Source organism: Lepus europaeus, chromosome 15 (genome assembly GCF_033115175.1).
Source record: "Lepus europaeus isolate LE1 chromosome 15, mLepTim1.pri, whole genome shotgun sequence".
NCBI classification, from domain to species: Eukaryota; Metazoa; Chordata; class Mammalia; order Lagomorpha; family Leporidae; genus Lepus; species Lepus europaeus.
This window is the reverse complement of record NC_084841.1, coordinates 39,405,959-39,550,137: the sequence shown is the minus strand read 5'-3', so window position 1 is coordinate 39,550,137 and position 144,179 is coordinate 39,405,959. Positions and strand designations below refer to the sequence as shown.

Sequence of the window (144,179 nt, the reverse complement as noted above, 5' to 3'; positions counted from 1 at the left end):
TACTATTGGGACACTCAGATCCCATATTAGAGTGTTTGGGTTTCAGGCAAAGCTCAACACCCTATTCCCGTTTCCTGCTAACGAACATTCTAGGGGGCAGCAGGTGATGGCACAAGTACTTAAGTCCCTCCCACCTACATGAGAGACCTGGAATGAGTTCCTGGGTCTTGGATTTTCCTGAAGGTTAATATCATTAAACATTTTTTTCATTTACCTGTTTGTCAACCATATGTCTTCTTTTATGTTATGTCTACTCAGGTCTTTTGCCCATTTTTAATCAGGTTAAGTCAATGATAAATGTCTCTCCATAGGAAGACGTAAGTATTTGCTAACAGAAAGCTCAGAAACTGATTTAGAATGAAAATGAAATATTTATTTAATGACTTGACAGCTTTTTATCTATTAGGGGAAAAGCTAGATGCTTATCTCATGTCCCAGAAAAATAAATTAATTCCAAATGTATTATGACTTAAATCTAGAAAACAAAAAGCAGAAAAACAAAATTATCAGAAATTTGGAAAAATATTTTAAAGATTCTCAAGAAAAATAAAAATAAATGACAAGTTTCGTCATATAGAAATAATACATTTTATTTACCTTAAAACATCAAAGGTATTTTAACAAACTATGCATAAGAATCCTCTCCATTCCCTATCTACTTTCCTTGCTTCATGGTTTTTCAAAACAATGATCACTTTCTGATTATTATATAATCCATGCATTTATGTGTATTATCTATATTCTTCCATTGATACTTGAATCTACAAAGGAATATCTTTGTTTAATTTTGTTTCAGATTACATTCTAGTAACCAGAAGCGTGTCTGGCAAGTAGTACACAATCAATAAACATTTGTTGAGTGCTTGCATTAATGAATCAGTCCAACTAAAAAAAAACTAATGTCTCAATAGAAATAGGAACAAAATAAGTGAAAAGTATTTTATAGAAATGAAAGGTCTGTGACATATCAATAAACATATTGAAAGGTGCTTAGCCATATTAATAATCAGAAATATGAATTAGGATAACACTTTACATTGTATTATATTTAATTTATTATAAATTGTTGGTGAGTAAATACATCAATGGGGATCCAGTAAGTTGCTCACTGCACTACAAATAAAAGCAAGCCTTTGGAAAATAATTAGGGACATTTCTGGAAAGGTGAACAGCCATATAGTTTACAAATGAACAGTTCCAGTTACCAGGCATATATCATAGATAATTTCTTTCAAAAATACAATACAACAAAGTATTAACATAGCATTGTTCACCATAGTAAAGCAATAGGAGGGAAAAATACAAATGTCTACTGATAAAAGAATAGGTAAATTAATTTTGTTTTATTAACAGAATAAAATACTAGGAAACTTGCAGTTATTGATTTGCAGCCATACACAACAATAATAATATAAACAAAGTACTGAGAGAGAAAACAAATTAAACAGACCTGTCAAAATAGTAAAAATAATGTTTAAAAATACAAATTAGAAAACAAAAAGTATACAAAATTCCAGCACTGCTTATAAATCTAGTCAGTATTTTTCCATATAGCATCCAAATTTTTGTATATAATACAATAAATTTGCATTAATTTATAACTTAAAATTAGGATTATAATATCCACAGAATATGTTACATATTTTGCTCAGTAAATGTTTTCCATTATATCAAATCCGGACCCATGTAATTCTTTAAATATTGTGAAATATTTTATTGCATAAACATACTGCAGTATTTTCTAAGCTATATTGTCTGACATTAGCTTAGTTCTTATTTTATTATTATAAACGATGTTTTTATACTGCCCCAATTGACTAACTTCTCAAATGGTCAGTGACATCTAATGCCATACATTGCTTCTATAAATTTTTCCTGGCTGAGTATGTTTCATAACTCCATTTTTAGTCTTATTTGCTGTAGTTATTTTCACATCCTTGTGATATATAAATTGATGAAATCAACCTGTATAAGGAAAACATTCTATGTATTCATGCTGAACCCTAAAGAGCATGCTAGCAGGTATTAGAGGGGTCACTATAGTAAATTAGATGTTTTTCACATCTGCATGGAAAGATAGTTAATTAATGTAGTATGTTTAAGAATAAGTCACTGTCAGTAGAAGCTGCATTCCTTCTTGTTAAACATGGTGCATTCATTTGCATTGCTCCAACGTTCCTTACCCAAACCGCTGCCATTATGAACAGAAAGATACTACGTTTTTAATGATATAAAGCCTTAGAAAATTAGATCCAGGGCAAGTGTCACCCCTGGATAATAGCATTTATGACCACTCTTCATGAAGATTTTTATTATTCATTTTTTGTTAATGGTTAATATCATAAATATCCAATAATATAGTACACAGTACCCAAATGCCCCAAATCAGTACCTCCTGTACTTTTGCCATATTAGTGATTGAAAACCACTGTCAGCACAAAGGATCCTGTCTGAAATCCAGAAGTCCTGGTCGACCCTCTCCTCTTTGTCTCAAGTCACACATCCCAAATTTTCCTCACTGTTAAAATATCTCAGTGTTATTCCAAGTTACTATCACCCCTTCCCATGACACCTGCAATGGGGCTTGTAATAGATGTTCTCACATCCACTCTGAATCTCTCTACCCCAAATCTTCTCAAAGCAGAGGGACACACTGAGAACACAATTCGGGCGTGTAACTTCGAGCTCTCACTACCAGTTTTTCAAAAGCTGCAAGTGCACTAGGATAAAATACAAATGTCAAACACATGTGCAAAAATTCATGGAAGCCTTCAACTGAATCTTCTCTGATCTTTTCCAAGTCTTCCTTATGTCACAGGTAAACAGACTTTCTTACAAAAACTCAGCTCCTGCAAAGTTCCTGTTGGGGCCTAACCTTTAAAACATCTTTTCATGGAATTTTCCATTTCTGTAGCATAGATAACTCCCTCCTTCTGTGAGTAATTTCATATTTTCTCCTTTATTTTTATTACTAAAACTCATCACACCTTATGGTATATTAGGGTATATTAGTTGGAAGAATGTTTGCTGTTTATAGTTGAGTATCGCGTAAAAGTGAACTCAAACATAACACTTAGACTTTCCTTAACAGTCTGAAAGGGATTGGTCCTATGTGTGATTTGATAACTCAGTGACACTGAGGCTCTGAATCCACATTTCTGCCATTCCCTGGAATATTCCAAGCAACTCAAAAATAACACCAAAATGACCACACATCAGCTAACTGTATGATAAAAAAGAAAGAAATACAATTCTGACTAAACTCCCCTTCCCAGAGGATGAAATAACTCCATGTGCTTCCCCTCTATGTCTTATTGGTAGATACTTGTCATTTAATAATCCTAATCAGTGGCAAAGAGGAATGCATATATAATGATAGGCCTAGTAATCATCATGATAATAGCACCATATTGAGAGTTCTCAGAATGCCCTGCTCAAAAACACACATGATCAACTGGCTTTGGAAACTCTTGTCAGTCTACAGCCTAAATGCTATGTGAAACAATACATAGGCGAAGAAAGATATGTTACAGGATGCAATGGTGTGAGCTAATTGCTTGACATATTAAATATGAGAAAGTGGCCTAGAATTAAACAGTTGAAAATCAAAAACATAAGGTCACTTGATATGATGTAATTCAACATTGGGTTGGGTAACTATTTCTAAAGCATTCCTAACTGGTAGTTACTTATTCTCTGTTTAAGACTCTGAGAGATAGGAATCTTATTGTTTTTCTGTACCACTTATTTGATTTGGAGACTGATTTACTAGTTTTAAAGCCACTCCTTATTATTGTACTTATTTTTCCATAAGAGTTAATAAAATGTCAACACAGATCTCTTAGATCAATCACATCTCCTGTAATTCACTTTCTAGAAATCTTCTCTTCTTGGTCTTTATTTTTTCATTTACTTTTTGAACTAAGAGAGTATCCTCTAGAAAAATGCCCATGTTAAAATGCTATTCCTGTAACACACAACCAAAAAAGGATTACTTATTTTATATTGAACTTTTGTATCATGGAGCCACAGTCCCAAGGGCACATTAATCCCACCCTTTTTTTTTTTTTTTTTTTTTTGACAGATAGAAAGTGAGAGAGACAAAGAGAAAGGTCTTCCTTCCGTTGGTTCAACCTCCAAATGGCCACCACGGCTGGAGCTATGCCGACCCGAAGCCAAGAGCCAGGTGCTTCCTCCTGGTCTCCCATGTGGGTGCAGGGGCCCAAGCACCTGGGCCATCCTCCATTGCCCTCCCGGGCCACAGCAGAGAGCTGGACTGGAAGAGGAGCATCCAGGACTAGAACCCGGTGCCCATATGGGATGCCGACGCCACAGGCGGAGGATTAACCAAGTGAGCCCAATCCCACCCTTCTGATTTGAGTAGATGTTTTACGTTATTAGCTTGTGTTAAACTTCTATCCAAATAAACACCATGCCATATTTAGTATAAACTATCTATAAGTTTAAACACAATGTTTGTTGTTCATTTTATTTTAGCGGATATCTACACAGTTCATATGTGTTGAATTTATACTGAACAGTTAGCTCTTTTACAATTCTCACCCATGGCATTTACTCATTACTAGCATTTTGCTAATTTTTAAAAAAGTTATTTATTTATTTGAAGGTTAGAATTACACAGAGAGAGGGAGACAGAGACAGAGACAGAGACAGAGGGAAGCAGGGAGAGGGAGTGCACGCAAGAGAATCTTTCATGTGCTGGTTCAGCCTCCAGATGGCCTTAACAGCCAGACCTGAGCCAAGCCAAAGCCAGGAGCTTCTTCCAGGTCTCCCACATGGGCCAAAGGGACTCAAGCACATGGGCCATCCTCTACTACTTTTCCCATGCCATTAGCAGGGAGTTGGATTGAAAGTGGAGCAGCTGGAATTAGAACTGGCATCCATATAGGATGCCTGCATTGCTTTACCTGCTACACCACAATGCCAGCCCCACATTTGGCTATTTCTTACACTTTCAAAAATCTTAAGGCACCTTTAAATAGAAATTCTATCATCCAGGGACTCTGTAATCCAGTTAAAAAAATAGCCAGCACCTTGATAAATGCTTTAGAAATCAATGATTAGCTTCTTGACAAGGAAGGGTCAGTGTCTTATGGTGAATCACTTGAGCCCACCTTCTCATGCTACGGTCATGAATTAATTTTGGATAAAAAAATAAGGGAATCTGAGTGTGGTTCTTTAATTGTGACAAAGATACTAATATGATATGTTAATAGGAGAAAAGAGGTGAGGGGTATTTGGAAACTATTTTATTACCTCACAATTTTTGTTTTGCAAATTTAAAAGTATTCTGAAATAAAATGTTTAAAAAGCTTAGAAATGTGCCAGGGGATTCCAATACAATCCCATCAAGGTGGCATGTACCAATGCCATCTCACTAGTCCAAGTGATCAATTTCAGCTCACAATTGATCACATTGATCACACTGATAGATCTAAGAGTCAAAGGGATCACACAAACAAGACTAGTGTCTGCGAATACCGACTGATAGAATCAAAAAGGGAGAGAACAATCCAACATGGGAAGTGGGATACACAGCAGACTCATAGAATGGCAGATGTCCCAAACAGCACTCTGGCCTCAGAATCAGCCCTTAAGGCATTCAGATCTGGCTGAAGAGCCCATGAGAGTATTTTAGGCATGGAAAGCCAAGACACTCTGGAAAAAAAAAATCTAAATGAAAGATCTGTGTGAGTGAGATCCCAGTAGAAAGAACTGGGCCATCAAAGAAGGAGGTATCTTTCTCTGAAGGGAGGAGAGAACTTCCACTTTAACTATGACCTTGTCTAAATAAGATCGAAGTCAGCGAACTCAAGAGGCTTCCATACCCTTGGAAACTCATGACTAGAGCCTAGGGAGATTTCTGGCACCATAAACAAGAGTGTCAAATTGTTAAGTCAACAACAGGAGTCACTGTGTACTTACTCCTCATGTGGAATCTCTGTCCTTAATGTGTTGTCCAATGTGAATTAATGCTATAACTAGTACTCAAACAGTATTTTATACCTTATGTTCTGTGTGGGTGCAAACTGATGAAATCTTTACTTAGTATATACTGAATCGATCTTCTGTATATAAAGATAATTGAAAATGAATCTTGATGTGAATGGAATGGGAGACAGAGCAGGAGATGGGAGGGGTGCAGATGGGAGGGAAGTTATGGGGGGAAAAAGCCATTGTAATCCATAAACTGTGCTTTGGGAAATTATATTTACTAAATAAAAGTTTAAAAAAAAAGACATAAATCTAAAGTAGAAACACAATGATGTATCTTAAAAAAAAGATGATAAAATATAATTTACCTATAGTTTTGCCTTACTGTGACCTAATCCGATCACTGGTAAAACATAATGGATTTATGAGACATAGTATGCTGTGGATTAGACTACTAGCCTTTCTAGCACACCAGTAATATATAGACATGAACTGCATTGAATGAATTGGAAAAGATGTGAAAGTGCATCAAAATTTGTTGCTCTGTCGGTAACTAGCAATGATGGAGTTCTGGGTGATAATTAAGCTCCAAAGAGACAGAAAAAAGAAAATATACTAGAAGTGTGCTCCTAACTCTGAATTAAAGCCAAATATATCACTCCATGACCTGAGTCACTTTGTCTTCAAAATGAGGTCTAAAACAAAAATTCTCAGGTTTACTCCACTTCCAAATTTTGATCACTTGAGATTTTCATTTCTCTTCACATTTAGGTTTCTGATTTGCTTGCTGAGATTTGTCTCCTCTCAATTAAAAAAAAAAAAAACACTAGTCAAATATCATCTATAAAACAGTGACACATCCTGTTCCTGACGTTGTTTTTCCGTATTTGACCACTGCATATCTGAACTGATGAACTGAATATAATCTATGGTACCTAATACATTCTTACAATGGCTAATCTTTATCAACAACCAGCGTTTGCTGTGCTAACTTTGAAATAGCTATTGATAGTGTAGTTATTTCATCCAATTGTAACAAAAAGAATTTAATGAGTGTTTGAAGTGTGTGTGATTATATTATTTGAAAATTATCATTTTCCAAGATAAGGATTAAACACATATCAAAAGAAGTCAACATTTCATTCTGAATGAAAGTGATTATATATAATCGGCAAACTTTGAAGCTTTCTGCACTGGCATATTGAATAATCAGCTCTGTTGTTTTGTCATTATCAGTAGGGTTGCACTTTTGTAGCTGTTGAAATTCCTGCTGTTTGCATAGTTGAAGATAGAGAGGAAAGTTTGTTTTCCCACTAACATTTCATTGATTGTTTGCTCTTCACTGATAGTTTGTGACACTTTATCTCCCTGGCAGCTGGACTTTTTACCTGGCCTACATGGAGTGGTTTCATTAGAATCTAATTGATTTTGCTATTGAAGAACTCAATGTCAGTATAAGTGGCTTATAAACTATTTTCTTCATGTTCCCTTTTTCTCTTGGTAGTATCAGAATGGGTTCAGTATTTAAATGATAGTATGTTGACATAGTAAAAAGTTATTTTCAACCACTTATAAGGTAATATTTATTCCTTATCTGAAGTAAAAATATTCCTTCCATCACTCCTTGCTAAGGCTTACCTCACAAAGTTTATTATTAAAAAATGATGAAAGTTTATGTGATTAATTTCATAAATTGAACAATGGCTTTGCAAAATGGAGGCAATCTTTCAACATGCAATTTAAATATAGTCAGTTGATGAGTTTTAATTTAATTGTTGTTTCTTCATAGGTAAACCATAAAGTTTATTCCAATAGATTTAACTCTTACTTCCAAAAATTCTTTTCTACGTGTGTGCATATGTGTATTTTTTTTATCCCTGGACTTTTCAATGGTGCTTTCTCAGCACTTAGGCAATATTTTTGGCTCTTTCTTTATAAAAAATGTTTTTAAGCCAAAATTACAATTTGATATATATGTGGTCGTTCTTTTATCAAACTCAGTATACCTACTGCCCTATTGTAAGAAAAATACAGCATGTTTGACTTTCCATAGGAAAACCCCAAGACTTAATGAGCTAAAGAAAGTCCTAAGTGAAATCCACTGGCCTATTATTTTGTTGTCCATGGGATTTAATAACCATGTGGAAAGCATTGTTCAGTGTACTAGAGGTGGCCCCTTCAGGTGAAATCTTAAATGTACCAGCAAAGCAGGATGGGAACCTCCTCTCTCTATTCAGTTCTTAATCTCTTTCTTTCTGGGGCACCAAATTCATAGCTTCAAGTTGATTAAATTAGAAATCCAATTAAAGTGCGTGTTTTTGAGTGGACACACTTTCTTTGAATGGAACAGCATCTTTTGAATTACAATCAGTTTTCAGAAGTAATATTCATCAGATGCAGCCTGTCATTTTCTGTAAGAAGTTATTTAACATGTTTTAAATTAGAAAATTTAATATGTACTCTGAAGATCAAAGGACAAATAGTTGAAAGTTGAATATAAATATCTTCAAGTAATTTTCTATTATTCTGTTATATTGAGGATAAAAGACTTCCCAGGATGCTCTGTTCAAAGAAATATCCTTTTATCATTTTTATATTTTAAAGTTCCTCCTGCACTAATAATTCTGTAATGCTTTATTCATATTGTTTATTTCAAAGTGTATAATAAATAATTCTTTCACATGTTTCCCTATAGGAAAACACCTTATACTTCTAACATTAATATTGTGTCACACTAGTTGAGTATTACTTTGATAGATTTATGAATTTGTATTTTTATAAATATAAAAGGAAAAAATTCTTATAAAAAGTTCAAAAATTTCCAGTCTATCTTTCAGCAAAATAGAGATGAGGCATTTTTTTGAAAAATAAAATATTATATTATATTTGAAGCTTTATTATTCAAAGATGTAAATTAAGTGTACTATTTCAATCGTTTAATGTAAAGCAAACTAATAAATATAAAGTTATTAAATTAAACTTCTTTAAGAGGTGCGTTCTCAGCATAACATAAATGCAACCAAGATTTTCAGCTACATGGATGAACAAACATAATTCTGAAATACATCCTCAGTCAGCCATTTCCCCTAAGGAGATGAAGAATCCCAGGTTTCATTTTCCGTGTCAAATAGCTTGACATTCTAAAATAGGACTGCTACAAATGCTATTCACTGAAAGACATACAATTTTGCCTCTGAAATTATACAAAATTACAATTATATTGAACATTTTAAGGACAACACTTTCTCCTTTATTTGAATTCTTAGAACTTAATGTATCACATAAGAGTCATTATGTGATTAGTGGTCAGTAAATACTTACTATGTTTGTTGGGTTTTATTGAATTAATAGCTGATCCTCATAAAGTAGTATTAAAGCAGACTAAAAGGAAGAAGTTCCTTGCATTGAATTGCTTTGAGCTTGTAGTTGTTTTTATTAGGTACAGCACGGATTTTGCTGCATGACCAATGCATATTTATTGTACTCGCTCTACTTACTGAGAGTCACAAATATTTATCACATTTCTCAATAGTATTGAGGGAATACTCTGCTAAATTTTTAGTTACAACGAGATCTATACATCAAGTGTATTAGTTTTTAGTGGCTTTAAATTCAGGCATAGGGTCAGCCTATAAAAAAGGGTTGAAAGAGAATGTGAGCTCCATCTACAGATTAACTTTTTGGCTACTGAGTATTTGAAAAACCAATAAATAATAATAATAACAACTTTTAAACATTTTCTTGTGTCTTGCTAAGAAGAAAGGAGAACTACAAAGATTTCTCATTTCTCATATCTAAAAGATTGAAGCATAGAATTTTATAATTAATATTTATAAGGTAATTCTTTCTCAAATATAAAGATACAATTTTAAGAAAATAACCATACTTCACTTCTCCCTCAATGTCCCGTTTTCTTTCTTCCCCTTCTTTTTTGCAGTACCATACTTTCATTTTTTAAAGATTTATTTATTTATTTGAAATTATGAGTTGAGAGAGAGAGAGAGAGAGAGAGAGAAAGAGAAAGGTCTTCCATTAATGGCCTAAATGTCCTCAACACCCAGGGTTGGGCCAGGCTGAAACCAAGAGCCAGGCACTTCTTCTGGGCCTTCCCATTTGGATGCAGGGCCCAAGCACTTGAGCCATTTTCTGCTGTTTTCCCAAGCTCTTAGCAGGGAGCTGGATCAGAAATGCAGCAGCTGGGAATGGAACGGTGCCCTTTTGGGATATTGGCACCGCAGGTGGCAATTTTACCTGCTATGCCACAATGCCAGTATAGCAGTAACCTACTTTCAAATTATTTTATAATCACAGGCCTAATACTTCACTAATCATCATGTTCAATAAGTAAAAACTAGTAAGACCACTGTTCCACAGGAATATAGATAGGGCTATAAACAATAATCAAATCATGCAATGACAGTTTCATTCTTCTACATTTTCATATTAACTACCACATTTCAGAGATAACATATGATATTTGAAAAGGGCTTAGTTCACTAAGGGTATCCTGTTGCATCCATTTTGTTGCATGACAGGATTTGATTCTTTTTTTACGTCTGAGTAGTATTCTGGAGTGAAACTATCCCATATTTTCCTTATGCAGTCATCCATTGATGTATATCTGGATTGATTACATAAGCTATTGTGAATTGAGATGCTATAAACATAGGGGTATAAAAACTGCTTCAAATGATGAGTTCATTTTCTTTGGGTGAATTCCCAGGAGTGGAATGGCTGGGTCATATGGTAGATGTATTTTCAGATTTCTAAGGAAAATCCATACTGTCTTCCATAATGGTTGGTCTAATTTACGTTTCCACCAACAGTGGGTTAAGTACATTTTCCTCCACATCCTCACCTGCATTTATTATTTCTTGATTTTTTGATGGTAGCCATTATAGCTGGGATGAAATGAAACCTCGTGGTGGTTTTTATTTGCATTTCTCTGATGACTAGTGATCCTGAGCATTTTTTTCATGTGTCTCTTGGCCGTTTGTATTTTCTTTTCTTTTTTTTTTATATAAGATACAAGTATATTTGAGACTTTTATTTTTTATTGGCATACATTTCATAAATACAACTTTAGGAATATAGTAATTATTACCACTGCACCTGCCCTCCCACCCACATTCCCATCCCTCTTCTTCTCTCTCCTGTTTCCAGTCTTGTTTTTTACTAAGATCTATTTTCATTTAGCTTTATACACAGAAGATTAACTCTATTCTAGGTAGAGTTCAGCACTTTGTATGCCGGAGAAAAAGAAAAAGAAAGAGAGAAAGAAAAAAATCAAAACAAACAAACAAACAAACAAAAAAACAAACAACAACAAAAAACCCGCGAAAACAAAAAGTCTTAAAAGAAAACAAGAACAAAAGCTGTTCTTCAGCATTCCAGTCAAAGTCTTTGCATCTCGATGATAATTTTGCTTTTTTTTAGAAGCTTAATTATATTTAAAGAGGTACCCAGTATTGTACATCTTTTGTGAGCACTTAGACATAACTATAATTTGTGTGACATAAAAATATCCTCCATTTAATACACTAAAATGAAGTAATTCTTTGAGAACAAATTTTACTATTGTCTCATAATACAGCTGTCTGACAGAGGTCCTGCATGGGAAGTTAGTGCACAGTGACTCTTGTTGTTTATTTAACAATTAGCACTCTAATGTATGACGTCTTGATTACCCATGGCTCTTGACAAGAGCTGCCTAGGCTGTGCAATCCTTTTGGATCCAAAAATTCCATTAGTATTTAGATAAGGCCATAAGCAAAGTAGAAGCTCTCTCCTGCCTTCAGAGGAAAATACATCCTTTGGTGGCCGCTTCTTTCCACTGGGGTTTTGCCCACAGAAGTCCTTCATGTAAAACATTTTTTTAGCCGAGTCTTGGCCTTCCATGCCTGAAATGCTCCCCTGAACTTTTCAGCCAAACCAGATTCTCAGGTCAGAGTGCTATTTAAGGCGATTGTCATTCTGTGAGTCTTCTGTATGGACTGCTTCCCATGTTGACACATTCCCTCTTTTTGAATTATCTCTATTATAGTTACTAAACACTTATTCTATTTATATGATCACTTTAACACTTAATCCTTTCCATATGATCTCTATAATACTTAGAATGCTATTTTTAACACCTACCTTAAGGCGATTTCAGGTCTTGGGCCATTTGTATTTTAATTCTTATGATGATTTAGATAGAATACAGGATTGTTTCAACAACTGCCTCACTGAAAAATCATGAAAAATGCTATTTTCTTAAGTAATTTTGAACACTTTCTTTTAACAATATTTCTACATAGAAAATTATCCTGATGCTACAAATACAACATGAAATTTATTTCCCATTCTCCTGTTATTTTCAGTCAAATTCTTAGAGAAGAAAATATTTAAATTATTTCTAAAGTATTGTTTAACCAAGATTTGTTCTATCTTAATTCTTAAAGAATTTTTACATAAATTATTGATTACCTAATAGAGAAAATTATATCTTATTTATAGTTTTTAAAAATACTGTTGGCATTTAAGAATTCAATGTTATTAACTCATAGAGACCCAAACCTAATTTAAACAATAGTCAAGCTTTATTTCTAAGTAACCATGCATTATAGTTTGTCAAACAAAATGAATATTTGCTTCATGAATGTATAAAAGGCAATTTTAAAACAAACATTTATGCATACATTAATGCAAAGAATACTTCTATCTCCTCTCTGCTTCTCCTTCTCTCTTCCTCCTCTCCTTTTCTTTCTATCTCTCTTTCCAGAATCTGATGGAGTTCCTGGCTCCTGGCTCCTGGTTCCTGGCTCCTGGCTTTGGTCTGGTTCAGCTCTGGCCTCTGTAGTCATCTGAGGAGTCAACCAGCAGTTGGAAGATCAATCTCTCTATCTCTCTCTCTCACTTTCTCTCTCTCTCTCTCTCTCTCTCTCTCTCTCTCTCTCTAATGCTTTGAAATAAATTAATAAATTTTTAAAAAGTTAAAATAAGTCTTAAGACAATGCATTCCAGATCCGCTGAAGTCAGGTACAATTGCAGACTGGGAACAGGAGCTATGGAGGAGCATTGCCCGTGGCCAATGGTGGCTGATGGAGGTGGAGCCTTCTCTGTGATTGTCTTGGAAAGTGGTGTCTTCATAAGGTTTTCTGCAATGTTCCTGTTAGAATTACACACCAGCTGAGAGGCACTGTCAATGCTGTGAGGATCTGAGACCTGGACTGGAGGTGGTGTTATGGTGTGTGTGGGGTGGGGAGATGGGGTGGGTGGGGGGTTGGCAATCTGTTCTGCACCTTCTTCTGGGATGTGGTGTGGCTGGGCAAGGAGGGTCCTAGAACTCCATCACTGTAGATCATTCACTGGAGCTGTGCTGGCTGCCTGCAGTGGCCCATTGGCTGTGTGGGCTTGAGGGTGATTCGGGGTGTCCTGTAGTTCTCTTTGAGACGGTTGGCATCCTCCTCACTAGCTACACTGCTTTGCACTTCCACAATGTGCCCATTTTTGTGGAGGACTCCAGCCAGCTCCCCCACTAAAAGGGTAGCCCCAGCCCAAGCTATCGCATCTATCAACAATACCACTAAGGAAGTGATTGACACCATCACCATGGGAGCTGCTCCTCAGTTCCCTCCTAGATGGTACATATCCAAGGGAGAACTGCTTTCCACCTAGTCCTGGGACCTTTCAATGAGGGCCTTTACTTGATTCCTCTGTCCCAGAGTTGGGGTAGGACACCCAAGCTGCCCCTGACACTTGGGTCTCCCTTTTATCTTCCAGGGCACCCAGCCCCACAGCACATGCAACAAGCTCTCAATCCAGCTCTCCAGTGTGGCAGCCTGATAAGTAATGAAAACCAGATTTGAAATGCACTTTTTGAGCCACCATGGGCTCCCTTCCTCAGGACAAGGGCTGGAGCCCCCTCCAGAGACTCAGAAACCTGTGAAAATGGAGTTTCCCAATGAGTGTTCTCCAGTAAATATTTGTGGAGTGAATGGGTGGGAAGGAGTAATGAATGAGGGTGCAAATCAGGTACATGAATCAAGGATGTGGGTGCCCCCAAAATGCAGTAGGATCAAAATGTCATCTTTGACCTCCATATTTATAATTATTGAGAGATACTTAGAAAATGAAAAGAAATAATATTTTAGGGGGAAATTTTCTGTAGGAAACCTACCTCCAAGACACTGCTAAAGTATGTCTGCTTGCACAGGGATAGCGAATGCATTTCAAACAATGTGTACACTACTATTGCTTAGTCAGGAAGACCTCATAACAGAGTGAAACCTTGGAGAAACACACATATTTGGCCTTATGTTGGCTGATTTGTCAGAGTTTGACATGGAGGCTGGTTGCTTTAGCACTGCGCTTCAGAACTTGGAGGATTATTGTAGAAGGTGAATCAATATCATGCTCTTGTAATTTCAACTTCTGTCTTTAAAAAGATAACATTTTCTCTTAAACATTCACTTTGGAGAGATGAAGTTTTCCCCTAAAATGATACAACACTCTCAGGATTGTGAGAAATTTTGTTTACATGTTGAACAGCTGCTTCAGATAAAGAAGGAAAACTAATTTGGAAAAGTTAGTGAAGGATTATGCCATCTTGCAGTAAAATACCGTGAAATGCAGCAACAGTTCCCAGGTTTCAGTTCATCCTCACCACTACCACAAGGCTGAGTTTATACCCTACACTTTTTTTTTCATTTATTAAACTTTTATTTAATGAATATAAATTTCCAAAGTACTGCTTATGGGTTACAATGGCTTCCCCCCTCCCATAACTTCCCTCCCACTCGCAACCTCCCCTTTCCCGCTCCCTCTCCCCTTCCATTCACTTCAAGATTCATTTTCAATTCTCTTTATATACAGAAGATCAGTTTAGTATATATTAGGTAAAAATTTCAACAGTTTGCCCGCATATAGCAACACAAAGTGAAAAAAATACTGTTGGAGTACTAGTTATAGCATTAAATAACAGTGTACAGCACATTAAAGACAGAGATCCTACATAATATTTTTTTTAAAATTAATTAATTTTCTATGCCATTTCCAATTTAACACCAGTTTTTTTTTTCATTTCCAATTATCTTTATATACAGAAGATCGATTCAGTATATAATTAGTAAAGATCTCATCAGTTTGTACCCACACAGAAACACAAAGTGTAAAAATACTGTTTGAGTACTAATTATAGCATCACTGCACATTAGACAACACATTAAGGACAGATCCCACATGGGATGTAAGTACACAGTGACTCCTGTTGCTGACTTAACAATTTGACACTCCTGTTCATGGCGTCAGTAATCTCCCTAGGCTCTAGTCATGAGTTGCCAGGGCTATGGAAGCCTTTAGAGTTTGCTGACTTTGATCTTATTCTGATAGGGTCATAGTCAAAGTGGAAGTTCTCTCCTCCCTTCAGAGAAAGGTACCTCCTTCTTTGATGGCCCCATTCTTTCCACTGGGATTTCATGAGAGTATTGTAGGCATGGAAAGCCAAGATATACCCTACACTTTCATAAGCACTGAAGACACTGTTGTATAAAGGCTAACATAATATTTTGTTTGACCTAATAATCCCCACCTGTCTTACATACCCAAGTTGGACAACAGAGACATCACTGTTGAGCTCTCCTCCCCCAAACAGGATAATTTGATGTCAGAATTTCTATTAACTCTCACTGGATATTTTCTACATATAATTCTCTTATGAAGCATTTAAAAGAGATCTTTAAATGCCAATTTTTTTAAAATTGATATAACAGTAGGATTGGGCAATTTTCAAAATTAATGGACTTAATTTCATTGAGCAGTTTTAAGTATACAGAAAACTGAAGAGGAAGTTCAGACACTATTTTAACTCCCCACTCCACTTTTCCCTGTACCGTTCCCCTTTATTGCACCTTGTGTTCCTGTGGACCACTAATTATAATTGATGAACCAATACTGATACATTATTATTAATAAAGTCTATTGTTTGTAGTCTCTGTGGTACAGTTTATGGATTTCTCTAAATAGATAACTTTATGTATCCACCATTATAGTATCATGCAAAATGGTTTAATTTTCCTAAAATTCCCTGTAATCTTAATCTCCAATCCCTGGCAATCACTGATCATAATATTCCTATGGATCTGCTTTTTGCAGAATTTCATGCAATTGCAAACAAATAGTCTGTATTCTTTTCAGATTGGCTTCTTTCAATGAACAACGCTCATTCAAAATTCCTCTATACATTTTGTATATTAATAGAATATTTACTTTTCTTGGTGGTTAATTTTCCACTTGATGGACAAATAATAGTTTATTCACTTGTTCACCCATTCATTCCTTAAAGAACCTCCTGGTAATTTCCAATTTTGACATGGGGAAGCGTGGTGAGCAAATAAATAAATTTTAAACTCCTTTGAGTGAATAAATTGTAATGTCGTTACCAGAGAATGGTAAGAACATGTTTTGTTCTGAGCGGTTTAGTCTTTCAAAATTCTTATCCTCACACCATTCACTATTTTTAAATTGATATTCTCAATATTAATGGCAAGAGCTCAAAATTTCAATTGATTCCAATACATAATATTAATTCACAGTTCAATGTACTATTAATAGTTCTATTTGCTATGTTCTTAAACAAGTTCAAAATGTCAAATGGAGCCCACTAAGCAACATGACTTGGCTCACCTCAATGTTTGAGTAGCTCTACAACAATGTCTGTATCTGTCACTACCTTGAGTAGTAGCCACAGCAGGATTTGAGTAGGAATTGTTGCTTTACGTTCGGAACATATCTTAAATGATTTATAAGAATTTCCCAAACATTTTGTTTAAAGTTGAAAGTATGTTTTGAAAACAAAAAGGGATATTTTTAGCTTTGTTAAGGACTTGACGCATTGCTTTTCAAAGTAGGCATTCCATTTTGCATTTCACCAACAGGGAGTGAGGATTTCTGTTGTTCCACATCCTCACTACTATTTGGTGTTGTTAGTGTTTTGGGATTTTAGTACTTATAAAAGGTATGTAACGGCCGGCGCCGCGGCTCAATAGGCTAATCCTCCACCTGCGGCGCCAGCACACCTGGTTCTAGTCCTGGTCGGGGCGCCAGATTCTGTCCTGGTTGCCCCTCTTCCAGGCCAGCTCTCTGCTGTGGCCTGGGAGTGCAGTGGAGGTGGCCCAAGTGCTTGGGCCCTGCACCCCATGGGAGACCAGGAGAAGCACCTGGCTCCTGCCATCGGATCAGCGCAGTGCGCCGGCCTCAGCGCGCCGGCCGCGGCAGCCATTGGAGGGTGAACCAATGGCAAAGGAAGACCTATCTCTCTCTCTCACTGTCCACTCTGCCTTTCCAAAAAAAAAAAAAAAAAAAAAAGCTATGTAATGGTAAGATTCATTTTATATTTCAGTTCCCTTATAACTTACAACCTTAAGCATCTTGACTTGTTTATTTTGTATCTGTATATTTTTTGTTGTCCAGGTATCTCTCTGGAACCTCACAGAAAACATGCTCCATGAAAGAAAAATTTTGATAACTGGGCTTCATGAAAATTAAAACCTTCTGGTCTCTGAAAGTCACTATTAAGTTAAAGACAAGCACCAGTTGGGATAAAGAAATTGCAAACATTTCTCCAATAAAGACTCGTATTCAAAATATACAAAGACTCTTAAAACTCAAAATAAAGAAAAAAACAAAATACAATAAATTGTGGAAAAAATATTGGAGCAATTTTTAAACAGTTATAAACATACTATACTTGTAAAATTAATTATAGAACTCTGTACAATCTGAAGAGCTACTTAGTTTCTTATAATTTTTATGTTTATCACTCTTTAATTTAAAAAATACTTATAGAAAGGAAACAAATATCATGTTTTTCATACAGTCTTAAGAGCATAATATTTCCTGTCCTACCCTTTCTCCCTGCTCAGCTACTATCTTCTCTCCTCCATCCCTTGTTTTCAAACATATAGAAAATGAAGTGCAGCACTCAACAATCCATTAGCTGAGAAAAGCAACTAAACATAGTGTTAATAAAAATGAAAATATATTATTATTTATATAGATAACTAGAATAAAACCCAAAAAGAATGCTGTTCATTTATTAGTTTAAATAAAGGATTTATTGGCCGGCACCGAGTCTCACTTGGCTAATCCTCCTCCTGGGGCACTGGCACCCCGGGTTCTAGTCCCAGTTGAAGCACTGGATTCTGTCCCGGTTGCTCCTGTTCCAGTCCAGCTTTCTGCTGTGGCCCAGGAAAGCAGTGGAGGATGGCCCAAGTGCTTGGACCCTGCACCCACATGGGAGACCATGAGAAGCACCTGGCTCCTGGCTTTGTATCTGCACAGCGCGCCATCCGTAGCAGCCATTTGGGGGGTCAACCAACGGAAGGAAGACCTTTCTCTCTGCCTCTCTCTCTCTCACTGTCTAAATCTGCCTGTCAAAAAAAAAAAAATAACAGATTTATTGAGACATTATTTGCATGTCATAAAATTCATACCCTTAACAGGTATAATTGCTTTTAGAATACTCCAAGAATTGTGTTAACTATCACAACCTAATATTAAAACATTTTCATCACCCCAAAAAGAAGTCCGTACTGATTGAAGTAGTTCCTCATCCATCTCAAAAATTAAGTAAAAGTATTACATTGTAAAAAATAAAAGAAAAATAAGAAAGGAAGGAGGAGGGAGGGTGAAAGTGAGGGAGGTAGACAGAGTAGGGTGGGAAGTATCATTATACTTTTAGAACTGTGCATATGAAATATATGAAAATTTGTATTTCCCTGTATATAAATAAAATATTAAAAAGAAAAAATGGCTCAGTAAATACTCCCAGGCAACATATTACAAAACAAACATCTGAAAAATATATTGAGGGGCCGGCGCTGTGGCATAGCAGGTAAAGTTGCTGTCTGCAATGCTGGCATCCCATATGGGCTCAGGTTCGAACCCCTGCTGCTCCACTTCTGAACCAGCTCTCTGTTATAGAAAGCAGTAGAAGATGGCCCAAGTTCTTGAGCCTCTGCACCCTTGTGGGAGACCAGGAAGAAGTTCCTGTCTCTTGGCTTCGGATAGGCACAGCTCTGGCTGTTGTGGCCAATTGGGGAGTGAACCAGCAGAGGGAAGACCTCTCTCTCTCTTCCTCTCCTTCTCTCTCTGAGTAAATCTGACTTTCAAATAAATAAATAAACCTAATAAAATATATTTAAAGTCAAAAGTCTGGAATAGATTCTTAATTTTATGTCTGAACAGTCTTTGTATTTCTGCATAGATTTTTAAAATTGTGGCCTGCTTTTGTGTCACAGAAGGTTTACCTGCCTCCTGATAATACTGCCATCCGATATCAGAGTGATGGTCTTAAGCCTGGCTACTCCACTTCTCATCCAGCTTTTTAGTAATGTACATGGAAAAGCAGCAGAATATGGCTGGAATGCTTGCACGGACCCCTGTAGCTCATGTGGATGAAGTTCCTGGCACCCAGTTTCTGTCTTGCCCAGCTGTGGCCGTTGTGGCCATTTGAGGAATGAACCAGAAGATGGAAGTTCTCTCTCTCTCTCTCTTTCTCTCTTTCCTTCTTTATCACTCTGCCCTTCAAATAAACAAATAAAACATGTTTTCAAAATTAAAACTTGCATTATTATTTTGTAGCATGAGATGTTTACTTGCAATCATTTTGTAAAACATAATTTATACTATTATATCAATGATATTTGTTTCAATTTATGTGCATGCCCAGATAGTCAAATTAATGGTAGTAATGACTGCCTTCCAGAAAGGAAGTTTTCTTGTGATATATTGCAAAACAAGTATCTATCTATGTGTCTGATATTTCGCAGGATGAGTCTTCCAAAGCAAAATTCTGGTATTTGGATAAATGCTGCATTTTGTTCTCTAGATTATTTGACTACCCATAGAACAACTTGATAAATTGACTACATCACTTTGGAGTTTAACTGGTTTAATGTTCTTCTAGGCATAAGCCAAAATAGTCATTATTTTTTTCATTTTCCTATTCAGCTGTTTCTGCAAGTGCTTTTATACATTTATCGGTAAAGGTAACCCATTTGCCAAATTTCAAACTGGATACCGAAAACAGAGATGCCATTTTAATAACCTTGACTGTCTGAGACTTTTCAGTATTTCAGTCTCAGCTAAATTGTTATCAGATCATTAATTCCCCATTCTAGATTAACGCTTTCAAATAGTCACTCTCTATCACATCACATTGTTTGTTATTCATTCATGGTTTTCATATCTTTCTGTTATTTATTTAATTCTTTCCATAAGCATAGTCTGTTTCCTTCAATATAGTCACTTGCCAAAGACCAGACATTTTTCTGGTATGCATGGACATATAAGATGTGACAGACTCTTCCAATGGTCATGTTATCTAAGCTTCTAGACGGGGTTAAGGGCAGAAACTGGGTCCTAGACTTTACTAAGTAAATTAATCGATCACACCAAGTGAATATAATAACTCAGGGAGATGTTGGAAACAGCTTCAGCAGATAAAATGTTGGTGGAAACGGAAAATTTATGAATAGACTGTGAACATGATTTAGGGATGGTTTACATATGGGAGTAGCCATTCCATTGGTTCGCCCCTCAAACACTGTTACCAGGTAGGATTGATCAGCACCAAAGCTAGGAGCTGGGAATTCAGTTCAGGTCTCCTACCCAATTGTTTGAATCACCACTTGCTGCTTTGCATTTGCTGGAAGCTAGAATCTGGAATGGAGCTTAGAATAGAACCCAGGCAATTGCATGAGTTATGGCTCCTTAACCACTAAGCCAGATGCCCACCTTTCCTACTCCTTTTTCAAAGCAGAAGTTCCAAGTTCCAAGTCTTACACTGCTGAAATATTTTAATCTGAGTCATCTGATTAAAACCACCTTGTGGGGCCGGGACAGTGGCATACTGGGTTAATCCTCTGCCTGCGGCGCTGGCATCCAATGTGGGCGCTGATTCTAATCCCGGTTGCTCCTCTTCCAGTCCAGCTCTCTGCTGTGGCCTGGGAGGGCAGTGGAGGATGACCAAGTGCTTGGGCCCCTGCACCCACGTGGGAGACCAGGAAGGGTCACCTGGCTCCTGGCTTCGGATTGGCATAGCTCTGGCCATGGCGGCCATTTGGGGGGTGAACCAATGGAAGGAAGACCTTTCTCTGTCTCTCTCTCACTCACTGTCTAACACTATCTGTCAAATCAAAAAAAAAAAAAAAAAAGATAAGGGAAGTAAAAACAACAGAAGACATAGCGACTTGTTTCATGAGGTGATGTGGCAAAGTATGGTAATTGTCTCTTATTTAAAAAAAAACATTTAATTCAACAATAATATTTAAATAAAACAAAAATATTAGTTATTAATATTCTTATTCCAATAGGAGTAAGAAAATAGTCTATATTTTCAAATGTAAGTACTACATTTCTTTAATTTTTTATTTATTTAAATAGAACAAACTTCATGTATTACATACATATACTTTTAAGAATATGAGATACTTCCTACATTCCCTCCTCCTTCTTTTCTTATTTTTCTTTTAATTTCTGCAATGTATGATAAATTACAGAAATTAGGATTTTTGGAACACAATTTACAAAATTCAGATTATGCTTATAATATCAGTAATTTATTACTTAGCATTTATTTGCATAAATCATATTTGCTTTGTGCTACATTCAATATCTGTACATAATACACTGGTATACATTGCTTATTTTATTTACAGATGTTTACAAATTATAATATTATTACAATGAACTCAGTTCTAACATACACACAGTTGTGCTTTTGGACTATAAAAAATAAAATAAATTATGTATAGGTCAGAATCAAATAGCACCCCTCCTACTCAAACACGTGTTTTAATTTTCAAACTTGGAGATAAACCAGTAAAAATTCATCAATATTTTCTTATTTAAATTTTAAATTAAGAACTCATAACTTTCTGAATCTAAAAGAATATTGTCCTTTTTTGAGTTTGCCCTTTCGTGAAGAATCAGTAATTTTTTTTTTTGATTTAACATTAACACGGAAATGGAGTTAAAAGAAATAACTTAAGACAACAATTATGTAACTAGAAAGATAAATAGCTTTTCTTTTCCACAACTAAAAAGAGATAAAAATGACCTAGAAAACATTTTTTGTGACTAAATTTATCATTTTAGTTCATTGAAATTTAGGGAAATCAGTTATAACCATTTTAACAGCTGCTTTCAATTTCATTTTTTATAATTCAAATATTCTATAAAATTTATTCAATAAACAAACATGAGTGTAATTAATTAAGTAAAGCTCTTTGAAAGCAGTTTTTTAGCAAGTACTTCAATTTGAAAAACACACTTGAACAATAATTATAAATAATGGTTTATATCCCACGGGGTCTTGTCAGTGCAGTCATTTATCTGTATATAAGTCTGTCTTAAATTCTGAATGAAAACTAAGGTACTAAATGTCTGTATTAACGGCTGACTTCTCTGAATCTCAACACGCACATCTACTGATTTTAGCTGCTTTTCTTTTATTTGACATTCATTCACCACGTACCTTAATGCGGCAGTCTGAAGCACACAAAGGCAAATAGTCCATACACTTTCAGGAGACCCAAGTGACAGACATTAGGGCCTCTTGACTGCCTGTCTTGCAGCCTGGGGACATCCAGAGTGGTGCAGGTGGGGATTACATAAGGACAGGGAACATCTGCTTTGCCATGTAGAGAGTCAATGATACTGCTGCTTAATCCTGGAATAAACCTAAAGGTATAGGCATATACTTTTAAAGTGGAAATTTCTATCAAACACAGTTAGTGCCAGCAGGTGACAATGAAATCCTGTGTGCATGGGGAGCTACTCTAATAAATAAGATCATATTTTATTTGTAATACACAAAGATGAAGGATGAAAAGGACCATCTTGAGTAAGAGTACAACAAAAGGAGAGAAACAAAGCAAATCTGATGTGTTCTATCGCTTCTCAGAATATGTATTGAATACCTCAAGTCAGCTGGGCCTGACTGCCCTGTCACTGAAGAGCTACTGGGAATTGATTTGTTGTAAATGTTAAGCACAATAAATTGATTGACGCTAGAGATTTTGCTAAGAAATGTGAATGAAGATGCTGTTTTTCACATTTTGTCACTTCTTAGCTTATTATTCTCACATGGTTCTTGAATTCATTTGCTGTGGATGCTTTTTCCAGATTGGCAATGGGCACTTTTGAAGATAGAAGGAATTTTTTTAAGTTTTCTAGTCAATTATGCCTATTAACAGGCATATTAAATTAGGTCAGTTATGCCTATTAATAAACACTTGTAAAATAAATCTAATAATTTTATTAGATGTCTATGATATTCTTGATACATTTAAATTTGGTTTCTGTGAAGAGTCAAGGAGAATGATATTCCAAGATAGAATGAGGCAATCAGCTATTGCAGCTTCCAATAAATAAGAAATGATCTCAAAACGGACCTCCTAAGGGTGAATTGCAGGAGTTTTTAAGGGACATATGGAACTCCAGTGAGCATTAGAAATTTCATTTCAATTGTCTTGCTTACGAAAACAGATAGAACCTAAATTGAAGACTAAATTGCTTTGTCTAGATTACTGAAAACCTGTACATCATCATTGTATACTTCAAACAATATAATATGGTCTGAATGTGTGCACATTCCCTTCAAATTAACATGCAGACACCTACTCCCAGGTGATGGAAACGGGAGGTAGGGCCTTTCTGGAGTTCATTCGATCGTAACAGCAGAGTCCACATGAACGAACTTAGAGCCCTTATGAAAGAGTTCCCCGAAAGCTGTTTTGCCCATTCTGCCATGTTGGGTGGTTTGAAGAAGCCTTCTATGAAGCAGGAAGTGGGTCCTCATCAGACTTAATCTGCCAGCAAGTTGATCTTGGACATTTCAGCTTCTGGAATTTTGTGAAAAAACTTCCATCACTTATAAGTGGGCCATTTAATGATGTTTTGTTATAGAAGCCTGAATGGGCCAAGATCATATTTTAATCTTCAAAATATGACTGTAAGTATGTCAAATTGGAGTAGTGTCATCTGAATTTCTATACTAAGGCATTTTTTTTTTCATTTTAAGGCTTTGTAAAGAGGTTGTACTATACCTCTATTCTTCCAACCTATATTAAGAATGCTTACGCTGGCGCTGGGGCTCAATAGGCTAATCCTCCGCCTGCGGCACCGGCACACCTGGTTCTAGTCCTGGTCGGGGCACTGGATTTTGTCCCGTTTGCCCCTCTTCCAGGACAGCTCTCTGCTGTGTCCCGGGAGTGCAGTGGAGGATGGCCCAAGTGCTTGAGCCCTGCACCCCATGGGAGACCAGGAGAAGCACCTGGCTCCTGCCTTCGGATCAGCACGGTGCGCCAGCCGCAGCGACCATTGGAGGGTGAACCAATGGCAAAGGAAGACCTTTCTCTCTGTCTCTCTCTCACTGTCCACTCTGCCTGTCCAAAAAAAAAAAAAAAAGAATGCTTACACTATAAGGAAAAGTTAAATACTTGAAACAATAAATACATGTACCCTGATTGAACATTACACAACATATACATGCAATGATACATCATATAGTACTCCATAAATATGTACAGTCAATTTATATATGTATGTAAATTTTACATGCCTATGAAATTTTTTAAATAAAAAAAGTTTCTAAAGAAACTTAGTCCACCCCCATCAGACACCAGGGAGCTGAAGAAAAGTATTATTGAATATTTTAAAAAATCTTGTGGTATACTAATATGCAAAAACCAATTACACAAAAACAGAAAACCACAAATCATACTCATGATAAACTGGAAGTTACATTTTTTCCAAATAGAAGATTTGAGGAAAAAATTTAAAATTAATTAAATAGTTGCATATAATATGTTAAGTGAGTTATAAGGAACTGTATTTATTCAACTAATATTTTATATCTATAGATTTTAAAAGATCATTTTAAAAAGACTTTGTTGTTATTTGTACTCAATTTAATAATTTAAATCAAAGATCAAAAAATATCTTGTTGTTGTTATTGTTGGAGGGACAGATTCTGAAGATTTCTATAAGGTTTTTACATATTACAAGCTACAACCAGACAGAAATGTGCTCTTGGAGATTTGTAAGCCAATTATGAATCAAGGAAGTACAGCTCTGCTTCCTGACCAAGAGGAAGCTACCCAAGAGCGACATTCTAACTCCTCAGAGAATAATTTTTCCTTAATGGGTTTTACTTGAGTGACTCATTCTGATTATATAGGATGCAACACAATTAGACATGCTTCGATGTGGCTTTGCACACATGTACACGTGTATTGGAAACAATGCAATGACATTTGCAGTTGCTTCCTCAAATGGCTTTAAAAAAGGAACAAGCAACAGCATACAGATTACCAATAGCCACTTCAGTGAAGAAGAGCCGGAGAGGCTAGATAGGACACGAACTTCAGGCAGAGGGAAACAGCAAGGCTCATGGAAAAGAGGTTGATTGTTTCTTTAAGGTTAGGAGTCATAAGGCTGATGGGAGAGATGGGGGCTAGAGATGTGATTTGAAAAGAATCAATTAAGTCCAGAGAGGCAGGGAAGTGGTTCCAGATGGCAGGTAAAACATAGGAGAAAGAGAAAGTGGCGGCGTGCATAGAGGTGAAGAGGGTGCAGGGATGCCCAGAGAAAGAGACGAGGGATGCTTTTAAATCTGAATTTAATGGTAGAATAAAATAGTACAAAACACACACACATACACACACAAATGCTCTGAGACAATTTTCAAAAACAATCTAATGTAATTCAAGATTAGAGTTTTTTATTTTTTTTATTTAGTAAATATAAATTTCCAAAATACAGTTTATGGATTACAATGGCTTTCCCCAAGATAATTTCCCTCCCACTCGCACCCCTCCCATTTCCCACTCCCTCTCCCCTTCCATTCACATCAAGATTCATTTTCAATTCTCTTTATATACAGAAGATCAGTTTAGTATATATTAAGTAAAGATTTCATCAGTTTGCACCCACACAGAAACACAAAGTGTAAAAATACTGTTTGAGTACTAGTTATAGCATTTAAGTATATTTGCAGTTACTAAGGTGTACAATATCAAAATCTTTCACAAGAACCTCCTCTTTTTTGCCCTAGCTTCACGCCATCACCACCACAACCCATGACTTACATGCACAGAAACACATGGCTTATTGCCTATATTTTTAAAAAGCCTCATATACTTTCAAAGTTCTTTACCTCTGTAATTATTAGATTTACATGCATTATCAGGAAAATAGAACTAACCTATAAAACTATGTTTTCCCGAGTTGAGCTGGATTTCCTATGCTGATCTACCAATTTCCCTTATGGGGTTTAAAACACAAAGGATGCAGAACATCACATAAGCATGTCCTTGATCTCAACCTGCTGTTCAGATAATAGGGATGGCACCTCTTAGAATGGCAGTGATTTCCCCAGTATAGCATTCAATCTGTTATTCCCAGTGACAGCCCCTTAAGTAGAAGCTACCAGCAGTGGGGAACAAGTATCTCTTTGTTTGTGTTCTTATGCTGGGAATCTTTCTTTGCACCTGTAGTCAAAGGCACAGAGTAAATTTGATTGTTATTTGAGAACATATGTATTTATTAAATATTTATGTTTTAATTTTTAAAAGATTTATTATTTTATTAGGGAGAAGGGGGGAGAGAAAATCAATCTTCCGTTTGCTGGTTCACTCCCCAGATGGCCACAACAGCCAGGGTTGGACCGTGCCAAAGCCAGGAGCTTCATCCAGGTCTCCCACATGTGTGCAGGGGAAATCTTTACTTAGTATATACTAAGTTGATCTTCTGTATACAAAGATAATTGAAAATGAATCTTGATGTGAATGGGATGGGAGAAGGAGTGGGAGATGGGATGGTTACAGGTGGGAGGGAGGTTATGGGGGGAAAAGCTGCTATAATCTAAAATTGTACTTTAGAAATTTATATTTATTAAATAAAAGTTGAAAAAAAATACACCTCAAACAAATTTCATATATGATAATCCGACAACTAATACACTCAGTGGCTGACAAATTAAAAATTTTTTTCTTTAAAAAAAGACATAAAGAAAGGGTGCCCACTTTCATATATTTACATACTAACATAATGGTGAAAGTCCTAGTGAAAGCCATTAAGCAAGAAAACAATGCATTCAATTGACAAGGAATATGTAAAATTATCCTTGTTTGCAGATGGCATGATCTTATATGTGGAAAACACTAAAGACTACAGAAAAAAAACTGTTAGAGCTAATAAGCAAATTCTATAAAAATGCAGGATGTAACATACAAAAATTAATGGTGTTTCTATACAACAAAAACATGCTACTCGAAAGAAATTAAGAAAGCAATATAATTTACAATGGAATAAAATATAATAATATACTTACAAATAAGCTAAATTAAGGTGGAAAAACATACATAGACAATTATGAAATGTTGAGCAAAGAAATTGAAGAAGACAAAAACCAATGAGTAAACATCCTTAGATCATAGATTAGAAGAATTACATTGATAAAATCTCTGTACTGGGGCCAGCACTGTGGCATAGCTGATAAGGTTGCTGCCTGCAGTGCTGGCATCTCATATGGGCGCCAGTTCGATTCTCGGCTGCTCCACTTCTGATCCAGCTCTCTGCTATGGCCTAGGAAGGCAGTGAAAGATGGCTCAAGTCCTTAGGCCCCTGCACCTGCGTGGGAAACCTGGAAGAAACTCCAGGCTCCTGGCTTCGGACAGGTGCAGCTCCAGCCGTTGTGGCCAACTGGGGAGTGAACCAGTTGATGGAAGACCTCACTCTCTTTGCCTCTCCTTCTCTCTCTTGTAACTCTGACTTCCAAATAAATAAATAAATCTTTTTAAAAAAGAATGTAAGAAAATCTTAAAAGAAAAAATACATAAAGATAAATGTCCTATGTGTCTACAGATTCGATGCAACCCCTGTCATCATCTTGAGAGCTTGTTTGGAGGTTCTAGCAGGTGAGCACAGCTACTCATATACCCTTGACTGAAAACTGGACCTCCTGTAGTGGGTGGGGAAGGTTGTCCTCTTCCATTGAGCGCACAGTTTCAGGAGGGAAACACGTGGAACAGTGAGGGAGGATGTGGACACCTGCCTAGCCAGCCAGATCAGAATTAACCCTGGCAATGAATGGGGTGACAGATGTCATAGCCAGATTGCTCCACATCTCCTGTCATCATTTTCATGGTGTTTTTTGTTTGCTTGTTTAAAAAGAAAAAGATTTAATTGTTTATTTACCTAAAAGGCAGAGTAACAGAGAAAGGAAAATTCAGAGAAAGTGAGAAATCTTCCATTCACTGGTTCACTCCTCAAATGGATGCAACAGCAGGGGCTTGGCCAGAAGAAAGCCAGTAGCCAGAACTCTATCCAGTCTCCCATGTGGGTGGCAGGAACCCAAGCACTTGGCCATATTCTGCTGCCTTCCCAAGTGTATTAGCAGGGAGATGGATCAGAAGTGGAACAGTCAGGACTTGAACTGATGCTCATATGGGATGCCAGCATCACAGGCAGCAGTTTTACCCACTGTGCCACAACACTGACCCCCACCAATAGCAATTATTTACATAAATTTACAAAATTCTAAATTTCATTTTGTCATACAGACCTTGAATAGCAAAAGTACTTCTTGTGGCTGGCGCCGTGGCTCAACAGGCTAATCCTCAGCCTTGCGGCGCCGGCACACCGGGTTCTAGTCCCGGTCGGGGCACCGATCCTGTCCCGGGTGCCCCTCTTCCAGGCCAGCTCTCTGCTGTGGCCAGGGAGTGCAGTGGAGGATGGCCCAAGTGTTTGGGCTCTGCACCCCATGGGAGACCAGGAGAAGCACCTGGCTCCTGCCATCAGATCAGCGCAGTGCGCCGGCCGCAGCGCGCTACCGCGGCGGCCATTGGAGGGTGAACCAACGGCAAAGGAAGACCTTTCTCTCTGTCTCTCTGTCTCTCTCTCACTGTCCACTCTGCCTGTCAAAAAAAAAAAAAAAGTACTTCTTGTAAGAAAGAACAATATTGGATGCATTACATTTTCTAGTTACAAAATACATTACAAAGTAATAGTAACTAAAATATTATGGCAATGACATAAAATAGATTTTAGACTAATGAATTGTACCCTAGAAATAAATTTATCTATATTATATCACTTGATCATCAACAAGGTTGCCAAGAATACACAATGGAGAAAAAAAAATGGTGTCTTCAACAAATAGTGGTGTGAATACTGGATATCCACATATAAATACAGTGAATTTGCACATGTCTTACATTCTACATGAAAACTGACTCTTTAAACCAGCAGAATTTGAAACTCAAACATAAGCCCTGAAACTAAAATTCATTGTAAAAAGCAAAGGAAAATTTCCTTGACATTGTTCTTAGCATTGATTTATTGGATATGGCACAAAAAAGAAAAGAAACAAAAGCAAAAAGAGATTAATCAAACTACATCAAACTAAAAATCCTTGCACGGCAATCAACACAATGAAAAGTTCTCCCATGGAAGGAAAGAAAAACATTTGCAAACCACTTATCTAATAAAGAATATCTTAGTCAATTCTGTCTGCTATGACAAAATACCTCTTGGTATCTAGCAAGAGCCTGAAGTAGGCAGGTGTATTCCAGTAGGCCAGACCTAGGAGATGAGCCTCTGGAAAATCCAGATGCTGAATGGTTTACTGATGGCAGCAGCTATTGAAGGAAGGAGTTAGAAAGGCAGACAATAGAAGCCCAAGCACTACCACACAATACTTTAGCCCAAAAGGCGGAGCTTATTGCATTGACTAGGGCTTTACAGCTGGGAAAAGCTCATCGAGTTAAGATAGATAGATAGATAGATTGATAGATCGATCGATAGATAGATAGATAGATGGATTCCAGATATGCTTTCCTTGTGTTACATGCACACGCAGCAATCTGGAAAGAGAGGGGCTTACTGACCCCTGTTAAATATGGAAAAGAGATACTGGCTGTACTTCAGGCAGTACTGGAGCCTTTAGAGGTGGCTGTCATCCACTGCAAGGGACATCAGAAGGGAGATAATTATGTTAACCAGAGAAATGCATTAGCAGATAGAGCAGCTACACAGGAAAGTTTAGAAAGGGCCCTTATACCTCAATCTGTGGAAGTGGTTAAGGAACCTCACTATACGGAGCCTGAGATGAATGGGCCCAACAGCAAGGCTATACTAAAAACGTAAATGGATGGTGGATGCTAAATCATAATTATGCTACCAATGGCCACTCAATGGAAAATTATAAAAAAAAATACACAACTCTACCCACTTGGGAAGAGATACCTTAGTACAACTGGTCTCCCGAGCTTTTGGAGGAAAGGGACTAAATACGGTCATAAAGGAAATGACTCGCTCTTGGCCATTGTGTTTACAGAATAACCCTCCCCATGTAAGGCCACCTCCCCTGTTGACTCCTGTGCAGAGGAGGGGAACAAACAGGTGTAGATTGGCAGGTTGATTTTACCAATATGCTCCCATTAGTAATTATAGGTACCTCCTAGTCTTTATTGTTAATTTTATAGGGTGGATAGAGGCCTTTTCAACCCGAACGGAGAAAGCACACGAGGTGCTTAAAGCCTTGTTGAAAGACATCGTGCCACGATTTGGACTCCCACGGTCACTCCAGAGTGACAATGGACCGTCATTTATATCTAAAATAACCCAGCAGAACCCAGCAGCTTCTGAGAATAATGATGACCATGCAGGAGACACTGAGGATGGCAGTGACTGAAAGAGATCCAGCTCATGAAGTGAACTCATTAGATGCAATAGGCAGAGACTTCCAGACCGAAAACAGACAGGGTCTGTGCCCCTAATCAGCAGGAAGTAGCTACAGAAGATGGAGACTCGGCGCCCATCAACATCCCCTTAAGATTAAGGTCTGGAGTCTCTGAGGGGGGAATGAAGTAGGCAGGCAAACAGGTTAAAATTGATCAGATTTGTGAACTGGAAGACCATGCCTTCACAACACCTGTGTGGCCTCATGCCCCTACCTGATGCCTTTGCCACGCCCCTGAGTGGCCTCATTCCCCTACCTGGCCACACTGGGGTGCCTACCAGCCAATCAGGTTAATTAACCACTCCCCTTTGGAGTGGGTTAAAAGCCTGGGACACAGTGTGCCCAGCCTGCTCTTTTTTTCCCTGGTGTCTTGCTAGGAAGGGGCTTGCTGTAGACCCGTGCCTCCAGGGTACATGGCCTTTGGGCCATGTGCTCTAGGCTTCCTGGCCTAGATGCTCATCCATGTGTCTGGTTCCTGGTGCTCGGTATGAACCCTCATTCACCTCTCTCCCCTAAATAAAGCTCTCACTCTCCTATGCATCTTTCTCACTAAATAAAAGCTTAAAATGTACCATGCTGCCTCGTTTATCTGTGCCAGTATTTAGAATTCTTCTCTAAATATTAGGCAAGAACCCTCTCAGGCTTATCAATATCAGGGATTTAGTAATAAGCCCATGTTGAAATTGTAAGGCGCCCCAAATTCCGGTAGTACATGTGGTACCCCGGATAGCATTTCTAGGGAACTTTAAGAGGCCACATTTCAGTGTGAATTTTAGGGGATCTTTTCTGATTTCAAGCCTACTGGCTGGTCACGGTTGGGTCTTTTCGTTATAGTCTCACATGGTGGCAGGAGTAAGAGGTCTCTTGGACCTCATTTAGAAATTCTCATGACATTCATGAGGACTCTGCCCTCAGAACCTAAACCCAAAATCTCCATTGCATAATACCATACCTTAGATATAAGGACCTCAATGCATGGGTTCTGTCAGGACATAAGTGTTCAGACTCTAGTGAAGGTTGAATATCAAAAGTAGATAAGAAATACCTACAATTCAGAAGCAAATAAGTAGACATACAAAAATCTAATTGACAAGTGGACCAAGTACTTGAGAAAATGTGGAGTTCTTGAAACCTTTGTACAATGTTGGTGGGAGTACAAGATAATGTAACCACTATGAGAAGAAAATGTGGAGTTTCCTCAAACATGTAAAAATGGGGCCAGTGTTGTGGGGCATTTGGTTAAACTGCAATTGTGATGCCAGGTTCCCATATTAGAGTGCTATCAATTTTCTTTTCAATCTAAATGAATTCTCTTTTTTAATCACAAGTCTGTTTATTTGCAACATCTTCCTTCCCCTATAATAATTTCTGCACTTTCATTTTCTGTCCCTGAAGTTAATAGTTCCCACTCTGTGTTGTCTTCTTTTCTGAGGTTTTAGTGCAATATCATATGATATTCCAGTCATAAGCTTATCAGAACTTTGAGAATAAGATGTGCTGAAGGCTATTTATCAATCACTTGTTGCATATGATCAATTATTTTAATTGGGAGTAAAATGTTATTTCTTCATGATAAACATCTAACCATGAATTCAGAAATAAGAAATATTCCAATTATTGGCTATCAAATAAACACGAAAGAAGGTTATGTCTGAATAATGGGCTCTACAGTTTTCCTCATCTGTCACTACCGTTTTCCATATCATTCATCTGCAACCCTAGCCAATAGTGATTGAACCAGGAATTAACAGCAGTAAGTAGCCATCACTGGGCTGAATATGTACGGGACCAACTGTGTATAAACAGTCTGATCTGAAAATTGTTACAACTAGGAATTCTCTCTTTAAGTTTGTAAATATTAACCAATGGTCACAAAATCTTGTCCTTGGGGAGTTTACACTTTATCTTAGCCAAAAGGCTGAGAAGCACTGAGGAGTCTAATATGAATCACACACAGATGTAGTAATGTAGAACTAATACAGGGAGTCTATATTAAAGAAAAACAAATCATACGATACAAAGTTCCACAAGTAAATCCTCAGGAAGAAGTATTAGTAGAAATGATAGCAGAAAGTTGAAGACAAAGAAAAGTTAGTCCTCAAGAAAGATGGCCACCTTAAGTTATCGAGTAGGACACTGCTACGGCTGAGGTATCTGCGTTCCTTAGGTTTCATCCCACAGGAAGTTGAACATCCATCTTTTCCTTGAAATAGTGATTATTCTAAATACTGGACATCCAAAGCTACTTTACTCTGAAATCTACAATATTTTGAGTTGTTGAAGTAGTTAAGGAAGGGAAATCCATAACTGCCTCTGTCCATCAGCTAAGCTTTTTAAAGCTCTTTGTTTATCCTTAAAATACTTGGAAAATATTTTTATTTTCCTTGTTAATGGCCTTATGAATGACCAAGCTCAATTTTAGTATATTTTAAATTAGCATTGAAAGAGGCATTGCACTTTCCAAATAAGGATGTTTCTAATGGACCTGATTAACTACATTTCATTGATCCCTTTAGATGTTGATGAAGGCGCAGCAGGATACTTGCTACTGCTATAATAAATGGTGTGTTTTTATTATGCTCCTTCTTGGGAATCATAGTGTCAAATGTAATCTTATAATAACAATTATAATGCTATTAGGAGTAGAGAAAGACTCCTGAAAGAATTAGGCTGCTACTAAATTGGTTAGATTCTAGTGTATAGTAATTTGTTGCTCTTAGCTTAGAATTTCTTTGTTACCATATTTGTGACTTGACCCTAAGGACATAGATTTGCACCGAATCCCAGATGATGTAAAAAGATGTTAAAAGATTTTACTCTTAACATGGTAAAGTGGCACCGTATTTTTGGAATTAATTTTCAATCCCAGGAGATTTTCTTTGTAAAATGTGTACGAAAAGTAAAAAATGTTAATTGAATCTTCTCATTTACACCTTCCATCTGTTTTCATTTCAGCTGTGTCTCATTCAACACTTGAGAAACCAATCAGGTTTGCAATTGCACTTAAGGATTTTAACTGATTGCAGTTGTAATTTAATAAATCTATTACAAATAAAAAGAAAATCTGAGGAAATATTTTATATATTATATGGTTTATAGCAAATGTACAAAATAATGATTCTTGGACTAATTCTATATGAAAAATTCAATCTAGCTGATCAACTTTTCCATTAGGTCATTTGATTATATGTTGCATGCAGACCATACAGCATTCATATTTAGTTTAAGTAACTCAGAGTTTTTCAATCTTGGTGCTATTGGTATATGGATTCTGTTTGTGTACATTATAAGATATATAGCAGTATCCCTTGTTTCTATTTATTTAAAATCAGTAACAAACCATCTTCCACTCATGACAATAAAAAATGTCTTTAGACTTAGTCAACTATCCTCTGGTAGGCAAAGGCTCAAGTTTAGGAGTAGTTAATGTAAGCGAATAATGTAAAATATTATGCAGAAGGATTTTGTAGATGCCCTAATCATTGAAAATATATTTATCTATTTGGTGAAACCAGAATCTAGAGATTCATCACTTTTTTTCCTGGAGTTCCTTATGTACTAAAAGTGAGTAACTCTATTTCTGGTCTTTTTATTGCCTTAATTTCAGCAAGGAGTAAATATGTCAATAACTTCATCAATATACGCAGATTCATCTACTTGACTATATAAAATAGGAAATAAAAATGTTTTATTAAGAAAGAATGAATTATTGCTTGGACCAATACTTTCCATATAATGGAAATTTCATAAATATGAGGGTACTTCAAAATGTTAATAGAAAAATGTCATTAAAAGACATGTCTAGAGGTGGGTATTGTGGGGCAGTGGATTGAGTCACTGCTTTGAATGGCTACATCCCATATCAGTAATGGTTTGAGTCCAGCTACTTCAGTTCTGATTCAGCTTGATGCTAATGATCCTGAGTGGCAGCAGATAATGGTCCAAGTAATTAGGTTTCTGCTGCCCTTGAGGGAGATCCAGATAGAGTTGTGTTGGCCTGGTTTTGGCCTAGCCAAATCCTGGCTGTTGTGGGCATTTGGGGAGAGTGACCCAGCAGATGGAAAATCTCTCTCTCTTCTCTGTCTGTCCTTGTCTCTTTCTGTGTCACTCTGCCTTTCAAATAAATGAGTAAATCATTTTTTTAAAAAAAAAAAGATGTTTATTGTGGTGCAAAACTTTGTTGAAATCCATGTGTATAGGGAGAGTTGCCAAAATGTTTAAGGAAAATTTGTATTATGAAAAACAAGGCATTGTATGCAAAATTTTCTGCATCAAAGTAAAGTTATATTTTAATTTACTATTTGGATGAACTTTTTGAAGTATCCTCATATTTGTTGAGTATAAATAAATGACATTAGTTATTGCTAGACATTATAGTAATGAAATTCATTTTAACATGATGGCAAAAAAATCAGAGAGAGCAGCTTATCTATTTTTTGAAATTTCTATTTCTTTCTTTCTATGAAAGGCAGAGTAGCAGAGAGGGAGAAACAAAGAGACATAGAAAAAGAGAAAGATATCTTCCATCTGCTGTCTCACCCCTAAAATGACCATAATAGCAAGGATACAGCCAGGCTGAAAAAGGAGCCAGAAACTTCATCCAGGTCTCCCATGAGGGCAGCAGGAGCCTAATTACCAGAGCCATCATCCACTACATTTTCAGGAGCATTAGCAGGATGTTTAATTGGAAGCAGAGCAACCGGCACTCAAAATGACACTCTGATATGGGATGTCAGTGTTGCAAGTGGCAGTTTTAAATGCTGAACCACAATGATAGCCTCAGAGATAATTGCTTATTCTTAAAAATATGGAGAAAATTGACAACTCAAAAGGCTAATGAAATCATGATTTACCTCCAGAGAAGCTCCATAGACAGACAATTGCAATTGTTTTGCCTTCTAACAAAATAGAAGACTCAGATTGAGATTCTCAAATGTTCAGATGATATTAAGTTGTTACAGGTAGAATGAAAGATTTATACACCCCTTACACTATCAACCAAAGAGAAAATGTGCTGCATAAACACTTGTGTTGTAGAATAATACAGAACCCACAGCAAGAATGTTATTAGATTATAATGATTTCCTTTCATGAATAGAAATATAAAATAGTAGTGGTAAAATTTTATTAATCTTCCAAATTACTTCTTTTGTGGAATTGAGGAGGAAAATGGAGGGAGACACTGTAGCCAAATTTTTTATTAAAACTCTGATAACTATTATTTGTTTAAGCTCTGTGTAACAAATTAAGAAAATAACTTAAATCATTCAACTAAGCAATCTTAAATAATTATTTCATGCTGCAAACATTTATTATATTCTTAAACATTAAAAAAATGTGGTGACATGCTTTAGAGATCTGCTACAAATTCTTTAGTTGCTTTTGTAAGTAGTTACTCTATGGCAAGCAAGTTTAAGTAAAGTGATTCCAGAGTATCGGAAAGTATGTTACAAGATCATTATCAGAAAATCTAATTTTGAATTAATAGACTATTCTTTATTTAAAATATTTATAGTGTTGGATATTGGGCTTTGGGATTCTTCCAAAAATTGCTTGCTTCATTTTGCTCTTCTTTTTACATATATATCAGACCATATTAAACGCAACTACACTAGTGTAAACACGAGGTTCATGGTAGGTTTAATTATTGATGAAATGCAATGTTTCTATTTTTTCCCTTTAAATGTGAGGATTATAGAATAGACTAAATTTTATGAAAGTTACACTAGTGGATAAACTCAATGGAACAGATGTAACTCCATGGCATTTGGCAAATAATAGGCATTAGGACAAGAAAATAAGAAAATTGCTGAGGTCAAGATTTTATCTTTCTATCTTAAAGAATTTTTCAGGACTCTCAATAAATGTTAAACTTGAGCTGAAAGTCATCCTTTTCAAAATACATACTAGTCCCTGAAAATTTCACTACTTTTATCCAATATAACAATGACTTCTGTGAGCAATGAGTAGGCGTGAATGGTTTACTTCTGGCTTGGGATGACTCTCTGTTGATATACTTGGCAGAATAACGACTCTAAAGCATACACACATTCTGCTCTCAAAATCTGTGAATGTGTCTACTATAATAGGGATTAAGTACAATATCTTTTCCATCTTTAGGTTCTTGGCTGAGACACCAATAATAAAATGGAGATTAACAAGTAAGAATCATTAAAAATTTATATATAAATTTCAGATGACATCAGAGTCTTCAGAAATGAAGGTTCAAAGAAACCACGGTGTGATATTTGTATGCATAGGTTTGGTGAAGAGTGGACAGTTCCACAGAAGCAGGAATGTACAAAGATGGCAATAAAGTGGTGGGAACTCAGCCAGGTCTGTTCATTCAGATTCTTGTCTGATTCCCTGTGTCTTCAGAGATAAAGGCATGGCTTTCCTCTGGGTATGGAGTGAGCATCCTGAAATGGAAGCTTTATGATTTGATTTAGGAGAGAAAGGCAAGGGAAAGGTGAGAGTGATGATTCTACTACTGCTTTGTTAAATGGCATAGTTTGTAACAGCATGTGCTAAGCCCCATCACTATCTTACATAACAAGGGAGAATCAATGTCTTAGGTGGAATCAGGGTTGCTAAGAGGCTGATCTTAAAAAGGGAGATTGCCTTGATTATCCAGGTGTCACTAACACAGCCACAGGATCCTTTAAAGGGGAAGTGGGAGGCAGAAGTGTAGATCAGAGTGGTATGCTAACAGGAGGAGTGGACTAGCTGTTGCTGGCTTTGAAGATGGTGGCAGGAGGACACATATTAAGGAATGCTAGAATTATCTAAAAGCTAAAAAATGTTAGAAAACATTTTCTCTCAGTGTTTATAGGAATACAGCCCCAGGAATACCTTGATCTTAGCCCAATGATAATAATGTTGGAGTACTCACTTATAGATTTGTAAGTTTAAAAGCTTGTAATTTTTTTGTCCATTAGGTTTCTGATAATTTCCCATAGTAGATATAGAAAATGAACACAGTTGTATGACAGTGCTTTTATTTCCAGTAAGTACATCATCATCTGCTTTTAATTAAGTTGTATAAATTTAAAGCTTATTTGTACACTAAAAGTACATTTCCAGGTCAATTTCTTCCCTATGTCACCCAGGAATGTCTGTTTAGTTAATTGTAAATAAGCTTAAAGAGAATGTAAACAAAAATTTATTGCGGGATGAGATCTCTGTATGCATATCCCAAATCAAAGATCAAGAAAAATGGACCTTTTTATCAGTAAGATTTATTTGCGAATTCCTTACTTCAGTGTGATGTAAACTATTGTGAGAAGTACTAGAATAATTTAAATGTTGGGATTTTCTACTGATATAAAATAGTACACATAAATTAATGTGGGAAATCTGGAACATCCATATATAAATACAGGCAAACGTAGATATACACAAGTAAGTAGATGGGCCTGAGCTTCCAAATTCAATGAACAAAAATACATTTTTACTCTTGTCTTCTATATTTTCTGCCTAGGCTTATGTGCAATTTTGATTATTCTGAAATTCAATTATTATTGTATTCTGGACTTCTTGTCTAATATACTTTAAACTACTTTACATTTTACATTTAACCATTACTTGATTGGTTCAAATTTCCTTTTTGTAATTACTTGTTATTACAGAATGCACTTCAGTGAATATTCTATAACATAAATTTAGTTTATTGTAAGGTAAATGTTTAGAGTTGTAAAAAGCTAGTTAAAGGTATGTATGATTCCTATGTTGATATTCCGCAGTTGCCAGCTCCTAAAAAACATGCAGAGAAGGGTCTGCTTTTCCAAGTAGTCACAACACTGTGTCCCTGCATCAGTTTCTTGAATCTGTTAGAAACAAAGGGCAGTTAATTCCACACACTCCACCTTTCCACACACATCATGAAGTCTCACTAGAGGTGTAATTGCAAGACAAAACACATAAATTCCTCCCCACATGGAATCTGTAGAGTTCTTTGAAAGTTTTTCTTCTTAAATAATTTTTTTTCTGTTGTCATTCTGGTGAATTTCCTGTGAATTTCATTATCAAATTATTTGCCAAATTTACTGTGAAATGTTTGGCTATTAATGATTTTAGAAGATGTGTATAGGGGTCTGTGTTGTGTCATAGCAGGTAAAGCCATTGCCTGACATGCCAGCATCCCTTATGGGCAGTGGTTCGAGTCCAGGCTGTTCCACTTCCAATCCAGCTCCCTGCTAATAGCCTAGGAAAACAGTGAAGATGGCCCAGGTGTTTGGCCCCCTTCCACCTATGTGGGAGAGCAGGATGAAGCTCCTGGCTCCTGGCATTGGCCTGGCCTATCCCTGGCCATTGCAGTCATCTGGGGAGTAAACCAGCAGATAGAAGGTCTCTGTCTTTCCTTCTCTCTCTGTAACTCAGATTTTTAAATAAATAAATAAATCTTAAAAAAAGTATGGGTATTAACTCTTTGCAACACACACATATACGCATACATCTTCATACATGTTCATACACATAATATATTCACACAATTGTATATATACATAATTTATGATGATGTATACACATAATTCTACATGTATAAATATATACATATATTTATACTTTTTTCTTTAATAAGAAAACCACATCTGTCTATTGTCCGCCCTGGGCCTTTCACACTCCGCTTATGTGCTTGTCCCTTCATGCATGTAACTTCCACAGCTGAGTAATTGAAGAAGGTTCTTGGGGAGGGCTTATCTTTGACGAGGTGAAGTTAGTTCTGGCAATGGAAGGATAACAAATGTGCTGTAGGGTGAGCTGAGGGAAAGGCCATTGCTGCAGAAGAAAAAACAGCACAAGAGACACCTGTCTTTCTATTCCTCACATTTGAAGAAAGGAGACAGGCAGTAAACAGAGGAGTACAGGAGATGCATAGATTGTATTAGGGGAAAAAAAAAAAAAAAAAAAGGAAGGGCTGAATAATTGCAGGTCCTGAAAAAACACTGAATTCAGGAGTATGTTCTTAGGAAAGATAGCTTTTAAAATTTGGCCTGAGGGACTGAAAGGAGCAGACATAGTAATTAAAAAATAAATAAATAACTGGTTTGAGTCCCCATGGTGACAAAGTACTTGGCATGCTCAAAGAGCTGTGACTGGCAGGACAGTGTGTTGCTGCCTGGGGCCTGCAGCAAACGCAGTGAGCCTGGACTGGTTCCCTGAACAAAATCTGGAAGAACCTACCAGATAGTGTACAGAACATATGTGTATGTGATTCTGGACAAAATGAAAAAAAAAAAAAAAGGAAAGTTTTTGAATTTATTTAACATGGCAGTTATTTGATGTCTCCATTTAAAAAACAATAGCTCTGACTGCAAAAAGTGGGGTATCTGCCTTTATGTTTTTTATCTGAAACTTTCTTTCTCCAGATGTTCTCATCGCTCACACCTGAACCTCCACAGAGGATGTACTCAAACACCAAATTCCCAGTAAGTCTCTGTGTCCTCAGTTAAAGACTTACATTTCATAATTTCTTTTCTTTTCCCTTCCTTGTTTATTTCCCCCTTCTGACCACTTGTAACTATTTAAATCATACCTGTATAGTTTACTGTGTTTCCCCTTTAGGAAATAAGCTTCACACATATGGGAATTTTTATCTTCTCTGTTCAATATTGTGTCTCCCATATCTAGAACAATGACAGGTTCGTACGGTATGTGTACAATAACTATATGTCTTTTTTAAATAGGCAAATAATGTGAGCAGACATTTCTTTTTTTTTTTTAAGATTTATTTATTTATTTATTTAAAAGGCAGAGCTACGGGGGCGGGGGGGGTCTTCCATCTGCTGGTTCACTCCCCAATTGGCCGCAACAGCTGGAGCTGTGCTGATTCAAAGCCAGGAGCCAGGAACTTCCTCCGGGTTGCCCACGTGGATGCAGGCGCGCATCTTCTACTGCTTTCCCAGGCCATAGCTGAGAGCTGGATCGGAAGTAGAGCAGGTGAGACTTGAACCAGTGCCCATATGGGATGCTGGCACTGCAGGTGGCGACTTTACCCACTATACCACAGCGCCGACCCCAATAACTACACTTTTAATTAATAATGTGCAAAATTCAAAAATGGGTCGAATTACCCTCAGTTCATGGAAGGGATTTGGCTGACTTGGACTATAAAATGGAGGAATAGTGGTAAGTTCAAAGCAAAGAAATGAATGAATGGCTGAGATCAAGGATAATTGCTTGATTTGTGCTGATGTCACATTTCATTCAAAAAGGAAGCAAAAGAGAAAGAAGGAAAGACTAAGAAAAGAAAACACTGTTGCATCAATACTGCACTGTTTGTCCAATGCATGAAAAAAAGGTCTCCACCTTAAGTCACTACATTTTCCTGAGGACTTTCTGTAAGTTTGTGCCTTCAGAGAATCTCCCCGAATTTAGAGAAGTTATATTTATGAAAGACCTTGATCCATTCTTAAATGTCCATTGTTCATGTTAATTGTAATCAGTACTGTCAACTCTGAGAGAAAGTAATATGTTACCTTTCATCTTTTAAATCCCAATAAAGAGCACTTGTTTTCTAGGTGTTAAGGCAATGAGCATTTCATGTTTTAGTTCTCAGCATCAGGCTCACTGAAGGGATTTTCCACAAAGGAAAAAGCAATTTTCAACAAAAGAACTATTTTCTTTCAAGTTAAAATTCATTGTGGAAATGGGGAAATATGCCTCAGGAAAATATTAGGGCTTCTGTTTAGTTCTATTTTAGGCAGAAAATGTCTTTGTGGACTAATTATAGCCACTTACCATAATAGTTTTGCTTTCTATTTTATGCATGCTCTAAGTCATCACTTTTAAAAGGTGCATTTTTTTTTATTAAGTGAAGTTAAGATGCACCTGTGGCTTAATGAGAAATAACTAATTATATTTACAAAATAGTCAACCATTTCCATGTTCTCTATCCTATTCTTAACAACACTTCTCATTTCTATTACAAGTGGCATACTTGAGCAAAGTTCAGGGGACCTCCTTTACTTCAAGAATAACATTGTAAATGGTCAGGTGGGTTAAAAGTACAACTTTTGTCATAATGACCCTGACTTAAATTCCATAAACCTTTTCCTATTGAGCTATTGTACCATGGGCCCTGTGGAGACAGCCACTACCAGAGCCTCTTTTCTCTTGTTCCTTTCAAGCACTCTAGCAGATTCCAGTATTGTCTATACTTTTGTACTTTCCACCAAATAGGCTTTTTTCTTTTCCTCCTTGTTTTATATATATAATATACATATATTATATACAACATATAATATATCTATTAATCATTATCAGTATCTTAGAATGTCTTTACACTAAACACCTGCCCCTATCTTTCTTCTCATTTTTAAAATGATAATTTGTGCAACTTTGTTTTAAACTTCTCTGTCACTTTAAGTTAATGACATTTCAGTGCACACATATTTGGATCTAGCATCATACTCTCCACTTCTTTGATCTCAAGTACTTTTTCTCTACTCCTGAATTCAGGGCTCCATTTCATTTGGGCTGAAACATTATCCTTTCATTAGGCAAGAATCATTAAGTAGTAAACTAGGTAATTGCAAGTCTGAGAATGCATTTAATTTACTCTCAATATAGAATAATACTGTTTCTGGGTCTGTAATCCTATGTGAAGGCTAGTACTTTGTTCTATTGTAAAGACATTTTACAATGATCTCTTATATCTATATTGCTACCAACAGTCCTGCTCCTTTATAAATAATGTGCTTTCTCTCCAGGAGCTCTTTAAGAGTTTCTTATTTTTGTCTTTAATTCTTTATAGTTTCAATGTGCCTTGTCCCAGTCTGAATGTGTTTTCTACTACCATTCAGGACATAATATGCAACTTCAAAAATTCTCAGGTATTATTACTTTTTTAAAAAATTTTTGACAGACTGAGTTAGACAGTGAGAGAGACAGAGAGAGTGATAGACAGTGAAAGAGAGACAGAAAGGTCTTCCTTTCATTGGTTCACTCCCCTAATGGCCGCCATGGCCGGCGCTGTGCTGATCCGAAGCCAGGAGCCAGGTGCTTCCTCCTGGTCTCCCATGCGGGTGCAGGGATCCAAGCACTTGGGCCATCCTCCACTGCCCTCCCGGGCCACAGCAGAGAGCTGGATTGGAAGAGGAGTAACGGGACTAGTACCCAGTGCCCCACCCGGGACTAGAACCCAGGGCGCTGGTGCCGCAGGTGGAGGATTAGCCAAGTGAGCCACAGCGCTGGCCAGGTATTATTACTTTTAGCATTTACTCTTTTCTGTTTTGTCTATTCTTGCCTACACATATGTTGATGCTACTGAGAAGTATTTTGCTAATCCACTAATTTTCCATTCTTTATTGGATCTGTAAGCCATCAGCTTTCTATCTTTTTATGGAAGAAGATTTATTTTATTTATTTGAATGGTGGAGTGATAGAAAGAGTGGGAGAGATAGTGAAAGGGAGATTTTCCATCTGCGGGCTTATTCCTCAAATGGCTTCACTCTTGATTCCAGCTTTATGCTAATGTACACCCCTGGTGAAAGCAGCTGATGGCTCAAGTACTTTAGTCCCTGCCACTCATGTGGGAGGCCAGATCAGGTTCCTTATCCTTGGTCTTGGTCCAATCCAGACTTGGTTGTTGTGGACATTAGGGACGTGAGCCAGTGCTGAAAGCTCTCTATCTCTCTTTGTCTCCATTTCAAATAAATAAATAATAGCCATAATAATTATAATAATAATAATAATTTTAAAGAAGAATGGGCATCACATGAGAGATTTTAAGTCAAGCTAAAGGAACAAGGAAGGTTAGTAAGGTTGCTGAAAAATAGACATTAGGTCAGAGAAGGAAGTAACTTATTATAGAAAGTATTTTCACTTCCAGAAAATCTTAGGATCAAAGAGTCACATGTAGTTCCAGCCTTGATCTAAAACAAATGGCACAAAGATTGGAGTTTGGGTCATATGGAATTTTGAGGTCTTGTAAGCACCTCAGACTTTGCTTTGAAGCTTCAGAAGAGCCATGCTGAAAAAGAGTGACCATTTATTAAGATCAAGAAATTTGTCTTTGGAGCAGGTATTTGGCCTAGCAATTGGAATGTTGCTTGAAATTCCCACATCCCGTATCAGAATGTCTGCACTACTCCTGGCTCTCATTATGCAACCTGAGATGCAGCAAATGATAGTTTGAGTAATTGAAAGATCACTGGATAACCATGTGAAAGACCTGGTTTGAGTTCCTGGCTCTTGGCATCAGCCTGGTTCAGGCCCTGTGATTGTAAGCATTTGAGGAGCGAACCAGCAAACAGATGAGTTTACTCTGTTTCCCTGAAACTACAAAAGATTATCTGGCCTCCCACTCTAGCGGCAGGGAACAGGAAACAGCTAGGCTCTTTCAGAATTCTAACTGCTGTTTCCTTCTTGTTTATCGGCATCCAAATAGTGAGAAGAGTCACGTGCAGATATGAGGTTATCCCTCTCTGCACAGACTTTCCCTCAACATGCAGGCATTCTTGAAGTCCCAACTCCTTTTTTATGACTCTGACCCAATAAAATCAAGGCTTTCTTCTTAAATTACGGCCTTTCAGTGTTGCTGTGGCTTTTCCTTGAGCAGAAAGCTGAATAAACAAAGATTTCACCCTGCATAGTTTCCTTCTTTCAGAGTTGCATCGTTTCCAGACTCCGTCTGCATTTGGTCCCTTTCCAGTGCATTCAAGTTGTTTTTTTTAAAGAAATGTTCCCAGGGCTTAAAATGTTAAGCCAGGAGAGTTATCCAGTACAAGATACATTGCTTTTACCAAAATCAGAAAATCCTTTAAATTTAAAATTTTTGCTTTGACTTTTAGTTCTTAAAGTTATATAGAATTGATAACTGCTTATGGTAGAATACAGTGATCAAATTTAATATTTTCTATTCAGAAAAATTGTCAAACACTATTTGTTGAATACTCTATACTAATAATTTTATAATAATCTCTATGTCATATAGTATATGTGTGTGTGTGCATGTACAATTTGTGTACTCTATACATTTTATAGTCTATGCTGCTATACTGTCAGTTGCTCACCAGTTAGGTACTGCTGCTCCAGTATCACAAATTTTAAATACCTTTGCTTTTAAAAGTACAATTTCTCATATGATAATTAAAGGACACAAAATATTCTTCTTTATCAAGACTATGTTTATGTTTGGGGGGAGTTGGTCTACCAGATTACCAGATGAATATCAAACTTTTATCATCATCCCCTAGAAATCAAAACCAACCAAACAAAAACATCCATTTATATGAACATGTAATAAATTTATGAACTTGTGGAATGGTTTAGTAGTACACTGAGCCTTGAAACTGAATTAGTTGAATTTTATCTAAGTATTTCAAATAAATACTAAAGTTATGTCATACTTTGCCAAACCCATTTCATTACATTTATTTCTGAACATCTTATATGTGCTATAATATGACACAACAAATGCATTTGTCCAATTTTATTTCTAGTTATTATTGATATAGAAAAGACAAATGGAATTATAAAATTTATTTAAATCTAGAAAAAACTCTACCTTCTCATCTTAGCTTTTGCTGTTTGTATGTATATTCTTTTGCATTTTTCCATGATCAGTCACATGGATTTTATCTGAAACGAACTTATAACGTACTTTTTGATTTGATAAAATTGCTCTGTTGTACATCTTTCTATGCAGGCAAGCCCTGGAGGGCACAGCAGAATGGAAGATGGAAAGGTAGGCTTCCTTCCTAAAGGGAAAGCTGCTAATGACTTACAACTAAGCATTATATATTCTATAGCTTTTAGTGGAAACTATCATTTTATTAAATTTTTCTCTTATATCTGTGTCTTAGAGATTTTAAAATTTTATATGCCCTCATTGCATCGAATGAAATGACTATATTTTCTTTAATAATTTTTAAATGTAATGAATTATGTTAAAATATTTTCTAAAACTAATGAAATTTTTTAATACTGGAAAATAGTCTGTTTACTGAGAATTGTTTTTTAAATTATGACTGCATTTTATAAATTTAACTAAGATTTTATTTTTTTTAAAGTTGTAGTGATTTATTTGAAAGGCAGAGTGACAAGAAAGGAAAAGGGGGAGACTGAGAGGGACATCTTCCACCCACTGGTTCACTCCCCAAATGGTAGCAATGGGCTAGCCAAAGCTAACTCCATTGGGTCTCCCACATGAGTGGCAGGACACTCAGACCATCTAACACTGCTTTCTCAGGTGCATTAGCAGGGAGCTGCGTGGGAAGTGAAGCAGCCAGGGCTTTAGTTGGCTCTTATATGAGATGCGGGCATCACAGGCAGCCGCTTAACTCCCTGTACTACAACACCAGCCCCTTAAATAAGATTTTCAGGGCCATTTTTATAGAATGTTGGCCTTAACATTCTTTTTCGGGACACCATGACTTGTTTTTATTTCAGTACGCTTTCACATTTCAGCATTTAGCGGTTCTGACTGGAAAGTGGGAAAACGTAGCAGTGTGCAGGGAACCTAGCCCGCCAACCTCGGGGATCTGCCATGCACCCCGAGTTCTTTCTCAGTCCTTGCCGAACACCGAGAGAGGCTGCAGCACCAGCAGCAAGGTGCACGGATGGAAGGTTCTTTTTGTTATAGTTGTCTGATTCCAAACTAGACCCAACGCACTACAAGGACAAGTGACCAAGCGACAGCCCTGTTGAAAACATCTTCAATCTTGAAAAACAAGCTGTACTTTGGAAATTTATATTTATTAAATAAAAGTTTAAAAAAAGAAAAACAAAACAATTACAGGTAAAGAGAACAATTCAGAGAGCTCCTGTGTGCAGAAGGGCCTCCCAGTAGCCTTTCCCCAGGGACTTGGAAAGCTGGCAGGTCTGAGCTCCCATGCTGACGCCGTTCTGGTCACTCCTTCAGACCCTGGGCTGCAAGAACACATCAGCGGCTGAAGAGAGGTGGAGAGTGAGTGAATGTGGTTCCCAGACTCCATGAAAGAGGTTGGAGACTCTCCATCCTTCGCTGATGGCTTCTGGCCAAAGCAAGGAAGTGCACGGGGATGCTGGGTGGTGACAGTGCCCAAAGGACCTTGAGGAGGAAAGAAAAGCACCACCCCTCTATACAGGTGGAGAAGAAAGTTACAGCGAAAGCCCTGAATTCCTCATCAAAGTCCAATTTCAGAAGGGAGCAGAGGGGTCACCAATCTATGCTTCCGCCAAGGGTGGGAGTGGAGGAGGGGGGACGCGAAGATGGCTTGGAGCAGGCACCATTTAAGACTCAAAAAAAAAAAAAATCCGGGTGCAGACTAAGCACCCCAATACCCAACAGTAGTCCCACGGGCTGCCTCCTGAAACCTTCACCTCCATTCTAAGGAGGCACCTTAAGCTGGAGGGCTGATGAGGGTTGGGGGCAGGGTAGAAAGCACAGACCCAGGCCAGGTAGTCAACAGCAAGCTGCCTGTGTGATGCGTCTTTTCAAGGTTCAGTTGACTGTGTCCCACCCGTGATGATGGGAATCAATTTAAATACGAATGCTTGGTCGTGGAAGTGTGCACAGTGGTTACACGTGAGAAGACGATGTTATAGTATAACTTATATATTTCAAATGGACAAAAAGCATTAGTGTCGCTTACAGTATCTTCAGATAAATGGGAGTTCCACTTCCAGTACTTTGAGGTCGATAAGATGAACCTAGAGAATTTACTGCTGTGGAAATTGAAGACTGCTTAAACCACACAGCAGGGTGGCAGGCAGGGCCTGTGCCTGACCTCCCTGGTTAGTTACTGTAGCACTGTCCTTAGGGTGGCTGAGGGAGCTCTGTATTCTCTTCAGATGTCAGCAGGTGCCGCAACTCTCACAGCAGACTTTGGTGCTGTATGAGTTCTGCCGTTTTACTAGTACTGATATGGCTCTTGGTTCCATCACCCTGTTAGAACTGTTAACTCCATTCATACTAACTTTTCTACAAATCATACAAAGGGAGGGGGTGTTTCTGGATATTTAAGTCCACAATCTATTTTAAGGCTGTATATTTGGGTTTTGTAAATTGTTCTTGGAAGCCTAGTTATCACCTCTGTCCATCTTGTAAGTATCATGTCTCCCTCATCTGCTAGATCACAGCTAAGTGTGCCAGCTCCTATTCTTTTCTGGCTGTCTTTGAATCCTTCCAACAGTGAGAAATTGCAAGGGACATTTACCCTTGAGTGGTAACTGCCATCTTGCATTGTTATTAAAGATATTTTAATCAAATGTGTTTCTTGCATAGTTTTATATTCTAATTATAACTAGTCTAAGAATAATTTAGTGTTGTACCTAATTTCCTTTACAAAAAGAAAATCGTATAAATTTGGAACATTGTTTTAAATATTTTGTTATAAATCACTTGTAATGACATTTGCATTTTTGTGAGTATAGAATTTTTTAAGACAAGTTCACGTTTTTCAATTTTTATTTAATTTTATTACACTTTTAGATAGAATTGATGCATTTTCCTGAGAAAATTATCCAAATCATTTGAGTTTTCCTGTGTGTTAGTATCATGAATTTACAATAATCTATTTGCATATCATTCTCTATAATACATATCCATACATATGATTGATATTTACTATTGTGCCATTTTTCAATTTTTCCTTTTAGTCCAGCCAGTGTTTGCTACTGCAGTGTATTTTTTTTCAAAAGATTATCCATTTATTTACTTTGATATTATAGGATTTTGTTTGGTTGGCTCTTATTATATTAATTATTATTCTTAATTTTTAATGTTACATTATTATGACATATTGAATGAAGGTATAATTATCTTTTTGGCAAGTGAGTGAATAATGCGATGAATGCAACCAAACCCTGGGATTGATAACATGAGAAATAAACTCAGGATTTCACAGGAATTCAGAAGATTTTTCACCTTTTTCAGCAGGGAAAATTGATATCTATAAATTAGCATGGAAATATGACAGTCTATAAAAATCCACATGAGAGATTTTATTTACAGATTTGCATTTATATTATAATAAATAGAAACTGTCTTACAGATAATTTTAAATTGTAAGAATGATTAAGGGATTTTGGAAAAAAAATTAAAAGTTTTGTGTGAGCTTTATGACACAGTGTGTTAAGTGCCATTTTGGATGCCTGCATCCCGTATCAGAGTGCCAATTGTTCTGCTTTTGTTTCAGCTTTCTGTTAATGCATCCTGGGAAGCAGTAGATATTAGCTCAAGTGCTTAGGACCTCATCAACCACACTGGAAAGATGGACATAGTTCTGGGCTCCGAGCATTGGCCTGATCTAGGGCTTATTCTTGTGGGCATATGGGTAGTGAATCAGCACATGGAAGATCTCTCTCTCTCTCTCTCTCCCAAAATAAATGTACCAAAACACCTGTATTTTTCATAGTTGGCGTTGACACAGTAATGGAACAAATGTTCAGTGGAACAGGAAAAAATTTAACCAAAAATAGATACAGGTATAGACAAGGATTTATTATGAGATAAAGTTGATGTTGGTAATCAAATGAGATGAATATGATGAATATATGTTTTAATTAATTGTTCTTGGTGGGGCCTGTGATGTCACACTGTGGGCTAAACTGATCATAATGCTGGCTTCCTATATTGGAGTGTTAGTTCAAATCCCAACTATTCCACATCTACCAGCTACCTGCTAATGTGCCTGGGAAGTGAAAAGATGACCCAAGTACTTTGGTTCCTGCCATCAAGGTGGGACAGATGGAGTTCCTGGCTCCTGGCTAAGGCCTGGCCCAGATCTGGTGGTCGTGGCCATTTAAGGAATGAACCAGTGGTTAAAGACTGATATCTCTCTCTGTCTCTCTCTGTCCCTCTCTCTCTCTCTCTCTGTCACCCTGCCATTCAAGTGGATTTTAATAGATTTAAATAAATAAATAGTTCTTGGGGCAACTGATATTCTATCTAAGATACACACATAAGGATCTTCAAAAAGTTAATGGAAATGCATATAATGAAAAACTTATAAATTTTGAAGCTATTTTGCATGAAATCAAACTAATACTAACATTTTATAACATGTCTAAATAGGATCTAGTTTGAAGAACTAAGAAAAAGAATTCAGCTGAAAAAGACTCCTTCAGAGTATTGTAAATTCTGCTAAAATTTAGTAAGACTAAGCATTAAATTTGTGGTGATGCTTGAGTAGAAGAATGGTGAAAATATTGATGCTTTCTGAAAATTTTATGAGACCAAAACTCCAAAAGGATTGGCACTTTACAAATGGATAATTTGTTTTAAGAACTATTGAGACAACATTGAAGATCAAGCTTGGAGCAGCATACTATTCATATCAATTTGTGAAGAAAAAGTTAGTCTTTCTCATACGCTAGTTGAAGAGTTTAAAAGAAGCAACAATAGTCAACACCATAAACTTCTCAATTCTGACTTACAATTAAAGTGGAGCTTACTTTTTCCTGAATGGGGACTAAAATCTTTGTAGTAAATGAATATAATGAATAAATAGGAAAAAGATGTTTTAGAGTATAACTAGAAGCAGATACTTCAAATTTCTTACTCCCATGCTACTCTATCAGGGAAAATTACCTAGAGACTCAATTCATTATTAATGCTAAAAATCATATTAATGTTTAACAAATGTTAATATATATTTAATTACCATTGAACAACAGTCCCAGAATTTAATTCCCTATACTTGGATTACTCTCTGATTAGTAGGGAAATTCCCAGTTGCTACTTGGAATGTGGAAGAATCTAGGACCAGCCAGCAATATATCTGAAAATAAGGGAAAAAAAAAACCCTCCATCCTAGGGTCAATTCTGTCTTATGAGCTTGTTCTTATTTCCACATTGAAGTGCTTTCGGTAGGTGAAAATGGCAATGCTGACTGGCTTATGTTACCAAGAAAGGGCTCACCTTTCATTGAGCAAAGCATCCTGATGAGAAAAACTTCAAACTCTAACTTGCTCATCATCTGTCTGAGTGAACTGATTGGTAATCAGTGCTATTGCATTCTGCATCTTTGCTTCCAGAATAACTCAATATCTCCAAATCAAAAAGTAAAAAACACAGAACAAAAAAATTAGATGTAATCAGAATCAATTATCCAGATGGGTCATTATTATTAATTTGAATCACTATACAATAGACTAGTCATTTCTTTTTTTAAGTTTTTATTTAATGAATACATTTTTTATAGATACAACTTTAGTAATATAGTGGTTCTTTCTCCTATACCACCCCCAACTCCCATCCCACCTTCCTCTCTCTCCCATCTCCTTCTTCATTGTTGTTCACTTTTAGTTTAACTTTATATACAGAGGACCAACTCCATGCTAAGCATAGACTTCAATAATTTGCACCCACGCACATACACAACATATAGAGTACAGTTTGGGAAGAAAATTTGCAGTCGATCGATTCTCATAGTAAAATTCATTAAAGACAAAAGTCCTACATGGGGAGCAAGTGTACAATGACTTCTGTTGTTCCTTTAACAATTAACACTCTTATTTATGAAGAATAGTCATTTCTAAAAGCGAATTTCGAGCCCCTTAATGGTAACCTTTTTGAAGAAGATATACCATTGGATATATATATATATAAATAATTTTTTTTCACATCTAGAGAGCTTTATTTTTCTGAATGTCTGGTGACACTTAGCCCCACTGGATCCCATGCGATAAAAAATGTAATCCCATTTCACAGATCTGCAGAATGAGACCAAGACAATAATCATCATTTGAGAACAACATGATAATTAATAGAATGAGCTAGGGCTATGAGATGAATTTCACTCCTCCTATTGGAGCACATTGCATTTTGACGAAGAACATTTCTCCCTTTATTCCATCAGCGACATATTCACTTTCTTATTCCTAGGTAAAAACTTTGCAAATGGGGGAGTTATTGCTGAGTTGGGTTAGAGTTTTAGTCCAGGAAGATTTTTTTAAAGTGTTGATTGCTTTCTATGAGGATACAAAGCATTTTTTTAAAGATTTATTTTATTTATTTGAAAGACAGAATTACACAGAGAGGCAGAGAGAAAGAGAGAGAGAGAGAGAGAGCGGTCTTCCATCTGCTGGTTCACTCCCCAGATGGCTGCAATGGCCAGAGCTGAGCCAATTTGAAACCAGGAGCCAGGAGCTTCTTCCGGGTCTCCCACAAGGGTGCAAGGGCCCAAGGACTTGGGCCATCTTCTGCTGCCTTCTCAGACCATCAGCAGGGAGCTGAATTGGAAGAGGAATAGCCAGGACTAGACTGGCGCCCATATGGGATGCTGGCGATTAAGGCCAGGGCGTTAACCCACTGTGCCACAGCGCTGGCCCCAGACCAGGAAGATCTTAAGAGTTCTAGAGATGGATGGTGATGAAAGACGTAAAAAATGTGAATATCCTTATTATTACTGAACAGTACACTTAAAATGGGTAAAATGGTACATTAGTAAGTTTTGGAGACCCGATGCAGAACATGATAGTCATAGTTAATAACCATGCATTATGTACTTATGTAAGCTTACTTTAAAAAGTTCATAAGAGTATGTATTTTGGTACAAATAAGTTTTGAAATCCATACATACTTTTTTCCATAATACAAATTTTTCCAGAAATTTTGAAGACCCTCATGTGCTTGATATTTAATAATGGAGCAGTAGATTTTAAGTATTCTCACTCATAAGGAAAAGGTAGCTGTGTGAGTGATGGATCCTGAATATATATGATTTTTGTCAACCATATCTCAATAAAGCTGAAAAATGCTTAAAATGGAAAAATTATTTAAATTTTATATTGACACATAAGTGTACATGTTCATGGGGTAAATTGTGTTATTTCATTACACATATTTGGTGTGCAATGACAAGAACAGGCTAATTGGCATATGCATCACTTAGAATATTTATCATTACTTTGTGTTGTGAGCATTCAAAATCCTTTCTATTATTTTTGAAATACAAAATTAATTGTTGTCAACTATAGTTACCCTACTGCACTGCAGAACATTAGAAGTTATTCACCCTTTCCAACTGTACCTTTGTTAACCATTTCTCTCTCTATCCCTGAACATGGCACCCTTCCTAGTCTCTGGTAACCACTGTTATACTCTCTACTTCTGCGAGATAAACACTGTGGGGCTCCACATGCAAGTGAGAGCATTTGGTGTTTTTCTTTATTTACTTGACTTATTTCACTTAACATAGTATCCCCGGGATTCAGCCATATACCTAAATTGAAAAGATTTTATTCAGTTCCTTGACCGATTAATATTTTAAAGTGCAGATATACCACATTTCTTTATCCCGTTATCTATCTATGGGTACCTGAGTTGATTCCATATCTTGGCCACGGTGAATAGTGCTACAGCAAATATGAGAGTGCAGACATCCTCTGAACATGCTGATTTTTTTAAAACTTTTATTTAGTAAATATAATTTTCCAAAGTACAGTTTATGGATTACATCAGCTTCCCCCCACCCTGCATAAATTCCTTCCCACCCGCACTCCTCCCATCTCCTGCTCCCTCTCCCATTCCATTCACATCAAGATTCATTTTCAATTATCTTTATATACAGAAGATCGATTTAGTATATATTAAGTAAAGATTTCATCAGTTTGCACCCACACAGAAACACAAAGTGTAAAAATACTGTTTGAGTACTAGTTATAACATTAATTCACATTGGACAACACATTAAGGACAGAGATCCTACATGAGGAATAAGTACACAGTGACTCCTGTTATTGACTTAACAATTTGACACTCTTGTTTATGGCGTCAGTAATCTCCCTAGGCTCTAGTCATGAGTTTCCAGGGCTATGGAAGCCTCTTGAGTTCGCTGACTTTGATCTAATTTAGACAAGGTCATAGTCAAAGTGGAAGTTCTCTCCTCCCTTCAGAGAAAGGTACCTCCTTCTTTGATGACCCATTCTTTCTACTGGGATCTCACTTGCAGAGATCTTTCATTTAGGTTTTTTGTTTGTTTGTTTGTTTTGGTTTTTTTTGTTTTGTTTTGTTTTGTTTTGTTTCACAGAGTGTCTTGGCTTTCCATGCCTAAAATACTCTCATGGACTCTTCAGCCAGATCCAAGTGCCTTAAGGGCTGATTCTGAGGCCAGAGTGCTGTTTAGGACATCTGCCATTCTATGAGTCTGCTGTGTATCCCACTTCCCATGTTGGATCATTCTCTCCCTTTTTTATTCTATCAGTTAGTATTCGCAGACACTAGTCTTGTTTGTGTGATCCCTTTGACTCTTAGACCTATCAGTGTGATCAATTGTGAACTGAAATTGATCACTTGGACTAGTGAGATGGCATTGGTACATGCCACCTTGATGGGATTGTATTGGAATCCCCTGGCACATTTCTAACTCCACCATTTGGGGCAAGTCCGATTGATTATGTCCCAAATTGTACATCTCCTCCCTCTCTTATTCCCACTCTTATATTTAACAGGGATCACTTTTCAATTAAATTTAAACACCTAAGAATAATTGTGTGTTAATTACAGAGTTCAACGAGTAGTATTAACTAGAACAAAAAAAAATACTAAAAGGGATAAAGTATTAAATTGTAATTTTTATTAATTTGATTGCTTATTTTTTATTATCTATTTGAGAAATTTTATTCAGACCCATTGCTAAATAATTCATTCGTTTTTGATGTAGTAATGATTAACATGGAACACAGGGGAGGCATCCACCCATATATGCATTGTGTGTGCATTCAGTACATAGACACTCACATACACACACATCTGAAAAGAAAAGTCTGCATTTATTTAAATGGCTGAAAATAACAAAAAGCTGAACAATGTCCACAGATTTATAAATTTCTATTCTAACAATCGAGAACTGAACTAAGGCATAAACCAAAATCTTGTCTCACATAAAATGTAATGAAACTTTATTTCCTTAACCAATACAAGTCAATTATATGGTAGGACTCACAACCAAAACCAGATAGACTCTCTGGGAGAAATTGGGAATTTACCTGAGAATGAAAGAGTAACTGGAATACTATCAGCTAAAGCTGTTGATGTGAAGTCATATAACAGTTTAGATGAAAATTGAAAGTTATCTTTTCTAAGTTGACACATAAAAACAAATTACAAATGGTTCATGGCTTCAACAGTCACTTCAGGAACCATTTTGTATACTTTCACCTGAGATACAGACTCCAAAACCCCTATAAAAAGGTCATCTCCATATTTAGTCATAGCTGCATTGCTATGGCATACTTCTGTATCCTGCTTTGACTTCCCACTGAACTTCATACATAACCCTGGATTTTTATTATACCAGTTTGAAACATATCTTGTCTCTACTTACACTTCAGTTTAACTGTAAGGGCTTTTATCGAGTGAGGAGGTTCTGGGATGTAGTAAAAGTGGATTTCAGATGATAGATATGTCTACATAGAGTTCTTACTGGGAACCTAGGTGCCTGAAAGACTTCATTTGGCTTTTTGCATTAATCAGAAATTAGCTAACACTTCAGAGGCATGTTTTACTACATGGATTTCTTTATTTGAAAGGCAGAGTGACAGAGAGAAAGAGATCTTTGATTTGATGGTTTACTCCACAAATGCCCACACAAACCAGTAGTGGGCCAGGTCCATGCCAGACGGCAAGAACTCCATCTGAGGCTCCCATGCTGATGGCCAGAATCCAAATACTTGGGCCATTATCTTCTGTCTCCCAGACACAGGAAAAGGAAGATGGATGAGAGCACTGAGTAGTGTGAACTCATTCAACATAAGATGCAGGTGTCCCAAACAGTGGCTTAACCTGGTACATCACAATGACTGCCCACTGAAGCGTTTTTTATGGTGAAATTTTATTCCTTTACAAGATAAAATACAGTTTGAATAGACCATGACCTCTTCAAGAACTGGGTCTATTTTCTTATTTATTGTATTGCTCAATATACTATAAGTGATCAGTGAATGTCAGATGAAAGAATCAAAAAGTGAAAAAAAAAGTCAAACAAGCATATCTTACTTAAATAAACTTGTTCTTCTCAACTACTAATGTAATTCATATTGCTGAAATATTTAGCCAGATTATGCAAAAATCAAACTATTACTGAAATATCTTTGATTTTCCCCATTAGATTCATGAGAAGTAATGTGTTGAATTTACTTTTGAAATTTAAATCTAAGCTTCCTGTTTCCAGTTTTTTCTAAGGGCCTTAGTTTATTTTAAATTTTCAAAAATATACCAAATCAATATTTTAGTTTGGAGTTTATATTTCTTAGTCACAGTGTTTCTTCCTGTTAGGAAGTCTTACGTTCCAGATCTTTCCAAACCGATTTCAACCAGTCTTTATTCCAGCAAATTACCCCTGTCTCACTGAGTTTCTCTTGTACTTATTATAAAGGATTTTTGTTTTTTTGTTTTTCTATATGACACTTCCGCAATAGCAGCCTTGAAAAAAAATACTAAAACCTTGTCTCTACTTTTAGCTTCATGATAATATTTCTTCTTTATCATGGCATTTAATTAATTGTGTATGTTCAAGTAAACCCATTTTCTCCAAACTTTATCTTCCAGTTTGTTTTGCAGCCTGACAATTGACAGGTAATAAAATGTTTAGATCAGCACTTTTCTACAAACTTATGAAAAGTGAGACTTGGTGTCAAGCTCTCTCAGAATTATTTAATCACTAAGAGTGGAAAGGAAGACGGATTTTGATTAAGACTTGCTAAAGCGATCAATAAAGACCTTGAACTTGCATAAGTCAGCAACTGATGCAGTGATAGCCTGAAAGTCAACCTTTGGACCATGAGCATAAAGTGAGCAACAGAGAACTTGACCAAAGGTGGTTTTTTCCTGTAAATATTATTTCAAGTTTTATTCTGAGCATTCAAATTTAGCTTTTTTTTTTTTTTACTGTTGTCATTATTTTCCTTTCGGTAATATATTTTCTCTACCTTATCATTTAGATAACATTATTCCCAATGTTTTATTATAAGTACAAGTCAGGGTAATCGCAAAAAGAACTCAACTGCATACCTATTCTGCCCACCAGTTTTACAAATCCCAATTAAGATGAAGTAGGTGAAGTTCAAAAGGCAGGTAAGGTCAAAGTGAAGGTGTACTACTTCAAAATCCTCAAGATACATTGGATATGAGACTTAAACAAACAAGAAATTACTTTCATTGATTAAACGTAGATTGAATTAGGAGGAAAAAAATGATAGACGTGGCTAAGGTTATGTCCTCCACTCATTGTTTAACTCAGCATGACTGATTCAATCTGCTGAGCCCCAAGGAAAGCCAAAGATGTCACTCATGGACTTCACACAATGCAGGATCCTTGGAAGAGCAAAATCGAAAAGTTGCACTTTATCCACTCACAGCCTGGAGCCACTGTTCTCATTCCGTCTTGTGTTAGCAGAACAATGAACTGCAGCAGGCATTGGGCTGCCCCGCATAATAATTATAGGTATCCCACAGGCAAAGCTGTTGTTGCTTTTAAGACTTGACAGAATGTGTCTTGTAGGCATGACCTAGCAGATGGGGACTTTTTCCTTTCATCTTTTCCCAAAAGCCACCTAGGTGAAATATATAAAGCAACTTGATAAGGGATATATTTTCTCCTATAGGGGTAGGTTGATTACTATAAGCTGCTCTTCTTGTTCATTCACCTTAAAAATAATTGCCACTCTGTGGTGGAATAAGTCAAGTATAGCCACAGAGGAAGGGGTAGACCTTTTGCTCTATCCTGCTAATTTGTGTCACCTACTGCACTGCCTTATGTATTGATGGTAGGAAAAAAAATGAAGCAGAAAATTAAGTCTGAAAGGATTTTTTGTCCGACTGTCACTTTGTGCAACATTTAGTTCAGTTGACATGACACTGTGCCTTTTGTTACATAAAACTGTCACATTGTCCTCTTCTAGTTAGCTGCAGTTACTGGCCAAATCAATAATATCTGTCAAAACTGTCAAATAATGAAAGGATCCTATGATATGTTGGCTGCAGTGAATGAAATTTTAACTATCTTAAAAATATTATCAAATTAGCTTCCAAAGCATATTAGAATTATAGAAAAATATATACTTTGTAAATGATATGACAAACTTGCAAATGAGAATATTGGTTATGCATATTAGGTATATATTATTTGATATATTGCTTGCAATTTTAAAGGAAATTTTCAAAGATGAAATCAATTTCAGATGGATCATATTTATAGCATACTTTTAATGCTTAAGCGAAGAAGTAACTAAAAAATCCTGAGTTTCTAGCAATTTTCTTCTACACATAATGACAATATTTAGCTGGCTATAGCAGACCAAGGGATAATTTATTGCATGTTTAGTTACCAGTGAAGGAACACCTAAGATGTTGATGGATTGGAAGCAGGACTTGTCTCTTACTGTTAGTGTTTGTCATCTGGGAGACTCAGCTACTGCACTCTAATATCATTTGTAAGTAGGAAACTAAGTTGGAAACAGCTATAGCTGGAGCCAATGGCCTTACATGTCCCTTATCAGCCCCCCTAATTGAATACTATCAGGGAAATCTCAAGAACTGTTCCTGAGGTGCTTCCTGTGAACTAAAGAATTGCATTTTGTATTTCAGCTAAACTAATCTTGATACACTTTGTTCCCCTTAGGGATAGCCTCCTTATGTCTTCATGGTCTTAGTCTGTAACCAAGCAGTGATCACACATATGAGATTGTTACTGTGAGTTACCCGATCAACCTATACCATGCTTTTTAAATTTTTTTTTTTTAGCCTTTGAATTCAGCATGATCTCAGTGCCCTTCTTCTAGCCCTTCTAACCATCTATGCTACACACACCAGGTTTTTCCAATTTTCAGAAATATTCAGAAAGTAAGAAAGTATTTCCTTCTTTTACACCTGAATTGACTTAGAATATTTGGGTTCACGACACCAACACAGTTTACTGAGAATCCTCAGTTCTACAACATGTAAAAATTTGGTGCTAGAGGAGGTGCCAGATTTCAATCTGAACTATGATTTTCCAAGACTTTTCCAAGTCTTTGCCGGTGCCTATATCTTTCAGGGTTTCTCCAATATTCTCCAATAATTTGATGGTGTTGGGTCATAGATTTAGGCCTTTAATCCATGTTGAGTGGATTTTTGTGTAAGGTGAAAGATAGGGGTCTTGCTTCATGCTTCTGCACGTGGATTCCAGTTTTCCCAGCACCATTTATTGAATAGACTGCCTTTACTCTAGGAATTTGTTTTAGATCCTTGATCAAACATAAGTTGGCTGTAGATGTTTGGATTGATGTCTAGTGTTTCTATTCTGTTCCATTGGTCTATCCATCTGTTTCTGTACCAGTACCATACTGTTTTGATTACAACTGCCCTGTAGTATATCCTGAAATCTGGTATTGTGATGCCTCCGGCTTTGTTTTTGTTGTACAAGATTGCTTAAGCTATTCGAGGTCTCCTGTGTCTCCGTATGAATTTCAGCATAATTTTTTTCCAGATCTGAGAAGAATGTCTTTGGTATTTTGATTGGTATCGCATTGAATCTAAAAATTGCTTTTGGGAGAATGGACATTTTGATGATGTTGATTCTTCCAATCCATGAGCATGGAAGATTTCTCCATTTTTTGGTATCCTCTTCTATTTCTTTCTTTAAGATTTTGTAATTCTCATTGTAGAGATCTTTAACGTCCTTGGTTAAGTTTATGCCAAGGTATTTGATTGTTTTTGTGGCTATTGTGAATGGGATTGATTTTAGCAGTTCTTGCTCAGCTGCGGCATTGCCTGTATATACAAAGGCTGTTGATTTTTGTGAATTGATATTATATCCTGCTACTTTGCCAAACTCTTCTATGAGTTCCAATAGTCTCTTAGTAGAGTTCTTTGGATCCCCTAAATAAAGAATCATATCATCTGCAAAGAGGGATAGTTTGAGTTCTTCCTTCCCAATTTGTATCCCTTTAATTTCTTTTTCTTGCCTGATGGCTCTGGCTAAAACTTCCAGAACTACAGTGGTGAGAGTGGGCATCCCTGTCTGGTACCAAATCTCAGTGGAAATGCTTCCAACTTTTCCCCATTCAATAGGATGCTGGCCATGGGTTTTTCATAAATTGCTTTGATTGTATTGAGGAATGTTCCTTCCATACCCAGTTGCTTAGAGTTTTCATCATGAAAGTTTGTGGAATTTTATCGAATGCTTTCTCTGTCTATTGAGATAATCATATGGATTTTCTTCTGCAGTCTGTTAATGTGGTGTATCACATTGATTGTTTTGCGCACATTGAACCATCCCTGCATATCAGGGATAAATCCCTCTTGGTCCAGCTGGATGATCTTTCTGATGTGTTGTTGCATTCTATTGGCCAGAATTTTATTGAGGATTTTTGCATCTATGTCATTAGGAATATTGGTATGTAATTTTCTTTCAATGCTGCATCTTTTTCCAGCTTAGGGATTAAGGTGATGCTGGCTTCATAGAAAGAATTTGGGAGGATTCCCTCTTTTTCAATTGTTCTGAATAGTTTGAGAAGAATTGGAGTTAGTTCTTCTTTAAATGTCTGGTAGAATTCAGCAGTGAATCCATCTGGTCCTGGGCTTTTCTTTGTTGGGAGGGCCTTTATTACTGTTTCAATTTCTGTGTCAGTTATGGGTCTGTTTAGGTTTTCTATGTCTTCCTGGTTCAGTTTAGGTAGGTTGTATGTGTCCAGGAATCTGTCCATTTCTGATAGGTTTCCCTGTTTGCTGGCATACAAGTCCTTGTAGTACCTTCTGATGATTCTTTTTATTTCTGTGATGTCTGTTGTTACTTTTCCTTTTTCATATCTGATTTTATTGATTTGGGTCTTTTCTCTTCTTTTTTTAGTTAGTTGGGCCAATGGGTTGTCAATTTTGTTTATTTTTAAATTCTTATTACACTGTTGTAAAGCATTTAATTTGGAAGTTAGAGGCAAAACTGCTCCAATTCATAGATGACATGATTATGTGTATTTAGAAAGTTCTATGTCATCTAATAAAATGATCTACTAGAAATAATAACTAAATTTAGTAAAATTGATAACTAATTGTATTTTCTGTTATTGGAAGAAAGTGGGCATGCTTGGGTTTGCAATTGATGTAAGTTTTGGAGGAGGATGTTTTCTTTTCTGTTCCTTTTCTCCTCAATGTGAAAGAGTAAAACAAATTTGCCGATGTTAGAAGTCAAGGCATACACTTTAGTGGGAGCCCATTATTTGCATATTCTTCAACAGATTTATTTTATTTATTTCAAAGTCAGAATGACAGAGAGAGGTAGAGACAGAAAAAGAAAGAGATATTCAATCCTCTGTTTCACTCCCCAAATGGCTGGAACAGCCAGTGCTGGCCTATGGTGAAGCCAGGAGCCTGGAACTCCATCAGGGTCTCCCATCTGGGTGGTAAGGGCACAAGTATCTGTACTTGAGCCACCATTCACTGTTTTCCCAAACACATTAGTAGGGAGCTGGATAGGAAGTGGAGTAGCCAGGACTCAGTGGTGCTCCAAAATGGATTGTTGATGATGTAGGTCATGGCTAAACCTGCTGTGCCACAATTCCAATCCCTGAAGTAATCTTTCAATATGTCTGTGTATTTCAAATTTCTCATTATTTACATAGAATTAAAAGAATTATTATACATATCAGCCTTCCTTGCCTTGTGATACAGATTTCTCTTACCATATGAGTCACAATGGGGCTTTGATATAAAACTATTAAGCAGTCCAGTGGGAAATGTGCTATACATATTGACACTGGCAATAGCAGATGCTGAATACTTCTGGGAATGCAGACAGAAGGACAAACTCCCAGGCACTATCAGCAAAGAAGGGTTTTGGTGCTAGAGGAGGTGCCAGATTTCAGTCTGAACTATGATTCTGGAGGTTTTTTCCTGAACCTTGATGAAATCCTTTGTGCCTTGATAGAGAGGATTCAGTGGTAGAAATCTGAGGATCCTGATGGATTTTACATATTTGTAAAATGGCATCTCTACCTGGTCTTCCTTTTACTCCAATTAGGATGACACTTTCAATTCTATGCTGACTGTGTACTTTGTTCTAAAATGCATAATTTATTCTTAATGCCTGCCTTTACTTTTTGAAAGTAATATGTGTAGCAATTACTAATGTTTCACTTATTTTTGAAAGTCTTCCAAATCATACCAGAGGATGCAATTAGTTTCTGTGCAGTGCATAGATGTAAACATATTTAAGCCACATTTTGAAAAGTGCACTTACTTTAAGGCAAAATGGTACATATAATAAAATAAAAGCTTCCTCTGCAATAAAACAAGGACTGATATTCCGCACTTATTTGAAACCAAAGTTTGATACCTTCTTCCCTAAATCAAACAAAGGATCCCAAAGTAAAGTCTCTTTGAAATAGCAGTAGGGATCTCAGAAAACACGAATCCAGGAAAACAAGTGGCAGTAATACAGGTTGGGTATCTCTTACCTGAAGTTCTTGGGATGAGGAATATTTCAGATTTTGGAATTTTTCAAATTTTGAAATAATTTCATAGATTTAATCAGTTGAGCATCCTTCACATGAAAACTTGAAATTTGAAGTGCTCCAAAATCTGAAACTTTCCAAGCACTGGTAATCCAAAAGTTTTGGGTTTAAGAGCACTTTGGATTTCAAGTTTTTGAATTAGAGATGCTGAATTTGTAGTAATTCTGAATGGGCTAACTACATAAGGAAGGTGATATGCTTTGAATATGTCCCTCTGAAATCCATACTAAAACTTAATCTCAATGCAAGAGTATTAAGAAGTGGAGTGTGAAGAAGGTGCTATGTTATGAGGGTTAGGTTATGAGATCAGTGCTCTTACTTGGGGGCTAAAGGACAGAATTCAACACTTCTATTTTTTCTGAAATATGAGGTTCCACATCATTCATCCCTTTTGTCCTTCTGATTTTCTGTTTGTGAGAACATCACAAAAAATGCCCACACAGACAATAAATTTACAGGTGCCATGATCTTGGACTTCCCAACACCAAGAATTGAGAGAAATACACTTTTCCTTAACCATAGTTTAGGACTATCTGTTAATTGGTGTTAAAAATCACTGAAGCAAAAATCATAAAGTATACTGTTTTCCTTTACAAGCCCCCAACACACACACACACACACACACGTATTAGTGTGGGAAGTAAAAAAAAAAACACTTTGTATGTGGGAGGAAGTAATATATATATATATATATATATATTCAAAATATTACAAATTCTAAAGTTAGCTCTACAAGTCATCTCTTTAAGAAGTTTCTGTATCCCAGAAGTTTTTGAAATCCAAGGATTTCACCCCTGAAATGGTATCTATTTGGATTTCCAAGTAGACCGCAGAACTGCATAGAATCTTGGAATGCCCTTAAAGGCTCACTTATTGATCAGGAAACAGTAAAACCTGAGTCCTTCTGTTGAAATGGAAGAGGGAGATCGGCAGAAGAAACTATTCAAATTTCATCTTCTGAGCTGTTGCTTGTGGTCTCCACCACTTCCTCCGCCTCCCTGGAACACTGCTCCCCTTTCATCTATCATCAAATCCTTTTCAGGCCCCTCACCACCACTCCTGCCTCCAAAGTCTCCACTTCCTCCACCGTGGCCCCTAAAGCCACCCTTCACCATTAGATTCGACCAGTCCAACTTTGTTTCCACCAGTTTCACCAACTTGCATGTTCTCTTTGGCAGCTTTGGAAACTCCCTCACTGTTGAAGTCTACAAAACCAAGCCTTTTGGAGGACCTGGTTTCCTGACCTGTGACTAATCTTGCATAACCAGAACAATCCAAGTGTTCTTATCATGTTTCCTCAGACAGACTTTTGACTAATAAGATCTTAGATGGTTGGATATTGCAGTGGATAATCCCTGAGGTGCTTGTAACTCCAACTTGGCTGCTCCACCCTCAATTTCTAATGTAAATCTTCTTTATTATCTAATAAAGTTACACATCTTATAAATGCGTCTTTTAGATTTGTCATTATGATTCTGTGGTGCTTTTATAAAAGTTGTCTTCTCAAATGCTTCTGAAGAGTTCCACCTGTTAGCACAGTGGGAGACATTGCTTAAACCCAGAGTTTTTGATTCACCACTCCAAGTACTAGCTTTTCCACATCTATTGTCTTCATTTTGACCTTTCTCTCCAGTGTTGGATAGGGAAATGGATTGCTCATTGATCTCTGATCCATGGCTTTCTTTTAAGATGTTCTCTTCATCAGCTTGGGTTTTCAATTCAATACAAGCAATTCAGTTCTCCTTTCCATCCTTCCAAACTAATCTGATATTGATGGAATCTTCAGACACTTCTTTTAATTAATCTTGAGTGACTTTGTATGGGTTACTTTTGGCCAAAGTGGTTTTGCATCTCAATCCTTGCTGTCTTTTTTTTTGGTTTCTCCAGTTTTGTTTCATTTCGTTACCAAATACTTTTAATCTACTGAGTTCCAAAGCTTTTCCCAGTATGCAAGCAGATTCAAAATCCACAAAATTCCTAGTCATGCCAGCCCTGACATCCACAACGGAAAGATAATTTTTATCAAAACATCCCTGATACCAGTTTTTAATTCAGAAGCAGATTTGTTAGAATTCATGCTTCAATAAATAGATTCAAAGTTGTAGTTGATTCTGTGGCTTCCACTTTCTGTTTCTTGTCTTCAGCAGCTGCTTTCTGTTTTATCATTTCCTTCTTTCAATTTCCAGATGTTTCTTTGATAGACTCTTCTTCCTCCTTTTCTTCATCGCCAGGATATACCTCATCCACATCCTGTTCTTCATCTTCAGCCTCAGCAATATTCGGCTTTGCAGGAACAGCTTTTGCAGATTTCTTTATTTTGAGTGGTGTGATCTCCATTCTGCTTCTTCAGAATCACCTCTCCCTCCTCCTGCTCCACCTCCTCCTCCTCCTCGTCATCTTCATCCTTTGAGGCAGGGGCACCCTTTCTGCTTTCATCAGTGCAGGCATAAGTACATCCTCACCTCATCCCCCCACTGTTACCATCCTCTTCATCATGACTGTCCTTCTTCTTGGCATTCCAACTGTTCTTTGCCTCCTTAGTTGGGGCAACATCACTGCACTGCTATCAGTGATTTACCTAGTGTGGCTCCCTTCTTGGCAGATGTCACCACTGTTTTGCTTGGCAGGTGTGGCAAGTAGTTTTTTTATTGAGGAAACCAACACCTTCTTTGCTGGAGTTGTAGAAACTTCCTTATCTTTTATTCCGAGACATAACAGTCTCTTCTCCATACCTATCATCTTCTTCATCTTTTGACACTTCATCAACTTCACTATCCTCTTCTACCTCCTCTGGGGGAAGAGTTGTTTTCTTGGACTCACCTTGATTTTTACCGGCCTTTGTGAGTTTCACTCCGATATTGGCTTATGATGATGTACTGAATGGTGCAGATGAGCCTACAAGAGCTCAAACAATGTTGAAGGAAGCTGCAAATACTCAAATTACCAGAGCATATACACCTGGCTGCTAGCAATAGCTCGAAATGTACAGATATCTATTGTTTGTAAACTATCCAGTCTGTGGTAGTTTGTTATAGCAGCCTGAGTGATCTAACACAGGAAGACTCAAAGGCAATACAGTTTGAGTTGATTTCTTTCTCCAGGAAAGACATTTCAGTTATGATCTTTTTGCTAGTTTGAATATATCTTGGTTATGTTCACATTAATGCATCAGTGTTTGCTGTTATAATGGACTCAGGAAGAGGATGAAAAAATAAAGTTGGAAAAGATAAGTAAGAAGTGTCACTCAGTCTTCTCTCCCCAGTTTCTGAGAAGACAGTGTACCAAGCCAGTATGTAAGAACAGACTTTTGGATCCAAAATGCCAATGAATCTGTGGTTGAATTTCCAGTGAGGTCTTTTGTGATAGGTATAATGACTATTGATCAACTTCTAGTTTTTACGTTGAGGAACATGGAAGATATGAACCTCTATGCTTCTTTGAAGTTAGGTTTAAGAATATGTCTTATTTTCACCAATTGATGATGAATAAAAGTGGCACATGTCACTTTTAGAAAGAAACATGCAGTATCGGGTCCTTGACTCTCCATTACGTGTTTGCCTTTAAGTAGCAGCATTTATTGAGGTGAACCCTACAATGCCTGAATGTCTTAGTGACTGTGACTAATGAACTCCTATGGCTGGCCCATCAATAGCTTAAGCAAAATTTAAGCCTTCAATCTCTGCATCCACTGAAATGGTTCAAAAAGTAAGATGCAGGGTGTTTCTTGCCAAAACATAGTGAAGATTGTTTTGACTGAAAGGAGAGGAAAAACAATGGAGAGAGGGCAGTAAAAAACCTCACTGAACTAGTGTGAAGTGATATCGATTACTATAAATGACTGTGAAGTCATCTCAGAATAAAAATACAGGACAAAGAGCAGGGAGAGTTTTCTATGCCAGGATCCCTTAAATAAGGGATACTTGTGACCTTAAGTCAGTGACTGTTTCTACCTCCCAAACCATGTACCTTGCTTTGCAGCCCTTAGCCCTATCCCACCTTTCATCTTCTCTGGGACCATTAGCTCTCATTTTTTTTTCTATAGACTAATATCAAATGCATAAAAATGCAAAAATTGAACTTTACTTATTTCTCTACTTCTTTTATGGGGCACATCCCTGTTCCAAAAGACTAATCATATAATCCCTAGCTACTGCCTCATCATGAGTGCAGGGTTTAATGGAAGCAACCTGGAAAGAAAAAAATATATTGGTTTACATTTTAAATTTTTATCCTATTACATATTTATGCAATTACTTCATGTAAGCAAATATACACCCTTTCCCAGCACTTGTAATATACAGATACTTAGTTTAAAAATAACTAATGGGGTCAGTACTGTGGTGTAATGGGTAAAGCTGCCTCCTGCAGTGCCAGGCATCTCATATGGATGCCAGTTCGAGTCCCAGATGCTCCACTTACAATCCAGCTCTCTGTAATGGCCTGGGAAAGCAGTAGAAAATAACCCAAGTCCTTGGGCTCCTGCACCTGAGTGGAGACCTAGAGGAATTTCCTGGCTCCTGGCTTCAAATCAGCCCAGCTCCAGCCATTGGAACTATTTGGGGAGTGAACCAGCAGATGGAAAACCTCTCTTCTCTGCCTCTACCTCTTTATAATTCTGTCTTTCAAATAAATAAATAAATCTTAAAAATCTTCGGTATATAAAGAGAATTGAAAATGAATATTGATGTGAATGGAAGGAGAGAGGGAGCGGGAGAGGGGAGGGTTGCGGGTGGGGGGGAAGTTATGGGGGGGGGAGCCATTGTAATCCATAAGCTGTACATTGGAAATTTATATTCATTAAATAAAAGTTAAAAAAAACTAACAAAGCCAAAAATAAATCATACAGAAATAAATTACGTAGGCCATATTTTTGGCCAAAAAAAACCCAGAAAGTTAATTTTCTATTCTCAGTCTCTTAGTAATTTAAGAAGTATCGAATAACTAACTCTTGGATTGCAGTCAGAAATAAACTGATTACAGAGTTAAAAATCATAACAATGAAAAAGCTCTATGTTGCAGCCAAAGCTATAACTATTATAATAGAAATTTTCTCCCTTCTTGCTGTTGACATCCCAAGTGCCAATTGGTCTTCAGTGTTTTCTTAAAGCTTTTATTCATTTGTTTCCTTCTTTAAGGATATTAATCCTCATCTATATTTGTAGAAATTCTAATTCTAAAAGCTACCTTCTGTGTTCATAAAAGACTAAAATTAGAATATAACTTGGCTTTTTCATGCTGTTGTCTCCGAGCTGGCCAAGAACATGCCTTGTCACTCTGATGCTCCCAACTGTAATTAGATAACATTGAAAGGCAAGTCTCTGTAATCCTGAATTTCCCAGAAGTGATCAAATTCTGTATTTTTATCAGATAAGTGAACAACCACTCAATAGTTCCTCACTTCCTCAGATTTTCTTTTAGAAAATGTTTTTCTGTATCTTTTATCAAAACAGAAACCATGGAATTACTAAGAAACCACCTCTTTCAGTGCGGAAGGCAGTTCCAGAGTTGACTCTGAATGAATGACTGTGTTCAAACATAAATGTATTCCAAATTCTTTTTCAGCCATTGAATACTCTCAACCCATCAGGAATAGGAATGGTTTTTAGTAAAATGATCCAGGTTGATGTCAGTCAATAGTTTACCTTGACATATCTTTTCTGCAAGTGATTAATCTGTATAAAAATCCAACTTGAGGTTTGCCAGCTCAGTCTTCTCCACCCTCTACCAAGATATATTCTTGATTCTTTCAATCTGGTTCTTTGGTTTTTATTTATAGTTGGCAAATAACTTTTTTTTTTTTTTACTGGCAGGAAGCTGGAGTCAGGAGCAGAGGCAAATAACATTTTAGTTATTTATTGGCTGATTTATTATAACTTAATACAGTTACACATGGGTCAAGTCAGGGAAATCAGCAATTCCATGTCTTCAAATATTATCGTTTGTATGTGTTGGGAAATGTCAAACACTTCTCCTTTAGTTGCTTTGAAATGTATAATGAATTACTGGAGGCTATAGGTGCCCTGTTACGGGACTATATCACTTCAGTCCCTTCAGTGTGTTTTGCAACCCATTATTTACTTTCCCTCTATTTCTCCCACCACCTCTGCTTCTTAATCTCTAGTGACTTCCCTTCTGCTCTCTATTTCCATGTGATCAACCTTTTTAGCTTCCACGAATGAATGAGAACATGTGGTATGTGTCTATCTGTACTGTTTTGTTTTACTTAACATGATAACCCATAGTTCACCTATGCTGCCATGATAGGATTTAATTGAATAATGTTATATTTTCCATCTGATTCATTTAAGGTTGATTTTTTTATTTCTTAAATTAATTAATTAATTAATTTATTTTTGCCAGGCAGAGTTAGACAGTGAGAGAGAGAGACAGAGACAGAGAGAAAGTTATAGACAGTGAGAGAGAGACAAAGAGAAAGGTCTTCCTTCCATTGGTTCACTCCCCTAATGGCCACTACATCCAGCGCTGTACTGATCTGAAGCTAGGAGCCAGGTACTTCCTCCTGGTCTCCCATGCGGGTGCAGGGCCCAAGCACTTGGGCTATCCTCCACTGCACTCCAGGGCCACAGCAGAGAGCTAGACTGGAAGAGGAGCCACTGGGACTAGTACCTGGCGCACCAACTGGGACTAGAACCCGGGGAGCCAGCGCCGCAGGCGGAGGATTAGCCAAGTGAGCCATGGCACTGGCCCTAACATTGATTTTTGTATATGGGTAAAGAATGATAGTCTAATTTTAGTCTTCTGCATGTGGATATTCAGGTTTTTCAGGGCCATTTAATGAGGTGGCTATATTTTAGGAGCATTTATTGAAAACCAATTGGACATCAACAAGTGTATGGTGCTTTGGGGTCTCTCTTCTGCACCATTGATCTGTATGTCTGATTATATGCAAGTGTCATGTTGGTTGGGCTATCATAGTATTTTAGTATGTTTTGAAGTGAAGTACTAAATCTTTATTCTTTCTATGTTATTTAAAGTCTTTGTGGTTTCATATAAATTTTAGGATTATTTTCTTCTATTTTTGTGAAGAATTTTGTTGTTTTCATGGGGATTGCATTGAATCTGTTCATTGCTTTTGCTAGTTTTGGATATTTAAACAATATTAATTCGGCCAGTGCCGTGGCTCACTTGGCTAATCCTCGGCCTGTGGCACCGGCACCCCAGGTTCTAGTCCCAGTTGGGGTGCCAGGTACTAGTCCCAGTTGCTCCTCTTCCAGTCCAGCTCTCTGCTGTGGCCCGGGAGGGCAGCAAAGGATGGCCCAAGTGGGAGACCAAGAGGAAGTACCCGGCTCCTGGCTTCATCGCCGGCCATGGTGGCCATTAGGGGAGTGAACCAACGGAAGGAAGACCTTTCTCTCTGTCTCTCTCTCACTGTCTATAACTCCACCTGTCAAATAAAAAATAAATGAATAAAAAATAAAAATAAACAGTATTAATTCTTCTAATCTAAATATGTGGGAAGTCTTTACAATTTATGGCCAGTCTTCTTCAATTTCCTTCATAAAAGTTTTATGCTTTTCACTTAGAAATCATTTTTTTCCCTGATTAAATTTATTCCCAGGAATTTTCTTCTTTTTTTTTTTTGTAGAAATTGTAAATGTAATTGTTGTTTTGATTTCTTTTCCAGCAAGTTTTCTAATGATGAATAAGAAATCCAGTGATTTTTTTGGTATGTTTTTATATCCTAAAACTTTACTTGACTCCTTTATCAATTCTAGCAGTTTTTCAGTAGAGTGTTTAGGATTTTCTATATACAAAATCATGTCAACAGCAAATAGAGATAATTTGACTTCCTTTCCCAGTTGGATGCCATTTAATACTTTCTCTTGCCTAATTTTTCTGGATAGGATTTAGAACTGAGTTGAACAGAAGTGGAGAAAGTGCACATCCTTGACATCCAGATTTTTAGGCTAAATATTTTCAGTATTTTCTATTCAGTATAAAGTTGGCTAAAGTTTGTTATAAATGGTTCTTATTATGTTAAGGTATGTTCCTCCTATATTTAATTTGTTGAGAATTTTTTTTTTTTTTACCATGAAGGGATGCTCAATTTTTGTTTGTTTGTTTGTTTGTTTGTTTTTGATAGGCAGAGTGGATAGTGAGAGAGACAGAGAGAAAGGTCTTCCTTTTTACCGTTGGTTCACCCTCCAATGGCCGCTGCGGCCGGCGCATCTCGCTGATCCGAAGTCAGGAGCCAGGTGCTTCTCCTGGTCTCCCATGCGTGTGCAGGGCCCAAGGACTTGGGCCATCCTCCACTGCCTTCCCGGGCCATAGCAGAGAGCTGGCCTGGAAGTGGGGCAACTGGGATAGAATCCGGCGCCCCAAGGGATGCTCAATTTTATCAAACTATTTTCAGGTTCTACAGAGCAGATCACATATTTTCTGTCCTTCATTCTGTTTGTGTGATATATCATGTTTATTTGCATATGTTTAACCACCCTTGAGTCTCTTGAGAGAAAGAATGGTTTAATATCTCAGTGATATGTTGATGGATTCAATTTGCTAGCATTTTGTTGATATTTTTTACATCTGTATTCATCAGGATTGCTGGCCTGTGGTTGTCTTTTTGCTGTGTCCTGTCTGGTTTTGATATACAGGTAATAGTGGTCCCATAGAATGAGTTAGGAAGAGTTCCTTCTCTTTCGTTGTTTTGGACAAGTGTAAGAATAATTTATGCTAGTTGTTCTTTAAAGATTTGAGAGAGGATTCAGTGATGTGGCGTAGTGGATACAGCTACTGCCTACAACTCCAGCAATCCACATGCATGCCGGTTCAAGATACAGCTGTTCCACTTCCAATTTAGCAATGCACCAGGGAAAGCAGCAGAAGATGGCCCAAGTGCTTTGGGCCTTGCACCCCTGTGGGAGACGTAGAATAATCTCCTGGCTTCAGGCTGGCATAGCCCAGGCCATTTAGGCCATTTGGGGAGTGAACTATCAGTTGGAAGAGTTCTCTTTCTCTCTGGCTCTCCCTTTCTCTGCAACCGTCTTTCATATAGATAAATAAATCTTTAAGCAAACAAATAAAAAAACTTGAGAGCATTTAGTATTGGAGCTATCTGGACCTTGGCTTTTCTTTAGAGATTTGTTAGTACTGATTCAATCTCACTACTCATTATCGGTCAGTTCATTGTGTGTGTGTTTCTGTGTGTGTGTGTGACTTCATAGATCAATTTTGATAGGTTATATCAAACTTTCTGTGACCAGGAATTTGTCCCCTCTCTTCTAGGTTTTCTAATTATTTGTCATATAATAATTCATGATTTCTTTAATTTATATTTCTGTCATACCAATTATAGTGTCTTATTTGTTTTTCTGCTGTTATTTACTGAGTATTCCACTTTTTTTTTTTGACAGGCAGAGTGGACAGTGAGAGAGAGAGAGAGAGAGAAAGGTCTTCCTTTTTGCTATTGGTTCACCCTCCAATGGCCGCTGCGTCTGGCGCGCTGCGGCCGGCACACCGCGCTGATCCGATGGCAGGAGCCAGGTGCTTCTCCTAGTCTCCCATGGGGTGCAGGGCCCAAGCACTTGGGCCATCCTCCACTGCACTCCCTGGCCACAGCAGAGAGCTGGCCTGGAAGAGGGGAAACCAGGACAGAATAGGTGCCCCGACCGGGACTAGAACCCAGTGTGCCGGCGCCGCAAGGCGGAGGATTAGCCTATTGAACCGCGACGCCGGCCGGAGTATTCCGCTTTTTAAAGGTTTTTTTTACTTATTTATTTGGGAGGTAGAGTTACAGACAGAGAGAAGGGGAGACAAAAAGGTCTTCCATCTGCTGGTTCACTCCAAAATGGCCACAACGGCCGAAGCTGAGCTGATCTGAAGCCAGAAGACAGGAGCTTTTTCCATGTCTCTGACATGTGTGCAAGGGCCAAGCACTTGGGCCATCTTCCACTGCTTTCCCAGGCCATCAGCAGAGAACTTCATTGGAAGAGGAGCAACTGGGACTCCTGCCAGCACCAATACGGGATACTAGTGTCACAGGCCCTGGCCCCTCTCTTGGTTTTTCATGATTAGGTTAACTCAAGGTTGTCGAGTTTGTTTGTCCTTTCAATAAATCCACTCTGTTTTATTTATCTCTCTTACTGCATTTTTAATTCTCTATTTCATATGTTCTGCTCAAGTACTTGCTATTTCCTTCCTTCTACTTATTTTGATTGTAGTTTGTTTTGCTTTTCCAATTTTTGAGTTGAATTTTTAGGTTGCTTATTTTTAATTTTTCTAATTTTTAGTGTAGGAAATTATTGCTTCTTACAGTATTGCTGTATCCCATAGATTTTTTATGTCATGTTTCCATTTTCATTTGTTTCAAGTATGAATTGACATTAGAAAACAGTCAGAGAGCTTCTTTAAGGAATGATGATATTTATTTGGGAATAACAGAGCATTGCAGTGGCAATGGCAGAGTATGCATACCATAATGAACTATGGGCTTTGTCAAATGGGCTGCAATTTGGCGAATGAATGAGAGGATGGAAGATTCTCTCTCTCTCTCTCTCTCTCTCTCTCTCTCTCTCTCTCTTTTGCTCTCATACTCTCTCTCTCTCCCTCTCAGCCTCTCCCTCTGACTTTGTAATTCTGACTTATAAATAAATAAAATAAATCTTAAAAAAGAAAAAAATCTGCAAAGCTATGAAATTTTCTTTTTTTTTTAACTTTTATTTAATGAATATAAATTTCCAGTGTACAGCTTATGGATTACAATGGCTTCCCCCTCCCATAACTTCCCTCCCACCCGCAACCCTCCCCTCTCCCACTCCCTCTCCCCTTCCATTCACTTCAAGATTCATTTTCAATTCTCTTTATATACAGAAGATCAATTTAGTATAAAGATTTCAACAGTTTGCACCCACATAGAAACACAAAGTGAAACATACTGTTTGAGTACTAGTTATAGCATTAAATCACAATGGACAGCACATTAAGGACAGAGATCCCACATGAGGAGCAAGTGCACAGTGGCTCCTGTTGTTGATCCAACAAATTGACACTCTAGTTTATGGCGCCAGTAACCATCCTAGGCTGTCGTCATGAGTTGCCAAGGCTATGGAAGCCTTCCAAGTTTACCGACTCTGATCATATTTAGACAAGGTCATAAAAGACAGAGTGAGGATAGAAACCAATGATCCTAAGAGTGGCATTTACCAGGTTTGAACAATTATACAGCATTAAGTGGGGAAGAGGACCATCAGTACACACAGGTTGGGAGTAGAGCCATTGGTGGTAGAGTAGAGGTTATGATTACAAAGGAATGAGGCCCAAGTGCACTAGACAGGGCCTAGAACAAGGGACAGAGTCATTATTAGAGGAGCTAAGAAAGGTGCTGTCTAAGCTACAAGTAATTTTTCTGATTGAGAGGCAAATAGAACCTGATAGAAGGGGCTTGATAATAATCTGGTGGGCTTTAGGCCTTGTAAATTCAGAGGCCCAGGCCTATCTATCTCTTCACATGGGGTATATCCTAAGGGAGGTGTGAACCTCCTAGGGGAAGGCACTCTGTTGACTTTCATTACTTGGCTGGCCTGGGAGGAGAGCTGGCCAGGTAAAGGCAGGGGGCATCTCTAACAAGAAATTTACAGTTCTGCCTGCAATGTTGCTGACCCTACTTGACCATCCCCTCAGCTGCAGTGGTCACTTTGGAAGTTGGGCTGAGTGAAGGGCTTTTCAGCTTAGAGCCAATAAGATCTGTGGCTCTGACCTGGGCATCCTTCGACTCCAGGGCAGGTCCATTTCCAGTGATCCAACTCTTGGCAGAGCTCCCAGGGCTCTTCACAAGCTGACTTCTGCTGAAGCCCAGGCTTACCACATTGAAAGCCACTGCAGTGGACTGGCCTGTTGGGTCTCCTTGAGGGCAGATCACTGTACAGATCAGCCATTAATAGGCCTGCCACCCATTGCTTCTGATGCCGAGCTTTCTTTTCCTCCTGGTTTGTGTTAAAGCAGACCAGAGGATGCAAGTCAAGGGAGTGCCCGTTTCCCATCTCTAATCTTCGGTGGCCTGAACTACAAGTCTATAGTCACAGGCATGTTCTGTAGTAGTTTTTCTAAGGTAGACAATGCCCATGAGGAAAATTATATTCTCACTTTAAAACTTTCTTTCCCTTTGGTCTGAAAGGGAGGTTTTTTCTACTTACTGTATACTTCGCTGATGGCGAAGTGAATCTAGCTATGAGATTATTATTTGAGTTCTTATTTTGGCTATGCTATTACAGAAAAATGTTAGCCATCTCTTTTATAAGGTCTAAAGATTAAATTGTGCATCCTACAGATTCCTTCATAATAGAATTAGTTTCCTACCTTGAAGAGAATAGAGAAATGAAAGAACAAGTTGGGCTTAGAATAGAGAAATGAGGGAGCAAGTCCTAGATCGTTTGCTGACAATAGCAATATCACATGAATACTTAGCAAACAGTTTCAACCATTAGATAACAACTTAAGAAAACATTTACCAGAAGGTCCAATGCCTTCTATAAATTTTAAGAATCATGTATTTGAAAACACCTCTTAATTATCTAACATGGTGTAGTTTGTTTAGCCAGTAAACTTAAGCACAAACATCTAAAATGTTTTTAGTTTCTTTCTACCAACACGTTTAAAACATATGATACACAGATTCAGGTCACTCAAATTAAAATGTATCTTTGATTGATTTTAGCAGCTTAAATTTATGGACAATCTTATCTATAAGCCATTTAAAATAAAACTCTTAATAAAATTTCCCTATGTGGACATACAATATGTACACACATATAATATAGCATAATAGACCAATATAGCAATTTTAATAATAGCTTTTAAAATCTTTAACTCTTTTTGTAGATTGCCAATTGATTTGAGTTGCTTTTTGTTTTTAGTAACCTCAGTTAACCATACTTTCTCTCAGTTGGTACTGTTAATACATTATTGGCTTCATCTGTTTACAGAGCCATCCCAAAGTACTGAATACAATAAAAGTGGCTGGAAAAAGTCCATAGGAACCTATGGGAGGACAGCTAAACACAGAGCCAACAACGCTTTAGTTTTATGAGCAGCACATCATATATAACTGTGGATGACAAAAGACTTTAAGTCGCCATGTTTAAAATTATAAACTTATCAACCAACAAGAGGCACTTGCTTACTTCACAGTATTTTTGAAAGCACCTGTAGGATTTTACAAGTATTTAACCCTTTAGGCCTCTGGGGCTTTCTTATTAAGATAACTATCATGTCTAGTAACACAAGATCATTAGACTTTTTAATTCTCAAACATGTGTATTAATAGCATTTTCCATTATAGAAACTTAAAGTCTGGTACCACATCACATCTTGACAGTCCTTCTAATATAATCCAAATAGCCTGATTAGTTGGTGTCTCTATAAGATGAGAGACATAGGTCCTTCGATTTTTTTCAGTTGGGCCCAAACTGGAAAAACCAAAGTCCAGGATTTACTGGAAATTTTAGAAACCAGATTGTTTGAAACTTTGATTTTTTGAATGCCTGTCAAGAATGCCAAGAAGGCTCAAAATCCAAAATATCTGGTTGAAATAAGATTCCTTAAAATCATGACATAACATAGACCAAATTTGATCATTGTTACAAGGTGATTATTTAAATCTTTGAAAATAAGCACATATTTAAATAACCCATAGCTCTTAATAAAAATTGAGCTGTTTTTGAACAATTAGAATTTAACAGACATCAAGAGAACATAATAGATTACTTTAACACATTGCTTTAACAGAGCATCAGAGTTTAATTCTATGTCAAAGAGAAATTGAGCTTCCTGTGATCTTTTGCTGTGAGGTTTCCTTCCTTTACCTTCTTTCATATTGGTGACCATGTTTCTGTGTTTCTGTGTGTAACACATCTTTAAGCATCTTTTGCAGGGCAGGATGAGTGGCAACAAATTCTTTCAGTTTCTGTTTGCTATGAAAAGTCTTAATTTCACCTTCATTCACAAATGAGAGCTTTGCAGGATATAGTATTCTGGGCTGGCAGTTTTTCTCTCTTAGTACCTGGGCTATGTCTCGCCATTCCCTTCTACCTTGTAGGGTTTCTGATGAGAAGTCTGCTGTGAGTCTAATTGGAGATCCTCTGAGAGTAATCTGACGTTTCTCTCTTGTACATTTTAGGATCTTTTCTTTATGTTTCACTGTGGTGAGTTTGATTACAACATGTCGTGGTGAGGATCTCTTTTGGTCATGTTTATTAGGGGTTCTATAAGCTTCCTGTACTAAGATGCCTCTGTCCTTCTCCAAACCTGGGAAATTTTCTGCTAGTATCTCACTGAAAAGGCCTTCTAATCCTTTCTCCCTCTCCATGCCTTCAGGAACTCCTAGAACCCGAATGTTGGGTTTTTTAATAGTATCCTGTAGATTCCCGACAATATTTTTTAGATTTCTAATTTCTTCTTCTTTTCTTTGGTTTGCCTGTTTCCTTTCCTGTTCTCTGTCTTCTAAGTCTGATATTCTCTCTTCTGCTTCGCTCATTCTGTTTTTAAGGCTCTCTAATGTGTTTGTCATTTGATCTATTGAATTCTTCATTTCATTATGATTTCTAGTCACTATCAGAGTTTCTTGTTCCACTAGTTGTTTCATTTCATTTTGATTCCTCCTTAATATTTCACTTTCACGAGAGAGATTCTCTATCTTGTCCATTAAGGATTTCTGTAGTTCAAGAATTTGTTTTTGAGAACTTCTTAATGTTCTTACCAATTTTTTGAGATCCACTTCTTGCATTTCTTCTATCTCATCATCTTCATAATCTTGAATTGGGGTGTCTTTTTCATTTGGGGGCGTCATAGTGTCTTCCTTGTTCTTGTTAGCTTGGTTTTTGCGTTTGTTGTTTGGCATGTTGGAGATATTTGGTTTCTTCACTGTGGTGTTTTTTCTTGTTACACTATGGCTCTATATTAAGTGGACTGTCTGCTTTCAGTGGAGCCTTAGAGGCTTGAGATGAGTGTGGACTGAGAGCTGTGTTTGGTTCCTCAGGGTTGAGGGTGTGTCAAAGATGACACTCCCAGGTTAGGTGTGGTAAATCTCTCTTTCTTTTTTTGATTTAAAAGGGAAGTAATTCCACACAGCTGAACGTAATTGGAGGTAGTTAGCAGGTGAATGATATACCCACAGGAGCCAGAGATCGGAAGCTCTTTCCCAAGGACCACACAGGGAATCTCTGCTGCCCTCAGTGTGGGCTCCAATTCTCCTGCAATCTCCCACTGGGTTGCCAAGTTAGATGCTAATCTATTATTTCACTCCTCCCCCCAGAGTCAGGTTTTTCTGCTAGGCTCAGGGCTGGTGCAGACCTGAGGTCGCCCTGCTTATGACGTATGTCCAAAATGGCGCCTGCTCTGTCTTGCTCGCCTTTGAGAGGTGAGCGGAGAGAGAGAAACTCGTGTCCGTATCGGTCACTTTTTTTATTTTTTTCCTATCTCTCTTCTAGTTAGCCTGGTGAACTTTTCCCCACGGAGTTTCAAGCCTCGTTCCCTCTAGCCTCCTCTTTCCGCTTGCCCGCTGGTGTCTCGGGCTATTGAGGTTCGGCTCACCTCGCGTTCCAGCGCTGGTGTGTTGAGTCTGCCGCTGGTGTCCCGAACTTGGGCCCCCACGCTCTCCACGCAGGTCCACTGTGAATCACTAGTTCCGGAAGAGTTTCCTCTGCTGTTTCATCCCCTACTCTTCCTTGACCCTGCAGTATCTCCACTTATATTAAACTTTCTCTCTCCCAGGACGAATAGTGTGCTCCCTGCCTATTCCGCCATCTTGCCGCTCTCCCAAAGCTATGAAATTTTCACACTCTGTTCAGCAGTTCAAGCATAAACTTAGAGAAAACTAAGCTTTTACTGGGAATATGACAAGTTAGAAAAATTGAATGAGGAACTGGTGTAGGTTGACACAGAGCAGTTGAAGGGATGGGCAATGCAGTCTAAACTGGATAGATGTGAAGTTAAATGGCTTCTTACAGATAGGGATGAACTACAAGGATTGAGGACTAAAGATCCTGAATGCTACTTAACAGTAGTGACTCAATGGGAGTGTTGGAGCTGGAGGGAGAGGCTGTTAGAAATAAAAAAAAATACAGCACAAATAGTAATACACACTTGTTTCTAACCATCTCTTGGCCTCTTAATGCATTCTCTTTTTATCATTTTGATATTTTTGTAAGAACTAAATCACAGTATCTGTAATGATTGAGTACCAATGTTTCTTTTTGTTTAGCATAATTCCCTTGAAATAATCCAATTTGTTGTGTGTAATAATAGTTCATTCTTAAATATCACTGAGTAGTGTTCCATAATGCTTAGCCATTCATAAATTGAGAATATTCACTTTTGAAAGTTTTTTTTGTATCATGAATAATGTTGCTGTAAAGAATCATTTACACATTTTTTTCTTTTCTATGGAATAAATGCTCCAGTGTACAATTATCTGACCATATGATTAAAAAGTGTTTAGGCTGTAAGAACCCATGATATTCTCTTCTGGAAAGAATTACTTTGTATTCCTTGGAATTACCATTAGAAATATTCATGTATCAGTTTTTTGTCCATACTTTCAAACATTTGGTATTTTCATTATTTTTGTTATTTTTAAGTATGTAGTGATATCTCATTGTGGTTTCATATTTTGAATAAGTAATTAATAATGATATTAAATGTATCTTATTGTATTTATTAGTTACATGAATTATCTCTTTAGTCAAGTTCTGCTCATATCCTGTGCCAAATTTCTAATTGAATTTTTATTTTTTTTATATTTTAGACATATGTTCTTTGCACATTTTTGCATTTTCTCAAACATACACACACACACACACACTCCAACCAACAAGGTCAAGCTGACTTTTACACTTTGAAGGTATAGATCGTGGTGTCTAGAATAGGATTTATTTGAATATTCAAAGAGGATGGTTTGGGGTGGCCCTAGTACCACTTTTCCCCACACATTTTCTGGAACTATAGTAAATGTCATTGCATCAGGTGCAATATGGGCATGGAGTTACTTTTCATGGTAATTTTATTGTAAGGACATTATAATGACTGACAACCATACAGAATTGTATTTTAATTTTATAAATAAAGTATATCACAGGATAGAAGTCTTTAATATATCTGAGTTCCAGCTTACATATTTTTACTTTATAGGTGTGGCTTTGGATATCAGGTCTAAACTTTACACCTAGCAAAAGATGAGAAGATTGTCTTTTATATTTTATATTTTTAAAAAAAGTGTTATAACTGTGCATTTTAAAATATTTACTTTCTTATTGATTTGAAAGGCACAGTATAAGAGAGGGAATGAGAAGAAGGGAGAAATATATCTTTCATCTATGAATTCACTCTACAATAGACCTCAACAGCCAGGCATGGATCAGTTTGAAACCAGCAACTGGGAACTGCTGCATCTCTCATGTGGGTGGCAGTTACCCAAGCACTCAAGCCATCATCTGTTGTCTCCTAGTCATATTAGCAAGAATGCTGGATCAGAAGTGAAGTAGCCAGGACTTGAACCAAGAACTCTCATGTAGGATAAGGGCATCCCAAGAGGTAGCCTAACCCCCTGTACCACAATGTCTGCCCATTTATCTGGCTTCTCAATATAGAAGCACAGGTCACTGATTTTAACCTTATTTGTTTATAATATACTCATTTAATGCTATATATTTCACTCTCAGTGCTAGTCTAGTAGAAATTCAAACTTTAAAATTCTGTGTTTTCATTTTTTGAACCTTAAAGATTTTGTAAATTTGATTGTATTTGCTTTTTTCACTGTTTGTTACTTAGAAATATAGTTTTCAGTTTTCAAATATCTGGAGAGTTTCTAGATATATTTTGATTATTGGTTTCTTATATAATTTTGTTGTGGTTCTGTTGGAAAAAAAGTATATTCTTTGAGTGATTTCCAACTTACTAAATTTAGAAAGAGTTGTTTCATGTGTCAGAACTTGTCTACATTAGAAAATATTCCATGTGTATTTTAAAAAATGCATAATCTACTATTCTAAGCTATAGTGTTTAGTAATTGTCAATTTGATGAAGATGGTTACTTATGTTGTTCAAATCTTCCATATATCTACTGGTTTTATAACTACAAATTATATAAATTCCAAATATAGGAGAGTTAAAATACGAAACTATGTTTTATGATTGCTCTGTTTCTTCCCCAAATAATCTAATTTTTAAGTTTATTTTTAAAATTTTCATATTAGTTGAAAGGTAGGGAGTCAGAGAAACAGATCAAGAGAGATCTTCCATCTACTAATTCATTCCCCATATATCCACAACAGACATGATTAGGCAAGCCCAAAGCCAGGAGCCAGTAATTCAATCTGGGTCTCCCATTTACCTGAGCCATCATCTACTGGCTCATAGAATGTGCATTAGCAGGAAGTTGAAATTGGAATTTGAGACAAGTCTGGAATCCAGCACTCCAGTATGAGATGGGAATGGGGGTGGGGTATCTCAAGTGGTGTCTTAACTGCTGAGACAAAAGCCCACCATGCTATAAACCAAATAGAGTTAATGGATATCTACAGAACTTTTCATTCTACAGTTGCAAAACACACATTCTTCTCACCAGTGTATGAAGCTTTCTCTAAGATAAACCACATGTTAGGACATAAAGCAAGTCTCAGCAAATAAAAAAAAAATGAAATCATACGTCTTCTTTTAACACAATGGAATGAAGCTGGTAATCAACATCTCAGGAATCTCTAGAACATAGGAAAACACATGCAGACTGAGCAACATTCTGCAGAATGAACAGTGGGTCTTAGCAGAAATCAAAAGGGAAATAAAAAATTCTGGAAATGAATGATGACAGCAATACAACATATCAAAATTTGTGGAATACAGCAAAAGCAGTTTTAAGAGGATAGTTTATAGTAATTAGTGCCTACATCAATAAATTGGAGGGCCAGTGCTGTGGCATAGCAGGTGGGGCTGCCACGTACAGTGCTGGCATCCCATGTGGGCACTAGTTCAAGACACTGCTGCTTTACTTCTGATCCAGTTCTCTGCTGTGGCCTAAGAAAGCAATAGATGATGGTCCAAGTCCTTGGGCCCCTGCACCCATGTGGGAGACTTGGAGGAAGCTCCTGGCTCCTGGTTTCAGATCGATGCAGCTCTGGCTGTTGTGGCTAAATGGGAAGTAGAGCTGTGGATTGAGGGCCTCTCTCTCTCTCTCTCTCTGCCTCTCCTTCATTCTTGATGTAACTCTGCCTTTCAAATAAATAAGTAAATCTTAAAAAAAAAAAGAAATTGGAAAGGTACCAAATAAATGAGCTATCAATGCATCTCAAGGACCTAGCAAAACAACAGCAAACTAAACCCAAAATAAGGAGAAAAGAAATAATTAAAATGAAGAAAACAAAATTGAAATGAAAAATTACAGAAGATCAGCAAAGTTAAGAGTTGGCTTTTTGAAAAAATAAGCAAAATTGATAACTATTGGCCCAAATAACCAAAAAAAAAAAAAAGAGATAGTGAGAGGATACACAATTAACACAAAAAAATCAGTAGCTTTTGTATACATAGACAATGTCACAGCTGAGAAAGAATATCCAAGATCAATTCCAATCACAATAGCTGCCAAAAAATTACATACCTTTGAATAAACTTAACCAAGGGCATCAAAGATCTCTACAAAAGGAATTATAAAACACTAAAAAAGATGAGAGCGGCAAGATGGTGGAATAGAAAGGGAGTACACTGATAGTCTGGGATGGGACAGTTTAATAAAAGTGGAGATACTGCAGGTTCAAGGAAGAGTTGGGGAAGAAAGAGCAGAGGAAACTCTTCCGGAACTAGTGATTCACGGTGGACCTGCGTGGAGGACGTGGGAGCCCACGGCTCAGGACACCAGTGGTGGAATCAACACACCAGCGCTGGAACATGAGGTGAGCAGAACCTCAATAGCCCAAGACACCGGCGGGAAAGTGGAAGAAGGAGCCTAGAGGGAATGAGGCTTGAAGCCCCATGGGGGAAAGTTCACCAGGCTAACTAGAAGAGAGAGGGAAAAAAAAGTGACCGGTACAGACATATCTCCACTCACCTCTCAAAGGCGAGCAAGACAAAGAGCAGGCACCATTTTGACATATGTAAAAGCGGCGCAACCTCAGGGCTGCACCTGCTATCAGCCAAGCAGAAAACCTGACTATGGGGGGTGTGTGTATGTGAAATAACAGGAGATTGGGACCTAGTGAGTGTGTAGTGCTAATGAACTGAGACGGTGAAAAAAGAGACAGTGAGTGAGAGAACTCATGGAGTTCACATGAGTACACTCCAGAGATGCTACAATTTGGTAACCCTGGCAACCCAGTAGGAGACTGCAGGAGAATTTGATCCCACACTGAGGGCAGCACAGATTCCCTGTGTAGTCCTTGGAAAAGAGCAGGCAAATGTTATACCCATAGGAGCCAGAAATCGGAAGCTGACTACCTTCAATTCTGCTTAGCTGTGCGGAATTACTTCCATTTTGAATCAAAAAAAAAAAAAAGAAAGAAAGAAAGAAAGAGAGAGAGAGGAAAAGAAAGAAAGAAAGGAAGTAAGGAAGGAAGGAAGGAAGGAAGAGATTTACCATGCCTAACCTGGGAGTGTCACCTTTCGCACACCCTTAACCATGAGGAACCAAACAGAGCTCTCTGGCCACACCCATCTCAAGCCACTAAGGCTCCATCAAAAGCAGACAGTCCACTTAATACACTCATAGTATAACAAGAAAAAAAACCACAGCAAGGGAAGAAGAATCCCAAAAATATCTCCACAATGCCAAGCAACAAATGCAGAAACCGAGGAAACAAGAACAAGGAAGACATTATGATGCCCCCAAATGAACAAGATACCATAAGCCAAGATTATGAAGATGATGAGATGGAAGAAATGCAAGATACGGATTTCAAAAAATTTATGATAAGAACAGTTAGAAGTGTTCAAAAACAAATGCTTGAGCTACGGAAATCCTTACTGGATAGGATAGAAACTCTCTCTCATGAAAATGAAATCTTAAGGAGGAATCAAAATGAAATGCAGAAACTAATAGAACGGGAAAGTATGATAGTGAAGAGAAATCAAAATGAAATAAAGAACTCAATAGATCAAATGACAAACACATTAGAGAGCCTTAAAAACAGAGTCAGTGAAACACAAAAGAGACTATCGGACTTAGAAGACAGAGCGCAGGAAAGTATATAGTCAAACCAAAGAAAAGAAGAGGAAATTAGAAATCTAAAAAGTATTGTCGGGAATCTACAGGATACTATTAAAAAACCCAACATTCGAGTTCTAGGAGTTCCTGAAGGCATGGAGAGGGAGAAAGGATTAGAAGGCCTTTTCAGTGAGATACTAGCAGAAAATTTCCCAGGTTTGGAGAAGGACAGAGGCATCTTAGTACAGGAAGCTCATAGAACCCCTAGTAAACATGACCAAAAGAGATCCTCACCAAGACACGTTATAATCAAACTCACCACAGTGAAACATAAAGAAAATATTCTAAAATGTGCAAGAGAGAATGTCAGATTACTCTCAGAGGATCTCCAATTAGACTCACAGCAGACTTCTCATCAGAAACCCTACAGGCTAGAAGGGAATGGTGAGACATAGCCCAGGTGCTAAGAGAGAAAAACTGCCAGCCCAGAATACTATATCCTGCAAAGCTGTCATTTGAGAATGAAGGTAAAAAAAAGACCTTTCATAGCAAACAGAAACTGAAAGAATTTGTTGCCACTCATCCTGCCCTGCAAAAGATGCTTAAAGATGTGTTACACACAGAAACACAGAAACATGGTCATCAATATGAAAGAAGGTAAAGGAAGGAAACCTCACAGCAAAAGATCACAGGAAGTTCAAAGCATATATTAGAAAATATCTTTGGCAAATGGCAGGGCAAAGTTACTACTTATCAATAGTCACATTGAACGTTAATGGCCTCAACTGTCCAGTTAAAAGACACAGATTGGCTGATTGGGTTAAGGAACAAAACCCATCTATTTGCTGCTTACAAGAAACACATCTTTCCAACAAAGATGCATACAGACTGAAAGTGAAAGGCTGGAAAAGGATATACCATGCCAACAGAAATGAAAAAAGAGCAGGTGTAGCCATCTTAACATCAGACAAAATAAACAACACAAAAACTGTTAAGAGAGACAAAGAGGGGCACTATATAATGATTAAGGGATCAATATAACAGGAAGATATAACGATTATCAATGTATATGCACCTAATTACAGGGCACCGGTTTATTTAAAAGATATGTTAAGGGACTTAACAGGACACTTAGACTCCAATACAGTAGTACTGGGGGACTTCAATACTCCACTGTCAGAAATAGACAGATCAACTGGACAGAAGATCAACAAGGAAGCAGCAGATTTAATAGACACTATAGCCCAAATGGATCTAACAGATATCTACAGAACTTTTCATCCTACACTTAAAGAATTTACATTCTTCTCAGCAATACATGGAACCTACTCTAGGACTGACCACACACTAGGCCATAAAGCAAGTCTCAGCAAATTCAAAAGAATTAGAATCATATGATAGATATTCTCAGACCATTGGGGAATGAAGTTGGAAATTGGCAACTCAGGAATCCCTAGAGCATATGCAAACACATGGAGTTTGAACAACATGCTCCTGAATGAACACTGGGTCATAGAAGAAATCAAAAGTGAAATCAAAAACTTTCTGGAAGTAAATGAGGATAACAGCACAACATACCAAAACTTATGGGATACAGCAAAAACAGTGTTAAGAGGAAAGTCTATAACAATAGGTGCCTACCTCAAAAAATTGGAAAGGCACCAAATAAATGAGCTTTGAATTCATCCCAAGGATCTAGAAAATTAGCAGCAAACCAGAACCAAAACTAGTAAGAGAAGAGAAATAATTAAAATAAGAGAAGAAATCAACAGCATTGAATCCAAAAAAAAAAAAAATACAAAAAATCAGCCAAAAGAGGAGCTGGTTTTTTGAAAAAATAAACAAAATTGACACCCCATTGGCCCAACTAACTAAATAAAAAAGAAGAGAAAAGACCCAAATCAATAGGATCAGAGATGAAAATGGAAACGTAACAACAGACACCACAGAAATAAAAAGAATCATCAGGAATTACTACAAGGACTTGTATGCCAGCAAACAGGGAAATCTATCAGAAATGGATAGATTCCTAGACACATACAACCTACCTAAATTGAACCAGGAAGACTTAAAAAATTGAAACAGTAATAAAGGCCCTCCCAACAAAGAAAAGCCCAGGACCAGATGGATTCACTGCTGAATTCTACCAAACATTTAAAGAAGAACTAACTCCAATTCTTCTCAAACTATTCAGAACAATTGAAAAAGAGGGAATCCTCCCAAATTCTGTCTATGAAGCCAGCATCACCTTAATCCCTAAGCTGGAAAAAGATGCGGCACTAAAAGAAAATTACAGACCAATATCCCTGATGAACACAGAAGCAAAAATCCTCAATAAAATTTTGGCCAATAGATTGCAACTGACATAAGAAAGATCATCCACCCAGACCAAGTGGGATTTATCCCTGGTATGCATGGATGGTTCAATGTGTGCAAAACAATCAATGTGATACACCACATTAACAGACTGCAGAAGAAAATCCATATGATTATCTTAACAGATGCAAAGAAAGCATTCAATAAAATTCAACACCCTTTCATGATGAAAACTCTAAGCAACTAGGTATGGAAGGCACATTCCTCAATACGATCAAAACAATTTATGAAAACCCACGGTCAACATTCTATTGAATGGGGAAAAGTTGGAAGCATTTCCACTGAGATCTGGTACCAGACAGGGATGCCCACTCTCACCACTGCTATTCAATATAGTTCTGGAAGTTTTAGCCAGAGCCATCAGGCAAGAAAAAGAAATTAAAGGGATACAAATTGGCAAAGAAGAACTCAAACTATCCCTTTTTGCAGATGATATGATTCTTCATTTAGGGGATCCAAAGAATTCTACTAAGAGACTATAGGAACTCATAGAAGAGTTTGGCAAAGTAGCAGAATATAAAATCAATGCACAAAAATCAACAGCCTTTGTATACACAGGCAATGCCATGGCTGAGCAAGAACTGCTAAGATCAATCCCATTCACAATAGCCACAAAAACAATCAAATACCTTGGCATAAACTTAACCTAGGACATTAAAGATCTCTACGATGAAAATTACAAAATCTTAAAGAAAGAAATAGAAGAGGATACCAAAAAATCGAAAAAAATTTCCATGCTCAAGGATTGGAAGAATCAACATCATCAAAATGTCCATTCTCCCAAAAGCAATTTATAGATTCAATGCGATACCAATCAAAATACCAAAGACATTTTTCCCAGATCTGGAAAAATGATGTTGAAATTCATATGGAGACACAGGAAATCTCGAATAGCCTAAGCAATCTTGTACAACAAAAACAAAGCCGGAGGCATCACAATACCAGATTTCAGGATATACTGCAGGGCAGTTGTAATCAAAACAGCATGGTACTGGTACAGAAACAGATGGATAGACCAATGGAACAGAATAGAAACACTAGACATCAATCTAAACATCTATAGCCAACTGATATTTGATCAAGAATCAAAAACCAATCCCTGGAGTAAGGACAGTCTGTTCAATAAATGGTGCTGGGAAAACTGGATTTCCATGTGCAGAAGCATGAAGCAAGACCCCAACCTTACACCTTACACAAAAATCCACTCAACATGGATTAAAGGCCTAAATCTATGACCCAACACCATCAAATTATTGGAGAACATTGGAGAAACCCTGCAAGATATAGGCACAGGCAAAGACTTCTTGGAAAAGACCCTGGAAGCACAGGCAGTCAAAGCCAAAATTAACATTGGGGATTTCATCAAATTGAGAAGTTTCTGTACTGCAAAAGAAACAGTCAGGAAAGTGAAGAGGTTAGTGACAGAATGGGAAAAAATATTTGCAAACTATGCTACAGATAAAGGGTTGATAACCAGAATCTACAAAGAGATCAGAAAACTCCACAACAACAAAAGAAACAACCCACTTAAGAGAAGGGCCAAGGACCTCTATAGACATTTTTCAAAAGAGGAAGTCCAAATTGCCAACAAAGACATGAAAAAATGTTCAAGATCACTAGCAATCAAGGAAATGCAAATCAAAACCACAGTGAGGTTTCAATTCACCCCAGTTAGAATGGCTCACATTCAGAAATCTACCAACAACAGATGCTGGAGAGGATGTGGTGAAAAAGGGACACGAACCCACTGTTGGTGGGAATGCAAACTGGTTAAGCCACTGTGGAAGTCAGTCTGGAGATTCCTCAGAAACCTGAATATAACCCTACCATACAAGCCAGCCATCCCACTCCTTGGAATTTACCCAGAAGAAATTAAATTGGCAAACCAAAAAGCTGTCTGCACATTAATGTTTATTGCAGCTCAATTCACAGTAGCTAAGACCTGAAATCAACCCAAATGCCCATCAACAGTAGACTGGATAAAGAAATTATGGGACATGTACTCTATAGAATACTATACAGCAGTCAAAAAAAATGAAATTCGGTCATTTGCAACAAAATGGAGGAATCTGGAAAACATCATACTAAGTGAAATAAGCCAGTCCCAAAGGGACAAATATCATATGTTCTCCCTGATTGGGGACAACTAACCAAGCACCAAAAAGGAAACCTATTGAAGTGAAATGAACACTATGAGACAGTGACTTGATCAGCCCTTGTCCTGACTATTGATGTACAACTTAATACTTTATCCCTTTTAGTATTTTTTTTTGTTCTAGTTAATACTACTTGTTGAACTCTGTAATTAACACACAATTATTCTTCGGTGTTGAAATTTAACTGAAAAGTAATCCCTGTTAAATATAAGAGTGGGAATAAGAGAGGGAGGAGATGTACAATTTGGGACATAATCAATCGGACTTACCCCAAATGGTGGAGTTAGAAATGTGCCAGGGGATTCCAATACAATCCCATCAAGGTGGCATGTACCAATGCCATTTTACTAGTCCAAGTGATTAATTTCAGTTCACAACTATTCACACTGATAGGTCTAAGAGTCAAAGTGATCACACAAACAAGACTAGTGTCTGCGAATACTGACTGATAGAATCAAAAAGGGAGAGAACGATCCAACATGGGAAGCGAGAGACACAGCAGACTCATAGAATGGCAGGTGTCCTAAACAGCACTCTGGCCTCAGAATCAGCCCTTAAGGCATTCGAATCTGGCTGAAGTGCTCATGAGAGTATTTTAGGCATGGAAAGCCAAGACACTCTGGGAAAGAAAAAAAAAAAAAAAAGAAACCTAAATGAAAGATCTCTGCGAGTGAGATCCCAGCATAAAGAACAGGCCATCAAAGAAGGAGGTACCTTTCTCTGAATGGAGGAGAGAACTTCCACTTTGACTATGACCTTGTCGGAATAAGATCGAAGTCAGCTAACTCAAAAGGCTTCCATAGCCTTGGCAACTCATGACTAGAGCCTAGGGTGATTACTGATGCCATAAACAAGAGTGTCAAATTGTTAAGTCAACAACAGGAGTCACTGTGTACTTACTCCTCATGTAGGATCTCTGTCCTTAATGTGTTTTCCAGTGTGAATTAATGCTATTTCTGAAACAGTAGTTTACACTTTGTGTTTCTGTGTGGGTGCAAACTGAGGAAATCTTTACTTAATATATACTAAATCGATCTTCTGTATGTAAAGATAATTGAAAATGAATCTTGATGTGAATGGAATGGGAGAGGGAGCAGGAAATGGGAGGGGTGCGGGTGGGAGGGAAGTTATTGGGGGGGGAAGCCATTGTAATCTATAAACTGTACTTTGGAAAATTATATTTACTAAATGAAAGTTAAAAAAGAAGTTTACATAATAAAAAGGTGAAAAAAAACACTAAAAAAGAAATACAAGAAGACATAAAAATGGAAAAATCTTCCATATTCATGGATTAGAAGAATCAATATCATCAAAATGACCACAGTACTGAAAGCAATTTATAGATTCAATGCAATACCAATCAAAGTACCAAGGACATTATTCTCAGATATAGACAAGATGATACTAAAATTGTTATAGAAAAACAGGAGACCCCAAATAGCTAATGCAGTCTTCCATAACAAAAACAAAGCAAGAGGCATCACAATACAAGTTTTCAGGACATACTACAAGTCAGTTATTATAGAAACATCCTGGTACTAGTACAAAAGCAGTCTAACTACAGGGCAGTTGTAATCAAAACAGCATGGTACTGGTACAGAAACAAATGGATAAACCAATGGAACAGAATAGAAACACCAGAAATCAATCCAAACATCTACAGCCAACTTATATTTGATCAAGCATCTAAAAACAATTCCTGGAGCAAGGACAGTCTATTCAATAAATGGTGCTGGGAAAACTGGATTTCCACGTGCAGAAGCATAAAGCAAGACCCCTACCTTACGCCTTACACAAAAATCCACTCAAAATGGATCAAAGACCTAAATCTATGACCTGATACCATCAAAATTATTAGAAAACATTGCAGAGGGGCTGGTGCTGTGGATCACTTGGTTAATCCTCCACCTGTGGCCCAGCATCCCATATGGGTGCTGGGTTCTAGGCCCGGTTGCTCTTCCAGTCCAGCTCTCTGTTGTGGCCCAGGAAGGCAGTGGAGGATGGCCCAAGTACTTGGGCCCCTGAACCCATATGGAAGACTATGAAGTAGCACCTGGCTCCTGGCTTTGGATCGGCACAGTGCCAGCTGTGGTGGCCATTTAGGGAGTGAACCAACAGAAGGAAGACTTTTCTCTCTGCCTCTCTCTCTCTCTCTCTCTCTCTACTCTACTCTACCTGTCAAATAAATAAAAAAAGAGAAAACATTGTGGAAATTCTGCAAGACATTGGCATAGGCAAAGACTTCTTGGAAAAGACCCCAGAGGCACAGGAAACCAAAACCAAAATTGACAGGTGGGCTTACATCAAATTGAGATGCTTCTGTACTGCAAAAGAAACACTCCATAAAGTGAAGAGGCAGCTGACAGAATAGGAGAAACTATTTGCAAACTATGCAACTGATACAGGACTAATAACCAGAATCTAAAAAGAGCTCAAGAAATTCAACAACAACAAAACAAACAAGCAAGTTAAGAAATGGGAAAAGACTTAAACAGACATTTTTCAAAAGAGGAAATCCAAATGGCCAATAGATACATGAAAAAATGCTGAAGATCACTAGCCATCAGGGAAATGCAAATCAAAACCACAATGAGTTTTAACCTCACACCCATTAGAATGGCTTTCACTCAGAAATCAACAAGTAACCAATGCAGGCGAGGATATGGTGGGGGGGGGTATACCCAAATCAGCATATCAAAGAGTTATCTGCACCCCGATGCTTATTCCAGCTCAATTCACAATAGCTAAGATATGGAATCAACCAAATGTCTGCCAACTGAAGACTAGATAAAGAAATTATGATATATGTAAACCACAGAATACTACACAGGGGTAAAAAAAATGTGAAATCCTGTTGATTGCAGCAAAATGGATGCAACTGAGAAACATTATACTTAGTGAAATAAGCCAATCACCAAAGGACAAATACCTTATGTTCTCGATGATCTGTGGTAACTAGAGCACCTAAAGGTATGAAATTGACACTTTGAGATGCCATGACTTTGAACAGCCCTTGTCTCAACTGTTAAGGAATAATTTTTTTTCATACTATTTGTTGAACTCTTTACTGAGTATAAAGTTAACCTTATGAGTATAAAGTTAATTAAAAAATAGATCTTAGTAAAAAATAAGAATGGGAATAGGAAAGGGAGGAAAAAAAGGGTGCAAGCGTGAGTGACAGGGCAAGTAGGGCGGGAGAATCACCATGTTCCTCAGTTTTATTTATGAAATGCATAAAGTTTGTATACCTTAAATAAAGGTTGCTGGGGGAAAAATGCCTGTCACAATTGCTATATTTCTCTAAAGTTTAATCGACTTCTGCTTCAGGTATTTTGAAGTTCTTATTATATATGCACACTGACTTTACTCAGTTATAATTATAAGTTAGCTCTTTTGTTGGATACCATGGATATATAGATTTACACTGATATTCATTTGAGCTTCCCTGTGATTAATGTTTGCATTGTAATTTCTTTCCATCCATTTTATAAATTTCATTTATTTGAAAGGCAGACAAACAAAGAGAAAGTGACAGAAAGAGATCTTCACATTCACTGACTCCTCAAGTACCAGTAACAGCCAGCGCCAGGCAGGGATGAAGCCAGTAGTCTGAAATGCAGTCTGGGTCTCCCACTATGTGTGGTAGGGATCCAGGTACCTAACCATTGTGTGCTGCTCTACAGATTGTGCATTAGCAGGATTCTGGATTCAAAAGCAGAGCAAAAGTAGAACCAAGCCCTCCAGTGTGGGATGGATATGTACCAAACCACCTCAACCCACTGTACCAAACTCTCTCCATTGTAACTTATTTGTACCTTTACAGTATTGGTAGTATATATTGCCTAGAGCTGTTTTCACATTAAACAACATAGTTAAGCACTTGTGATTGAAACCTGGGATATGGCTAGTAGGTTGTCCACTGATGACTAAATTGATGTGTCAGCTTGGCTGACTGTGATGCATAGTGTATGCTCTAAATTGCCATCCAATATTTGGTGCTATGTCTCCCATATTTAAGACACATGGTTCCAGGAATCAAAGGGTGAAAATAGGAGTGACATCACTCCCTATTACCCCTAATGATTCATTGACAAAACTTGTTTCCTGTGCTTGTAGCTTTATGCTCTTCTTATCAAGAGACCTTAATCTCAAATGGAAGGGATGTTTCCAATAGGAGACACAACAATAAATTTGTGGAACTGAATGTTAGGACTGCTATCCAGTCAGTATAGTCTCCTCATATTCTAATTAAACAGGCAAAGGGGGATGAGATGATTGATCCTGCAAGCCAAGAAGAAGGTGTACTGCTGGTATACTAAGAAGGGAAGAAGGAGTAAGAATGCAATCCAGGAGATCCCTTTAGTATCTCTTAGTCTCACCTAATTCTAGGATTAACTTACTGGGGAACCAAAACAACCTAATTCAGAATGAACTACTTATGTCTCTGACCATTTACACATGAAGGTTTGGGTCACACTACCAGGAAAGTACCACAATCAGTAGATGTATTTGCTGAGCACACATACATACATACACACACACACAATACAGAATAGATCGTAGAAAAATATGACAGTACACTGAGAACTTCATCAAAAATAGAATTAGCAAATCAATTCATCTCACTATATTTTTTAGACCATGAATATAAGAAGTCTTTAAAAGTTAAAGAAAATTATATTATGAAATAGCTAAAGTATCTATGTCCCAAATCCAGTATTTTTTTTTATTTTTAAGTAACTCTTTTTGTTTTTTTACTTTTATTTAATAACTATAAATTTCCAAAGTACAACTTTTGGATTACAGTGGCTTCCTCCCCCCCCCCCCCCAACCTCCCTCCCACCCACAACCATCCACGTCCCATAACAAAATAACTTCTGAGTCCTGGCTTTGGCTCCTGATTCTGTTGTGTGCAATAGTGCCCCCAGCTGGGCGTATTCCAAGTTCTTTCAGACATAAAGGTGTCCAGGAATCCAGAATTTACTGAAAGCTAAGGAAAAGTGCACTCTCAAGAATTAAGTACAGACAAGCACAAGAGAGAAAAGTGAACAAAAGGCCCAGAAACATACAGAAACCAACTCGGGTAAAGCTGCCCTCTTCTACTTTTGGAGACATAGGATGTGGTCTCTTGAACAGGAATTAATTGAATATTTAAAGAGAGAAGGACTTGGGGTGCAGCTTCAGTACCTTCTATTTCCAGGCCGTTTTGGAAATACAGTGTCATTGCATCAGGTGGCACATTATGGGAGTAGAGAGTTGCCCTTCGTTGTAATTTTATTATAAGGACATCATAATGACCTGCAGTCATTATAGATATTTGGAGCTGATGCTGGTTCTAAATTTGCAATATTGCAGAACTTGCAGTTTCTGCTACATGGAAGACAGGAGGCTTGGTGGTGCATGGAAGGAAGGCAGGTTTTTCAGTGCACAGAGAAGAATGTTTGGACGGTGCAGATCAGGTTGGTACATGGATCAGTTCTGGCTGCCCTGAGGAAATTGACCACAGCTGCAAAGGTAGCCTGCCAGCACTTCTGCAAGAGTCAACATGGTGGGCCAATCAGAGCTCTCAAACTGCAGGTAGATTGGTGCCAACCCGCCTCAGCTTGTCTTTCTAGCTACTTATTGTCCCATATCAGCTCCAGTTTCCTGCTAATGTGCACAGGTAATGGTCTCAAGTAATTGGGTCCTTGCCCTAGCCATTGTAAGCATATTGGGAGTGAATAGTTGATGGAAGCTTCATTTCTCTCCTTCTGTCTCTTTCTCTTTGCCTCTGTCTCTCTGTCATATAATGAAAATACAAATTTTTAGATAAAGTGAAATATAATTGCACTACTCCACTAATATTCATTTTTAATTGAATTAATGTGGGATGTGATGTATTTGTTCATATATTTTATTCAAAATATGCTAGGCATATTTTAGTTATTTGATTTTTAATAATAAATATAATACAATTTAATTCATTAGAATATCACATTTTTAATGACTGTACCATTCAATTACCTAGAAGTAACAGAGTAAACATGTTTTGGAACACTTTGATTATTGTTTCTAGTATATTAAAAAATACACAAAAAAGCCTAACTGTATCCACATTTTTGTAATTCTGTTTATGGTCATAAAAATGTCAAAGAAATAGAATTGCACCTTCAAATGTTATGGACTTTTAACATTTTTATTCAGATTAATAAATTACCATTAATTTTGTTTAAATATACTCAGCATGAGGTCAATAGAATAAGGCCAACAACACAGTAAAAATATAGGCTGAAACTCCCAAAACAAAAAGAAGATGCACATTAGACACATGTGGTTGGATCTCCCAGGAAGCCCAGGCAAGAGAAGAAAAGAACCAAGGTGAATAAGAACAAGAGGAGAAATGTTTGACTCATTGAAATTTAAGAAAAATAATGGAACTGTCAAGGTGTCCAGTCATAAAGAATGAGATAATGTACATGTGTGTAAAGTAAAAAAGAGAATTTCAAGAAGGGTGTGTTTGAATTATGTATGAACACCAAGGAACTGTTAGTAGGCTAAACATGAATTCATTGAGTTTTTTTGTTTTAAATGTTTATTTTGTTTCATTTGAAGGCCACAGTGTCATAGAAAGTGAGACAGAGAGATTGAACTTCCATGAGCTGATTTACTTCCTAAATGCCTTCAACAATCAAGGCTGGGTCAGGCAGAAGTCAGGAGCCTGAAATTCTGTCCTGGTCTTCCATATGGATGGTGGTGGTCCAAACTCTTGACCCATTATCGTCTGTCTCCCAGGATATGTTAGCAGGATGCTGAATGCAAACAGGAGCATTCACGACTCAAACTGACACTCCACAATATGATGTGGGCATCCCAAGCAACAGCACTATACCACTATACCCACCCCATAATTGGGCTTTGATAAAAATATTCAACAAGTATTTGTTGAATGCCAGTTAAATGTTAGGCACTATAAGAGGAAGCAAAGATATATAAGAGAAAGTGTTTTATATATAAGATATATATGACACTTTGGTTATTGTCTCCAGTATATTAAAATATATACAAAAAAATCTAAATGTACCCACTCTTTTAATTCTATTAATGGTCCTAAAAGATATCATAAAAATAGAATTGTACCATCAATGTTATGGACTTTTAATATTTTTATTCAAATTATCATTCATTTTATCTAAATATACTTAACATGAGGTCAGTAATAATTTCAATAATTTAAACTTTAGTTATTCTGTTAAGCATGTCATGAACTCTAATTGAAAATAGATAGGTGAATGTAGCAAAAAATAATGACACTATTATATTTACATAAAAGAAAAATAAGACAAACATTAATTTTTAATTAAAGTTTGGGTATTAATTAATTGTCAACTTCCACTTAGTCTTAGGTAGATGAATTGGCTAATTAATAACTCATAATTTTCAATTTCCCAGTGACAAACTTTCCAGAATACTGTTAACTAATTGTGTCTCTTATTAACAAATCTAATGATAATGCATTTAAATAAGCTTGTTATTTAATTTAATAATCTCATGAGTTTATAAAAAACAAATTTGAACTTTTGCTAAGCATAAACAAGAGATAATAAATAATTAGCATAAAATAAGGAAAATTTTCGTTTTATTGTTTGTGTAGTTATTGCACTCACTAGATGAACTCCCTAATAGATTGTATATTCTTTATAGATAGAAACTATACATATCTTAAACCTTTTTGATATTTCTCCAGTGTCTTTCCAGAGTACTGTATACATAAGTGCTGAACAAATCAGTGATTACTTGAAAGAAATGATTTCAGAAGAAAGATATGTACTAAAAACTTCATTGTTGCTGTTATATGGGCAAATTTAACGTCTTCTTTGTTAGTATTATTTTTATATAAAGGAAAATAACAAAACAAATAAAAATCAAATTCCACTAAAGGCACTTGCAAGGATGCCCTCATACTTGTGCACTTACATCCTCTTTGTTCTCCTACTCTCATCATTTTATTTTAAAATAGAAGCAGTTTTTGGAATTACGTTTAATTTTTCCAGTTATACAGACTAAGTAACATTGATGTTTTTAATTTTCTGAGGTATGTATTAATATTGTTCCATAGTTCAAAGCATTAAACATAACATTTTTGTTGTTTTGCTAATTTTCAGAATCAAATTTAATAGACAAATTTTTCCTCATGGAAAATCGTAAAATCGCACCCACTAACCTAGATATTTGCCTGAAATTTTAATAGTGAAGTGATTGATTTAAGAGCCTGCATCTCCGTATAGGGAAGTAAGGACAGGTACAAGCATTTGAATATCATGTGTTAACAGCTTACCTACCCAACTGGCGAAATACAGCATTCAGCCTGTTAAACTATTGGATCAGAAGGACAGTGCTTATCAAATTAACAACAAAAGAATATATTTAACTTTCGAAAAGTCAGAAACATGAAATTTTTTCAAGCATGTGTTTTCTTTCACATGTCTACAAAAAGCTTTGGGACATAGATCCCTAACATAATTTTGTGATTCCTGTTCCACAAGGCAGCCTTTGTTGTATTAAGGAAAAAGTAATGCATTTGGCATGGACATAATTTTGGAAATGATGTAAATTCTGTGATGCCTAAGGTAACAGTATTTTAATGGAATTTCCAAAAACACAACTCTTACAGATTAATTGCAGACAATCTAATGGCAACTTCTTTTGCCAGTACATTTTTTTCATGTTTTTATAGCTACTGTGATAAGGAAGAAAAAAAAGCAAGATATACAACAATTTCCTGGAGTCTGTGCTTCTGGAGTCTCATAAAAAGCTCATGGAGAACTGAAGAGATTCTACCCCAAAAAGAAATTGCGCATCCCTGCAGCAATATTTGGCCATCCAGAGCCTCAATAATGATGGAATTTGTATCTGTAAAGTCTCGCACATCTCTCTGGTATCCAGAACATGTACAGGTCCAGTGAACATGAAACACTTAAAGGTCAAACATTTAAGCCGGGTTTCTCAGCAGCAGCACTAATGACATTTTTGGCTGGCGATTTCTTCATTCTGGAGGGCTGTCCTGTCTATTGGTATAAATTTAGCAGTGCTGTCTCTTAATGCTAAATATCACTCCTCTTCAATTATGACAGCCAAAATATCTCCAGATTTTACCAAATTCCTCCTGTTGGTCAAAATCATCTCTGTCAACAGCCACTGCTTCAAGCTAGTATCTCTTGAAACCAAAATAGGAGAGTCTGAGAAAAGCACCCTTCATAAAGACAACATGCACATTTAAATTTCTTACACTCAAAACCTATTTGTATTTGTCTGGAGCTTTATGTCTTGTATATATTTTTCAAATTGGAAAACATTTTCACAGAAGCAATATGCATATGGTGAGGTTGATAAAAGTTGAGATTCACTCCCATTTGTCCAAATTTAATTTATCATATAATCAGAATTAGAATAGTCTTATTAGGGCCTATATTGTTGCTTAATGGGTTAAGCTGCCTCCAGCAATGCCAGCATCCCATTTGAGTGCCTGTTTGGATCTAGGCTGTTTTATTTCTGATCCAGATCCCTGTTAATGCTCCTGGAGAAGTATTAGAAGATGGCTCAAATTCTGGGGCCCCTGCACCCTACGTGGAAGGCTTGCAGGACACTTCTAGCTCCTGATTTTGGCCTGGCCCAATCCAGACTGTTAAGGCCATTTGGGTAGTGAACTATCATAGTGAATGGAAAATCTCTCTATCTTTCTCTCTCTCTCTCTCTCTCTCTCTCTCTCTGTAATTCTGCCTTTCAAATAAATATAAAGCTTTAAAGAATAGTCTTATCAGCTCTAATTTAAGAAGTTTTTCAATAAGTAGATTTTATAATAATACATAAATTTCATTTTATCTTAAATAGTATATGGGTTCCAATTAACAAAACTTCAACCATTCTTCATATATCTTACAAACACATACACATTTGTGTGTGTATACATAGTTATATCCTATTTAGCTTTAAAATATATCTTATTTTATAAAAAAATAAAAACAAAGCTAACCTGTAAATTGAAATATTTCAAATTTTTAAGTGCCTATATCATTAATCCTAATTACTTTTTATATCTTTCTTCACATATTCCTCTTTTATTTGGCCATTTTTAAATTAAAATCCACAGTCTTAAATGTTCAAATGAATGACTTTTAAAATAGTTTTCCATGTGGATTTAGAGCAAGTGTTTTACAATACTACTAATAAAAAAAACATAATTATAATAGTTGTAACAGCACATTTTTCCAATCACATTTCTTTACACACGTTATTTATTGAATATGCATAGCGATACAAGAACAATGCTACTATTTCTCTCACCTTACAGATGAGAAAACTGCATAGGGAAGCTAGGAAGTTAGGTAATTTTCCTGGAATTGAACAATGAGGAAGTGAGACAGCTGACCCCAACTTACCTAGCTTTTGAGCCAGCATCCTTGATGAGAGTCCCATAGAACTCAACTTTATTCACTTGCCCTCACTGATTCATACTTCATTTGTCAAAGTTTTGAAAAATGGAATTTGACTTTGTTTTTACATTAGCCAAATGCCTTACAGCGAACATTTTATTTTTGCAGTCTTGGAAAATTGAAAGAAGATTTTTCTTCTATTGCATGTTGGACAGCTAAATGCTACTTCAGTATTTCTAACAGAGGTTTAAGTGTCAGAAAGCTCTACCTTGATCTTGAAATATATACTTCACAACTCTCCTTATGATAGGTTCTTATCCTTTTTGAGCTAGATTTTAATTGTGCTATATGGTTTTTTTCAGGTATTGTATCTACAAGTGGGTGAACTGTAAATCTTTGAGATCAAAATGCAGCTCAGAACATAAAATACCCAAGCTGCCTAAGAAACATGACATTTCATCCTAGATGCATGTGATGATAGATGAGAATAAAGAGGGATTCTTATTTTTAATAGCAAAATGTAGCTGGAGAATAAATAACCTATATGTAATATTTTATAAGTGGAAAAAAAGTAGGACATTAATTGACATTTGTGTGATACTCCAAGGGCCTGAACAAATTGTATTTTTAAATAAAGTTAGATTTTCCATACCAAGATTTTGATTCTACAAATATGAAGAGTGGATTTAGCCTTAAATACTGCATTTCAGATTTTTATGGATTGTATCCTACTTTCTAGCCAGTAATGCATTGACTATTACACCAATGGTATGCTCTCATAAGCAAAAATGTGACATTCTCACATATGACAAACCTCTAATGCTGTTTATAACATTGATACTGTACATTGAAACAAAATGCTGTGTATTGTAATAAGGCATACATTTAACTGCATTTTGTCTTAAATTCTAAAATCTAATTGCTTACACAAATTTAACAGAGGTATTTTATGAATGTATAAATCCCAAGGAAAAAAGTGCTTATGAAGGAACACAGAATTTTAAACCTCCATATCAATGCTTAGAAACACACATGCACATTGAACACACATAGATTTAAACAAAAAGGAAAATACCATCAACAAAGTAGACTTCCTACAATGGTGATTCGTGCTATCTAAATATGGGGGAATTAGCACAATGTATTCTTCTGTTTATAAATAGAAATTTAAGTAATTAAGTAGTGGCTCATGGAATAGTTCACTTGTATTATGAAAATATTTTCCAGAAAGCCTTTGACATGCTGGAGTAAGGTATATAAACTGTATTGCTGCTCACGAATATTTAGAATATTTCAGATACTAGAAATGACACAGTCTTTGTGTTTGGTATGTCTTTAGTACAATTTAGACCACCATTTGTCCTCAAGTAGGTCTATTTAAAGTATAATTGACTGCCCTAGCAATTATTGTGAATAGCAGCTGTCTGCTGTAAAAAGGCATATATATAATGAGGGAGAAAGGATCAAATACATGCAATAGAAAAGAAAGGCATAAAGAAAATATCTATATGAGGTTGCTTCTTAGCCAGATTTTATATTTGAAAGGCACAAGGACTATTAGCCATTTCCAATTAGGGACTATAAAATAAATGAATGAAAGTACTCATCTATTTATGAAAAGCAGCTGGGATTCCCTAAATCCAAAACTAGTAAAAGTTTATTTGTTCTAAAATTGTTACAGCTCACAGCATTTCACTTATTTTCATTAGCTGTGGTAGGTTTTGTGAAAACCTTTCTTGTATCATGTACCTTCTGTAACACACAAAAACACCTTGCTTTGTTTTTCTCCTAAATAGCTACATAATTAGATGGATTATTTCATGTGTCTGTGCCTGTGTTTGCTGAACAGAACAAGCCAGATAAATTAGCACTTAGCAGAACTCACAATAGCACATAATATGCCCTTGTGTTTCATATAAAGCTTTATTTGTCATTCACGGCTGGTTGGCAAAACTGACTTTGCTTTTGAAAATGACAGGTGGTACTCTGGTTAGCTCTGTATGGAAAAAGAAACAACCTTCACCAAGACAGTTTCTGTCAATAGCTTTCATGATTTAGCATTCAATCTGGTCTTGTGTTTCTTCAAAAGTTCTGTTTCATTTGCATCTCTTAGGTCTGGCATCACCAAGGCTCTTTAATAATTGGGATTCTATACCACAAGGCTAGAAATCCAGGCTTCCTCTTTCTCCACAGGCCTGATTAAAAGACAGGTGAAGTTCAGTATATTTCAATAAGCCTCAACATTCCATGTCAGGAATCAATAGCCCTCCTTCTTTTTTTAGGGGTTATTAAATTGCAGCTGTAACATTAGCCTTCTTTATCTAATTGATTGTCTTTTCACAGGGCTAAGAAAATCAATAACAGTCAATGGGACTGCCCTGTTTTTACCTAATAGATGTTTTCTCCTAATTGGCTGCCTGGGTGGCTTCACCGAGCTCAGTATGTTTTCAGAAGTCCACAGTATGTTGCAACCCTTGTAAACTATTTTACCCTGTGCAACAGTTATTGATTTTATAATGAAATCTAGAAAAATCGATAGCAATCAGGAATATAGATCAGGATTCCTAGGTACGTTATGACAAAGGGCAAACTCACTTTGCTACCACTTCAAACTGTGATTCAATTAAATGTGTCCTTAAAACATTACATTTTCCAAAGACTTTGATCAAAGTCACTTGATTGTTGTCTAAGACCCAGCTCAAAATCTGAGAATCAAAAGATGCTAATTATGGAGTAATACGGAAATTTTTAATTGACTATTTCATACAAAATGAGAAATGCCAAAATCGTTTAGCCTAGAGGATTAATTGCTGAGAAAAATGACCTTTCAAAAGTCATTGTACAGAAGATACTGGCAACTATACTAATTTCCTAAAAATTACTAATAAAATGTGTAACTTTATGTTAAAATTCGAGTTTTCGGCTGGCGCTGTGGCTTAACAGGCTAATCCTCCCCCTTGCGGCGCTGGCACACCGGGTTCTAGTCCTGGTTGGGGCTCCGGATTCTGTCCTGGTTGCCCCTCTTCCAGGCCAGCTCTCTGCTATGGCCTGGGAGTGCAGTGGAGGATGGCCCAAGTCCTTGGGCCCTGCACCCGCATGGGAGACCAGGAGAAGAACCTGGCTCCTGGCTTCGGATCAGCGAGATGCGCCGGCCGCAGCGGCCATTGGAGGGTGAACCAAGGGCGAAGGAAGACCTTTCTCTCTGTCTCTCTCTCTCACTATCCACTCTGCCTGTCAAAAAAAAAAAAAATTGAGTTTTCATTTGCCAAAATTTTTACATTTATGATACTATAGGCAGTATTGCTTCAGTATGGGAGGAGCACAAATGTGTTTCTATCGGTCTTGGAACACAGAAGCTCAAGTTCAGTCTTTGAATGTAATTAGATTCTGCCCTCTGAAGCTATTTTGAACAATTACCTGTATAACTAAGACAATGTTAGAGATCAGTGAACGCTATCATCAGGGTAAGAAGTTCTTAGAAAGAACTGTCTCTTCCTATGAAAGGAAGAAAAATCACAAATTAAAAATTGTTACTAGAAATTATGGCCTTAAAATGTTTAATTTCTCCTAGAGAGAACAATTACTTCAGCAACGCAAAGAGAATCATTTTATTTTTGTATTTGTTCTTTCACATTTATTTTATTTTTGCTGGTTTCTATTGTTTGCACTTATTTTTATACAAATTCATCTTAGGACCTTGTCATTTTCCTGATATCTTGAATTCTAGGACAGAGATTTCTCTGAGGTATTTTAGATAGTGTCTATTTTTATTCCAATTCCTGATGAAATTCTTGGGTCTATATTAGTACCACTGTTTTGATTCCTAGTTAGTAATAAATCAAAGAGAAAAAGTCATAAATTGCCATTGACAGCCTGCAATTTTATAAACAATTCTTCTTTTTCCATTGTTATGACAACACACTGGACATTGTCATTTCTCAAACTAGAATCATAGGATGCAGAGCAGTTTCCTAACACTTTCCAGATTAGCATGCATGTAGCTCGGTCTCCATCACTCTTCAATGAATTGACATGCCATACTAAAGTGTCGTGCCATTTAATATGTCTGACCATGACGCAGATGACAGTTCCATAGTCGGTGACAGTTAACCCAAGTCTGTGGAGCTGTCTCCAATTCCAACATTATACATCTGGTGCATTTCGATTTGACCTCAGCTCCACCATGGTTCTCCATTATCTAGAATATGAATAATTAAATCAATATACAAATAACACCACAAACCAAATGCCATAGCAAGAATATTCTTTTAAAATCCAGAGCCAAGAGAAGATTAAGTAAAAATCTTTTCATTCCACTAAGCTTTATAGAATGGTGCAGGGATAGTGGGTGGAGAAGAGCATTGAGGATAATGATACCTTTCTCAAGCCTAACAAAGACAAATGTCACAGAAAGGCACCAAAACGTCAACCACACATTGTTGATAAGGTCCTCATGCTTCAGAGCATAATGCTGATTTCTCTACTTTAAAGAGTAAATCAAAGGTCTTCCTCATATTGTAGCACAGACTAAATAACAGTGAAAATTGAGAAATAAACCAAGTTCCAATTTCTTCTCTCCTCCCCTAAGGTGGCCTCAAATTCTAATGGAATTAAGTGCATGGTATGTTCTTGCTCCCCTATCTCCTAATTTTTAGACTTTTAAGGCAGGACATGATAAACTGATCCATGTTAAATATGAATGACTGAAGAGGTCATCTCTTTTAAGCACAACAATATTTAATGTGGATTAAAAGATAATGTCATGAGTTTGAATCACTAACACTGAAGGTTCATATTGCATATAAAGTACTTGGGTTATTAACCAAAATGGTAAATTTTCATGGAATTTTGAAGTTATGAGCACTGGTTGTATTCAGAAGGTTTCAGTCAAGCATAATACATGTACATATATAGGAAAAAAATTAAAGATTTGTATTGAGTTACATATATTCTTAGTTTGCTGTATTATTGAGCATGCTTACAAATGTTCAAAGAGCTTTTGCTTGGAATAATTTCTAACTTGGTTATTGTACTAGTACAGGACCTTACAGTTCATCAAATACGTTAAAGTTTTTGAGCCAATAAAATAACTTCACTACTCCAACAATGCCTCTAATTTTGATCAGTAATCAATGATGTGATACAAAGAAAGAATAAATTTTGTGTTATTATAGTATTAGTCTTTACCATTGGAGATTTTTGGCTGTACTTTCTCTAATTTCTTCGTGTGTGTGTGATACTCAATAAAACAAACACATCTTTTTGTCCCAAATTGATCTCAGTGCATTTTTAATAAAAAAAAAACAATTCTCAATCCTAAATCTAAATGAATTAAATATATTCTGTGTATGGGTGTGGTATATGTATGTGTGTGTACTCATGTATATGTCCATATGTATACATAAATTTATCATTTAGCAATGTATGTATGTGCATATTCATATAAGAGTTACTGTAACTATATGAGCAGGACACATTTTCAGTGAAAACTTTATCCTCCCTACATACCCACTGAAAATCTAATAGCAACAACAAAGATGATGTTGTCAAGTTCTAAAATGACATTCACGGTGCACCTGCTGCTTCTGCATCTCCTCCCCCTCCTTCATTAACATCACCACTGTCATAATTATTGTTATAAATCCAATGTGATTATAGTTCTAATGATAAGGATAGTGATTTTGTGGCTTATTTCATTTGAAGGGCTGTAGTTATCTTTTTATACATTTTTTCACATCACAATTAACCCAACTCAAAAGACCTCTTTGGATACCAAAACATAAAATATTTGTATCAGAGAGCAGAAGTAAATTAAGGGAAATACTCATCCCTTTGCTTCCTTCCTTGGGTGCCTTTTTTAGTATTGGGAATAAGCATGCTCTACTGTAATTCACATGATCAAAATACTTTTGGATTGCTTTTTTTAACTTTTCACATACAAAAATGGATTGCTGCCTTCAAATTTTACAGCATTTAATTTTCGAAATGAAGAAAAGCAATGCATTTTTTTTGACAGGCAGAGTTAGACAGTGAGAGAGAGAGACAGAGAGAAAGGTCTTCCTTCCATTGGTTCAACCCCCCAAACGGCCGCTACAGCCGGCATGCTGCGCCGATCCGAAGCCAGGAGCCAGGTGCTTCCTCTTGGTCTCCCATGCCAGTGCAGGGCCCAAGCACTTGGGCCATCCTCCACTGCCTTCTCGGGCCACAGCAGAGAGCTGGACTGGAAGAGGAGCAACCAGGACAGAATCTGGCGCCCCAACCAGGACTAGAACTGGGATGTCGGCACCGCAGGCTGAGGATTAGCTTAGTGAGCCACGGCGCCAACAACAATGCAGTTTTTTTTTTTTGTTGTTGTTGTTGTTTGTTTGTTTGTTTGTTTAGACAGGCAGAGTGGACAGTGAGAGAGAGAGAGAGACAGAGAGAAAGGTCTTCCTTTTGCCGTTGGTTCACCCTCCAACGGCCGCCGTGGCCGGCACACTGAGGCCGGCGCACCGCGCTGATCCGAAGGCAGGAGCCAGGTGCTTCTCCTGGTCTCCCATGCAGGTGCAGGGTCCAAGCACTTGGGCCATCCTCCACTGCACTCCCGGGCCATAGCAGAGAGGTGGCCTGGAAGAGGGGCAACCGGGACAGAATCCGGTGCCCCGACCAGGACTAGAACCCGGTGTGCCGGTGCCGCAGGTGGAGGATTAGCCTATTGAGCCACGGTGCCGGCAACAATGCAGTTTTAAACAAAGCAATTTTACTTGTAAGCTTAATTTTCAGTCCTGTATTTAAATTCTTCTGTGTCAGATCAGAAATACTTATTAGTGAAGTCATTTTATTGTATTTCAAAAACAAGGTTTTTATTATGCTTTAATTGCATATGAATTAGTGATTTTTGTGCAAATATTCACTAATATCTAATAGAGAGGAGTAGGCTCCAAAGCAACCTTACATGAATAAGATCATACAATATGTTCAAAAAAGGACAAGGTGCACAGTCAAGGAAGTGAATGAAATACCTTAAATGAAGAATCTATTGCTCCCTCTATAGTTAAAAGCAGCATCCTCCATTTGGATTGCCTTTCTTCTCTCTATTTCCCCACCTTCAGATGAAAGCTGGAATGTGAAGAATATAATCATTAGAAAATCATGTGTTTTATACTGAGAACTGAGAGAAAGAACTCTTCAAGAATGTGCAAGAACAAGGGATTTTATCTGATCTCTGCAAAGAAAAAAAAAGCTGGATAATTTAGGAACTGAGACAAAATGATGGCAGTGTCATGGCTAAATTCTAACCTTTGCAGGATGGATTGTCACAAGTTATTGAAAGCCTGTTGGCAATAACACAGTCTGTCTTGAGTTGGAAATAGTTACTGAATACAGGTCTCTCTTTGACAACATAATAAGCCATAATTGTTACAACACTTGGACTTCACATGAAAATTAGAGTAACCTTATGCAGTATCAATCCTGAAGTGGATGTTCAGGATTTTTAAATATTTCTTAGATTTCTGCATTCAAAAGAATAATAAATCATCTATCTAGGGTGTTTATCAAATAAGAATGCTTGATCATGGTTCTTATCATGAACATAGGTAGCAGTACAAATCATGGAAATCATTTCTCTCAACACATTTCTTTATAATCTGCTTATATCACAAAGAGGACATGATTTCAAAAGAAATTAATAGCTCCATTGGGATACCAGCTGTGACAAAGACACTCTGCACTGTGTTGATGCTGTGTATACGTTGAAAATTGAATGAATCTCTCCTAAAAACTGACATAGAGAGATGTAATAGAGCAACTGAAAAATTTAAAACCCTTCCACTTTCTATGAAGTTATTAATTTTGTTGATTTGTTTCATGTATACTAGAAGGTTGGTATGTATATATACAGAGAGAGAGACAGAATTTTCCATTAAATATGAAATAAAAGTAAATGTTCTATTGAAATGGCAAAGAAAAGCCAAGTCTGCCTCACCTGGGAAAGTGGTTGCCCTCAGGCCTTAAGATCTCTCACAGTCTGTTCTTGGTTGGTCCTTGATTAATACTGATAGAGTCTTCAACAGTTTTATTAACCTTTTTAAAATCCGAACAGTGCTTTGTTTACTGCATTATAATCTGTTGTTTTACTTTTTTATGCTTTGGTCATTATTATCTCTTTCCTTTTACTTACACTGGGTTTGATTTTAATTTTCTTTTTCTGTTACTGTGTTGCTTCATTATTGCCTTCTTTTGAGCCTAACAATTATTTTGTTGTTTTTTTTCCTCTTTTCTCCATTACATTTTTTCTTCTCCTTCTTAACTATACCATTTAAAAATAATTATTTTTAATTTTTTCCATAGGGCTAATTATAGGTACCACAATGCCTTAAAATCCATATAAAAGTAAATCTCTTTCCGCCTACCTCACTTCAGAGCCTTCTCACTGCCTACTTCATGCTTCCCAGATTTTGGTGCCTACCTGACACTGTCTCTTGTCCAACTGTAATACACTTAAAACTGTATGGTTTTATTTACCCATCCACATCCTTTGTATTGTCATTGTCATATCTTTGGCAATCATATGTCACAAATCCCTGCTTACTGTATATTATTTCTGCTGCAAACATTCATTTGTCTTTAAGAAAAAGTTTTTAAAAGTTTTTTTATGTTTATCCATTTATCTGGCATTCCTGACTCTCTCTTTTCTATAGATTTGGCTTTTGCAACCAATTTAATTTCTCAACTTGAAAACCATTTAGCATTAATTAGAGTGTACGTCTGATAAAAAAAAAATCCAGGATTTGTTTTTGTTTATGAGATTTTTTTTTGTTCTCACTATTGTAGTGTATTATCTCCAATATTATCTCCAATATTATAGTGTATTATCTCCAATTATGGTAGTTTTTTGTGTTGGCTTTCAGTAGTTTGATTAGAAATTGCTTATCTTCTTTGTATTTGATACTTTTTAGAGTTTGCTAAAGCATTGAATCTATAAGTAAATATTTTCATCAAATTTAGGAAAATGTTGGCCATTATGTATTAAAAAATTATTGCTTCTATTTCTTCACTTTTTCCTCTAGCTGAGAATTTCAAGAAAACATATAGCAGCTGTTTTTATTTTTGTACCCAAAGAAAGCAGAATGATAGAGAAAGAGAGCTATCTTTCATTCGCTGGTTCAATTCCCATATGGTTGAAGCAGCAAGGACTGGGTCAGGTGGAAGCCAGGAGCCCAGGATTTCTTCTGGGTCTCCCACATGGGAAGTAGAGGCTCAGGTACTTGGGTCAACACCCACTGCTTTCCCAGGCATGTTAACAGGGAACTGGATCAGAAGTAGAGAATCCGACACTTCACCCAGCACTTGAAATGGGAAGCTGGTGTTGTAAACAGCTGGTTAACCTGCTAGGATACAAAGGTGACTCTTAATTGATTTTAAAAAATAAATAAATAAAAGCAGTAGGCAGATGTTTTAATCCATTGGGCTTAGTTTCAAAAAATAAGCCAAAACATTTTTGAGGTGTAAAAAAACTAAAAGAAACAGCTAAAATCATGTCTAGAGTTTTACGTATAATTTGGCTCTATGGAAACATTTAAATTTAAGTGTTAAATATGCATAAGATTTACACAGTTATTCTAAGTCATCAGTTTAACATTCTTCGCCAGTTTCCAAAATATTCCATTGAATTAAATATTTTTCCCAACACTTACAATATGCCTAGTTGCTACATGGAAATTCCATCATGATTGGTTTGTTTCATATTTGTTGAACACCCACCACGTGCCAGACACAAATTTAAGTGGTGGGACAGAGTCTTGAATGATGCAAACATCCTGCTGTACATTCAACACCAGCCATACCAAGCTGTTTTCTAAATCCCATAACACGAATAAAGGTGCAAGTTTCCTTTAAATGTGGTTTGTCCAATATTTTCACCTGACAGTGAAACACACAAAGGCAATATCAGACCGTGTTACATATGCACAGGAGAGCCTGCAGCATGTGTGTTGTAGATCTTCCATGGTTATTCGAAAGCAGCTGTGAACTCAAGGTGGACATCAACATTATCCCAAAGTTTTAACTAAAACTTCAGTTCCTTTGCACGAATATAGTAACACAGGAATCCTCCCTTATGCACAGGGATGTGTTCTGAGATCCTTTGTGGATGCTTAAAACCATAGATAATAACAAACCCCAAAATATCATTTTACTTTATATACACACCTATGATAAAGTTTAATTCATAAATTAGGCACAGTAAGAGATTACCAACAATTGCTAGCAGTAAAATATATATTGATCTCTTCTAAAGCACAACGACTCTTCCACTTCGCCTTCTACAATCACCTTCTAAGAGCTCTCATTGAATTTGTTTTCCTTTCTGTCATAATTTTCATTCTGGAATTTGGAATGTCCATTTGAGTCTTGTTTTATAGTTAATAGTCCTTCACTAAGACCTTATGAGCATTTATTTTAATTCTTTGAATATGTCTCCCTTCTTTCTTTCTTTCTCTCTCTTTCTTTCTTTCCTTCCTTCTCTCTCTCTCTCTCTCTCTCTCTCTCTCTCTCTCTCTTTCTTCCTTTCTTTTCTTGACAGGCAGAGTTAGACAGAGAAAGGTCTTCCTTTTCCATTGGTTCACCCCTCAAATGGCCGCCATGGCCGGGGCACTGCGCTGATCCGAAGCCAGGAGCCAGGTGCCAGGTGCTTCCTCCTGGTCTCCCATGCAGGTGCAGGGCCCAAGGACCTGGGCCATCCTCCACTGCCTTCCCGGGCCACAGCAGAGAGCTGGACAGGAAGAGGAGCAATCAGGACAGAATCTGGCGCCCCAAACGGGAGTAGAACCTGGGATGCCGGTGCCACAGGCAGAGGATTAGCCAAGTGAGCCGCGGCGCCAGCCTCCCTTATTTCTTTAAACATGTTTATAGTAGCTTCTTTAAAGACTTTCCCTTTAAATTCAACACAATGGCCATCTTAGGGTTGATTGCTATTGAATATTGCTATTTCAGGGTTTTTTGTTTTTGTTTTTCCTCCTGGACTCCAGTCACATTTTCCTGTTTCTCTGCATGTGTTACTGATTCTCATTTTGGTTCTGGCTTGTTTAGGGAATCTCATTCTATGTTATCCTTCTGAAGGATTTATGTTGTTGCTGTTGTTCCAGTAGGCATTTCTCTACCTTGCTGATCATCTCAAACATATTGCAGCCTTTGTCTCATGCTCTTTTAGGGCAGTTTTGTTATCTCAAATTTAGATAGAAAGAAAGGAAAGAAGGGAGAAAGGAAGGAAAACATCATTATATTCTTAGAATTGTATCAATGAACTACACTGAATTTGTTGTTTTGTATGAATATCACATTAACACGATACTTGATGAAAAAAATAAAAATACATAGGAAAACTTGGGGATTACTTTTGGCTTTCCCATATTCCACCTGAGAATTAGTTCATTAAAGTATTTCTTATGTGTATTTCTTTATATTATACTTTATACATACATTTATTTATTTATGGAGAATTAGTTTTTAATTTCTCAAGTAAGAAATGTATTACTTTGTATATGTCATTAAATATTTAAAAATTTTATTCTCACAAATCTGCTATTTTATATTATTCCCCAAAGTTTATATATTTGATTGTGATAATGAATGCAATTTTTCCATTTTAATTTTCTCTAGGTTATTAGCAGATATTTGAAAGCCATCACTTTTTTTTAACTTTATTTGATCTAGCTCTCTTAGAGATGATCCCTTTTTTTTTTTTAAGATTTATTTATTTTATTCGAAAGTCAGAGTTACACAGAGAAGGAGAGGCAAAGAGAGAGAGAGAAAGCGAGAGAGAGAGAGAGACCTTCCTTCTATTGGTTCATTCCCTCAAATGGCTGCAATGGCTGTAACTGTGTCGACCCGAAGCCAGGAGCCAGGAGCGAGGAGCTTCTTCCAGGTCTCCCATGCAGATGCAGGGGCCTAAGGACTTGGGCCATCTTCCACTGCTTTCCCAGGCTATAGCAGAGAGCTAGATCAGAAGTGGAGCAGCAAGGACTCAAACCGGCGCCCATGTGGGACGCCGGCACAGCAGAGAGAGGTTTTACTCACTACACCACAGCAGCAGCCCTGAAATGATCCCTTTTGAAGAAAGGATATCTTTGGGAGTCAGACTTCCCATTCCTAGCAAGAATTGTCTTCTGGAGATTTAGCAAAACACTAGAAATCTAATTGTCTTCTCTAGGTATGAAAAGGTTGTGGTAAGTAACTACTAGAGAGAAAGTTTTTAAAAGTTTAACTGTATGCTAAAACTGTGGCAGGCTATGGCCGGCCTTCAAAGGCCCAGTGAGAAATCAAACACAGAAAACCTAGCAAGGATATAAGAGTTCACCTCAAAGCCAGTAAGGAACCTCTGTGAGTACTGACATAACTTCCTTCTGAAAGCAATAGTACAAAGACAAAGATGCCTTTGATCTTTCCTTTCTTTCTTTTTTTTTATTTTTATTTTTTGACAGGCAGAGTTAGACAGTGAGAGAGAGAGACAGAGAGAAAGGTCTTCCTTCCATTGGTTCACCCCCCAAACGGCCACCACGGCTGGTGCACTGCACCAATCCGAAGCCAGGAGCCAGGTGCTTCTCCGGGTCTCCCATGCCAGTGCAGGGCCCAAGCACTTGGGCCATCCTCCACTGCACTCCCAGGCCACAGCAGAGAGCTGGCCTGGAAGAGGAGCAACCAGGACAGAATCCGGCGCCCCAACTGGGACTAGAACCCGGTGTGCCGGTGCCACAGGCACTTAATTTCCAACTTTGCTTCATGAGGAACTAAAGAAAGTCTGAGAACTTCATCTGAACTCTTGTCTCCATGTCTGGTGCATACTTGCATGATCAGTATTGTTTTGTAATGATTTAATAACAAACCAAAGTTGAAAATTCTTGACACTAAAGTTCATCAATATCGACAACTTTCAAATTAGTGATAGTCCATTATTCTCAGCCCTAGCTCAGAACACTTGAAAGTGTGATTTAGAGTTACTTTAGTATTTGAAATGTTTATAAATTTGTGGCATATACAAAACCATGTGTCGTATTTGCTATTAATTTTATATCTGCTACCAGAACACAAAATGCTATTGCTATAAACTTTGCATTGATCACACTGTCACTTCAAATGTAATAGTCTGGGCATTTTAAAACCATGTCCCATGGAGATTATTGAAAGTTTATTTTCAAGTTCTATGAAAAATTTTCTGCATTGTGGGGCTGGTACGGTGGCATCTATGTAAACAATGGTTTGAGTCCCAGCTGCTTCAATTCTGAACCAGCTCCCTAATGGCCTGAGAAAGCAGTGGAGGGTGGCCCAAGGACCTGGAGGAAGCTTCACCTCCTGGCTTCAGATCAGCTCAGGTCTGTCCTTTGAGGTCATTTGGGAAGTGAACCAGCAGGTGGAAGACTTTCTCTCTCTCTCTCTCTCTCCCCTCCTTCTCCCTCTCCCTGCCTCCCTGCCTCCCTGCCTCCCTCCTTGTCTCTCTCTCTCTCTCTCTCTCTGTAATTCTGCCTTTCAAATGAATAAAGGAACCTTTAAAAAAAAGTTTTAGACACTGTAACTAAAGATATTTAAAGTAAAGATTTTTTTTCTTCTTTTTTTTTAACTTTTATTTAGTAAATATAAATTTCCAAAGTACAGTTTGTGGATTACAATGGCTTTCCCCCTATATAACTTCCCTCCCACTCACACCCCTCCCTTTTCCCGCTCCCTCTCCTATACCATTCACATCAAGATTCATTTTCAATTATCTTTATATACAGAAGATTGATTTAGTATATATTAAGTAAAGATTTCATCAGTTTGTACCCACACAGAAACACGAAGTGTAAAAATACTGTTTCAGTACTAGTTATGGCATTACTTCACATTGGACAACACATTAAGGACAGATCCAACATGAGACATAAGTACACAGTGATTCCTGTTGCTGACTTAACAATTTGACACTCTTGTTTATGGCGTCAGTAATCTTCCTAGGCTCTAGTCACGAGTTGCCCAGGCTATGGAAGCCTTTTGAGTTTGCTGACTTCAGTCTTATTCAGACAGGGTCATAGTCAAAGTGGAAGTTCTCTCCTCCCTTCAGAGAAAGGTACCTCCTTCTTTGATGGCCCTGTTCTTTCCACTGGGATCTCACTCACAGAGATCTTTTATTTAGGGTTTTTTTTTTTTTTTGCCAGATATTTAAGATATTTAAAGGGAAGATTTTAAATACTTGAGACATACTAATACATATCCTAATTTTCCTCTATTCTTTCAAATTTTGTTTTCTGTTTCATCAAGTAGCTGAGCATGAAAGATCAAGCACTTATTGGCTGGTGCTGTGGCTCAATAGGCTAATCCTCTGCCTGCGGCGCTGGCACACCAAGTTCTAGTCCTGGTCGGGGCACCGGATTCTGTCCCAGTTGCCCCTCTTCCAGGCCAGCTCTCTGCTATGGCCTGGGAGTGCAGTGGAGGATGGCCCAAGTGCTTGGGCCCTGCACCTGCATGGGAGACCAGGAGAAGCACCTGGCTCCTGGCTTCGGATCAGCACGGTGCGCTGGCCTCAGTGCGCCGGCCGCGACGGCCATTGGTGGGTGAACCAACGGCAAAAGGAAGACCTTTCTCTCTGTCTCTGTCTCTGTCTCTGTCTCTCACTGCCCACTCTGCCTGTCAAAAAAAAATAAAAAATAAAAAAAAAAAGATCAAGCACTGAGAAAGAATAATGTCTACCCTTCCCAAGAAATACAACTAGATCCTAATCCCCAGAATCCACCTTAAATGTCAATAGCAATGTAGCTAATTGTATTAAATACCTTAGGAAGGGGATATTATCCTTGATTTTCAATGAACTCAGTGTAATCAATTTAAATTCTTATCATGGAAAAACCATTTTCAGCTGTGCTCAGAGGAAGCTGTAACTCTGGAAGAAATTTTGGAGAGACGCAACGTTTCTGGCTTTGAAGATGGAGATCCGTGTCCTCAAGCCAAGGAATTTGAAGAGATTCTAGAAATCTGGAATAACAAGGAAATAGATTCTAATTACTGAATTTATAGTGTCAATATCATCACTTAAAGTATGTTAATACTCTTATTTTAAACTGCTTTGAATGTTTTCTTTTAACATATAGATGAAAGAGATATAGTTTGCTTCAGAAATAAATAAGGAGAAAACACAGGGGCATTCAGAAGAATGTTTCCTAATTCTATTACTCATATTGACAGATATGATGTGACTCCCTGCATGGTCCAATATTACCTGGCAAAGGGTGAGAAAGCCAAAGGAAAAAAATACATCTCATATCTATAGAAATAATTCATGTTTTAGCATAATGATCCCTCCAAAGAGAGCTTGGCAACTGACTAGATTGAACACCGCTATTGCATTCATATTTCCAAAATGCATTATGCATATTCCAAAAGATTTATAGCTACTTGGTTTCAGTTACCCTCTATATTATACTATATGCCCATGCAGACACAGACAGCATCCGCCTTTGTTACTGTTATATCTCCAGTACATATGACAGCATGTTGTCTACACTAAACTCATTGTAGCATTTTTGTGTAGCATACTTTCTGCTCCCAGCTATAAAAAAATACATAGGAACATGGGGAATTAAACAGATATTCTAAGCCAGTTTCCTGATATAGAAAATTATGATATTTAGAAATACTAAAGACCTGAGTTCTTAATTTCATTTCATGTACATCATATGTAAATGTCATGTACAAGACATAATTATAATACATAATTAATGATTTTATTTTAGAAAACAAATAGTGGGGCCGGCGCTGTGGCACAGCAGGTTAAAGCCCCCGCCTGAGGCGTCGGCATCCCATATGGATGCTGGTTCTAGCCCCAGCTGCTTCTCTTCCGATCCAGCTCTCTGCTATGGCCTGGGATAGCAGTAGAGGTTGGCCCAACTCCTTGGGCCCCTGCACCCACGTGGGAGACCTGGAGGAAGCTCCTGGCTCCTGGCTTCAGATCGGCACAGCTTCGGCCGTTGCGGCCATCTGGGAAATGAACCAGTGGTTGGAGGATCTCTCTCTCTCTCTCTCTCTCTCTCTACCTCTCTCTGTAACTCTTTCAAATAAATAAAATAAATCTTAAAAAAAAACAAATAGTATAAAAGTGAGCATATTGAATATCCAGTAATTTTAAGCTCTTTTATAATTTTTATTTTTTCCTTAAATACATATATAGGTAATATGTTTGTTATTTAAAATACTTAGAGACTATAAGAGACTGAAGTATTTCTCATGTCTCATCCTTACTTTCTAGAGCTAAATAAAATTGATTGTTATTTTTGTGAGCCATCTCTTTAAACACTCAAAAAAAATCACTGTAATGAAACTAAGACACAGTTGTCTTTCTTAGACATGTAAGTTTTTGGAAAAAACTACAGATCATATTTATAACTTCTGTGATATATGACTTTATAATTAAATTATACAATTTGAGGAAGATTGTTATCCTTTTTCAACAAATTTATTCACTTATAAATGTATATAGTTTATAATATCAGACATTTAAAGAAACATCTTAATGTGTTTCAGATTGCTGCAAGGTCTATTACTAAATTCTATGCTTTTTGTTCTCCTTAATTTATAGACAAAATCACTTAACAGTGCTTTTATGACATTTTCATTTAAACTTTTCATTTTTAATTTTAATGGAATTTAATTTTAATGGAATTTTTATTGTTTCAAAATGTTTATCAATTGTTCAATATTTGTCAGTCTTGAGGTTTTATTCATGATGAAAAAAAAATCAGCTCATGGACACTCAGCAGTTAACTTTATCAGGTCATGATTTAATTACTGAAATAATTTGTCCCAAATTTGTTCCAAAACACTGTAATTTTTTATCCACAATACCTTTACTTGATCACCATGTGTCATTCTTGGTGGTCCCGGACATAATCTGAATAACTCTAGTCAACAAGATTTTACAATACTTAAAAATGTCACATAAAGAAAATGAAATGAGAAACCTCTTTTAGGCAAACAATCTACCTTCCATTATACTTTAAAAAAAAGCAGTTATTTTGTAGAATAAACCTGTAATTATTTTTTTTATTTGACAGGTAGAGTTACAGACAGAGGGAGAGAGAGAGAGAGAGAGAAAGGTCTTCCTTCCATTGGTGCATTTCCCAAGTGGTCACCACAGCTGGCACTGCTCCAATCTGAAGCCAGGAGCCAGGTGCTTCCTCCTGGTCTCCCATGCGGGTGCAGAGCTCAAGCACTTGGGCCATACTCCACTGCACTCCCGGGCCAGAGCAGAGAGCTGGATTGGAAGAGGAGCAACTGGCACTAGAACCTGGCGCCCATATGGGATGCTGGCACTGCAGGTGGAGGATTAACCTAGTGAGCCACAGCACCGGCCCCTGTAATTATTTTATAATTATAGTATATTAGCATTGCATTACTGCATGAAATACCTGAGGCAGCTAACCTGTAAAGACAAAATGCTTATTTAGTTCATAGTTTTGGAGGTTTGAAATCCAAGACTAGGCAGCTTACCTGTTTTGGCCTCTGGTCGGGCAATGGATGGTGGCACATCATGGTGGAATGTGTAGGACCAAGTGGTGACATCTGAAACCAGAAGAGAAACAAAATGTGGGCGGAGCAAAATCAGGCTTTTCTAACAACCTTGTTTGGAAGGCTCAAGAAGTCACTCCAGAACTACATTCCTAGGACACATGCCAGTAACCTAAGGACTCTCACTTGCTCCCACTTCCTAAAGCAGCACGATTCTGCAGACCAAAGCTTTATTTACAAATCTTTATGCAATCTGAACCATTCAATATGAAAGAACAAATTATTTCATGTATAATACACAAATTATTGCATAATACTCATTCAGTAAATCATGAGAAGCAATTAATGTCATTATTAATTTTATATACAGCCACCACTTAGAGAGTGAACCAGCAGATGGAAGATCTCTCTGTCTCTCCCTATCTGTAACCTTCAAATAAATAAATGAATAAATGTGGAGAAGAGAGGAGAGAAAAGGAGAGGAGAGGGGAGGGGAGGGGAGGAGAAGAGAGGAGAGGAGAAGGAAGGAGGGGGGAGGAGAGGGGAGGGGAAGAGAGGAGAGGGGAGGGGAAGAGAGGAGAGGGGAGGGAAAGAGAGGAGAGGAGAGGGGAGGGAAGGAGAAGAGAAGAGAGGAGAGGGGAGGGGAGGGGAGAGAAATAAATTACAAAGGGAGATACTAAGGCAGGCATAATGGGTTAAGCCATGACTTGGGACCCTGCATCCCATACTGGAGCCTGGTTGGAATTCAGGCTACACATCCTCAATCCAGCTTCTTACTCAAGCATATCTTGGGGACAACAGATGATGGCTTGAGAAGTTAAGTCCTTGCGACATACATGGGAGACTAGCGTGTAATTCCTGGCTTTGGCTTTGACCTCACCCAGCCCTGGCTGTTGTGAGTATCTGGGGAGTGTACAAGGGTATGGAAGATCTTTCTCTGTGTCTCTTTTTGTTGCTCTACCTTTTAAATAATAAATAAATAAATACATGCATATTTTAAGGGATTTACATAAGAATGTGCTTACTTGGCCTGCCCAACTAAAATTACCAACTTCTATGTAAAATAAAACACTGTTCAGGTTATTTCTTAACTGATCATACTAACAGGCTGCTTTTTTAATGTTATAAAGAAGAGATATCTGAAATAACTAAGCAGGAAACAGATGATGCAAAGTTATATTTTACCCACACAAAACATATAATCTAGTTTCCAGACAACATCACAGGCTTGAGAAAATTTTATTATATAGATCCTATTTATTTTGCAATATAATGCAAGAATATCCATTTTCCCCTTCATTTCTGTTTTTCCTTTAACAAGGTCAACTGTAGAAGAACAGTATATTGTTAGTATACCTGCCAAGTTTTAATTGAAATGTTGTGATGAATTTCACTACTGGGTCAGATGTTATTTTCTGGTTAAGGAGGGTCAAGTTGGTCTCTTAAAGAACCACTTTTGATTTTTATGGTGTCCAGTGATTTGTTCCTGGAAGTTGATTTACTGCAGATCTGACCTCTGTCCTTTCGGCTGACCTCTTCCAGCATTGTCAAGTCTCCAGTTCACCTATGGCCATTGGTAAAGCGAAGTATTTTATTAAACTGGTTTTCTGATTTTATTAGTGTGAAATAGGCCTTTCCAAATCGATAGGAGAGGAAACATTCACTTTATTGCTTTAGAGTACAGACTAAAGGTCATTTAACACAAATAGAATGAGGCACATAACCAAAACAGCAGTAAATATTTGATGAGCCAGCATAAATAACTTGGCTAGCATATGAGAAGTCTGCCATCTTGATTATATTCATTAGGTTAATAAAACTATTAAAGTTTTGAAATTTAGAACTGTATTTTGGGTGATTTTTACACATGGTTAATTTTAAATTATACATTTGGTTTTCTTTGCTTTTGATATCTATATCAAAGTTCAGCAAAAGGGTTTTAAAAATAAAATATTTATAAAGAATAGAATACTTTCTCCATGAGTTCAAAGTGGTTTATTATTATAAATACTATAAAATTTCCTTTAAGGCATAGTGAGTTTTGGACAGCTTTAGTAAACTACAAAGAAAGAGAAACATAGAAGAAAATGGCAGTAACTCTGCATTTCAGTAATGAAAATGTCTTTGAGATGACATTAGGAAACAAGGAATGTACATTCATAATCTTTGTCTTGTTTAGCATTTCTCAAGGTTGCTGTGCTGGATGTAATCACTCAGAATTATCTACCTCAATCCAATAGACACTCTGTAAGATCTACATTGTTCTATTTCAAATATATATCTTATGCATCTTCATATTATTACACTTTCAATAATAACTAAAAATTCATTTATATTACATAAAGAACAGCTTCAGTTTTACCATTTGAAAATAATTTATTCAGGTCATTTTTATGATATGTGAGTATAAACAAATGCTGATATTATGGCTATTTTAATTCATATTTACAATGTCTTATCAATGTTTTTTGGACAATGTTTTGTTGAAATATCATACTGTCATAAATATTAAATATTATAAATACATACATTTGTGCATATATATACAAACATAAATATATCCAAAAGCAAAAACTTTTCAAAATAAAGGGTTTAATCAATATGCAATACTAAAAAGATGATTGAATCCATATACAAAAGATCCTTCTTTGAATAATAAATAAGGGTTACTAAAAGAAAATTCAGAAATTTTAAATAACTGACTTAAAATTTATGATTTTAACTGACTTAAAATTTAAAATTTTTGATTCTTCTTGAGCAAGTGATTGAGATCACTTTGAAATATGTATAATTTAGAATTTGAAACTGAAGGATTACTATTATTTATTTAGAATCACACAATATATGTGTTGTTATTTTCATTATTTCTTGGTGGATTTTATTCAGGATGCTTACTTACCAAGCTAAATGTAATGCTGCTTTCATTACCCTAGAACTCCAATGTGTGCACTTCATTGCTCTTGTTATTTATGTAAATTATTGGTGGTCATGAAGAACTCAGGAAACTTTACTATTCAAGAGATAGAAGTGAATAGAATGCTGTGTCAGACTAATCTTTTTACTATGACAGGTAAGCAAGAAATTTGTCTGTGTAACAAAAGAGCAGGGTTTTACAACCAGGGGCTATGGATCTTCAGAAAAATATCAGTCCCTGAGATGCAAATATGCAACTTCAGTTTCATTAACTTCTATAAATTCATATAAAATCAAAGAAATAGATTCTGTTGGTCTACATGAACCAAAATTAGCACTAATGATGGTTCCATTTCCCCCCGTGTATTTAATGTCATCAAAACTCTAGATCATGTAAAGAGCAAGAACATGACAATGAAAAGGATGACCATGAGTTTGATTTCCTTCAGACTGGGGCTCTGCATTGGGTCGGTACAAAGGGAATTGAGAGTTATGAGCCAATTTCTGAAGAGTCTCAGGGCAGGGGAAGTGTCCTTGCTTCATGTGACAAGATATTACGGAGAATTAGAGAGGATATCTTTCCTCTATTTCTACTGGGACTCCACAAGAAAGGGAAGCTTTAGCGACTCTTGAATCTTACAGTAGCAGTGGCAATAGTGAGTCCCTTTAAGTGGTTTTGATAGTACTTCATATAAAATAAGGTGAACCAAAGGACAGAACACACAAGGAGACGGTCATATTATTGTAGTGGTCATACAGGGAATTAATTGTCTAGTAAGTATGAGGAAGCTGTGGGACATGATGATGATGGTATCCATGTGCTGGTAGTGATTATTAATTATAATATTTAATATCACAGATAGGTAAGTTTTTCAATTTAAAAGATCTCAAAAGTCTCAGAAAGGGAGGCAATAGAAGAAAATCATAACAGAGGACTTATTAGTATTAGACACCATTCTAAGGGCTATGCTAAGTGTCTTGAAAAATTTATGGGAAAATGGAATTAAAAGAAAGGTTTATTGCAGTGGAAAGGAATTTTCAAGTCCATGCATAATTTTTTCAGAATTTTCATTTTTCATAATCCTTTTGAATTCCTCTCATATCTAGAGAGACTCAGTCCTGACAATAATCCTATGAAGTAACAATAATTCCTTCCATTGCATTTATTTTAAGATTTATGTTAAGATTTTATTTATTTGAAGGGTAGAATGAGAGAGAGAGAGAGAGGTCAACACTCATACTCACACACACACAAACGCACACACACAGAAAGAGCAAGAGAGAGAGAGAAACTCTTCCATCCATTGGTTGACTACCCAAATGGTTGCAATGGTTGGCGTAGGGCCAAGCTGAAGCCAGGCACCTGGAACTCCATCCAGGCCTCTCATGTGGGTGGTGGGGGTCCAAGTACATGGGCCATCTTCCTCTGTTTTCCCAGGGGCATTAGCAGGCAGCTGGATTGGAAGCAGAGCAACTGGGATTCAAACAGGTGCTCTGATATAGAATGCCAGTATTGCAGGTGGTGGCTTAATCTGCTGGGCCACAATGCCAGACCCATTACCCACATTTTGTAGACTAAAATACTAAATCAGAGATATAATAAATAAATAAGTAAATTGCATAGTTGTGATTCAAATGTAGATAGTTGTGATTCAAACATAGGTAGTTCATGTCCTGAAGTGGTTAGCCCTGGGGTTGGTGTTTGGTGAAGTATTTAAGACACCAGTGGGGAAGCCAACATCCTATGTCAGGGTGCCTGGATTTGAGTCCAGATTCCACTCCTGTTTCCAGTTTCCTGCTAATGCACACCCTGAGTGGCAGTAGGTGATGGCTCAAGCCCCTGGGTACCTGCTACCCACATGAGACTTCTAGATTGAGTTTTGGTCTGCCATAGCCCCGGCTATAGCAGGCATTTGAAGAATGAAGAAGCATATGGAAAATCTTTCTCTGTCTCTCTGCTTTTCCAATAAAATAACTGAATAAAAAAATAAATAAAATGGATGATTAAATACTCCTCATGTTTTGAGCCACAAAAGCGTGAGTTAAGAAGCTTAAGACACTTTTCTAGGCACACAGAAGTAGAAAACCACAAAGCCAAGATTCAAACCTCAGCCATTCTGACATCAAAACACAATGCTTTTAGCCACTATATTATTCTGAAATATGAGAAATTGCCACACTAGTGAAGATTGGAAGACTGGGAGCTTTTTCATAGTCTTACCTTGTGTGATAGTGCTTCTACTGGTGGAAAATGACTTACTTGGCCAACGATATTTACCAAATTAGCTATGATGCAAGCCTCTATGTATTTCTTAATTGCCTCAAACAATGAGTTTCTTCAAAAGTGAATGAATTATTCCAAGCTGGTTATCAAAACTATGTATTATGCAATATGCTGTGTCCATATACATACTATATCTTTTAGTACTAAAAATATTTTTAGCAGAAGTGTATTCACTTAATTTTGAATTAAAGAAGCTACTTTTAAGAACTTTAATTCACCTAAGACTACCCAGCTGACATAGAAGAAACCAGGTCTATCTAAGAGTGCTATTACATCTAAATCACCTTCCCTAGATCACCAAATCCACTCCATCAACTCTGTTCTCAGTGACATGGACATTGGGCTTATATGGCACACTATTCTCTGACCTTGAATTTATCATGTCTGTCACCCCTACTTTATTTAACAATTTCATTAGTTTTCATATTTAATCAATCAATGAAAATAGAAATGAAAAGGATGAAGAAAACCAAAATAATATATATAGATATACATACAGATATAGATGGGTGCATCAAAAGCTTGTAGTAAAATGGACTTAAAATATCAGTTTATTTGTGTGCAAAATTTTTTTACATTCCATGAATAGTTTTTCACAGTATTCATTTTCTGTGAACTTTTTGGAAATCCCTTGTATTTATATAAATATATAATATGCAACTTATATTTATATTTATTAATAAACATATTTATATAAGTACATAATATACAACTTCTAAAATTTCATGGAAAATGGAATTAAAAGATCAGCTCATTTGGATCTGAAAACTTTGCTAACCATGCCTAGTTTTCCATAATATGCATTTTTCATGAATTTTTTGAGGGCTGCCATATGCATGGATTTTAAATTTTTATACCAACATGAATATCTTCTAATTCCATTTCCCATGAACTGTTTTAATTACCCTTATATACACCTCCATTCTTGTGAAAATACTTGTTGTTGCTATTGTATCTCCAGGTAGCTAACAAAAGCTGTGGTTACTTTGTAAGACATATCTCATGTTTTTTATAATTCATATTTATTTATTAAGGTACCTATAACCGCAATGTGCCTCTACAGTTTTCACCTGCCTTCATGTACTTTGTCCTTTGGCTTATAAATTAATGAATGACTATTTGAGAGCATGTCTCTTTTCTCTTTGACATTTAGCAGATGCCACCTGTCTCCAGAGGACAGGTTGTTTGTTGTTATTGGGGCACAATACAGAGTGCAGAGCGTATGAACACTGTTGTTGGAGTATAATTACTTGAATTCTTTGTGAAGGTTGGATCATCTCACAGTACAATGCTCAATGGGGCAAAATAAGGCCAACTGTCTTTTACAGCATCAGCTGTCACACCAAGTTTGGTGTTTTGCCACCTACACCAAGTCCTTTGTGTTTCTCAGGTAATTAACAGTAATGATGTCTTGGAGCTTGGCTTTGTTTCAGAACTAAGGCTCGCTATTTGCAGTTTTGGGCAGACTTCTAGGCTCAGGCCATGGCCTGACTGTCATAAGCACCAGCAGGCAATTCTAGGTTTAATTACCTCCCCGTTTTGTTCTTTACATTGGGCAATAAACATCCAGTCTAAAGGCAATTTGTAGGAGAGAAGGTAGAGAAAAGGGAGGGGTGTCTCTTCTCTCAGCAATGCATCCACCAAATAAACTAACTTAAACATGTTTTGACCTTGAGTTCTTAAACATTATTATAATTCCCCATCTTATAAGGAAAAGCATTTTAAAGAAAGTTTTTAAATAAAACACAATGCAACAGATAGGCAGTGTGTTTATGAAATATGAGGGAATTCAATTACCTATGAATGGATAAATATTTTTCCCCTCTCTTTGTCTGGTCATCATTGTTACTGTGGATTTCTTTAACAAAAGATATCAAAATAAACAGAAATGTGTTCAATGAACTGTGAGCCCACAGTTAAGTGGCACATGTATGGGAGTGTGCCTTTCTGGGATGCATTTAGTATAGGTATGATTTTTTTAATGATACGCTATTGAATTTTTAGCAGCATCACATAAAAAAAGATGAAATTACTCGTAAGAATGAACAAAACTGTAGGAAAATACCACATGTACCTTTTTAAGTCTTTTTCTTACAAAATGCAGGAGCACATTTCATTATGTATCAAATAAAATGTTAGATATTTTTGGTTAAATTCTGTTAATTATAGATAAACTTACATGGATAATATGGATTTATTTCAGTAATCATAATTATTGAATCATTGAGTATTTTATTTTTATATAAATATTTTAGCATGAAAATCATATTTTAAAACATATTCTTATATGAATATTAACTCAGTTCGTTAGTGATATTTGGAACATTTTGAATGTCAAAATCCTAAAATTATATGGGAAATTTTCTTAATTATAAGCTGCAATATTATTAGCCCCATTATTTTTGTTATTTAACCCTTTTGAAAAATAATCACCATATAAAATAGTTTGCTTGTTTATATATTTCTTAAACATTATATTACTTCTCAAGGATATTTCCTATTTCATTCTCTTTATAGAATATATGAATTAAATTACTTAATCTGTATATATAAAACTAATCTGTATATATATAAGACTGTACATATTTAAAACACAGAAGCAATTTCTCATCACATTTAACATGTCTAAGTAAGCCTGGCATGGAAGGTCTCATATGAAAGAGGGAGGCTATTTATATAAAAATTCAAGTTTTATTATTTCCTAAGAAAAATAAGAGAAATTCTTCTAGCACTGTTAGCTGGAAATGCTCCTGTTTCCTATCAGCGTCCCTCAGATTTTCATGGCTGGGATATTTCATAAGCATAGTGCTGGCCTCCTTTCCAATATAAAAGCAAAGAAATCAATGCTTTTTGATGTTTGTCCTTTTCATTTTTAGCCACACTTTGAAAAGTAAGTTTCCATGCTCCATCCAAAATTATTTCATTTGCATGTGTGGTAGAACAGCAATTATTTGAAAAGTTAAATAGTATCCATCTTATTAAGTACAAAATGACAGAAATATCATGGGACTTTCCCTGCATCTGTAGGTTACCAGGCTACCATAAGACCAACAGAGATTTGCACTAAAACATGTTTGAGTTACTTCTAAATTTATACATTACTGAGTTATAATGTCTAAAGTTTATTCTACTGAAAGAAGAAATGAATAGGTTGTTCAAGAGGGATAGTGTGTAGAAGAATATATGTTATAGAAGTAATTATTTTGAAACCAAGAATCCTTTATACTATTTTCCCTATACACATAATAGACATAAAGGAGTTAGATTAATAAATCACAGTTATTTAATTACTCATATCATAATGATGGTCATGATTATTTGTAATTTCATGTGTGTGAAGAGAGGCATTATAATAATTACTGTTGACACTGTGAGGTCAATTGTAAAAAAAAAATAGTTTTGCATCTAAGAAGAATGGCTGTAAGTGGCTGTGACCTCAACATCATTGAGGATATAGGGGAACCCTGGATAGAAAATGCAACTTCTCTAATCCTATGACCCTCCTAATTTTCTGAATTGCCATGCTTTGAGCATCCTATACCCTTAAACCTATACCACAAAACAATGCCAGGAATAGTGAAGGGTGGAGTAAGAATCTCTAATCATAGTGCACAAGTGCATGAAAGAGATTCCTAAAACGATGTCCTTTTTTAGGCCATCTTCTTTCAACAACATGCCAGAATGGAAGTCACATGTCTAATGAAGAATAACAGCAGCCAAGTCCACTGATGTTTCTTTGTTTGCTTAACACAGTTTTGAGAGATGGGACCATGTAGGTAGGTCATTGTGACTTTACATGAACCTCTCTAGGAATATGCTTTGTTGATGTGGACAGTTAGAGAAAATCCATACACACTCAAACTCACATTCACTCTATTACTTTAGCATTTTTAGGCTGCAATTAAAATTCAAACTTCAATAAGAATCTGAGAAAATTTATATGTAAGCAAGTTTTTAGGTGACATTAAATTACATAAAATGATGGAGGTAGTATACAAATTCTTAATAACCACTGGATATTGAAGTATTAAATAGAACTGGTAGGCACTTAGCCTTGTGGTTAAGATGGTGCTTGAGAGGTCTGCATCCCTTATTGGAGTGCCTGGGTTCAAGATCTGGCTGTTCCTCTGACTCAGCTTCCTGTGTTAGAACACAGTTCTGAGGACACAGCAGGTGATGGTTCCAGTGGTTCCTGTTGTGGGCATTTGGGTAGTGAACCATCATATAGGAGTCTCTCTCTCTCTCTCTCTCTCTCTCTCTCTCTGTGTGTGTGTGTCTGCCTTTTATTCAAATAGAATCAATGAAAAACATTTTTTAACTCAAACATTTTAGCACTGATTTTTTGAGATTTTGTGGTTTTTGTCTTTTGGGATGTTTTTTGTTGCTGTTATTTTGTTTTTTGCATTTCGACACCAAATTGCTTTTGCATTTTCTTCCCAAATCATGGAAAGGAAAGGAAGTAATAATAATGATGATCCATTTTGACCATCTTATTATTTTCCCCTCATTCATCTCGGAGCTACAGTGCAGTCTTAACCATCCCGTAAATACTTATTTAGCAAAAGGAAACAGGATATATTTTCCCTCAGACTCTCTGCATTGATATATTGAAATAGCAGGGAAGGAAAAAAAAGGCTCATAATGCTTCATTAGTTAATTGTGCAGAGTACAGCTCTTTAGGGGTAAACAAGTGAAGGACATTTGCTGAATGGCCCATCCTAGTCATGCATATTATGGCCTAATGATGCTAGTAATGGTAGGAGGCTCCTGGAGAGTCATCTGTCAAATTAGCACACTGAATTATTTATTGCCTCAGAATAAAATTGTTGAAAGGTAGCAGCTGAGACATGGTTTTTATATACCTAAAATTCAGGAAAAAAATACTAGAAAACTCATACAGTGGCTCAGACTGTGTCTTTGCTTTTTAACACTTGCATTTATGGACACGGTAATCCTTATTGGATAAACAGACTGTTTATTTCTGTCTTTAAATCTTATAATGTGTGTGTGTAAATTCCCAAGTATTTCATGCCATTAGTTACAATATAATAAAAAAAATTCAAGTTGTTATTTTGTAAGTTTTTACAACTCATTTAAACTATATCACATATGTCAAACGTTAAGACAAAATATCAGTTTGTACTAGGCACTATTTCATGAACTAACACAGAGAGTGTGGTTTTTGACTTCTAGTTCTCCCAGCTGTTCATATTTTTATGCTAGAACAAACTTGTCTAAGATACCAGGTCTGCCTCCTTTGGACTTAGGGAGACAAACCTGATCAAATTACCTAAATTCAGAAGAATCTAAACATTTGAAGGACTGAGTAGGCTAATAAATTTAAAGCCATCCCACAACATTGCTTTACTGTTTGTTCAGTATTTATTTAGTTAATATGAGCAAATTTTTGTGTTAATAAATATTTTATATAGAAATAAATTTACTTATCAGTTTTTTCCATTGGACAATGAAGAATCATTATTCTGATTTAAAAAAAAAAACTTTCTTGTGATTATCTGTGGCCTCTATTATCTCTTTATTTCTAGTTTCAAAAATCCCACCCTTAACTAGATAAGTAGATGGAGACAATAAAATAAGTGACTAATTCTTTTTTCTTAAGATTTATATATTTATTTGAAATGCAGGGTTAGAGCAAGAGGGGCCGGTACAGAGACAGAGAGATTTCCATCCATTGGTTCACTCCACGAATGGCCACAACAGCTGTGGCTTCACCAGCCAAAGCCAAGAGCCAGGAGCTTCAACTCAAGTCTCCCAGGTGGGTACAGGGAAGTAAGCAATTAGAACATCCTCTGCTGCTTTTCCAGGCACATTAGTAGGGAGCTGGTTTGGAAGTGAATAGCTGGGATTCAAACCGGAGTCCTTATATGATACTTGTATCACAGGTGGCATCTGAACCCACTACACCACAATGCCAGCCCTGACTGATTTCTAATAAGCAGAGATAAAATATGTGTTATTTGGTCTGAAAGTAGTAATTAAATGATTTTCACACACACACACACACACACACAACCACTGAATTTGAATCAAGATCAGTGATTGAGGCTACATAGATGTGTGATGTGTCCATTTGGTCAAAAACAGATTCCAATTATTCCAGTGATATTCTGGTAGTCTAACAGACTGGCACCTGCCAACATCTGGTCTGGCCAGCCTCTTATTAGCTAAGAGATCAAAGAGAAGCTGTGGATCAGGATCTTGAAGTCTAAACAGGTTTTGATGTGCAGAGACAAAGACATTAACAAGTCATGTTGGAATAAAAAATCAAGAAGAGACTATGTGGAAAATACAAACAAAATCATCTTAAGAACAAGTTGTGCAAGATCATGGCCTGCCTCATAATTTGTTAAGAAATACAGACTTTAGTTTTAGGGAAAAAATTTTTGAAAGGATGTTGAGGAGATGAATGCAGAAGAAGAATCTTTGGGAGCAAGACTTAATCATTGTTTAACATAAGCAGAATGTAAATTCTAAAGTACTATATATACATCCTACCTTTCGTCATTGTAATAACCACTACTTCCACAAACAATACCCCATGTTTGAGGGTAATATTAGAGAAAGTGAAAAAGTCCTGAGTTAAGAAACGTCTGTTCTGGGAAAACGGTGAAGTTATTAATGAAGAACAAAACAGTCAGAGAGAAGGATCAAATTTGACAACAAAGATAATAAAGTTCTTTGATGGGCATTTTGATTTGTATACGTAGGTGAAATATTCAAATGGAAACATGCAGAAAATCATTTAAAAGTGGAAATGCGGTACAAAGTGTTCTGAAAATTTATATGTGAAAATTGGAAATGATTCTCTTATATGTAAAAAGTCATGAGAATAGATAAATTCGTAACAATGTGATTTGGCCAATTGCAAATGTTGGTTGCATATTTTAACGTCTTTTGATAAGTTAGGCATCATATTATACTAGTGCTGCTTTTATTTATTTATTTATTTATTTTTAATTTTTTTTATTAAACTTTTATTTAATGAATATAAATTTCCAAAGTATAGCTTATGGGTTACAATGGCTTCCCCCCTCCCATAACTTCCCTCCTGCCCGCAACCCTCCCCTTTCCCGCTCCCTCTCCCCTTTCATTCATGTAAAGATTCATTTTCAATTCTCTTTATATACAGAAGATCAGTTTAGTATATATTAGGTAAAGATTTCAACATTTTGCCCACATAGCAACCTAAAGTGAATAAACCACCATTGGATTACTAATTATAGCATTAAATAGCAATGTACAGCACATTAAAGACAGAGATCCTACATAATTTTTTTTCAAATTAATTAATTTTCTATGCCATTTCCATTTTCATTGACAGGCAGAGTGGACAGTAGAGAGAGAGACAGAGAGAAAGGTCTTCCTTTTGCCGTTGGTTCACCCTCCAATGGCCGCCGCGGTAGGCGCGCTGCGGCCAGCGCACTGCGCTGTTCCGATGGCAGGAGCAAGGTGCTTCTCCTGGTCTCCCATAGGGTGCAGGGCCCAAGCACTTGGGCCATCCTCCACTGCACTCCCTGGCCACAGCAGAGAGCTGGCCTGGAAGAGGGGCAACCAGGACAGGATCGGTGCCCCGACCGGGACTAGAACCTGGTGTGCCGGCGCCGCAAGGCGGAGGATTAGCCTAGTGAGCCGCGGCGCTGGCTAGTGCTGCTTTTATTACCACATAAGTTTTCTCACCAAGGTCTTGCTTCTCCTTCATGGTTATTAATTGAATATTGTATATTAATACTTTTAATTCTAGTATCTGTTCTTAAATTATTTTTATTAACTTCTTTTACTGTCCCTTTTATTTTAACTCTTCACTAAGGATATTATGGTTTTTAATTTAATAAAAACAAAAATTATGAGGTAACTGTAATTTCTGATTTGTAGCAGTTGAAGCTAGTCATTGGCTAAGCTAAGAAGCTCTACCCAATCACACTTCTGATGATCCCTGATCTATGTCATTCCAAAGTTTTAACATTTGTCTTTTATTCCTACCATATCACAGTACTCTTGTATAGCTATTGTCTCAGCTTTAAACCTTCATTTCTAATAAATAACTTTAACCCCTTGATTTTATTCCATTTTCTCTTCTCCTTCACCTCTTTCATTGTATATTTATTCCTCTAGTTGGAATTCTTCCTGCTTTTGCTCCTTTAATAATTATTTTCTTTGTGTTTTCTTTTACTGATGTACTTGAACACTACCAGTTTATATTAACACTAATATTTTTGTCTTTAATTTGGTTGTGGAGTTATAACTGTATCAAACCACCCTTCTTTCATACCTGAAAGAGATAGTTGAAATCTCTTGCTTGTTTTTTGAAAGGCCATATTGTGACAGCTAAATGGAAATGTGTAACTTTTGCTATCTACCTTTTGTCCAGAAAACCATCAACACCTTTAATGATCATATGGATGAATTTTAAATCGATTACTCTTCTTACCGACATGGATTTAATATATGGCCCACAAAATATTTCAAAAATGAATATTTTGTAGACGGTAGAACTGCTTCATGCTGCAGGTAGCCAGATTATGTTTTTTTGTTTATTTGTTTGTTTGTTTTTGACAGGCAGAGTGGACAGTGAGAGAGAAAGAGACAGAGAAAAAGGTCTTCCTTTGCCGTTGGTTCACCCTCCAATGGCCGCCGCAGCTGGTGCACTGAGGCCGGCGCACTGCGCTGATCCGAAGGCAGGAGCCAGGTGCTTCTCCTGGTCTCCCATGCGGGTGCAGGGCCCAAGCACTTGGGCCATCCTCCACTGCACTCCCGGGCCATAGCAGAGAGCTGGCCTGAAAGAGGGGCAACTGGGACAGAGTCTGGTGCCCTGACCGGGACTAGAACCCTGTGTGCGGTGCCGCAGGCGGAGGATTAGCCTATTGAACCACGGCGCCGGCCCAGATTATGTTTGAAATATATTTTTTCCTTTTAGAACAGTTATGTATTACATATACAACATCCTAGTTGGGTTTTATTGAGGATATCAGCTGATGTGTATTTGATATCTCAAAAACCAGAATTCCCTCCATTGTACTCCAAAGAGCTATGAGGCAGAGATTAGTGATAGCCAAGAGTTGAGGCAGCTCATTTCTAGCTCTCTCTGGAGGATAACTAAAATAATTTCATATCTAGGAGCTTCTGTTGAAATAAATGTGGGAAGATTCTGTAGACAAAGTGGGGCTTTATTTTCAAAATATGTTATTTTTAAAGGGGAAGTATTTCCACATAAGGCCAGAGGGAGTGGTGTTAGCCATCCAGTAGGTGGCAATCTTACCCCAGAATATGGGTCAAACCAACCTCTAGGCTTGGGATGTTCTGTTGCCTAAATTAACACCAAGTATTTTGTCTCTAAAAGTTCACAACTCCAACAAAAGAGCAAACCTCCTGAGAACCCTTTCTAGGCTCTTAATGAGCTCAATTTTAGTGACTCCACCTTTCTTTGCCATACTAAACAAGACCTTCTTTGGTCCTTATCTTCTTGTCATTAGTTAAATAGGCTTAGCTGTATTAGTATAACATCTCCATCATCCTTCTCAAATTACTCATGTACTGTGTATTAGAAACTGCTCTTTGCTGAACATCGATTTGTAACACTTTCAGGAGAGTAAATGAGAACCTGTAAAATGTGATCGCCCTTGACATATTTTTAAGGCAGAAATTTTAATGATTTCATGGACTATATGTGACTCTCTGCCATATCTTTCCCACCCATCAAGAAGATTTTATAAAGCCAAACTATCAAAACAAAATGCATCAGTAACAAAAAATATTTCTCAGTGGAAAGTTTGAAAAACTATATTTTATGAGGAAAGACAAACGTGATCAAAATGCCTAAAAGAGAGAACATTGACTGAATATTTTCCATGCTGTGACATTTGATTTCTGTTGTAAAATTTTCTCATAGCTTGTAATATAAAGATTTTAAGGTCATTCTTCCCAACAAATGCAACATGGCTCATCCACAATCTTTGGTCTCCTGCCCACCCCCGCCTTTTTTTTTTTTTTTCTTTAACCAATCTATTATTCTACTTAAATAATTATTTTGAATTGAGTCTCCTCAGTATGACTAGTGTGATGCTACTATTCTTCAGTTCATATTACACACTTATCTTTTGAATAGAAGAGGCACCTATGCTTGACTGCTCCCTGATGTTGTATGTGGTGTGACTTACTGCAGCAAATAAATGTGTGTAAGTGACATGTTTCACTTCCGAGTAGAGAAGTGGCATTGCCGATGTGAGTTTCCATACTGTGGCTCTGCCTCAGCCTCAGCGACTTTGTGGACTCAGAGTGGAAGGAAGTCAGTAGTTTCTTACAACAGATATGTACAATCTTCACTGTGTTAGCATCTTTTTCATAGTTCACACAACTTAGCATCTCCTGGCTGGTAGCATTAATAAGATTTAAACTTAAAACAGAGGAAGGCCGGCGCCGCGGCTCACTAGGCTAATCCTCCACCTTGCGGCGCTAGCACACTGGGTTCTAGTCCTGGTCGGGGCACCGATCCTGTCCCGGTTGCCCCTCTTCCAGGCCAGCTCTCTGCTGTGGGCAGGGAGTGCAGTGGAGGATGGCCCAAGTGCTTGGGCCCTGCACCCCATGGGAGACCAGGAGAAGCACCTGGCTCCTGCCATCGGGTCAGCACGGTGCGCTGGCCGCAGCGGCCATTGGAGGGTGAACCAAGGGCGAAGGAAGACCTTTCTCTCTGTCTCTCTCTCACTGTCCACTCTGCCTGTCAAAAATAAAAAAATAAAAATAAAAAAAAAATTTTAAAAATAAAAAAATAAAAAAAAACAGAGGATAAGTGATATTAAATCATATACTCTGTTTAACTCTTCCCTTCTAGGGCAGGAAAGAAATGTAATGCACATGTAGACAAAATATACCATAGAAGTACACACTTGAGCCCTGAAGTTATCTCAAACTGCTAAAATGCTTTCCTCATATGGAGGGGGAAATTTCTTTCGTTCTTCCTTTCCTTTGGGTAAAGCCTGGACCTCTCTATACAAAAGCAGCAGCCTTAATTTCTCAGAAGGTTTGAGAATGTTCTAGCACATGGTATTTTCCAGTTCAATATTAGAACATTTGAGGTTTAACTGAAAAATATAGATATTAAGTTTCAGAACTAAGTTGAGATGATTAGTATTGAAATACAACAATTATACATGCTTGTTAAGTATTTTTCTTTTTCTTTTTTTTAAGATTTATTTTATTTATTTGAAAGACAGAGGTACAGAGAGAGAGAAAGAGAAAGAGAGAGAGAATCTTCTATCTGCTGGTTCACTTCCCAGATGGCCACAACGGCTGGAGTTGTGCCGATCTGAAGCCAGGAGCCAGGAGCTTCTTCTGGGTCTCCCATGTGGGTACAGGGGTCCAAGAACTTGGACCATCTTCTACTGCTTTCCCAGGCCATAGCAGAGAGCTGGTTCGGAAGAGGAGCAGCTGGGACTTGAACTGGCGTCTATATGGGATTCTGGAGCTTCAGGCCAGGGATTTAACCCACTGTGCCACAGCGCCAGCCCTTAGATATTTTTCAAGCTATATGGCTACTGTAGGGCTTTCACATATTTCCATATTCATTGAGAATTTCTAAGAATGGGGGCTAGTTAAGCATGGCCTGCATCACTGATATCCCATATCTGGAAGCCAGTTCATATCCTGGTTGCTCTTCTTCTGATTTAGCTCCCCGATAATGCACCTGGGAAAGCAGTAGATGATGGCCCAAGTACATGGATACCTGGCATCCATGTGGAGACCTAGATGGAGTTCCAGGCTCCTGGCTTTGGCCTGGCCCAGCCCTGGCTGTTGTGGATATTTGGAGAGTGAACCAGTAGATATAAAATCTTTCTCTCTGTGTCTGTCTCTCTGTTTTACAAATAAATTAAAATAAAAAAAAAAATAAAACAGTGGTGTCCATTACAGAGATTATTTCCTTCTTAATTTATTTCCTTTTAGGAGTATGCCATTGAAAGAGTCCCAGAAAATGTTGTTAATTACATTCTTACTTTTAAATAAATGCATGATTCTTTCTAAATATAACTCTCACTCACTTGCATTCTGGGATATTTCCTGATTGGGAGTACAGTGCTGGGGTAGGGGGAGTTTAACATCTTGGAAACTGAGCACCATTCTCGATTGACCTTTGATGTATGCTGAGGATTTAACTACCATCCTTAGTTCATCCAGGTATTAATGAAACGTTGAAACTTATTTTGTTAGAGCATAGCATTACAGCTTTGACTGACTGCTATATTTGTTTAAAAACCGATGGCCTTTTTTTTATTATTGTATCCTAATGTAGAGCAGGGTGAGTTACAAATATGAAGGATCCTTGATCCCTGGTCTGTATAGGTCACTGTTTATCTGAGAATATAGTGACTTTAACGTGCAAAATAATATCTTCAAACACTTTTGATATCAAAATGCTGGAGTAATCAATGGCATTCTAGGGAGCATAAAGAGAATGATCAGAAATACAAGTCTGATATTTGTATTTATGATTCTTACACAGTGATAATTTGGTTTTAGATTTGCCTCTTTCGCGAACCTTGCTGAAATGAAGGTATTCAATTATTTCAAGGAAAATAAGTTTGCCATTGCATATTTCCTTGAAAATAAAATATGCTTTCATAGAAACATCAAAAATCTTATTTTTGTTTCACTTAGTAAAGCATGTGTAAAGAAATTGTTAAGTTGATCTAACTGCACTCCAAAGGGGGGAAATTGCTGTCACCTTCTTAGATGTCTTCCTTAATCTGAGATTTGCTTTTGCAGTAAACAACTCAGTATTACTTTTTCTACATCTTATTTTTTCTGGCTAATATATATCTCTAACAAAGTCACCAAAGCAGAAAAAATGTTATTAACTATCTGACATTTAATGCAATATAAAAATGGTGCCCTAATAGATAGTCACCCAAAAATTTTGTTTCACTTTTGCAGCAACACTCACAGCTATCAGAAGGGGCCCTGTGGCTTTATGATCTTCATTTGAGTGGACTGATTAGTCTTCCACTGTCTTCATTCTCGTTTTCTTCCAGTCTCATTAATTGATTATAATTCCAGCCTAAAGTATTAAAATTAATTTTAGGCTAAACATTCTTCATATTCACTCAATCTTTGGCTATGTTTTTCTGTCTATTCTTCTTTCATCAAAATTTCTCTTACGTTTGTAAGATGTATCACCAACATTGTTCTACCACAACTTGTGCAGGCTGATCAAAATCTAATAATACAGGGTCTGGTTTTGTGGTGTAGTGAATCAAGCCACCGCCTGCAATGCCAGCATCCAATAAGGGTGCCGGTTCACGTCCCGGCTGCTCCACTTCTGATCCAGTTCCCTGCTAATGGACCAGGGAAAAGCAGTGAAAGTTGGTCCTAGTGTTTGGGACCCTGCCACCCATGTGAGAGACCCAGAGGAAGCTCTTGGCTCCTGGCTTCGTCCTGGTTGAGCACTGGCCATTGCAGCCATCTGGGGAGCCTTTCTCACCGCCCCCATCTCTTTTTCTCTCTCTCTCCCCCACCCTGTAATTCTGCCTTTCAAATAACTAAATAAATCTTTAAAAGACAAACTTTATAATACACACAAATATAAATTAATACAATTAGATGGCAGAGTATCCTATGGATTGGGTAGGATCAAGTTGTGGTTAAGGTTGTTTAATGCCTCTGCCACAAAATGTGGCTTTCTGGCAAAGCTGTGAGGAGTTCATTATCAATGCTACCCTGCAAGTATAGTTGTCATAACCTACACCTACCCTAGCTAGGTAAGGAAGAGGGAAACATTTCTCAAGTGTTCTATCCATGGCAGTGAACATTTCTAAAACCAAGGAGTTTCCCAAGTCCAGATGAAGCCTGTGTCCGGCATCGAAGACTCGGCATTCTACTTCCTGGGCAAGCCCTAGTAACTAGTCCTTTAAGATCTGTTTGAGATTGCAGGCAGATTAGGCTTGAGCCAGCACCATCTTTACATAGTATAAGCACATTTTGTATGCAGATATCTGAAAAAAACCCACAGATATCTTAAAGAGGAACCAATCAAATCCATATGAATATTAAGTTCATATATTACGAACACCAACAAAAAATGTGACATTTAAACCTTCCTCTCTAATTTATGCTTTCACAGCAAATTTAATGATTACAGTAATACAAACTCTCCCCATCCAAAATAACAGCAAATTAACAGCAACTAAAAAGCTTTTTATAACATATTATACCCAGTTATTTAATTTTTACTAACAAATGCAAATTTGAATACATTAAAATCTATTTTGAAAATTCAATAATATTAATGAACATAACAATCTCCAGTCTTAGAGAACACTGTAGCTTTAAGGCAGAGTTTGTAATATTGCTCCAAGATGTCCTATATCATGTTTTCCTCTGCATTACTCAACTCTGACAAGCAAAAGAATTAGTGCCTTAAATAAAATGAATGTACAAATGACTTATGTGTATAAAAATGACAATGTGAGTAAATTAAAAATTGCAGATCATAGAACATTTTATTACCACTAAAATTTGATAAATATAAATTACTAATGCCCCGAGGCTGAGAATTTCTAACATACAGAAGTAACAAATTTAATTTGTGCTTGTTTTAAATAATTAAACATATACAAGTTTCAGTATTATCTGTAAGGTGCTTATATTTATAATCCCATTATAATGATTGACTACAATAGCCTGATATACTGACTATAAACATGTAAGAAGGAAGGTATGACTAGACTTTAAAAGGCAATTTTCAAGGCCAGCACTGTGGCATGGTGGGTTAAGCTGCCTCTAGCAGCGGCATCTCATATAGGCACTGATTCAAGTCCTAGCTGCTCCACTTCCAATAGAGCTCCCTACTAATGTGCATGGGAAAGCACTGGAAGATGGCCCAAGTGCTTGGGCCTTTGCACCCACATGGGAGACCCAGAAGAAGCTCTTGGCTCCTGGCTTTGGATTGGCCCAGCTCCAGCTGTTGTAGCCATTGTAAACCAGTGAATGGAGGACATCTTTTTCCTCTGTCTCTTCCTCTATCTCAGTACCTTTCAAATAAATAAAATAAATCATTTTTAAAAAGGCATTTTCAGTATTCATTCAACAAGTAGATATTGATTATTATACACCAGCATCAATCAGATCAAAATTAACACAAACTCATACCTTATTGGAAGTAGATACTTTACTCCACAAGAATTATAGTTTGGGTAAATATGAAATGAGCTCCGTAAACTTTCATCTGATATTATAAACAGATAGCCACAGCCTAAAATGTGGACTACAGATGTTTGGCATGTAGGGGCAAGGAGTTTAAGAAGTTTTAACCATTTGAAATGCTATTTGAATGATTTCACTAACAATCTGGCTTCCTAGTTTCTTGGGAAATATAAGATAATGGCCACAAACACATGGATTTGAATAGCAGGCTACATGCTCTCCAGTGCTGACCATGTCCACAACTCACTGACACTCAGCCAGTTGTGTTCTTTTGTATCACAGGCCTGGCTCCATGAGATGCATGAGTTTTAGATCCTAGTCTTGTGTAGGTTCTTTTGCAAAAGAGTGAATAAATCATGTGTGAAATATGTGTGTTTCCCTCTCAATCACCTTCCTCAAGAGTCACTTTTCTATCTCTTTTCCTATTGCCATCATTATTCAAGGATTTCCCAGATTTGAAGCAGTATATCTGTTAACAACATATTTATAATCTTATCATACCATATTTATAACTAAGATAAGTTGAGGGTGATATCCATTATACATTACTTGGATATGTACAGTAAGCAAATTAAAATTTAGGTAATTAAAACATTCTAAGAACAAAACTGACTTTTTAATCATTTTTTGTTAATGAGTATATCTCTGTAAGCCTTCTGGTATAAAAATTTAGTTATTAATAAGAGTCTCTGGATCAGGTTAAATTGCTTGGTATACCATTTAAAAATTTATCACCATTATCTTTTGCCAATGGATGATCCCATGAGCATAGTTTGAAATTTATTTTCTACAGTGTTATGGTATTTCACTGTGAAGATACAGGCTCCCCTACAATGTTCACCTACAGCTATCTGTACCCTTTTAACCCTGCAAATAGAATTTCATTCCTAGGATTCACTGCAAGTACCATTTTGTCATGCCACAATTAAACAGGTAGTAGTTGTCAGGATGACTTTTGTTTAATAGTAGAGCCAGCAACAAAGACTCAGAAGGTGCACTCTGTCCTGGACATAAAGCTAGCAGAGAAACTTTTTAGAAAACAGACAGCCCTTTGGAGATAAATCTAGTCAGATGAGTCCATACACACACACACACACACACGGTAATTAGATTCAAGTTTGCATACTGAATAACAAAGGGAAAAAAGGAAACAATAATGGCCAATGATAAAAAGAACAAGAAGAAGGAGAAGCAGCAGGAAGAGGAAGAAGAAAAGCAAAGCCAGCAAATCAGATGATACTGTTGTACTTGTGATAGCAAAGGGGCACTGAGTAACAGTCGCAGGGAAAATTAAAGGCAAGGATTCCAGATCGACCTTCATTGTATGAATGGCAAAGCCCCAACAAAATGGGATATTCAAAAGGCAGTGTTGGGCACAGGCATTCAGGTCACAGAAAACACAATATAGAGACTCACACAAAATGTGTTGGGGCCAAAGGAAGCCATATGAGCAAAATGGGCTGTTGGAACAACATGCTACTCGGTGTGTGCTTCACTCAATCTACCTACACAGGAAAGTTCCCCTGGACTTTCAGGTCAGACCAATGGATTTACCCCTTTTGGAGATTAAACAACCACTTTCATCTGATGTTCATGGCTGGTCTTCCAGATACCACAGTAAGATAGAAGAGTCTAAATTTCATCAGAAGGCAGTCATGGCAATGGGTACAGTAAGTACTAGCCTTACAGGGACTTTATCAACACTCATTGACACCCATCATGTGCTATGGATACTGTTATGTGTCTAATGTTTCAATACTAAGCTACATCTCCTGTCCATTTGAAAACAATTCCAGTCTGTACAAAGTTTAATTGTAGTCTTTTAGGCAAAGTATAATAGAAGTAACACCTGAAAGCCTATTAATGACCATTGCAATACAGAACTGTTTATCTGGATCCTTCCTAGGAGCACATGAGTGGGATTAACTGACTGAGAAAGCAGGGCAATCTTCAGAGGAGAACACAGAAGCAGCTGGGAAGGTCTGAAACATGGGACATTTCCTGCCTACTCAGGCTTACCTCTCCCTGGAAGTTCAAGAAGAAACATTGAATCTGTCACCATAGGTCTCCAGTTGTTATGATTTTACCAGCTGTATGTAGTATTCTTTTGATAGAATGTAACATTTTATCAAGAAAAATACAGGAAAAACCTTTAAATTTAACATAAAGCCTAATTTTTTGCTCCTATTGAAGCTTGGAAGACTGGATCCTTATTAGAGTGCATTTCTACAAAGAGATAAACATTTTAAAAAATAAGCATGAATGGAATCTCAGATAAAATGCATCCATTTATGCAGAAAAATAGCTTTTACTGAAAAAATGGCACAAATTCATCATATGTGGAAAAATGTCACTTCAAGCCTATTTTCACGATCAAAATGTAGAACTTTTAATACAATATTTTAGCTTTTTAGCTACTTGAAATCCACAACTTTTTAAACACAAAGATTTCTTTCAATCTTTCTGAAAATACAATTAATCATTCCTGTTAATAATGAAATTAGCAAAACTAGATTAAAGCTGTCTGAGGAGGAGTATCACAAAATACAGGCTTTGAATATTGTTGCATACCATGGATACTGATCAAAGGACTTTAATTCATTTTCGTATGTAACTAACCATTAAATGCAAAGTACTAACTTTTTGAAATAAACTCTCATGTCGGTACTGCTAGGTTTTGTCTCATCTGTGTTAAAAGCAATTCAGCATGCCGTGACATACAGCTAATAAAAGGGCATCTGTCAAGGGAGTAAGTACCAAAATCAACAATTTGCATAGCGAACAAGGTTTATATTGTGGCAACTCATGTTGCCTTGTACTGAACAATGGGATGAACACTCCCTTATGGCCTCTGCTAAGTACTAGACATGTGGCCTTAGAGAAAGAAATCCCCTCTCATCCCACTTTTTCCCAGTGGTGCTTTGTTAGTTCACAGCAAGGATTTGACTTCATGCCCTGGTCTATGTCTGAGAGGAAGTCCAGCTCAATTCAATTTGCATCTCTCTGCCTTTTAGTAAGGAAACAGCTTCCATTTGAGCAGGCCCCATGATAATGCAGAGCAGATGGGCAGAGTTGTGTCTAATTAGATTCTGGAAGGCCTGTTTGCTATTGTAGATGTGCATGTATTTGCTTATTTCACACTTGTTTCAATAACAACTGCCTAGTAGAAACAGGATAGAAATGAATATAGGTAGAAAGCCTCATTAGAGAGTGACTTAATACAAATCTATAATTTTAATTCAATTACTATTTACTATCACTTATTTGATGAATTGATTAATTGAATTGATTTAATGAATTGATCTCAAAAGAAAAAGATCATTTCATTAAAAAATTGTTTTCCCTTCCTCTCTTCCTCTCTTCCTACTTTCCTTCCTTCTCCTGACCTTTTGTTGTTCCTTCCTTCCTTTTCCTTCTTATTCCACTCAAAGATTGTTGATAAGGTATTGGGTCTGCACTGATAACAGTTAATTTTTATATCTAAATGAATAATCTGTTTTTAAAAACTGTTTTCCTGGTAGGTGTAGAGTAACAGTGGTTAAAGCCACTGCTTGGGAAGCCTACATGCAACATTGGAGTGCTTGGTCTAGAGTCATTGCTTCATTGCTGATCCTGCTAATGTGTATCCTAGCAGGCAGTAGATGATGGCTCTAGTACTTGGGACACTGCCACCCACGTGGGAAAACTGGGTAAACCTGTGGGCTCCTGGCTTTGGGCTAATTCAGCCCCAGCTCTTATAGGCATGTGAGGTGTGAGTGAACCAGCAGAAAAAAGATCTCTCCCTCTGTTGCTCATGCATTCAAACAAATAAATAAAACTTTTAAAAATTTTTCAATAAAATATAGTTCCAAAAGAGCCAGACTATTCATTGGACTCTGTTTTTTTCAATATGCACATGTAGGTATTATGAAACATGTCTTTATGTATTTATTCAAGAGTTATTTGTCATCATCCCCATCATCATTTGCAGAAGTTTCCAAGGGTATGCTGTGCATGCTCCTCACTAGTTAGAGAATCATCAGAGAGCAAATATGAGGTTTTGATAGTTCATGTAACTGGTTTCACAAATAAGATTTTCAGGCATCCAGTTTTGACCCTTTTCTCACTAACCTTATAGTTTCTTTATTTTTCCTAAACACTTTGCACTTAGACACACAAAGTCTACAGACTTGGCCTGAGATAATGGAAATGATAAGATTAAAAAAAGTTCATTTTTTTGGCAGGCATAGTTTTATACTTCAATTTTGTCCCTTTAACTCCTTGCTCCCTCAGGTACCCGTTACCTGAGAACATTACCCCTTCATCTATTCAATCAATTACATCATAATGTAAATTTTAATCCTTTCCTATCTGGAAGATAGGAAATTAAATACCATATACATGTATTTTATAATAAAAGTTTAAATCTTAAAATAATTTCATGCTTGAAAAATAGTCATGTGTAAAGCCTTTAAGAGAGAATTTTCTAGATGCAATCTCACCACATAGATTATAGACTACTTCATGTGCTCATAAAAATTGAAACATAATATTCAGAAATACACATTGGAAAAGCCAATGTTTAATTTAGATTATGGCTATTGGATTATAAGAAAAAAATCTATTTCCTGAATATCAAGGTACCTGTAATACAAGCATTGTCTTTGAGCTGCATATCTGTGGATATTTCTAGTCCCACCAAGCAAGACAACATTAACCAGATACTGAATGTAAAATGTTCAGCTAACCTCTCCTCCCCGTGAACTATTTCAACAGGAAATTGTAAATGACCAGCTCAATTCAAACAACAAGAAAAGTGCAAACCATGGTCTAGGAATATGCAAGGCTAGTTTGAGAATCTAAATTTTCCTTATCTAAATCAAAACATTAAATGTCCTGGAACAATTAAATTGCACTGATAACCCTGTTATGAACAAAATGAATCATATTCTCACCACAGATTCAAGGAAAAATATAGGATAATCACCTTTATCTCATCATGTTGAAGAATAAGAGAAGTTACATCTGTGGATTTTTTTCCCCTAAAGAAGAGTGTCATTGGCAACTCAATTCTAACAGACACCAACATGAATTTACTGTCTACCCCTCCTCCACCTGAGACCTGCTTCTCTTCCAATCTTCCGTATCTTAGTAAATGACACAACCACTTTATGTCACACAAACCAGAAACCGTGAAGTCTTCCTGGGAATCTCCCACTCGCTCTCACTACCTGCCCCCCCTTCCCCACATCACATTTCTGTTAACTCAAGCTCCTCCCCAGCTCCTGAATCTGTTTCCTTTTCTCCAAATTCTCAATCAGCCTCAGAGGAGGGCCCTGTCTTCTCTGAAAGAGAGCAAATTCCCAAGCACTTCCTTACACTTTCACTCTCAAAATCAACTCAGAATATGAATATAATCCTGTTTTTGCTCTGTGTAACAAACTTTCCATGTTCCCCTTGCCCAAAGGGAATCTGAAGTCTACATTATCACTAATATCTTCTGTAATCTTCTCCCTCTCACATATACAACCTCACAAAATTTCCAATCAAGAATCAGAGAACTTGCTACTCTTTGTTTTCCCATGGCTTCTAACATTGTACTCTGATCATTAAAATCCATTTTGGATTTTCTGGCTTGCTGATTCCCAATTAAATTTTTATTACACATCTCAAATAGACCCTTCTCTGTGATAAATTCTCTGTCTCCTCTTGCACCAACTTTGACTTGCTTTCAGTTTTGTGTGCACCATACTATATTGGAACTGTTTCCAAGAACATATAATTTCAAAGAAATTATGAGTACAACATATATTGTTTTCTTCACTGCACTCTTGATGCCTGGCTAACTGTACAGAATATAAATGAAAATCTTCAAATATTTGTTCAAAATCAATTAATAAAGATACCAATGACTTCTTTTTAAATTTTCCTTTCTTTCTTAATGTTGCACCATTTCATTAAATTTACTAGGCTAAGAACTACACAATTGTCTTTAGGACAAACATTTCCTCCATACCCACATCCAGGTTGTATCTTTTTATCATTCCAAAAATTCCTTGTGATATTCAAGGTTGTCTGCAATCTATTACACTTCTGGATTAGCTGCTTTTAATGATTTCCTGAAACTTCCACTCCTAGTCAATTTTCTACCCATTTTTACTGACTCTGAATTGATGACAGTGTATCATTCCTCTTGGTGGGATCATTTGTAATTTTTCCCAGTGAAATCATCCACTACATGTATTGGAATTTCACTGGTGTGAAAATTGAATCTTCACCTATCTTGTTTGCCTTATGACATGCTGTATAACTTCTTTCCTTGATGTGATAACTATGTTTAAGCTTCAGTTTTTTTGTTGTTTTTGGTTTCCTTCCAAAGTGCTTCTAGTGGACCCCTTTGCCTGTCATGGAGTTTATGTTCCAAATATATTTTCTATATTCCTATTTATCTAGCTATTCTATTCTATTCTATTCTATTCTATTCTATTCTATTCTATTCTATTCTATTTATTTGAAAGCCAGAGTCAGAAAGAGAGAGAGAGAGAGAGAGAGAGAGAGAGAGAGAGATCTTCTATCCACTAGTTCACTTCAAAAATGGTCACAATACTTGGGGATAGCCCAGGTTGAAGCTAGGAACTTCTTCCAGGTTTCCCACATGAGTACAGGGGCCCAAGCACTTGGACCATCTACCACTGCTTTCTCACACACATTAGCAGGGAGCAGGATCGAAAGTGGAGCAGCTGAGTCTTAAAACCACACCCATAACCTGCTATGCCACAGTGCCTTTCCCCTACCTACCTATTTTTTAAGACAAACTGAAACTTTCTTGAGCAAACATTACCAGTGAGCCCAGTCCTTGTCTTTTGTCTCTGAAATACATGCAGAGATAATATAGAACTTAATTATCCATTGTTCTAAATGTAAATCATAATATCGATATGTCCAGTTCCAGCAAAATTTTGGGATATGTAGTGGACAATCTTAGATATCAGAGGATAATGTGCTATGCAAAGTTGTCAACTTGAAGCTGCTGTGCCCTTTTGTCAATTATTCTTCAGTGTGTCCTATCTATATCCTTTCTAAATTCTTCCAAAGATAAAAATTAATTTCTTATTGTATGAAGAAATTTTCTACATAATATATGACCTTAAATATTACTATCTAGCCTGCACCATGGCTCAATAGGCTAATCCTCCGCCTTCGGCGCCGGCACACGGGGTTCTAGTCCTAGTCAGGGTGCCGGATTCTGTCCTGGTTGCTCCTCTGACAGGCCAGCTCTCTGCTGTGGCCCAGGAGTGCAGTGGAGGATGGCCCAAGTGCTTGGGCCCTGCACCCGCATGGGAGACCAGGAGAAGAACCTGGCTCCTGGCTTTGGATCAGCGCGGTGCGCCGGCCGCAGCATGCCGGCCGCAGCGGCCATTGAGGGGTGAACCAACGGCAAAAGGAAGACCTTTCTCTCTGTCTCTCTCTCTCACTGTCCACTCTGCCTGTCAAAAAAAAAATATCTTACTATCCACAGGTTTCCCCTGCATATTCAAATATTTACTGTAACCTTTAGTTCCTTCATAAATTTAACTAAATTCTTAACTTTAAGACTAAACTTTCCCACTGCTGATTAATCACTTTGATTCCATAGAGAATAAAGGTTTTGTTAAAATTATCAAAATCAGAATTACAATTGATGTGTATTAATGTTTTAAAGTGAAAGATAAAATTCCCCTTTTTAATTTTAAAAGGAATAATTTCATTTTATTTGATATATACAATAGAGAGCAGGACTTATTTTTTTTTCTGGTTGCAGAGGAATTGATGACCTAGTAAAACTACTTCTCACTGTTGCTTCCTCAACCCAAGTTACCCGCATCAACTAAACTACCAATCATGATATTTTCTTAAAAGGAGCAATTTCTCAGCATTGCAAGTAGCTGCTTTTTTCCTTTGAATTTAGATAAAATAATGCTAGTGATAAATTAATATGGCTCTATAACATCAACAAAGAAATACCAAACTCCTTAGGATACCCTTTAGGCTCTCCCTG

The 144,179-nt window shown here is 37.0% G+C and overlaps 2 pseudogenes; both read right to left on the bottom strand.

Annotated features, from left to right (window-relative positions):
• Positions 1–47,465: 47,465 nt before the first annotated feature.
• LOC133774391 (ubiquitin-conjugating enzyme E2 variant 1-like) lies at positions 47,466–49,473 on the bottom strand (annotated as a pseudogene).
• A 14,106-nt stretch (positions 49,474–63,579) lies between these two features.
• On the bottom strand, positions 63,580–129,407 carry LOC133774278 (nucleolin-like; annotated as a pseudogene).
• Between the last annotated feature and the right edge of the window lie 14,772 nt (positions 129,408–144,179).